The 144,179-nt window shown below is 32.6% G+C and overlaps 3 protein-coding genes across 5 annotated transcripts; 1 reads left to right on the forward strand and 2 right to left on the reverse strand.

The window, feature by feature from the left end:
• The first annotated feature begins 273 nt into the window (after positions 1-273).
• On the forward strand, positions 274-60,619 carry DENR (density-regulated protein). Of its 3 annotated transcripts, none has more exons than XM_085820161.1 (7): positions 274-418; positions 2,110-2,233; positions 12,326-12,345; positions 35,103-35,190; positions 38,662-38,829; positions 57,363-57,502; positions 60,493-60,619. In XM_085820161.1, the coding sequence occupies exons 2-7, from the start codon at positions 2,128-2,130 to the stop codon at positions 60,535-60,537; spliced, it is 567 nt and encodes a 188-aa protein (XP_085676287.1). In that variant the 5' UTR covers positions 274-418; positions 2,110-2,127; the 3' UTR covers positions 60,538-60,619. The 3 variants fall into 3 exon arrangements, with proteins under 3 accessions (XP_085676287.1, XP_085676286.1, XP_085676288.1); XM_085820160.1 differs by lacking the exon at positions 274-418 and adding an exon at positions 425-565; XM_085820162.1 differs by lacking the exon at positions 274-418 and adding an exon at positions 873-990.
• A 13,499-nt stretch (positions 60,620-74,118) lies between these two features.
• Positions 74,119-100,202, reverse strand: LOC146996173 (uncharacterized). The gene is made up of 2 exons (XM_085820158.1): positions 100,175-100,202; positions 74,119-75,074 (listed from the first exon to the last, which is right to left on the reverse strand). The coding sequence occupies exons 1-2, from the start codon at positions 100,185-100,187 to the stop codon at positions 74,215-74,217; spliced, it is 873 nt and encodes a 290-aa protein (XP_085676284.1). The 5' UTR covers positions 100,188-100,202; the 3' UTR covers positions 74,119-74,214.
• LOC146996174 (zinc finger HIT domain-containing protein 2) lies at positions 74,938-87,309 on the reverse strand. The gene is made up of 2 exons (XM_085820159.1): positions 86,450-87,309; positions 74,938-75,074 (listed from the first exon to the last, which is right to left on the reverse strand). Exons 1-2 carry the CDS (start codon positions 87,233-87,235, stop codon positions 75,069-75,071), a joined length of 792 nt encoding a protein of 263 aa, XP_085676285.1. The 5' UTR covers positions 87,236-87,309; the 3' UTR covers positions 74,938-75,068.
• Positions 100,203-144,179: the final 43,977 nt, after the last annotated feature.

Consider the following 144,179-nt stretch of genomic DNA (forward strand, 5'->3'; position numbering starts at 1 on the left):
TATTTCATTATTATTTAATGTATATAATTAATTTAATGTTTAATGTATAAAAAGAAATAAACTTTTTTAATGAAAAGTGCACTACTTAATAACTTTCATTAGCAAAAATTTTATTTTTTTATCTCCAAGCATAAATTAATTTTTTTAACAAACACCGATTTATTAATATAACTGTATTTCACTGTAGATCAAATACAGATGTAATACAATTTCATCCATTCTCAACACATGACGCAAATTTCAAAACCACAAAGTACTTCACGTAAATAAACAAAATTTCACGAAGTGCACGGCAGCATATGCGCAAATTGAGATGCGCACGGGAGGATCAGATCACGATCCCAAAAGTTGCCTTCTCTCCGTAGACGCTAGTGAAAAACCATACTTCGGGCAGAATTGCATGCGTTGATTTTGGCAGGTGAATCAAAGTTGTAAAAATAATATGCTGTGGTATTAAATTACGCAGTGTGATAAAAAATTAAGAGAAATCGAGGATTTATTGATACTTAGCTTTGCAATAAAGAATTATATGCACTCTAAATATTAGCATATACATAAATAATCTGTAATTATATTAGTTTGTCATTACCTTTGAAATATGTTATTAAATTTAAATCTATTAAATTATTGTTATTTTTTAATATTGTTTGAAATTTACTCTTTTAAAAAGGTATAAATCATGGTATTTCAGCTTGTGCTCCTTATTCTATGAATATGCCGGTATCATTTGATATTGAAGAAATTACTGAAAAAGACGTAAATTATTTATATCGACTGCCCTATACACTTTTAATTTATTTATAATTTGCAGGTGGAGACCTTTCTGTTTTTATATTTAATATGTTATTTAATTCCTAAGGTGTTTTCTAATCCCTCATGCCACACCTTCATTTTTTTATCCCATAAATCTTTGAATGATTATTTCTTATCTGAGAATCGACCCGAGAAGGAATTTTACTTTTTTGACTACCAAAATGCCGCTGAATATATGTAATTGCCATATACTTACATATACAAATCATAATTCAGTTAATTTCAACTTATGCCTTTATAAAATTTTTAGTTTGTTTAAGGAGTGCTATGTGAACATAGTTATTATTATGCTTTTAGACTGAATATAAAATTATTTCTGTGTAACATGATTTAAAAAAAGGCTCATCTATGTGTATATTTTCTGTAAATGTTGACTTTTAGTGTGTGCCTTTTCAAATATGTGAATTTAAAAAATTAAATGGTTACAAAATATTTTTTACATAACGGTGGCTTATCTTAGTAGTACTATAAAGACCGTTCTCATTTTATTACCCTTTAAATATTAACAACTGTGTTATGTTTTACCTAATGCCGTGTAGTTTTGTATTTTGCATCCTTTATGTAAAAAGATTGTTTAAAAATATTTCAAATCAGCTTTTGTGTCATTAAAATTATTTTATATAAAAGACGGATTTTGGTAATAAAACTTCATTAATGGTATTATAAGTTGAAATTTATTCTGTAGATCTCATTTCATCATAAAAAAGGTGATATTTTTTACAGGATTTTTAATATAAGTGTAGGTAGATCATATGAAATTTCTTCTATCTTATGAAATATATTATGGCATCTTTTGACTTACGTTATTGCCACATTTAAAAAATGATTAATTTTTTTATGTACATTATGATATTTCTTACTTTAATGTTACATTGCATGTCCTTAATTTATTCAAAGCAGGAATTCCTCCTTCTCTCCAAGTTTTAATTTAAAATAATGGTAAAAGTATATTTACAGGTATCCCTTGGTGATTTTTGGTGGTACATGGATACCGAGTTTGTGCAATTCTTTGACTTGTTATTTTGGCTTTGTGTAGTGGCAATTTTTATTGCACAAACTCAGTATCCATGTACAACAGCTTGGTGATAAATGAAACAACAACTTTAAGATAATACAAGGGGTACTTGTCAATCTACTCTAACCAAAATAATGCTTTCAGAGACAATTTGAAAAATTTTATCCATAAAAAAAGTGTATACAGAGTCTTTTCATTATTCATCAGTGTAATAAATTTAATAATTGATCATTTTGCGATCAACAATTCTTTTTATAAACTAATTTCTGCTTTATCGTTAGATATATAAAAGTGACAAGATGGCTGGTGATTTACCTACCCCAACGAATGTTGATGTTCAAGAAGGTTTGCCCTCTGGTCCCATTCCTGGAGTAAAATATCCCATTGAAGTTTCATATTGTGGAGGTTAGTAATGAGAATTTTGTCTATGAATTATTCTAGAATTTTCTAGAGGGTAAAACTTCCCTTATATCTTCAAAAAGCATGCCCTTCAGGTAAATACAGCTAACTCTATGCTGGGACTTGTTTCTGGGTTTGGTACTTTTCCATTTTGCTGGCGCAAGCGATAAAGTCGCCAATAATGGTACAACCTATGCCAAACGGAATATTCTCGCTGGTAACCTTTTACGCCTCATTCAGATAGTTCAGTTTATGTCTAAGGCCATTTTCGGCAATTAAATCAATTAGGATGCAATCACAGCGCTTACCCGAAGTCGAAAATATAGAAAAGGTAAAGTCAAGGGTTAAATTCATCAATTCTAATGAGAATGCATTAGCGAATTACTTCGCTGCAGTTTTACATAATACAGCACTGCAGCACTATAATACAATTACAATTTACAGCACTATAATACAATTTACAGCACTGCAGTTTTACATAATTTCTGAGTAAGCTATTCGTACGAATTGAAGTATTTCTTGCATTTAAACTTGTGTTCCAAATTAAGATTTAACTTGAAATTAATGTAGATAATTACTGAGAGCATTATATTTTTATAGAGTAGTATACGTGAGATGAGATCGCTTGAGGTCACGTGATATGAACCGGCGAAATAGGATGTTGAACCATGAAAGCATAGTAAATTCTTAAATTAATGTCTTTTTATAAATTTATTGTCTTTATTTATTGGCTTTTTATAAAATTTTAAGCGATATTAAAATGTTTATGCCTTCAAAAAAAGAATTCTTAGGACTAACAATTTTTTAATATTTTTTGTGTGTATAATGTATGTTGTCGCCAATAAAGTCTGCTTGGCGAGATTTGCGCCGGCGAAACAGAAAAGTACCCTGGGTTTTAGTTGCACACACATTGTGCACTTACTTTTTTTTATAATATATATTAATTATGTTTGCAAGCATTTAAGAACTTGCCATCTCCACCAAATGCCTACTTTCATTAGAAATTTTGGCCTTTCTTTTCATCCCCCTTCCCAATCAACCAATTTTGACGGCGAATAATTTTTTGCCAAGCTAATGCTAAAATCTGTCTAGGTTAAAGTGACCACATTTTCATTGAGACAAAGTGGGACAAATGGAATGAAATGAGAATTATCATTTAGTTACGAAAGCGGACGGATAATTCATAAACATATATTTTATTATATACATTCATATACTTGTCTATAAATATACAAAAATATATTTATTATTAACTATTGGTAACTATAAAAATATTTGTAAAAAAAACTATAATTTAAATATTATGCATTTCATAATGAATATAAAATTTAATTAAAAAAAATTATGGTTTTCTTTTACGGTCATATTTTTTATCCGAGTGAATGCTTTGCAATAGATTCGGATCATTTAATAAAATGTCGTGAAATTTCTCACATGAATTGGTCAAATTATATTTTAGGCTTCAATTGTCCATATTTTATTGATACTAGAAAAAATACGTTCTGTTGCTGCATTTGTTTGGAGAGCGCGTGTTCTACAATTTTCAAAATATTTTCATAAGGAATACTATTCTGTTTAAAATGAAGGAATAACTCTGTGCAATTTTTGTCTGCTTCCACATTTGCAGACTTCCTTCATCAGTAATAACGTATCCTTTTCCTAGTGACAATTCTTCAAAAATATCATTTTCGCAAATATTTTTCGGAAAATGGAACGCCGCAGCGCGCAATGAATTGAAAGTTGATCTGTCAGCACTATCCTTATCTTCAGGGCAGATGTTTTTATTTTATTTGGCTTATAATTCCTTACTAAATGTAGTATTTCATCTCAATGTATTCCGTCTTTGATATGATTTAAATCAAATTCTTCGTCATTATAATTCGCTTCCGATAGTGAAGAGGTTATTGAAAATGGAAAAATTTCGATTGACAAATTAGTCGGTATTCTCAACACAGCAATTATAGGACTTGAACAACTGAACTTTGTAACTGAACAAGAAATTATGTCTGTTTATAGAATTAAAGAGAAAGTATTATCACATAAAACGAAGCAACTTAAACAACTTACACTGAAAGAAATGTTTAATAAAGTAAACAAATATTAAGCTTTTTTTTTTTTTTTTTTTTGTAAATTTTGATTCCCTTTAGATCATAATTGTTCTATATTTCATAAATTACGGTTTCATATTTTTTATTTTATAATTTCTGCATGCCATCTTACCAGATTTAAACTGATGATCTATAATCTGAAATCGCCGAAAGCCCAACAAATCTGGATTAACGACTATTGACTGTTATTTAAGCAGTGAAACTGAAAATAAATAAATAACGGCATATTTTTACCAGTCATACTGAAAATACAAATTACAAGCTGTAAAATTGAAAAGAGGAGCTCAGAATACATGTTTAAATTAAAAATATGAAAATAGGAGTTAAGAATGCATGTTTAAATTAAAAGTAAAGTTTGAAAATACACAAGTAGATGGAGGCATATTTTAAGCAGCAATATTGAAAGTGCAAGTTTTGAGTTATAAAACTGAAAACACAAGTTCAGAAAACATGTTTAAATTAAAAATAAAAGAAATGCTGGAAAGTTAGTAAAGTTTACAAAATCATGGTAAATTTACAAAGAAATCCTATACTCTGCCCAATTTATGTCCCTTACAACTTCGAGAAATTTGTTGAATACAACAATATTTTGCTCCTTCGAAGAAAATGACACTTTCCAGTTTAAAACACGTGAGAATGCAACAGGGTTGCCATATTCTAGAATTTGCTGGGTTACCAGAAAAACAACCGTCCAAAAAGTGCGCCAAGCCAAAAGTTGCCAATGGGGTCCTATACTCAAGCTGTACCATTTAAACTTTTTCTTACCATATTAGTATAAATTCATTTTAGTAAATAATGTACTTCACTTTTATATGCAAAATACATGCATTTATGTAGGTAAGATTTAAAAAAAAAATCAAAATTTTAACTTACATTTACAGTAGCTTCTTAAACCTTTATTTTAATTTAGGTATTTGCCTTTTTTGTGCCGAAAAAAAAAACAGGCACCAATTTCATGATGATGCTACCTTGCACCTGCTACACTAAACCAAAACAAGAAGTCAGAGACATACAAACTTGGTGTCCATGCACACATCTACCTATATTAACTTAAAAACAGAATTGCACAAACTAGGCATTGTACACTGCCTTAACTTTGTCCATGTACACATTGATGTATTTTAACTTGGAAAAAAATAGCAGATAATTGCACAAACTAGGCATTGCGCAATGCCTTAACTTTGTCCTTGTTCACATCAATCTAAATTGCACAAACTAGGCATTGTGCAATGCCTTAACTTTGTCCATGTTCACAACTATCTATTTTCACTTAAAGAAAATCAGGAAGCTAAAACAAAGTGAAAACTATCATGTTAACCAGAAAAATTTCGCCGCTGTCTCAACACACAGAGACGAGCAAATAACCAAAAATGCATAACAAACAGAGAGAAATAAATAACCAAAAATACATATTTCTTAACATAAAAACATTAAACAATAAATCTTTTAACAAAAATTAACACATAGAGACAAATTAAGACACAATAACATGCCGAATAAATACTAATTCAGAAGTCAAACAACAAAAATCAGCGTTATATTTACAAAATTTTCACAGGACTAGTTTCGATGGTTTTACCGAACCACCATCCTCAGCTGCAAAACCGCAAATGATGCGGTTACAAGAAATAGGGTCTACTTGGTGCCTGAATATGAATTTTACTAAATAGAACTCCCAAGTGATGGCAAGCCATATCTCTGTGCTTTTTGTTTCATGATTTCATTGCTTTCAGCAATGCCTAAGAAAGGATATTTATGATCCACTGAACAAATTCTCAGCTGAAGACTCTTCTTTTCATAGGTGCCGATACTACAGCACAACATGGTTTCTCTTCTGACTTAATTGCGTATTACTCCCATTTTCACAAATTATTTTTCTTGGTGAAATATGTTTTTCTTGTAAAAAATCTCAAACTTCCTTTTCAGTTGATGGTAGATTGAAAATTGTAAGCATGGCAAATATTTGCAATGAAAGAGTGCTATAGTTTTAAAGCAAAAATTTTTATCTGAAGGAACATAAACTACAAGCCTGACTAAAAAACTATTATATTTTAAAATCAAAGATGGAAAGTAATGCATATGTGCAGATGGGTAACCGTTGAGAAACTGCTATATTTTAAAAATGAAAAATTGTACTAGCTAAAAAAATGTGAACTACGGGCACGGACAAAAAGTCATTATATTTTAAAATTGAGACTTCAGTAACCAAAGCTGCTGCAGAAGTACCAAGAATTGTTCAAATGAATGACCAGCAACCGTAGCACATTATGACTACAATATCTCGTTTAACAAGACTAACTCCCAGAGTTTATCTCCAGAATTAACCTTGCTGCTGAAGTATATGACATGTCGGGCATCTTCTTAAGTGCAAGCCAATCACTTTACAGTCAAAGTACTATATAAATTTTCTATATAAATTATAATACAGTTTCTATATAAATTATAATAATGATCTGAAATAGCTATTTACTCTTTTGCTTCCATTCAGTCATGTTTAGCCTTTTTCATATAAATTATAATAATAAAGTATTATATGAAATTAACCTTTCATCTAAATTAAAACATCAATCTTAGATAGTTGTTTATTATTATACTTCCTTTCTTGCCGCAGTTATTTTTGGCAGCATTGGCATCAACAATAGTTTGGCGATTTTTTTACGGCCCTCGAAAACGAGTACAGTCAAAAGTCGTTAATTCGGACACCCATAATCCGGACCTCAAAGCTAAAAACTTTCTGCGCATGCGCCGCGTTGGCACATGCGCACAGGCGTTTTACGCGTGCGCGTAAGACCTTGACTACTGCGCATATGCGTGTGCGCAAGTGCAGAATACGTTTTCGCTTGCGCGTTTAATGTATAACGGACGGTGTAAGCTAAAATTATCTAATTATCTATTTCAGTTAATGTTAATGATTGCGTTGTTCCTTAATCTTCGAATTGGATCCCGCTTATTATTTTTTGCAGACTGTAAGAGCAATTTTTTAAAAGTAAACTTGAACTTTCGATTATGTCAAATAGAATTTCCTATGCTGGAACTTCCAAAGGATCTACAAAACGAAAGTATGTTTCGATGTCCAACAAACAAAAAGTGGAATTGCTGCAAAAAATGGATAAAGACATGGAGAATGTGACAGAGAGGTTAGTGAAAACGAAAAAATTCCGATTGACAAGTTAGTCGGTATTCTCGGCACAGCAATTAAAGGAACTTGAACAGCGGAACTTTGTAACTGAACAAGAAATTATGTCTGTTTATAGAATTAAAGAGAAAGTATTATCACATAAAACGAAGCAACTTAAACAACTTACATTGAAAGAAATGTTTAATAAGGTAAACAACTAAATATTAAGCTTTTTTTGTGTGTGTGTGTAAATTTTGATACCCTTTAGATCATAATTGTTTTTTATTTCATAAATTACGGTTTCATATTTTTAATTTTAGAATTTCTGCATGCCATCTGATGAGATTTAAACTGATGATCTATAATCCGGAAAAATCGATAATCCGGAATCGCCGAAGTCCCGACGAGTCCGGATTAACAACTTTTGACTGTAGTACCATGAAAAATATATAAACCACCAAATAAAACTCCAAATCGCATTTCTGATTAAGTAGAATTTCCAGCCACCCGAAAAAATAGTTGTACCAAGCACGTGACTAAAATTTTGCCAACACATCATAAATCACTTAATCATTACACAAACCAACTAGCAAATCCAAGTTTCCGTGTAAAAAGGGTTGCCACAGAAACCAACATCGCCCCCAAAAGCATCGTGGAACAGAACACGCAATCGCGCCAAAAAACAGTGCACAACACATATCGCCGCATTCGGCAACCTTAGGGCGCATATAGAGTACAGCCTTAATTTTTTTGGAATAGCTTGAGCACAGGATCCCATTAGCGATTTTTTGGCTTGGCGACCAAAAATATCGCCAAGCCATGGAAAAGCTGTTAAAGTTGAAAACACAAGTTAGAAAGCACGTTTTAACCAGAAAAAATTTTAGAATACATGTTTAAACAGCAAATTTGAAGGTACGTAAGTAAGTAGGGGCACATTTTAAGTAGTAATATTGATAATACAAGTTTAGCCAATTAATCTTTGGATTATGGTAACTTGGCGATTTTTTGGCGAAAATTTGGCAACCAACCCTGCTACAGCAACTTGCTAGTTTTGTTTTGGATGCCATTTTGTTTTCACAAAGTAAAGGAATGTTTCTTTTACTCAACATTTTTTCCAACAATCTGCTAGCTGAATTACGCTTATATAGAACTTTTATGGAACAAAAATGCTTAATCATGATGAAGATTAGGTGCGAAATTGGGAGATTCTGGGAAATAATTTCAAATCGTTGTGGTTGGAAGCATCATAATATATGGATATAAATGTGTATTTATCTAATTCTTTCTACAGTTGTGAAAACAAATATGGTGAAAAAACATAATAAATAATTGCTTCTTTTTTTGTCCTTGCACATGCAAATATTTTGTCGTGCAATGTTTTGATCATTTGCAATGTACAGTCATTTGATCTGAAACTTTGATTGTCGTTTATGGTGTGGAAAGCAAATAACCCTTCAGCTAATGCTAGCTGTTCCTCCGTTTACAATACATATTCCTTGACGAGACGTAACGAAAATAATCGAACACCACCAAGTAAATCTTAACTCATTACATCGCCTAATTTAGTTTACTCTGCATGCATTTTATGTGTTTTTTATCTCATTATATTCACTATAATAATTAATAAATAATAGGTAATATATTTTTACAGTACATTTAAAATAAGAAATGCAGATGTTTTCTGAAAAGCAGGACATTTTTAAAAATCGTCGGGACAGCCATCCAAAAAGCGGGACTGTTCCGCCAAAATCGGGATGTGTGGTCACTTTAGTATAGGTCACTAATGGAGAAAACAGTGTATTTTTATAATTTGAAAGGCTGTCAACCAAGGATAGTAAATTTCAGAATACCTATGGTTAGGAACCTTCTACCACCACATCAGAAAGTTAAAAATTGACAAGAAAAGGAGAAATACATAAAAGTTAGTAATGGAAAAAAAGAGGAGCCACATGGCTTGAGAAAGCTCAGAATAGGGATATCATACACTCTTAGACAGAAAAAAGAAAAACGGTGCACTGAGAAGATATAAAGCAAATTGGACACAAATTGATATGCATACAGGTTTTGACGGAAAATGCAAAATTTTACATTTTGTCTGCCAATGAATGAACAGTTGTCGCTACAGCGCATCTGATCTGCACAACTGGTAGGATATTTAAGAGCAGAAATTACTATTCCAGGTCATAAATTCTTCATGAATTTAATTCTGTGTACTCTGGTGGACTGTAACTATGCCTCGCATACAGGTGCACGAACGATACGCGCAGATGTCAGAATTTGAGAGAGGTCATGTAGTTGGGCTCAAAGAAGCCGGTTAGTCTTATCGGCAAATAGCTCGACATTTGAGCAGGAGCGATGCCACTATTAGACAATGTTGGCAGGAATAGGTGAACCATGCCCACACACAGCATCAAGAAGGATGTGGTAGGCCTAGAGAAAAGACGGAATGTGAAGACCGAGCAATCGTCACAGCCCCAGATGCATCATTATCATCGACTGTACGTGCAACTAGCGCTTCAATGACCGCAAGGACCATTTATAGACGGCTCACAGAAAGGAGGCTGAGGTCACGGCGCCCCTTGCGCTGACTACCATTGACCTCTGTACAATGTCAAGCCCATTTGCAGTGTGGGGTCATTTGCATAGGAATGTCGCTAACTGGAATAGAATAAGTCTGCAGTGATGAATCCCGTTTTGAACTGAGCCCCGATGACTATCGAAGGTGAATTTGGAGACGCCCTTGACGGCAGTCGGTGTGATACCAACCTGTTTTCCGGCAGACAAGCCGACAGCCAGGAGTGATGGTCTGGGGTGCCATTTCATTTCATAGTAGGATCCCTTTTGTTGTCATCCGTCGCAACCTTACAGCACAGCGGTACGTCAACAAAGTTCTAAGGCCCATTGTATTGCCCTTCATGCCACGCCACCCTGGGCTTACATTTCAGCAAGATAATGCCCGCCCCCACACTACGCATGTTTCTACTGCTTGCCTTAGTGCTTGCCGAACATTACCTTTGCCAGCAAGGTCATCGGATCTCTCTCCTATTAAGCACGTTTAAAGCATTATGGGCAGGGCCCTCCAACCAGCTCGGGATGTTGACGATCTAACATGCCAGTTGGACAGAATTCGGCACGATATCCCTCAGGAGGACATCCGCAACCTCTATCAATCGATGCCAAGCCGAATAACTGCTTGCATACAGACCAGAGGTAGACAAACGCCTTCGTGACTTTTTCACTTTGTGAAGCTCTATCACTTCAATAAATCATCCAATTTTTCTCAAACTGTAATCATTTGTTTTTCTGTTCATGTACATCACTTCTACCAATTTTCTTCCCATTCAGATAACTTCTTCTTGGTGCATCTTTTTTTTTTTTTTTTTTTTTTTGTCCAGCAGTGTATGTATCGTATTCTCTTTATGTGAAAATAGAATAAAATAAATTTAAGTATAAGAATTTTGAAAACAAAATTGCACAAAAGCAGCAAAAAGTGGAAAGAAATTAATAATTAAGGGGAAAAAAAGGCTCTTTGGGACATAATAATTAAATCAGGGTACAAAAGGGGACCAGAGATGTAATGAGGCCGAACCATGTCGTAGGAGGTGATTTGGACCGAGGCCTGATGCAAATGGGAGGTTTTTCTAAAGGAAGCTTGGAATAAATGTGGTAGCATAAAAGACTTAAAAATTGCATTTTCAGCTAATTGCTTTATATTTTGTTGATTGAAAAAATAATGCTAAATTAGTTGGGGATATTTTATGAGGGTACAGATAACCAAAAAGTAACCCTTCAGACAAAAATATCTAAATTGTACATTATTTATAAATCTAATAGATGTTCATGCATGAATAGAAAGTGTATTTTGAATTTTATTAATTTAATTAATCCATTAGAATAATGGTTAATTTTTAAGTCATAAATTTTTATTTTCTATGAAGAAATTTAATTCTAAGAATTATACAGTATGCCAGTAAGTTTCAAAACTAATTTCTTTTAATAAATCCCAGCAAACTTACTAAACAATAATTTTCAGCATTTATTACTACATCTTAACTTACATTTTATAAAATATCATCTGCTTATAGACAAAATTTTCTATGCATTTAATTGTTTGCTTTGATCCAATGAGTGTCCACTATCATGGCATGGATTTGAAAGCTGAGCAAAGAATAGCAACAAAGTTTTGCTGTAAAATGAGGATTAATCCTGATATTTATTTCAGATTGAACACTTAGTGATTTGCTTATGATCCTGAGAGAAAATGACTATCATCTGCTTGAGTTGGAGAAGGTTTACCATGGTTACAAAAATTTCAGAAATTTTGATTAAAAGCTATGTAGGTGTCCTTTTTTGATTGGAAAGTGATAGTTCATAAAAAATTTAACCTGGGGAGGGGAGAGAATGATGGTGAATTTTTTTTTAGATACAATGGGGGATAGCATTCTGAAAAGAATTTTGTACCCTAAAAAAGCTCAACCAAATAACTGGTTTTTCCTGCATGACAGTGTGCCTTCAAAGAATTCCAGTGTCAGCAAACAATCTCTGACTCCCCTCCCAAAAAAAAGCATTACATTTCTCAGCCCCCACTTTTGTTTACATATTTAACACATGTAGACTATTTTCTCCTCAAACTGAAGTCTGACTTTAAAGGTCATTATTTTAATAGAATTGTAATGATGCCACGTAAAATGGTTGTGTGGAAGTGCCAAGTATTATATAAACTTAAAGATATTATTCAGTTTTTGGTTTTATATGAATTTAGTTCTAAAACTTTGTAAATATTCTTTACATAGTCCATAATTAATGCTGCTACTGAGTTTACATTTTATAATCCAATATTTTAATTTATATCCTTTTTCTTTTATTTTTCAGAATGTTCAATGCCTTTAGAGGTATGTATAATATTCTTTTAAAATGGCAAATTCAGTTACATAAATATTAGTTTTTTTTTTCAATAAAATGTTATGGAACTATGATATACTAAATTCATGTAAATGTGCAGGCATGAAACTGTACTCCTGAAAATAGATCACATAAAAATAAGAAAATCACACTTATCACTCATCAGTTTATTTTTGAGTTTTCAGAAACTACTTCAGTTATACATCAATATCAGAATCATCATAGATAAATTAATAGATAGCTGATAGAAACTCATTCTTCCCATTAGAATCAGTCAGTCACTCAATTAATTTAACATAGTGTAGTGAGAATAAAAGTAAAGCTTAGAATTTAAATGTGGTCACATTATAGCTTATCATGCTTACTATTTATTATATATGGGGACACACCAGCAGCCAAGTGGTGGAACAGTGGAAGTTTAGAACTAAACAGTGGAAGTTTGGTCTGGATGTTGAATCCTGGCAAACTGGCTGGCTACACGGGCATTTTCTTCGTTTTCCTAATATGTAATGTGTATATGATCCAGTTTCCCTTAGAAAGTCGTCCATGAAGACCTCCCTCCTCCATTAGCAGACAGTCCTCAAGTGCTTTGCCGTAATTAAATAAACGAAACCAATATGTAAATTAATTCTAAACAGACCTTAGCCGCAATGCAATAAATAACAAGTATTGTTTTTTTTTTTTTTTTTTTTTTTTTAAATAGTGCTTTAATTCTCAGGTTAATTTAAAATAAAGTTGGTACGGCCTTTTTTTACTTATTTCGGTAACCAGGAGTTATATATGTATAAAATGCACACTTCTACTTGCACATGAAGTTTTCAAACTGCCCAATAAATTATTCATAAAGAGTGTGATATCTTGTGAATATTGTACTTGTAGAATTATTTTTAATAGATTTTTTTTTTCTGTATAGTTTTGTTTGACAGTACAGTATGGTCTATATTTTTTTAAGTAATACTTTAAATTTCATTCTAAATAGTTGTACTTTATTACATAATATGACCTATTTCACATTATGGTATTTCATGTTTATTTTTATTTATTGGATTCATTTTGTCCATTGGATTGTTCAAGTAGTTGATGGATAATAGAAAATAATGGTTGGAAAAATAACAGAGAACTAAGTTTCCCATTTGACAAACTGTGTTTAATAATCTGGGAGTTTGCTTATTAATTTAATTTGAATCAGTTAGTGTTTGCTATTACAACTACCTTGCATAGTCCAGGTAATCAGTTCCTCGACTTTTTGAAACCCGACTAATGAAAGAACTAAATACATACAAAAAATGCCCCCCCCCCAAAAAAAAATTCCGCACACTTGTAGTAAATAAAATACAATTAATAAATTAAAATCATCACTAGTACCTTTAATTAGGAATAATTTTTTAAAGTGTATGTTTTTCTTAATTCACATTTTATTCTCTAAAAATTGCAGTAATGATGCTTTTATTTTTCTTCTTTGATGTTCTCTCTTGGTATGCTTCTTTTTTACAATGAATTGCATTGTTAGAAAAAACTGTAATGCTATGTTTAATATTAAAAGCAACAGTGAATTTTTACATTATGGTAACTTGGTGATTTTTTGGCGAAAATTTGGCGACCAGCCCTGCTACAGCAACCTGCTAGTTTTGTTTTCACGAAGTAAAGTCCTTTTTTTTTTTTTTTTTTTTACTCAAAATTTTTTCCAACAATCTGCTAGCCTCCCTCCCCCATTAGCAGATTCTCCCCCACTAGAACTTTTATGGAACAAAAATGCTTAATCATGACGAAGATTAGGTGTAAAATTGGGAGAAAGTGCAGAATCGCAAACTGCTTGCTGCGTTTTTAAGAATTGCACGTACACGGTATCAAAGTACCTGTCGACCTATTTTCACTTAAAAAAACATCCCAGAATTGCGCAAAAATGGAATTGCGCACACTCTTGACTTTTTTTATGTACACATCAACCTATTTTCACTTAAAAAGTCAAAGAAAATTGACAAAAATTCAATTCTTGATACTCTTGTAAAAAGCGGCAAACAAATAAGTGGGCAATTCTGCACTTTAGCAGCGAAATTGTTTCTAAGTGCTTATTAGCTAAAATCACGATCGGAATTTTCCGGAAAATGTCACATTACATGTCTCATGATCTCTCATTTCTCTGAGACAAAATAATCTGTGATTCGAACTGTGTACTTCTCAGATTATTGTTAAAGTCCTAGCTAGTAACCTTTATCGCCTTACCAAAATGTCGCCAAACTACCTGTTACCATATTCTAAAGATTAGCCAAAGCAACTCTCATAATATGTCATGACAAGGTTTCAAACCATCCCAATAACTTTTAATAATTGTTTAGCTGTTAATTATCCTGCAAGTACTTCAACATAATCACTGTTCCTCCTGTTCTTCTTAAGTTTATTGTTCATAAGTGTATCATTAGTTGGTACTTACGTATTAATGCCACCGCAGCTGAAGATTTGGCGGTTTTTAAGTTTCGTCAATCTACACCTAAAATTTTTGCGACAAATCATAAATTAAAACACTTTATTTAAAATTAAAACCCTTACAAAAATCAAAACACTTTATGTCAAATCAAAGTAGTCAATCGGATTTTGGTGAAAAATGGGCCGATATAGAGTTTAACTTAGATTCAAAACAGTCTCTGTTTTCTTTGACCTGATGTTGTCACCATATGAACTCTGCTAAATAAGATTCTAAATGATGTCTCGCTGTTCCCCTATGTCTCTTGTTCCTCCATTTAGCACTGCCCCACATTCTCTCAACTGTTTGTGTATGAACTCCTGTATGTATCAGGATCAATAAAATTGCATTTATGGTTAACTTTAGCATGTAGAAATCCTTCTTTTTCTATTTGTTTGGTAATCTTTCCAACTGTCAGAATAAATTGTGCTACCATCTGCAATGTTTTCAATAGTTTTATTAAGAAGGGTAGAGCCAGTTCTATTAGGAACAGTGACAGCAAACGAATCTTTTGTTTCTCTACATATACCGCCAAACACCCATTGTTCGGGTAATACTCAACTACAATTATTTTTATGCGTAGTAAACAAACTTTAATGAATTTCCACAGTGCAATCTGGTCCACCTACCTTTTTGTTTGGTTTATTCTCCATATCCAAGACACATAATTCACGCATGTAATTGTTCCAATCTATAACAGTTTTATCTGATAAATCAAGTTGCTTTTCACAAAATTTAATCAACATCGACTCCTTGCACCAGCAGTATACAAATCTCAAAGCTGAACAAAATGGAATTCTGCTTCCTTCAAACCAATTTTCTTTTCTGAGTCCCACTTGCTGATCACGCTGTCTTAAATTACATTTCCAAAACGTACATTTACCAAAATAAAGTTTCATATCATGTGAATTGGTACATTTTCGTTTCTTTTTTTGTAAAATATTTCGCTCCTGAAAAAAAAAAAAAAAAAATTGCATCTTTTTCTGTGTTTGGCAAATCTCAAAGACGTATTTTCGTAGCACTAAAAAATGGCGTCAAAAATCAGCAAACAACAAGGCAAAAAGGAATCCAAAAGATAACTAACTGCGTGTGAATAACAGGATTGCTCTTTATTGGCACATCAGCTCAACTTCTACTGCAGTGGCGTTAATACATAAGTACCCATTAGTTTGTTCATTAATGTTCAATTTGATCCACTTAATCACGTTAAAAGTGTAACTCGTAAAATGAGTTTTAAAACAAGTGAAATCATTTGAGCATGCCTGATCAGTCCTCTTCCCATCTCCAGCAATAGCTGTTACAGACCCAAAGGATATAGCGCAAACATAGGTATATATCCCAAAGTGTAAAGGAGGAGGTGAAACTTAGTAGAAAAGTAGTGGGTCCAAAAATGTCACTATCATTAGATGGCCCTGCAATTTTCTTTTGGACATTCCAAATGTAAATATTTATATGCTTTGGGGAGGAAGCTAAGCTTCCTAATCAGAGAAGAAATGTTTATGTTTTTATGCAGTGAATTATGTGTATAACTTCATGCACAAATTTTTAAGTTTTGAGGATAATATTGTATTAACTACACTTTGGATTCTGTTCACTAATAGTTCTATTTTGTTCTTCAAATTATAAAATATAATTTGCAGATTTCATGGTTAAAGGATTGTAGTACTTTTTATGAATGATTAATTCAGAGATCGTTTTCAATCCCCCACCAATAGTAAATCATGTTACTGTTAATAATACATAATGTATATACGTTAAATTTTATTAGGTTCTTCCCTTCTTTGATTTTGTAAAATTCTTATATTTTAATACAGTTTGATGTAAACTGCGGCAAAACTTTAATAAACATTATAGAATTTTGTGCTTTAATCAGTAAATTTTCTTTTCTGTCACAATGAGTTATTCTTATTTATGAATCAAATGTCAATGACAATATTTTTATTGTTTTCTGTTAAAAATTTCCATATCTTTGTTATTTTAGGAAGACTAATTATAGAAAGACTAACTGTGTTTCATATTGGTATGACAAGATTCTTGAATAGCATTCAAATTTAAATTAGTTAAGTATTCTGAATACTTGGTTGCTCTGAGCTTTCTGTATTGTTCATAATTAAATAACCATGTAGGTTATTAATATCCTCATCCGAAATCCAAATTTTTAATTCCTTCAATAACCCACCTTTTAGAAATGCATGCTATGCGTCCACAAATGGTATCTTGATCCAGAAAACTAAATTGGTACGCTTTACTTTTTCGAACTGGGCTTATAGAATATCGCTTGCGATTTTTTGACTCATTTCTTGCTCTCCCAAGTAGTGCATGAGTTAAATTCTCAGAGGAAGTGCTTTTCGGATTTAAAGCTTCAACTGTGGATTGTAAAACGCAAGATCCTTGGGATCCACAATCCAAGAAGTACCTGACTACCTTCTTTACATTGTCTGTGACTACTTCAACCATTAAAGTCATAAGAGTGACTTCATTCATACACAGGGGAGAGTATTCATACATATTGTACCTTGTACCATTACCGACTTTTTCGCTTTTCCTTATTCTCAGCATTATTCTCTGATACCTCGGGATATAAAATTATAGGGTTAGATCGCTTGCACAGATAGCAGTGAATAAACTGTCCACACTGCTTCGCAAAATGCTCTGGCTTAAGGCAGCATTTTAATTCTCGTAATTTGTTTAATCTTCTTTTTAAACACATTGATCAAGCTGTAAAACATTCTTTGCTCTTGTGAGATTTTTGGATTGGGGGGGGAACGCATTTAAAAAAAAATTACAGCAATTAGACTTGCAGCACTCGTGATTGTTTTTTTTTTTTTTTTTTTTTTTTTGTTTTAAATTTTACATCTTTAGAATGCTCATCACGTGAAGCAAAAGAAATTTCAAATCCAGACCTGGCCAGTTTAACCCTCTGCTCTCCTTTGACCTCTTTACACAAAAGTTCCAGGAGATTTGAGAGATGTGATCCCACATTATTGAACAGAATGCTTCTCTCCCATATTTGAAGCATCTCAGCTGACAGAGAAGACTCGACCATGGGATATAACCAGGATGCATTAGTATCCAGTTGAAATGTGTTTGTGTTCAGTTTGCAGGCCCCTTGTTCTTTGGCCCACTAGTGTCCAAGCAGTAAAAATTTCTGAGTGCTGGTAGTTCAGTCCGGGGTTTTAATCCTGAAGAATAGGTTGGCTGCATGGGCATTTTCGTGATTTTTTCCATGTGTGAGGTGTATACGAGAACAGAGGTAGTAAAAGAATATATTTGAACTGATTTAATATATCTTTAACTATTGTTCTGCTTATGTTTTGAAATAACTTCTAATGAATAAATGCAACATTTTAACTAAAAAAAGTACTGTAGATCTTTCATGTTTTAAAACTAGGTGTGCCAAATTCTTTTCTCCCAAAAGATATGTATGCAGATGTTGAGCTGTTGGCCACGGTTAAATTATATATTACTTTCATTATCTACAATAGTGTTCCTCCCCCCCCCTCTAAAATAAGTGCAGTCGATGAGTTTTCAAAGTAAATAATTCTGTTTCAGTGAATAACTTAAAAGATGTATTTATATGTAGAAAAATTTTACCACAGTTATCTGATATTTTCTCGCTATTAAATTTCAAATTGGGATATATATACCTTTAAAAAAAAATTGTTTTGCATGTGTCATCTCTTACTGGAAGAGATCTCCTATTTTTTGCTCTGCTGACTATATACATGCATGTATAATTAATAGTTCAAACTCAGATGAATCTCCTGAAAATTATTTAAGAAATCATTTAGTTGCTATTTGTTCTCAAGTGTAGGGAAGAAAATTGAAGCTTGCAATTTAACTTCTATTTTTTTTCCACTTAATTTGGCACTCCACAGCTCATTGTTTTTTTTATCAGTATTACAATTAGAAGATTCAATAGGAAACGTTAATGAAATAAATCATTTTGAATTGTTCATCATCCCCTAAATCAGCAAGAATTAAATTACATTATTAAAGATGTTCAGGAGTTGGACAAAAATATGGAAACACCTTTAAAAAAACATGTTTCTTTGCTTAATATGGTGTAGGAAACCCGTTGGCATCCAAAACAGCTTGCTGTCTTCTCGTAATGGATAAATACAGTTCCTGTATGTTTGCCAAGGAAATATTATACCATTCTTCCTGCAAAACGGTGGCAAGTTCAGATAAAGATGTTGGCGGTGGATAACGAGAATTTCCGTTCCAATGTAGACCACAAAGGTTCGATAATATTCAGGTCTGGTGACTGTGGGGCCAGGGGAGATGGGACAACTCATCCTCGTGCTCAGAAAACCAGTCCTGGACAATGTGAGCTGTGTGAACAGGGGCTTTGTCGTCTTGGAAGACACCATCACCATCGGGGAACAAAGTTTGTACCATGGGATGAACTTGATCGGCCAAAATGTTCACATAAGTCTTGGCAGTCATGTGCCCTGACACAGTTATCATGGGGCTAGCAGAGAACCACGATATGGCTGCCCAAACCATAACAGAACCCCCACCATGTTTCACTCTTGGCAACAAGCAGTCTGTATTATAGGCTTGAGATGGCGTTCTCCAGACATAAACTCGGCCAGAAGTGGGAAACAATGTGAAAGAAGACTCGTCAGACCATATTACTCGCTTCCACTGCTCTATAGTCCAGGCTTTATGACTTAAACACCACCTTTTCTTGTTATGGGCATTAGCATCACTGATGAGTGGCTTCTCAATTGCAGCACGGCCAGCAATTCCCTGTTTATGAAGCTCCCTTCTAATTGTTTTGGTACTCACAGGGTTCGGTAACACAACATTCATTTCAGCAGTAACTTTTGCAGCTGTGGTCTCCTTATTTTTCGTCACAATTGCCCTTAATGATCGTCTGTCACGATCACTCAGGACACACTTTCGTCCGCGCTGTGATTTAGCAGATGATGTTTTTCCGCTTTTCAAATATGCGGAATAATTCTTCGATACAGTACCTCTTGAAACACTAAACACCTCGGATACCTTGCTTACGGAAGCACCTACCATACGTGCTCCAACAATTTGCCCATGTTCGAAGTCTGTTAACTCTGACATAATGCAATGACAACCTCACATAACAGTACTCCGACAACAACTGAACTGTTTAGCACATTTACGAAGTTGTATAGGTGGCGTCAGTAGTCAAAAACGCCAGTGCCATGTACATATTTCATTAAAATCAATCTTTCTTTTCAAACATGCATTTCACAAGGTGTTTCCATATTTTTGTCCATCTACTGTATGTGTCAAAATATTAATAATTGGCCATGTGCTTGGACAGTGATGGCAACATGCAATTTACAGTTGGCTGTTACTGTCTAAGTAAGCTTGTAAGTACTGTCTAACTTTATATAAGAATTTTGCATCAAATGATACATGTAAGGATTTTATATATTACATATGATATATATGTAAGATAAAAAATATGAAAGCAAACTTCTAAATTTAATTCACTATAACCTCTTTTATATATATATATATATATATATATTTCATTTGGGAACCTCATCTATCTGTCCTAAAAATAGCGCTGTAAGTCTAAACTGCGTCATTGTCATTCAAATTAATCATGTGATCTTACATAACCCTTAATGCAGATGCCTCTTGACCAATCACCAAATTGCAAACCAAAACTTTTCTCTTTGTGTGCTTCCATCTTGCATAACTACGCACTTCAGCTTTGCTCTCTACTCTGCTAAGATGTAATTTCGCTGGCTTGCTTTCTATCTCAACAATATCAAAAATGTAAATCTTCTGTGGAAAGCCACGACTAGAGTGCCAAGTGATTGTGGCCACAAATATCAATTGGAAATAAAAATGGAATTAAATCTGCCTCTACTGCCAAGTTCTTTAGATATTACTAAGTTAACATTCTTAGCATACTACGCAATTAAAATTCTTCTTCAGTATGGATCTAAGCAAGCATCGACACTGCTACAGCTTTTCCTTGTGCTTTTATTATTATTTCATATATATATATATATGCATTTGTTAATAAACATTCTCTACTCGTAAAAAGCAAATTAAAAGTTAATGAAATTTAATTACAAATAAATAAATAAAAGATTAACAATTCTTTTGAAACAGTATGTATATATATAAGGATATTTTACATATATGGATCTAAAGACTGCCTGCTTTCATGCACAAAATGCAGTTGCACGTCAAATTTACATAAGTAATGTGCAATATTTAGTGAATTTTGAATTAACTTCTTTTTTATAAGCATATAATAAATATCCTCATTTATATACAGTACAAAGTCCGAAATCCGGATGTCCATTATCCAGAATGATCAAAAATCCTAACCTCAAAACCACCAACAACGTTTTTCTGGTAGGCTTAACACATGCATATTTGATTCCCCCCCTCCGCGCATAATAAACCATCTAGAGACTCCGATTGTTAATTTCACTTCGGCACTAAATTAAATACCTTGTTATTGAAGAAACAATCATTTTAGCATAAATTTGTACGATGAGTTATTTGGCTCTGTTGTTGCGTATCTGCTTGGTACCCATCTCAAACTGAAACATTCCAAATAGATACATCACCAACCTGACGAATCATTATTTTTATTAAACTTTACTTTCATCACCGCATGTTTATGAAAACAAGACAACTTGAGTAATGACTCATGTAGCAATGCGTAAACATTTTTTTTTTAAAATTTTTTTTTTTTATGTTAGTAATTGAATAATAAAGGAGTATGGTAAACTTTTACATTGTCATTACGCTTGGATATAATTACAGATTTAAGATAAATGCGCTAAAAAATGTTGACGAGGAAAAATTTACCAAAAATTTCTATCCATATGCTAAAAATAAATTGATGATACTCATAAACCCAAAGTTTACATTTAGGGCTATTTGAATTAAGAATAACTGATTTGTTATTGACATAAACCAACCAGCACCAGGTCTCATATGGCCGCGCCGAGGCGCAGAATTTAGGACCCACAGAAACTGCATCAGGCGGTAAGATATCTAGCTCCGGTCCTCAATAAGACTTAAGTATATGTGGGAATTGATTTATTCAGAACTCTGATAAGCATGTGCAAGAAATAGACATACGTATAATAAATAACTAAACTAATACAATTCAGTGCGTGCCAGTGCCTTAATTGTCTCAGTGCATGATGGAAGCAAGATAAAATTTAATGGAACAACTTGTCATTAGTTGCCAAGCTCATGATGCATAGCCAAATATGTATAATGAAGGATAGCTAAATTTGATGATGATAGCCGCTAATTTAAAAAATTTTCGGATATCACAAAACAAAGATGAAATTTTCCAATTAACGGATTTTGTAAAGAAATTTGGAGAAGCGGTACTAAATAACAATGATATAAAAGAAGTTTTTCATTGTGATGACAATGCTTCTCAATCACCAGTCAAAGGCTAAATCTGTAGTATGGTTCTAGATCCAGAAAATACCGCTATCGATAATGAAGAAAGTGACAAAGTTACTGAAAACGAGAAAATTTCGATCGGCAAGTTAGTCGGAATTCTCGAAACAGCAGTTACAGGACTTCAACAGTGTAACTAAACAAGAGATTGTGTGTCTACAGAATTAAAGAGAAAGAATTAGCACAAAAAAAAAAAAAAAAAAAAAAAAAAAAAAAAAAAAACGAAGCAACTTAAACAACTTGCATTGAAAGAAATGTTTAATAAGGTAAACAAATAAATATTAAGCCTTTTTTTTTTGTAAATTTTGATACCCTTTAAATCATAAATACTTCATTATTTCATATTCTTAATTTTATAATTTCTACGTGCCATCTTACCAGATTTAAACTGCTGATCTAATATCCGGAATCACCAAAGTCCCGACAAGTCCAGATTTCGGACTTTATACTGTATTAACAATCAAGACATTCTGACAAACATAAATTTGTCCAATTGTGATTCAGGCATAATATAAATGTTACCTACATTTGACATTCTAAATAGGCTTTGATTCTTTATGTCCAAATTTTTATTCTTGCGCCTTAAAGTTCTGTAGCCGCTTTTGCATTCAGGGATGAAACAGGTCCCTTTAGATACTTAATTAATAATGAAAATAAATATTAAATCAGTATTTTTGCTATTATTGCCTATGTGAAGTACTACGGTAAGGTGAACGGTTGATGACTGCAGCGCCCTCTATAAATAATGTGACAAAAAGTGGACTATTGTGGGGAAAAGTGATAATACGAATTTCACCTCCTTCTTGATGCTTCTTGATATACAGTGGGGAACTCCAGAAAAAGTTGAAATTTGGATCATATTGCATAACTTTACAGCCACATAAAAATTAGCTGTAGAAAAAGAGACTTGACTGTATAAAGGGGGAAAAAATCCTTTTGCATGTTAAATATCATTAAAAATATATGTATTATTATTATCTTTAGCAGGTATACATGGGGGTAGTCAATAAATAAGTTATAAATAGCTACAGAAAAGAAATATTTGAATTAATAATTTTGCCAGAAGTTTCTTTTGCATGCAACTACTTCATTTGATGCATTTATATTATTTGCAAATCTATCTTATACAAAATGTCATCATTATCTTCATTCAAAATCTAGCTATTGTAAGATATATTTCATTCACAATGAAGAATTAACCCCTTCGTGCCGACTGTCACGTCTACGTGCCAGCAACGAACACACTCACCTACCGGCCGACACGCAGGCGTGACAGAGCATTTTCCCGTTTACTACCTACTGTCACGTATTTGTGCCAGCGTCCTGGAACGTTTTTCAAACTATAATTTCTGCCACAAGATGGCACTGTATGTCCATATGGTTTCAGATACATGTACATTAGACCTTCTACTCGAAATGAGAGAAGCATGACTCACATACACGTGTTTTTGATTATATAAACAAACGGGGAACTAAATGTTTCCGAATGGCGTGATTTATGATGTCTCTTTAAATCGCATGTGGTAGTTGTTTATTGTAAATAGAAGTTTTATATGCGCTAAAGCGTTGAGTATTTCAGTTTACAGTTCAGTTTTTAGAAAATAATTATATCTTGTTGGACGTGTGAATTCTTTCTGTTTTTACCGTTGCAATGTCGAAGCGTCGAAAATGTTTAACAGAACATGAAATAGCAGAAATGATGCAAAATATTTCAGATATTGATTCTGAAATTCTGATATTGATTCTGAAAAATTAACTGAAAGACATTTTCCAAAACTTTGTTCAGAAGAGACTGATAAGAAAATGAGACGACGATGCTTCGTTTGTTCACAATCCTGGAAAAATCCTCCAAAACGGCAAATGAGTTATTACGAGTTCAAGGAACGTAACGTATGACTGTGTGTAGATCCCTGTTTTCAAATTTTTTATACGAAAAGAGAATTTTAAGTAATATATTTAGTTTTCAGATGTATAATGTTAAAAGTCATAAAATGGTGAGTAATTAAAATAAAATGTGTAAAATATGCATTTAAACAAGAAATAAGGTAATTAAAGTATATATATAAAAATATCTATAAAGCATAAGCCGTTTAAATACTCTATAGAGCATTATTAAACAATGCGTTGATACTTCGGAAATTTCATGGAATTTAGGCTTAGTAGCAAAAAAGACCCCGGCCCTGGAGAGACGCTCGCGGAAGACACTGCCAGCCTCCACGATAAGCGTACGTTTTCGCTACCCGGCTCAACAAGCGCCTAGATATTGGGTTCTCATCTATCCCAGAGTTCTACACTCTCTTCGCTCGCAGTATGTCATTTCCGGTTGTGGGGAGGGATCTCAAATGATAGAATAGCTAGTGAACGGAAATCCTCGTATTGCAATTTTCGTAGTCGAATGTTTACAAGCTAATTTGATCAATCATCTCTGATCATTTTAAAACAAAACGGTCCTTTTCAGGACCAAATGATCACTTTAATAAAGGGCCCTTTTCAGAGCCAAATGTTCAATCTGATGAAAAAAATCAAACTAATTCGGATATTTCTACGGATATGATTACATCAAACAAGTTTCCATGCGGACGTGGGAAATTCTTTTTTTTCCAAATTTAATTTGAAAAGGCATGTAATAAAATGCCATCCAACGGATGAACACATATTGCAGTCTCTAAATTTAAAAGTATGTGAAACATTCAAACTCAAAATATGTGACTCTAGTTGTAATGGTGATCACATTTCAACTAAGAGACAGTATAAATGTCCTTTGTGTAAAGGGGATTTTGAAAATGAGTTGATAAATGAACACTTTTTACAAGTTCATGATGTAAAACTTGAAACATCAGAATTAAAATTTGAATCCTATGAACGTTTTCTTTAATGGAAAGATGATTTAGAAAATAAAGTCGAAATTTATAATACATGTATCTGAAAACCAAATGCCACTGGTACAGTTACATATTTTACATGTCACCGTTCAGGGCATTTTCATTCACAGAGTTCTGGAAAGCGACACATAAAGCTACTGGGCAGTAAAAAAATTAATGCTTATTGTCCTTCGAAAATAAAATTGGTCAAATCAAAACGAGAGGAATACTGTGCATATTTCCAGAATACACATGTAGGTCATAAAAATGATATGGGTCAACTTTTCCTTTCAAGTAAGGATAGAACCTTTATTGCATCAAAAATAGCTGCTAAAGTACCATTTGATGCAATTTTGGATGAAATTCACGATTCCATATCTGATTCTGGCCTCGAACGATTGCATCTAATAACGAAAAAAGATCTGCAAAACATTGAACGAAGTTTTGAGTTAGCTTCCAGTGCAGTAAAGCATAGTAATGGTGTTGGTGTATTTAATTATGGCAAAGCACACGAGGGCTATCTGCCTAAGGGAAGGGATGCCTTTGTGGAGGACTTTCTAAGGGAACTGGCTCGTATACACGTTACACATGGGGAAAACCACAAAAATGCCCATGCAGCCAGCTCATTCGCGGGATTCGAACCTCGGACCGAACTACCAGTGTTCAGCGACTTTACTGCTCGACTGCTGGTCGGCTAAAGCATAGTAATGACTATGTGAGGGTTGACATGTGGGTGAATGAAATGCTTAGTTCACAGATTTCATGCGTGTTATATTATAAGGCACAAGGTGTAATATCCCCAACACATACATTCCTTAACGATTAAGATTTTATTCTCATCATAATGACAAATACGATGACAATAATCACAAAGTGAAATGCTAAAAAAAATTTAGTTCAGACTGCATACAGTTAGCTACAAAAGTCTGTGTACAGACTAAATTTTAAATTAAAAAAAGCACTTAAAGCATAGAAAAATGTTTTTTAATCATTGCATATTTTTCTTCTATTAGCTAAAATTGTAAGCTTAAATAAAAAATAAATAATATCAGTGTAATACTTTTTAAATTTTTTCAAAAAACTCAGAAATTCCATCCAATAAGTCTGCGTACACTTTAAAAAAAAAAGTAAAATATAAGTTTTTTACATTACTTCAATACTTTGTAGGATATCCTTTATTCTTCAAAACAGCCTGCAGACGTCTGGGCATTGACTGAACTAGTTTTTAAGTGTCATCCGACATAAATTTCATCCATTCTTTCTGCAATTTACTAATTAGCTCATTTTGCAATGTAATATTGTGTTTTTGAATTCGTTTCTCCAATTTTGCCCACAAATGTTCGATTGGATTGAGGTCTGGTGACTGTGGAGGAGTACGCAATTGTCTTGGAGTGTGATAGAGGAGATATTCCTTCACAATTTTAGCTCTATGTTTCGGGTCGTTGTCTTGTTGGAAAATAAAGGTATTAGAAAGGTTTAAATTTCGGGCACTGTCTCGCAGATTTTTCTTCAGAATATCCAGATAAACAATGTGATCAATAATGTGAAAATTTCCATCTCCTTTCGACGACATACACCCCCATACCATTACACCGCCAGCTCCATGTTTGACAGTTGGATTTAAATTTCTCAGATTCAGTTCTGTTCCTGGTTTTCTCCATACAATAGGGTGGCCATTAACTTTAAATATTGTAAATTTACTTTCATCTGACCAAATTACATTGTTCTAGAAGTCCTGCGAAGAGTTTAAATATGTTTTGGCAAAAGCAATTCTTTTCTTTCTATTTGTCTCGGAAATGTATGGCTTAGACCTAGGTTTGCGTCCATGATAATCGATCGGCCTTTGGCAGCACATTTCGTACAGTTTCAGGAGAAATTTCCTTGTTGCTAGTTAAAAAAATGTCTTTTGCAATGCTTGCAGCAGAAAGTTTAGGATTTTGTTTAATTCGTAAAAGAATTTTTCTTTTTTCCCTCTGCGTTAGCTTCTTCGGTCTCCCACATCTTGGTTTTACAGCAAGACTATCAGTGTCAAGATAGTTTTGAATAACTCTTTGCCCACTAGAAAATGGTTTTCCAATGGTTTTACCAATATAACGAAGAGTTTTATCTTCATCTCTCAATTTGATAATTAGTTGTCTCGTAACTAAAGGAATTTCTTTATTGGTTGTCATTTTCGTCAAAGAAAATAGAAATAACAACTTCCAATCAACGTGAAATTTGCTTCGGAAGTCAATGACCTTGAAAGTGTAACCTTCTTTGCATTCTCAAGTTTGAAGTTTAAAAGTTAGATAAGAAATACCCCGCCTCCTTCGTGTTGTACGCAAACTTTATTGGCTTTGATTTCTGACCACTTATCTTTTAAAATTTAGTCTGCATAAATTATTAGATATGAAAATATTACAGTTAAATAATTTCAAAGACCCTTATTGTAACTAAATATTAAAAAAAAAAAAAAACTTTAAGAAACTACCCTTTTCGCACCATAAATTTGGATTTGATATTACTTTTCTTGATGTACGCAGACTTTATTGACTAACTGTATGTATAGATGGCACTCATGGCATGAATGCATATGGCTTTGAGCTTATAGTTTTATTAACTGTCAACAATTTAAGAGAAGGATTTCCTTGTGCATTTTTAATTTCGAATCGAAGTGACCAACAAGTTTTGTCTATATTCTTCTCAATAATCAAGCAAAGCATTGGCACATTACAACCAAAAGTTTTCATGTCAGATATGGCTGATTCTTTTTTTAATGTATAGGTTTCAGAGATGGGCACACGTGAAAAACGCCTCTTTTGTGCATGGCATGTTGACCGTGCATGGCGAAAGAATTTTTAAAAAATCAGTGGTAGAGAAAAAGAAGCCCAAGAATATCAAGTTCTCCGCACTTCTTTACAAGAATGTGTATACAGAGTTTTAATACTGCAGCAGAAGCTGTGTTAAATTACTTGAAAACTGATCCCGATACACTTGATTTTGCTAATTATTTTTTGACACATTATTTAAAAGATGCAACTACTTGGGCTTATTGTCACAGAGTTCATTGTGGATTAAATACAAATATACATATTGAAAGAATGCATCGAACATTAAAGTACATATATTTATTTACATGGAAAAAATGTTAAAAGATTTGATAAGGCTGTGCATGCAATTATGAAATTTATTAGGGATAAAATGTTTGATAGAATCATTACATCAAATAAAGAAAAATTGACAAGTAAAATTAGAGACTTGAGAAACAGATATAAAACCAGCTTAACACTGTCATCACAAATTATACAAAATGAAAGTGGCTGGATTATTTCATCAGAAAACAATTTAGATTTGTATACCATACAAAAAGTGATCAGTGAGGGTAACTGTGAATTGAAGTGTACTGAATGTAATATATGCATACACACATATATGTGCACATGTATAGATACTTCAATTAAGTGGAATATGTGTAAGCATATTCATTATTTATGCCAGATGCAGAAAAACAGTCCAGCAGATACAGTTCATGATTTCTGTAATGATCCTTCATTGATAATAGACGACACAAATGATATAGTAATAGTAAATGAATTAATGCAAAGTACATCACAAACTTTGACATTAGCAGAAAGAAAAATAGCACTGCTGAATAAATTTACAAGCTTACTAAACTTAATAACAACACCTAATGAAGTAACTAAAATGGAGAAAATTTATAAATCTGCAATAAATACGAGTATACCACACTTTGAACCTCCAACTGTAAACATACCAGCTAATAAAAAAATTGTACAGCAAAGAACCTTTAAACAAACAAAAAGAAGAAAAATAATGAAAAATTTAATTCGGACATCTGTACAAAATTTTCCTCTCACAGTTATGATAAATAACAAGACAAATATTCAGGGGCAACATTCTTCTTAAAATTTTCATTGTTTAAAAATTACATTATATTGAAAATTCATTTGATGACCTATGTCTTAGTAAAATTAACTTATATTAATTTTACTATTACTTTACATGTACAGGACTCTGGTATTTTTTTCTCTTTTTTCTTATATTTTATTTAACTCATATTCAGTAAATTTCCAGCTATATACATTTTAAACAATTTTAGAGATTTTAAATGTTCTCACTCTGCGGGTAACTGTTTACACAATATGAATGAATTAACTACACAAACATCAAGGAAATGAAAAAAAATTCTGTGCCACCATTTGACACTTTTTCTCTCAGTCTGATATAGACATTTTTAAGTGGTCAAATTAATCAACATATCTCATATGATTATTATAGTTTGTGATACCTTAGAAATAACCATAAACCTACCAAAAAAATTTCAGAATATTAAACCAAAAGTACAAAATCACAATGGAACAAATGTTCGGAAAACATTTTCGATAGTCCTGTTCCCTAGTAGCAGTATTTCCTACATGCGTGATGGGGCAAATTTGTCCCACCTTTTCATTTCAACCATTTTTAATTAATATATATATATGAATTCAAATAATACTTTTATCTGCAAGAAAAAAAATATTCATTCTAATACCAAAAGTTGTCCAAATGATTTAAATTGCATAAGAAATTAAAGCAAAAAATGCTTTAAAATTAGACCTGCAAAGAATTTTTTCCTACATGATTTCTATGAATTACTAGTGCCACCATCTGTTATATATTTAGGAAACTGAAAGGTATTATTGTATGTATTTTAAACAGAATTTTGCAGCTGTCATCTTGGAGATAAAAACTGATAAAAAAAGCCGTTCCGCTGCCCATCAAAGGGTTAAAGGCTTTATGGACCTCTTTTTTTTTACCTTCTTATTTTAAAATTTTGATTTCAATGCTGTGTCCAAGAAATCAAACAGTAGCACACACACACACAAAAAAAAAAAAAAAAAAAGAGGAGTATGTGTGTATTGTAGAAAAAAAGAAATAGGTGGCACTGGATGCATTATTAAAATAGACACAAAAGTACTCAAATAAACATCTCTCTCCAAAGTTGGCAACAAATTTATAATTTTTGGTGGTGGTGGGGTGTGATAATTAGAAATTACCGAAAAAAATAAATGGATGAAATGCTCCTTTTCAGGAAGGTTATTGTTGACGAACTTAGCAGCATGAATGCCAGAGTGATGACTAGGTTCTGTCAAAATTTCTTCTCTCAGTTTCATTTGTTTCTTTGCTTTGCCTTATGTGCTATACTGCCAAGCTTAAGAAAGAGCTTTTAATGATAGGGAAAATGAACAATTTTTCAAAAGAATTTGGAATGGACACTTTTATTGATACATAAGCACCAGAAAAACCACTTAGTGCTCAAAAATTTTATTTTGTAGCATAGCACAAACATACAATTAAGAGGAAGTGTAATGCCAATGAAACAACAAAACATTTACTAGGGTTTACAGCTGCATGTCATGTCATAAGTAGTTCATGAATGATTTGAATTGAATGACATTTTGGAAAGTTAAAAGTCCATCTGCAAAAAGATATTTTGAAAGTGATAAATTCCCTATAAATCTATTTTAAGAAGAACATATTGACATACTGCTTACATTGGTGCAGTTTAGGATATCCAAAGTGTGATTTTGGACAGCAATTTTCATGAATGAATGCTGTGGTAAAATTCATATGTAACATTGCAACTAAAACCTTACATCCTAAAATAACAGATATATTCCTCCTGATAGCAGATGTAGAAAGAAACTAACAGTTTCGGTATATCTCAAGTTTCATCAATAGAATTTATTTCGTCTTAATAGAAGTAAACATGACTATGCCATTCTTTTCCTGAATGATGAGATGTATAAAAAAGGTGAGGCATTTACAGGGTCGTTTCTCAAAATACTGTATCTAAAATGCACACCCTGTACACCTTGCCGAAAAGTTTCATGAATTGTTCACAGACAATTGCAAACTTATTTCTAATGTAAAAAGGATGTTTTTAGAATTACCTGCTAGAGCAAAAGTCTTTAGAGAGATTGCAGTTGATATATTGTTGCCTTTAAATCCAGTTTTGAAAAAGTGAGGAATATGGTAGCGTGAGCTTGCTATTTTGGTGAGTAGTAGCGTTTTTAAGAGGTGGAGGTAGGGTGATTGCACAGAATGCCAAATACTGAAGTTTTTTTATAGATTTCTTTGTGAAATGTTCTATCTTTATTCAGTTATTTCTGGTTTCAGTGAAGGATGATTAACAGATTTTTACTTTCTGTATGCTTTCGTGGGCAGAAAATACAGTAAAGTTGGCCCTAATGACTAGTATTTTGTCAAAACCTCAGATGCTGTAATATTTTTTATGTTCTTCAATTAAAATGCTTAGGTTTTATTTAAAAAGGCATCTCTAAATAAGAGTCTCACATTTATAGCTTCATATTTCTCTCAAATACAAGCTTTCCTGGAGAAACAGAATCTATATTTAGTAGCCTCTTTGTATGAATTTGATGTGATGAAAAATGTGTCTCAATATTTACGTTGAAAAAGGTGTAGGTTCAAGCATTGTGAAAACATGTTTGATATCGTTGCGAATCCTGTGAATCTCTATGTTTTAAATATGCACCTGTCCCATCAGCAGATGATTGTTTTCCTGCCTCAGGGGCATTTTAACAGATACAACTTGTCAATGGAGAATCTGAAGAAAATGCCTGTGATATTGACACAAGTGAACAATGTGTTACATGGTGATATTCCTTTCTTATGTATCAAGGTAGGGAATCTTTTTTTTTTTTTTTTTTTTTCTGTTTGTTTAGGTAATTCTTGACCATGGTATTTATTATTCATTAGCATATTTTCTCTGGAATTCATGAAAAATACTAATATTTTAATGATATGTAGGAATATGTTTTTATGTACTTTGTTTATCGATATTAAGAAAACTTTATCTTTATCAGTGCTAGTTATAGTACATGAAGTGCGTTAATGAATTCACAACTTAACACAGTTAACATATTCATTTTTCCCAAACTATATTTTAAAGACATTTTTCTTTATCTATTTTCCTACCGCTTTCAGCATTTTAGTTTGACACAACTGCCTGTCCTTATTCATAACATACTTAACAATACCACAGATTTTAAATAGCATTTAAATTCCTTAGAACATCATTATAAATAAAACAGAAAAATTATACATTTTGTTATTTTTATGCAGTTCCAAGTCATTTGAATTTAGATTACACCACACCAGTTTGTTAATTTTGGTGACTTTGGGAGTGCATAAAACTTCTCAGTCATCTCACAGAGCCAATAAAATGATAATAATCTTTATTTAACTGAAATCATTTATTGGATGTAACACCTAACATCTTCCGAAAGGTAAATATTAAAAAAATATATATATATATCATTCGAAATATATTATTTCATTATAATGTTACTCATAAAAACTTATCTGCTTAATATTATAGGTAACATTATAACAACAGAAGTAAAAAACACTGCTTCATTAACCATTTAAAAATGTATATTTTGAGGGCACACGATATTTAAGAGCTGCATGGAATAATACCGCTCTGAGAAAGACGACAACCACGTTAGCTTTGGTTCAACCCCCCCCCCCTCCCACCTTATTTACATCTTCTCAAACGGAAGTGACGTCTGGCGAGCAGAGAGTGGGGAGCTCTGGGATAGATGAGAACCCAATGTCTAGGCGCTTGTCCTGGCTCAAAGGGGTTAAAGTAGTTCTTTTACATGCCTTTAAACATGGACAATTAGTGTACCATTTGTGAGATATAATATTGCATTGTTAAAAAAATAGCAACATTGCTAATTATACTGCAAATGAAATTTGCATTAATTATGGGGATGATGCTACAAATGTTTAGATAGTTTTCATTTAGCTTAGGAGATTGCAGGGTGAAAACTTTAATCTGGATGCAGACTGCAGTAGCTGCCCATCCATTACAGATAGAGACATCCTCATAGTTGGCAAAAACCTGTGGTGCATTGTTTCTGAATTGATGGATGCTTTACCCTTAACAATGGAGCATAATCGACACTATAGAAAAGCAATTTAAATAATAATTTAATAATGAGTAAGATGATTGATGCAAATTTGTCACCATTACAGAGCTATTACAAGCATATGATCGACAGCGACACCTGTGTAGCATTTGTGTAATGTATAAACGAGAATGACATGGAACACCAACACTGGCATAATGTACCCAAGGGTTATAATTATTAATAGCGCAGAGGGAAAGAATTGGATTAAATTATTATTTTTCTAGAGAACCTGCATGGAACCTACATAGAACTGATACTGGCATAGAAATAATCTGAACTGCCTTTTCAAACCTGTGCCAACAGAGAAGCTATAGCTTCTATGCAGTGTTGATGCTATTATGCAGCATTCCCAATGCAGAATATATATATATATATATATATTGTATGTAATTTAGTAATAAAAATATTATTCGTGCTTATAAATAAAGAAAGAAAATAAAATACGAAAATTCTTTATAAATTTAAAAAACATAACACTTATGCTATAAACAGTTTTGTTTTTCTGTATAATCTCCATCTACATTAAAATTTGATGTACGAGTGCTCTATTATCTATACCATTAAGTCTTTAGATCACTTCCTTGGTCACCTAGAGACTTCTGGTTCTATGTTTGCATCGTTCACAAAATATTTTGAGTTTGGAATGGATCAAACAAGTAAAAACAACATGAGTTGTTGAAGAAGATGCTACCTGTTCTGTGGTATTCCTAGTTTGACTTAGCCGCATGAGGCGAAGCCAATATTATCACAAATACTACAATGTGATGGACTTTTTTGGCTAATTAATGCAATACTGCTCAAAAGTGCAACATTGCACATAATGTAATGCAGTAGTCACACTTGCTTTTCAACATTAAGAATGAATCAATTATATGTCACATCTTACTGCTCTTGTAATATACATTGTTCTAGCATAGTAGTAATTTTTTTCAGTCCTGAAATGCCCCCTGTACAGGTACCATTTTGCACTGAATCAGTACATATTTTACTTGTAGTTACATTTTGAAACTACTCATTGGTCTTTCTTGTTATACCTCAATAGTTTGTAACCTTTTTATTGACTTTCCATCACAGCACTCTTATTAAAATTTTCCTTTTTGTGTATTTTTATTTAAAATAATTATAATTTTTATTTTTATTCCAATATTTTTAAATTTAAAATGTGTATAATTTTTATTGCAATATTTTTAATACACATTTCCTTCCCAAACAGTTTAAATCAAAATGTTTCTTATTCATGTAATTTCTTTTATAAGTCTTTCAATAAGCATATTCCTTCTTATAAATGTAACTGCAGCAAAGATTAATAATTTCCAAAATTATATATTTATTTGGCATTAAGAATATTTACAAAATTCAGTGGATTTTGAAAGTCCATTAGAAAACAAGCCCACATGTTTAGAATTACTATTAATGTGAAACAAGCAAAATATTTTTGCTAATTTCTAAGCCCTTAAATATGTTTTCTTATAAGAAAATGAGTACAATGATACTGATGATTTCTTTCAAACATATCTAATAATGAGAGAGATGTTTACTAATGGAAGAGGGAGAAATGTGATTTCATATATTAAAATGAAAAGGAATTTTTATATTATCAAAGTTTTCTGTGTAGAAATGTTTCACGTGATTTAAGAGAGATTCTTTTCCAAATATCAAAAATGATTTTTTAAATATAGTACCAATGAGAAAATTCAGAATAATCCTTTACCAAATGTATGCAATTATCTGATTTCCCCCCCCAAACAAAAACAGCAGAGAATTGTACAACTTGGGCATTGCACATGTTAAATATTATATATATTGTATTATATATGATACATTACTGTTATTACAAGTTCATTTCTTCCCCTACGAAGCTTTTAAATATTTTAGGGGTTGCCGCTGTCTATAGAATTCATGCCAGTTTGGCACTCCGATAATTGAAATCATGTTACTTTTTTGGTAGGAGTTAAAACATAATTTTTTTTTTGGCAGTTAAATATAATTTATAAATTATTTTTGAACAGTATTGTGAATTCTATCCTAACTATGAAAAATGTAAAGAATGGCTACAGAAAAATTTACCTGATGAGTTTGAGAGAAAAATGAAATTAGGTAAGTCAACTTTTAAAAAGTAATTTTTTGTTATTTGAGAGAAAAGATATGCTATTTTAAATGCATCTTACAGTTTTCCGAATTTACTTTTTTTTTTTAATTAATTCATTTTATATATTTAAAAGAATATTATATTACGTTTTATTCACTTTTAAATTTATTTATGTGTTATTTTTTTTAGAGGGCTTTTTTTTTTTTTTTTTTTTTGTGTGTGTGTGTATGTGTTTTTGAGATTGTGTGTTTTAAGAACAAACAGGTAACAATAAAAGAAGTTTGTAAATGGTATTTATTTATAAAAATAAAAAATTGAATAAATATATATTTTGTGGTCATTTTTTTATCTTTATATCTCTTCTTAGCACAGTAATATGTTTTGCATTCTTGGTTTATAGTTTACATTCCTGCTTTCCAAATTAGCCTAGTATAGTCAGATTTTCATCCTAGACCATCCTTCTTATAATGTCATTCCATTAAAGCTCTGTCCCTTCAGTGCTCGCATTTCTTACCTATAGTTTCAGATCTGAAATATAAAGTTGCTCCAGTTTATAAAAGCCTTTGACAGCTGTATTAAAAATTTCAGAAAAGATTTCATGGTAGTGAAACAAATGTTTTCTTGTTGTTGATTCTTGCTTCTCTCTCTCTCTCTCTTTTTTTTTTAGTTCATTATTTCTCTTTATTTTACCATGAAATTTGCTTAAGTAGGTATTAAAAAATATGAGTTTCTGTTTCCCATAGCCAGTTAAACAATTCAAAAAAGTATGTAAATACAAAAATAAAAACAGTAAAAATAAAAACAGTAAAAAGTGTGTAATTATATAAATTTAGATCAAAATGATGTAAATATGAATAATATAGTTAAACTACTTGAGAATATTTGTGTTTCTAGAAACACATTTATAAAGTCAACAGTAAAATAACAAGCAATATGTGAACCAAATGAGGATGTAGAGTCATTGGGTTATATCGATGCAGGATTGTGAAAAATAGGAAATGCCCTCGAATTCAGACCTCTCAAATACACATCAAACATGATTTCAATTATACCATGAAAGGAGGGAGAAAATACCTTACAAGGATATCTGATGAATTGAACAATGAAAAAGTAAAACAATAAATAAGAGATGAAAAATCCTTTTCATAGTCGAAATTGTTTATCAAACTGTAAATAACTGTTAGTTTACTGGTTAACTATATCTCCTTGATGTAAATTAACGTTTTTTTTTTCTGTACTGCTGCTTATATAATTTTCTTCAGTTTCAATTTAACCCCTCAATTAACCCTTTATTTTTCAGTCGTCATGCAAAAATTGTTATTTTTTATTAACCAAATTCTATAAATATTTTTCCAAAATTTTTATATTTTTAAATATTTTTATCATGTGAAATAAATGGTAATTAATTATCTCGTTAATTCATTAGTTTTTTTTAAGCACAAAAAATTAATTTCAAAATAATTTTGAATTTTAATAATGGTAAATTGAGTGTTTATCTGTCTAGAGAAAATGCGAAAGAAATTATTGAAAAGAAATAAAATATGAAAAATACACGAAAAGTTTAGTTCAAATTAGAAGCAATGTGGTAGACCTTAAAACATAGCATTACACGTAAAGGCATGTTACAATCTGGACAAAAATAGAATGTTTTTTGAGACGAAGTATAAGTGATCCATGTATTTCTGATCAAATTGCAAAACAAGCTAAATTTCTAACCTAATGTGCTGAACAGAGATAAAAATAGCTTTACACCTGAGTGAATGGGTGGTGCTAAATTGAAAAAGGTGTTGCATAAATCTCGTATATTCTCATAACACTATGACGGTCAGCAGCAGTGCCGAAGAGTGTATTCGGAATAAATGAAAAAGTGTGTTATGAAACATGAATTATAAGTTAACTCATGATAATTATTTTCGACAAATATTCAGCGACCAAGTTAACTCAGAATATCTAGGAAAGCAGTTAAGCCTCTCTCTCTTTATATATATATATGCTGCATATTTTTCCTATTAATTTTGTTGCTTGAAAACCAGGAGGGAAAGTATGCATGGTATACTATTTCTGAAGGATAACTTAAATTATAAACATATAACATAAATTATAAACATTATAAACATTTCTGAAGGATAACATAAATTAAAAAATGCATGTAAAGACACTCTAATATTATTTTATGTATTTGAAAAGAGCTTACTAGTTTCAGTAATATTCTTTTTACTTACAAAACATACTTTCCTCTTTGTGCATGCATTTTGCATTGTTATCGTACATCAGATGTGTGTAAATCGTGCTGAAATAACTAATTGAAGAAATACGCAAGTAAATACGGTTTGCGTGGGTATTCGTGCATGTTTGCATGCACAATATAAAAATTGTGTTAAATTATAATGTTAATTTGCAGTAGTCCTTTAACTCTTTAATTTAATTTGGTTATTTTCCTTTTCTGTTCTAAAAACAGAAATTGCAGCTCTCTAAACTGCAGTGTTTCAAAATTAATTCATGTGATATTTTTCTTGCATAATTCTAATTACAAAGGTATGTAACAATAATGATCTCAGTTCCGGAACCAAAACTTTATTTTCACAGCCATTGAAGAAATTGTGAACTGAAATACAAATCACTCCGAACCCAACTTTCATCTTAGATATGCTGCATTCTCTCTCCCTCTCTCTTGTTTTTCAACTGCCAATTTGCTAACACCTGCTGCTTCAAATGTATTTAAAAAATTCTGTACAATACCGATGTAATTCTTCAAGCACAGGCATTTACTGTATCACTTTATCTGTGTTAGCTATAAAATGTGTGAATGAGATTGAAGAAATATTAAATTCAGCCATGACTGCAACTACATCTTTATGTAACTATCATCTTTAGCAACATTCAAAATCATCATACATATGTATATAACATTTCAATTGCTAATAGCAAATTTGTGTACTTTTTATTAGTATGACTGTCAGAATTTAAATAGTGCCAAGAGCCTCCTTTTTAATGGACTGTGTGAAAAAGGCAGTCCTACTAAAAACTCTTCACAAACTATCACCAAATGTGACCAAATCATGATAAATTGGAGTCCATTCGAACATAGAAGGGCTCTGAATATGGTTGCCACTTTGGCACTTCATTAACAAAACAGCTTAAATAACAAAAGAGAACTAGGCAGAGAATAGCAAAAAAGATAAATAAGAGATGAACAGTAAATAATGAAGAATAATAAAGAAGCATCTTAATTGTAATTAATATGAAAAACTCAATACATAGCAATTTTAAATGCATGAATATTGCATGCATAGTTGAAACAAAACTTACCACAAATCCACATTTAAAAAAATAGAATAAGTTTCTAAACTTTGCTTTTAATTTATATTGAAAATATGTATTACTAAATTTCTTTGACGATAACTGTAATTTTTTAATAAATGTATTTATATGTCTAGAAAACAGCTCTCAGTTTATTATACTCTTATGGAATTTATTAGATGCTGAACCTGCTCTAGGAGAAGAAGAAAAAAAGAGGCAAAAGAGAGGAGGAAAAGGAATGCTAAAAGCAAAGAAAAAGGCAGAAAAGGAAAAAAAAATTTGTTTATCTAGAGCACCTCGTGGCAAAAAGAAATTTGTAACAGTTATAACTGGTCTTAAAACTTTTGGTAAGATGATTCTATTACATAGCTTTGTAAATTTTTAATGCTTCACCCAAAAAAGTTCTTTTTGCATTTATTAATAACTTCTGCTGAAGGACCTCAGATTTTGAAATACTTTAGTGCCAAAATTGCAAAAGAGTATTGTAGATGCTGATATTCTTACTCTTAAATTTCAGAAAACATTGTCATTTCAGTGATTTGCACAACTGACTTCCATTTTGTACTTCATCAGCTGTGAAGTGCATTAAAAATAATTGTTTCTGTAAATTACAAAATGTAATTGGCTGAATAAATGGAAGATTCTAGAGCATTTAAACTTCTGAGACTTAAGTATCATAAACTGATCTCTGACATAGTATGCAACATATTATATAAGCAATTCAGTCCGTTAAATGAGCACGCAATTTTTTTAAGCTATGGAAATTTAAATTAGGATATTGTGTCAAAAATGTATCAAAAGTTACAATCTATAAAAAACTAATGCCGTAGTAGAAATTATGCCTGGTGGAAAAGAATATACTGAAAGAATCTGTAGGAAAAAACTGAAATGATTTGAAATCATTTCAGGTTCATGTAGTACTATTTTAATGCAAAGTGAAAAAATAAAATATATATATATGTATATATTTACTGTTTGCAAACCGTAAAGCACAAGAAAATTGAAATGAATTGGGAGGGGGAGGCTGTGGGAGAAAAATAGTCGCATTAGAAAATTGATATCATTTTAGATTATAATGATGCATGGGTGGAGTAGATTTACCGAATGATTACTTATATTCCTTTTCATTGATGAGAAAATTTGTGTTGAGTTATAAAAATACTTTTCTGTTTAATGGATTAAACATTTTATAATGGTAATGTTTTATGTTGTAAGAAAAAGATTAGGGCAAAAGCATAAACAGATTTGTATTTCTTTGGTTAGGTATAGCAGAAACAGATTTATTCCTGATAGTAGAGTGTATGAAGGATGTGTGCTAGTAACTCTTTGCTTACATTGTAAGCAAGTAATACAAGCAGAGCAATAGAGACTTTTTTCCTAGGATCATTTTACTCGCAAAAACTTAAACAAATCCACAAAAGAAGTGTAGAGTATGTGAAAAAAGTCAAAATGGCAGAGGAATTATCTGAAAGTGGAAATTATGCCTTATGATATTATTTCTAGATTATCTGAGATAAACAAATTTAGTGTACATAGATGTAAACAAAACTCTCCACATAACACTGTGCAGAGACTTCTCACTTCAAGCTATAGCTTATGTTTTGTAGAAAGGTTTTTCTAGAAATTAAATGGTAAATATTTGTTAAAAAGACATATTCAATTGTCTAACTTATCATATATTCTGGCATATAATGTGCAATGGTGTATAAGGTGCACCTGTAAAGTTAAACTACAATTTTTAATTTTTAGGTATATTTGCCATGTAATGTGCACCCTTTTTTTACTTCCTTGTACAAAGTAAAAAGGAAGTATTGTAATCGCGAAAAGTTTCAGGCAGCATATTTCAACGAAAATATCCCATTTTGACTTCTTTCAAATGCAATTTAACGATGTATTTCCGTGATATCTGTATGTAAGAAAAAAATAAAACACTCTTTTCCTCCAAAAAAATTATAAAACTGCTTTAAAATGAATTCTGAAGAGAATTTTTCGTGGCGTCTGTACGAACATGTGTATGTACGTGCGTATCTCGCATAACTCAAAAACGAGTAGCCTCAGAACGTTGAAATTTTGTATATAGGACTGCTATAACATGTAGATGTGCACCTCGTATTTTGGTTGCAATCGGCCGCACCAAACGTGTATAAATATATTTATATATATATATATATATCCACTCTGTTATATCCGGCTCAGTGATCTCAGTTTCTTTTCTCTTATATGTTTGTAAATTGTACATTTTTTGCTTTAAAAATGATTGAATTATGTTGTTCTTATCTTCCGGTTAAGGTTTTTATGCCTTTAGTAAATCTGTATGCAATATTTTTAGAATTATCAACAATTTTAAAATTGTTTAAGTATCGCTAAGCCTAATAATGTTTTTGCTGGCGGCAATTGCTCTTGTTTACATTTGAAACAGCAGGATAGCGGATTTGTTGCCAATCTAGAGAAACTTAGCTTCACAACAACAAAGATAACGTCTTCATTTATTATTTAAATTATGCTTAATCCTTTCTGGAATTTTTTCGAGGAAATAAGCATTTAAGATTTACTTTGTAATTTTTAATACAGATATTTTGAGTTTTTATGTATTTTTGCCTTGTCGCGAAGTGAGAACTGAATTAATTGAATGAGAAATACTCAATCGTCTGTGAAAAACTGTTTCTTTTTTTGTTTTGTTTGCTTAATTTCTTTTATATATCGTTCTAGCTTTGTTATAGTATTTGAATAGAACATGTGGCAACGATTAGATAATTCTTTAAATGATATAAATTTTGTGCATTCTGAGTTATAATATGAACAAAATATAATACTGTTAAGTAAACCTAGCGCCAGAGTGTCGCTATGGTAAACAAAGTGAATTTTAAAGAATGCATTTATTCTATTGTGGTTTATGCGCTGTCGGCGAAGTAGGTTTAATTCAATCTAATAAGTTTAAATGAAATGCAAGAAAAAATGCGTATAATTTAATATTCCGTACAAGGAAGTCATGTGGTGTACACATCAGATTTTTTTTTATGAAGAAACCTGAAAGATACACATTCAATGCTGTTATCTTTTGAAATGATTCATTCGAAGATTTTTCCCAGACTTTCCAGCAATGGTATACTGATTTCACAATGGATCAGGGGAATAATATGTATGCAGGGAAAATGCTTCTGGAAGTAAATAATTCTGCGAAAAAAGCAGGCTGTATTCAATGCAGGTGTGCACAGAAAATTTTATTCTATGGTTTCGAGAAGAGTGGGAATAATTTAGGGCAAAAAATGCACCTCCAACCCAAATGAATTCGCGGAACTAGGAGTCAGATGTTTTCTCCTTCTGCGGTCATTGGAACCCATGATTTTGAAGTAAACACTAAAGGCTTTAGCAAATCACATTTGCTTTATTTGAAATACAGTTGGTCTAATGTTCCCTTTAGTAGTAAATATGGCTATGGCCAAAAGAAACATACACAATGCTGGTTTCAAACGTAGAGTCATTCAATTTGCGAAAGAAAATGGATATCGTGCTGCAGCGAGGCTGTTTGGTATTGGTGAAAGCTTGATACTTGATCGGAAGAAAAATAAAATCACAATATGTCAAAGAATAAATGTGCTTTCCAGAAAGAAGTAACAAAATGGATTATCTTAGAAGAAAGTGTTAAAAACTGGATCCTAGAAAATGGATGAAAGAATGGATTAATTGTAACAAGAAACAACCTATGTTTATTTGCTTTAAAGTGTGGGGGGAAGGCAAATGAAAGTAAAAACTTTTAAGTTATAGGTTTTCCCTTAGTTTGAATAACCATGTACTCTAAATTTTGTTATCTTTTCGTTTCTCCTTACATTTCCTCACCAGGATGCAAATTAAAGAGAAGAAGAGTATTTTAATGAACGGAAAGAGAAAGTCAGAACATGATTTTGCTAGCATAGCGGACGTTGCTGTTCTGTCCTTCCTGCTGTTCATCTTATTGCTGCTAGACCTTCTAGCCATTTGTTAAAGTCTGTCACCAGTATAGGTTGCCAAGTCCAGCCTGTTAGTCTTAAGTAGTCCAGCACTACTCTTTGCCATTTATTGATAAATTATTCTTTAGTTCCCAACGCCAAGCAGTTGGTGTTATTGTGAGCATGAAGTCCATGCATTTTTGTTAAAGAGTTTAATCAAATAAAAGGCAATTTAAACCCTTTCCCCATGTACTATTTCTTTATGTCTGTGTTAAAAATTGCCTGGCTTCTTACTGAGATTGTATCCTTGCATGATACCTAAAAGAGTTAGATTTTACAAAGTAACTTTGAGTTGGTGTAGTCAATTTATGGCACTGAATAAATTTAGTTCTATGAGTGAAAGCAAAAGTTTTGCAAATGAGGGCAAAATTTGTTTACTGTCACTGATTAGAAATAATGGATGAAACTCAGCAATGTTTGATATGATAGCAAATACAAAATTTGATGGCAGAGTAATAAAAATGGTTCACATAAAAACAACAGATCACAAAAAAAAAAAAAAAAATCTCACCTCACGTAGTGCTTTCCTGCTTAGCAGTCAGTATAAAATTACTTTCGAAAAGAAAATGATGCTGAAATTAAATTTCCCAAATTGTGTTTTAATGAATGTTCATGAGAAAGGATGGATGGATGATAACAGTGTGATATTGTGGATAAGAAATGTTTGACAAAATCATACTGTTGCCATAAAGAATTCAGAAAGTCTTTTTAGTTTGGGACATGATCTGATCCCATCTAATGGAATATGAAGAAATTGTTTAAAGAGAAAATAAAGATATGACAATTATTCCAGGCAGATTAACACCATTAGTTCAGTCTTTAGATGTGTTTATCAATAAAGCTTTCGAAGAAAATTCTAAAGGATAGTGAATACATGGATGTTAAAAGGTGATTTACGAAAAGAGGCCAAATGCATCATGCTAATCTAGAAATAGCGTATGAGTGTATAGTAAAAGCACATAATGAAACTAAACATAATTTAAGTTATTTTAAAAAATTAGTATATCTAACAATCTCGATGAAATGGAAGATGATTGTTTATTTATGGATCAGAATAACAGTGGGGGTGAAGATGAAGCAAATTTCGATGATGTGCCTGAAGACATTATTGAAAACGAATATGATAAACTTTTCATATTATCTGATAATGAAAACTTTTAAGTTTATAAGGCTTCATTTCTTTTAAATAAACAGCATTTAGGTACGCGTAGAAGTCTAATTTGTGGATGCTCATCTTTTCCATATTTTTAAGTCTATCATTTTTACATCTGGTATATAACGCACATCTGTATACAGTGTATTTCAAAAAGAATATAAGTATTACAAAATGTTATTTTGTCGAAACTATCGATCACTGTGCCTTCAGCTAATGGTGAAATGAATACGTAGTCTAGTTTATATTAATAGCCGATAGATGTCAATTGTCTTCTGTTTTGCGTGGTAATTGTCACATGTTTAAAATGGCTACTTCACAGCAGAAATCATTTTGTGTTCTCGAGTTTGCGAAGTACAATTCCGTGATTACAGTGCAAAGACATTTCAAGTTGAGGCACCAAAGTGATCCCCCGAATGGGTGGAACATTCGCAGATGGTATCGACAGTTTATAAGTACAGGAAAGAGTCCTGGCCGCCCTCATGTTCTTTGTGAAAATGTTGCACGAATTCAAACTGCTTTCCAACATAGTTCTTCAAAATCAACTCATCGTGCAAGTTGGAAGCTACAACTGCCTACAACAATTTGGTGTGTTTTGAGATGTCGGTTAGTTATGAAGCTGTACAAATTACATTTGTTACAGGCTCTGTGTCCTGATGACAAATGCAAACGTGTGGCATTTTGTCACGAGATTATTGATGCTATTGACAATGATAACACTTTCGCACAACGCATCGTGTTCAGTGATGAAGCGACTTTTCATGTTAGTGGTCATGTAAACAAACACAATGTTCGAATTTGCGGCCTACAGAACCCACATGCAGCCATTGAACATGTACGAGATTTGCCCAAAATCAATGTGTTTTGTGTGATATCCCGATCATCTATTTATGGCTCATTCTTCTTTGATGGAAACATGATTAATGGTCAGCAGTACTGCACAATGTTACAAAACTGGTTGTTTTCGAGGCTGCACGAAGACAACTTCATTTTTCAACAAGACGGGGTACCCCCTCACTGATGTTGCCAAGTGTATGATTATCTGAATGAAACTCTACCGAACTGTTGGATTGGTCATCAAGGAGCTGGCAACTTAGCATGTCTCAGCTGGCCACCACAATCACCGGATTTGACACCCTGTGACTTCTTCCTGTAGTTTTTTATTTATTGTACCACCACTTCCACAGAACATAGAAAAGGTGAAGAACAGGATCTGTACTGTCATAACATCAGTGATGACGGACATGCTTGCCTGAGTATGGGAGGAATTTGAGTATCAATGTGATATTGTTTGTGTCACTGATGGAGGACATATTGAACATCTGTAAGGTTCATATATATACGTTTTCATATTCATATGTCATGCAGTTTAATAAATATATGCATTCGAAATACGTATATTCTTTTTGAAACCCGCTGTATTTCAGTCTTCTTTTTTGTATTAATAATGCGTGTTATGAATATATGGTTATGGTAATGGCATGAGATTTGTGTGTAATTTTTTTTTCCCTGAAAATTAAGTTGCAGATTTAGATATACATTGCTTTTAGTATTCTCCCTGCTGCTCAATAGGAAGTGTCAGAGAAACTTATGCAAGTTTATGCAAAATACATAGCAATGCTACTCATGCACATCATTTTTTGCATTTACCTGTGAATATGCCAAGTGATAGATATCTGCGAAAGGTTTAGAACTGTTTCTTCTGTGATAATGCCAATTTATTGTGACTGAAGTAATTTTCAGTGTCATTTACTAATTTGAGCTTATGAGGTAGACCACTGCATTTTGGAAGTAAACATAAAGCTGGAATTTTTAAGTATGATCATTTAGAAGATGTATTCTGACATTAAGAATTTGCAGATTTATGAAACAAGCGCAGACTCAGTGGCTGGAGGTGAAAATAATCAGCATTGGCTGACAAAAATCGTTTCATGCAGTAGGCATGCAGCAATGGCTCAAGTAACACTGGATTTAGTGCTGGAACCTCAACATTAGTATAAGGCATCTTATCGCTCATATCGCTGATTAGGCATCTTATCGCTCATAATGTGAAATTCAATAATAAACCTTTGAAACCAAATCTAACTGCGAGAGAAAGAGCTACAATGCGTGAAATTCATTCTAACCCGGATATTATCATTTCAAAGGCCGACAAAGGTGGCCAGATAGTCGTCATGGATAAGAACACTTACATCGATGGTGTCATTAAACTCTTAAACGAAGGACCATATAATCCGATCCCTAAAGATCCTTCACCTTCGGACTTATCCAAAATAAAAACTGCGATCAAATCTTCGCAAATCATTTCAAGCAACTTAAAACATTCGCTTATCCCATCTGTTGCGAATTGTGCCAGATTATATGCTCTTCCCAAAATTCATAAAAGTGGTATTCCTTTCCGCCCTATTGTATCAAATTTAGGTACTGCCTCGTATCCATTAGCTAAATATTTAGTTTCTAGATTTTCCACTCTATTAGACAATAACATTTACACCATAAAAAATTCAATAGAGTTTGTAAAAAAGGTTAAAAACATTTCTCCTAGTAATTTACTCATGGTTTCTTTTGATGTAAAATCATTATTCACCAATGTCCCAGTGGAGGGTGCATTAAGATGTCTAGAAACCAGACTTCGCGAATTTCATTTCTCTTGCATCGAAATTGATGAGCTAATTTCTCTCACTCAACTCTGTTTGAAACAAACACATTTTGTTTTCCAAAATAAATATTACAAGCAAACTGAGGGATTAGCCATGGGAAGCCCCCTCAGTCCCATCCTGGCTGATATCTACATGCATTATTATGAATCAAAATTGTTTGAAACTTTAAACTTCCCGGCATGGTTCCGCTACGTAGACGATACTTTTACCATGTTTGAAGGTAATAAAGATGATTTAAATAAAGTTCTTTCAACAATGAATTCTATTGATCCTGCTATTCAGTTCACTTTTGAACTTGAGACTTGCAATTCTCTTCCGTTTCTCGACATTCTGGTCACACGTAACACATCCAACTTCAGTACTACAGTTTACCGTAAACCTTCATCGGTTTGCCTTCCACCACACTTTAAATCATGTCATCCGACTAAACAAAAGTTAGCTTCATTTTATTCCTATGTTTTCCGTGCTCTTCAAGTTTGCTCCTCCAAACTAGCCCTTGATGAAGAACTAAATTATTTAAAAGCAATAGCTATTGACAGGAACTTTTCACCCAACATTATTAATCAAGCAGTTAAAAAATTTTCATCTCAACACACTAAAAGCCACACTCTTATTTTAGGAGATTATAAAAATTCTGTTGTCATTCCCTTCTTTCCACAATTAGCTATAAAGTTGCACATATTTTGCAGAAATTTAACTTTCGGGTTGTTTATTCTCCCATCAATAAAATTCCAACTTCTATACTCGAGGACCCCATTCCGGATATGAATTCCTGGGGTATTTATAGGATTCCTTGCCAGTGTGGTTTAATTTACATTGGCCAAACTAAGAGAGCCTTAAAATTTCGTGTCAAAGAACATGAGGCATATGTTAGAAAAAAGGAAACACAGAAATCTTCTGTTGCTCAACATTGTTGGTCCGAAAATCACACTTTCAATTTTTCTGCTGCCAAAATTATTCAAAAAACATCTTCCATTGGAGAACTGGATTTTCTAGAGGCATTTCACATTCATAAAAATCTTTCTGTTCTAGTTAACGATCCTAATTCCAATCCAAATTTGCCTTCGGCTTTTAGAGAAATTATGTTTTAGTTCTGGTTTCGCGAACAGATGGCGCCACTTGCTTATTCTTGTCCATGCTTTCTTATCTTATCTAATCATTATTTCCTATCTTGTTCATTTGCGGTTTTGCAGCTGAAGATGATGGTTCGGTAAAACCATCGAAACTAGTCCTGTGAAAATTTTGTAAATATAACGCTGATTTTTGTTGTTTGACTTCTGAATTAGTATTAGTATAAGAATTGTGCAATATTTCTTTCATAATGTACAGGCTTTAAGTGCAAAATATAGGAATTTATTTACCTGGCATGCAGTAGATCAACATCTCTAACAGCATATGCTGTATGTATCAGATTTTAACGAAAGTTTCCCACCACCGCAGATATCGTCTGCGTAAACAGTTTGCGTTGGCATGTTATTTTGTCAGACAATTTTTGGAATTGAAAGAAAGGGACTTGCTTTAAAATACTATGTTGTGAAATTTTTAAAAACAAATATCATTATCATTAAATGTAAGGTGTCTGAAATGGAACTATCACACTAACAGATTAGAACCATCATTTATTTCCAGTTCTGTTGCAAAAAGATCAGTAATATCATATGACGCTGTGAAAGTTTAGCACCGAAAGTTCAAAAACAACGGCTTCAAGAAGCAGAGTGCTCTAGCCGCCATACTGATGTTGATGAGGGCCGCCTGTGAGAATCTGTGGAAGAAGATCGGTATGCAATCGCTCGAAAGCTTGCTAAGGAGTTAGACGTTAGTGCTATCCCCATTATTCATGCTATGCATCGCATAAACTTGATGTACAAGCTCAATCTCTGGGTGCCGTATGAGCTGACTCAAGCAGATAAGGACAGACGTATTCGGGCCTGCACTAATCTGCTTGAATATCTAAGCAAGGACAAAATTCTGGACCAGATCGTAACTTGTGATGAAAAGTGGATTTACTTCAACAACACACGCTGAAAAGGGTGGTGGTTTGTGCCTGGTGAGCCCATCAGCAGCATCGTCAAACGCAATTAAACTGACAAAAAGGTCATGCTTTGTAGCTGGTGAAATTGCTGTGGTATTATCCACAAAGAGTATCTTGAAAAAGGTAAAACCCTTGACAGTAAGGTATATAGTGAGATGATAGTCAGTGTTGACGCCGCTATCAAGGAAAAACATTGAACTGAGTTCCAGTGCAAAAAGGTAATGTTCCATCAAGATAATACAAGACTATATGTGTTTGCATTCACCAGTTGGACTCTATACAGACTCGAATGTGCTCTTTTGCACACACACCATATAGCCCGACATCGCTCCTTTGGACTTCTAATTTTTTCACACCTGTAGCTACATCTTGCTGGTGCTATCTTCCATTCTGCACAGGATGTCTGAAATGAGGTAGATCTGCTTTGGATGCACAGCCACCAAGTTTCTGGGCTGAAGGCTTTGAAAAACTACCAAAACATAAAGCAGAAAATTTTTAGATTTGGGTGGTGATTACTACCTACACTAAAGGTACTGCCTCCTTTTTTTTTTTTTACTTTATTGAAAACTTTTATTACAACCAGATACTTTCTTTATGAAGTTGTATCTGTAGTTGTTAATGTACTGGATTCATAATGATGATTTGGGCTTTTTCATCAGAATGTTTCTAGAGATGCCAAATATGGTTAGAGAAAAACTCATCTGAATTTAAAATCTTGCCTATCGTCTAAATCACTAGTTCTCATTGTTACTAAGCACATCTGGGATTCCATATAACGAATGCGTTTTGAAATACATAAATACTACACTCAGGATACAATAGAATTATGGACCAATCTTCTAGAATAGTTTGGTGCTGATAGCCTACAAAATACCTTTTTTCTATAGCTTCTGGAAGTCATGCTACATCTTATTGTTATAAATATTGTATATATATGTAAATAATTCTAGTGACATTTTATGTGAAATAGTAGCATTTCTTGTATAATGTAAAACATGAAAGTCTTGGAGAGAGCAAAGCCAAAAAAGATTACAGGGCAAGTCTATTTAATATCAAAGTAAATGACTCTCTCGTGAAATTGGTCAGCTGTCACCAAGCTAGCATTGATTTTAGCAACCACCCTTGTCGGCAAATTTGGCAAGTCACCAAACTTGGCGACCAGTTTGCAACATTTTAATCCAGTCCCTGTATAACTGTAATTGATTCCTGTATGTAACTGTAATCATATATGGCTCTTATGTGTAATGAACTGTATATGCCTTCCAGTAATTTCAAGAAATGGAAGGTACTAGAGATTTTTCAGCAGCCAAGGGAAAACTTTGCAAGAAAGAGAGAGAATTAGTTCTTTTTTAGTTCAGAGCTAACTTCCTTGTATTGAAAGATTTTTGTATGAGCTTCCCTTTTTAGATGTGCTTTGTATTCCATTGTGTTTAACATTCTTAGTAGCTTGAAATTTAACTACTGATTTTGCTCTGTGATACTCAAAAGAACTGATCAAGTACTTTTGTGGAAAATTCCAGAACTGTAAAGAGTTTCTTTTGGGAAAATAAATTTTGTGAAGCTATGCTCCGTTCTGTGTGCATTCAATCCATTATGAACCCATACACGTACAGCAATTTTTGGTGTTAGAAGGGAGATTGAATGCCAGTGAAGAGGGCGATGAATGAGCAACTAAGACAACTGTTGACAGCGTTTGCTGCATATAAAGAAATGGAAGCGGGCCAAGAAAAGATTGAAGCAGGTCAACAGAAAATGAAAAGAGAAATTTCTGCCATAATAGAAAAGAATTTTGACTATGGAAGGCAGAATATAAACAGTTAAAAATAAAGTTGAAGAAATTCAACAACAAATTGAAGAAACACTGTTGAATAAGAAAATGATGGCAGAGTTTCTGCTGCTGTCACCAAGGGAGTTGACAGCTTGAAGAAATCAATCGCATCTGCTGGACACAATTCTGACCAGGGCTGTGGAGTCTGGTAGATTTTTGGGTAAAAGGAGTCGGAGTTGGAGTTACTAAAAAACACGTCGACTCCGACTCCAGTTTTTGTTGAACAGTTTGAATTTGAAATGAAATTAAAGTGAATTGAAAAAAAAAAGTTAATGACAAACTGAGGTAATATTTTTATTTATGAACTATATACATTAATAAATAGTTATTTTCTGTTTTATTGGCATATTAGTAAATAAATATAAAAGAGCAGGATTGACGTGATATTTGCCATTATTTGATTAAACTGATTCATTTAGTTACTAATCTCATTGGTTAATTGAGTTAAGCAGCGGGAACTCCCTAAATTGATGCCATTCTTAGGAAGCCAGCAGGAAAAGGAGCAACGCAATGGAGAAGTACATATTTGATGATACAGTGGTTGTTAGGATTAAGAACATTTTCAAAAGATGTAAATAACCCTAATATTTCACTAACAGAAAGTCTGTGGAATGATGCTGCAGAACTGGAAACCCTTCTTTCAACACCATATATAGCGACAAAAAAGTTGCAATCTGAAGAGTTAACAGGAGACGAGAATGTTAGAAGATGTAGATAACCCTAATGTTTCACTAACAGAAAGACTGTGGAATGATCTTGCAGAATTGGAAATTCTTCTTTCTACACCGTATATAGCCACTCAAAACCTACAATCTGAAGAATTAACATGAGGCAAGATTGGAAGAATGCGATGTTTGTTCTTTCTGAAATGGAGGGTTTATTGCAGAATGAATCGTTTCTTCAATAAAGAAAAGAGAAACTAGTTTGCTAGACAATAAGATCGTGCTGGGTTCAATATATGTAGATCCAAAATGCCGAATTTTATTGAATGGCAAACAAATTAAAAAGTTAAAGAAAGCCGTATATGAACTTTCATTAAGAATGAAATTATTCTCATAACAACTGGAGTATTCAAATCAGGACAGTCAAACTGCAGATACTGCAACTGAGTCTCTATCATCCTTTTCCATTGATGAATTAGATTTTGAGAAATATTTGGATAATATTGAAAAGACTAAGGCAAAGCAAATGAAAATAAATAACCAAGAGCCTTTAGATATAAAAATGAAAAAATACAAACAAGATTTATACACGGCCTTTGAAGAAATAGATAAATATGATTGCTCTTTTAGAACTTATAAAAATGTATCCTGAAAAGTTAAAGGAAGTAGCCCTAACAGTAACAGCTCGTCTTAATACTCAAGTCAGTGTGGAAAGACCGTTCTTAGTTCTGAAGTTTTTCAAATCGGATCTATGGTCCTCTAACAGAGAAGATCTTGCCGATTAGAAATTACTAATGCCAGTTTTTCCATTTCATAATAAATGCTAATTAATATAAAAAATTTGCTATGCATCAATTTTTTTTTTTTTCTGTAGCATCTATTACTTCTTTTATATTAAAAAAATTAACTGTACCTATGTATATATGTTTACATAAATATGAAGAAGTCTGAGCCGTTAAAATTCCAGGAGTCGGAGTCAGTCATTTTCCCTACCGACTCCACAGCCCTGATTCTGACACCTTTAAATTTTTATCTGTGTCTTCCCGTCCCACCCTAGAACTATCCATATATGATGAAAAGACATCCTGAAAGTGTGTCAGACTCAGTTTCCTATAATGGCAAAAGCAAATGGATAGGATTCCCAAGCTAAGGTCTGCCACCTCACCATTTTTCTGAGAACAGATTCAGTAGATATTTTCCAAACTCTGCCCGAAAACCACAGGCTAGGCTTCATAGCTCTAACCAGCAGATTGGAGCTTTTAAAAAACTATTGCACGCTTCAGTAAAAATCTCATCCACAGAAACACTCCAGGAGGTATCTGTTGAAAGGCTGTCTCATCTCACTTTTTGAACTGCCCATCAGAAGCAAGAAAAATCCTATCCCTACAGTACTTTATCGATGGCATCTGGGATCTCAAGATATAGAAAGCCCTGTAAATTATGGATATTGAGGGTTTAAGAATCACTTTAGCATATGCCGTGAAATTCAAGACGACCGAGCAGGCAACCTGTAGAGACATCACTCGGAGTTGCTAATGTCCAGGAGCCAGTGGATCAACTAGCTGCTCGTGTAGATGATTTAACCAAACAAGTCAATATCTTGAAACAGAAACAAACCGACCCTGAAGTGATGGAACTGTGGTGCTGAAGGCCATGTTTGAAGGAACAGCAGAACACATAAAGTCATGAGAGCTAAGACTGCTCCCCAGGAAGGAGGTAGGAAACAAATTAGTGGCCGTCTCATGGAGTATAGGTTGCCAGATATGCAGAGGCTCCTTTTAAAGCACTTCTATTTCTCTTATGAGTTACGGCAATGGCAATAATACTGTCTTCATCATGGGACATATAAATGGAGTTCTTTGCAACATCACTATCGATACAGGAACCAGTGCTACCTTCATCCGAAACAATATGGCTCAACAGTAGATAGGTAAATTCATCTGAACACTGTGTTACATTCCAGACCGTATCTGGTGATAAAATTAATGAAAAATGTTAACATCAGATTTGGAAGTGGTGACCTCAATCACACGACATATGCAGCTGATATTACAGACCTTTACATACTCAGACCTACCAGTGGCCGAGCGGTAAAGTCACTTAAAGTTACTTTTAAATTCATTTTACATTGCATTTAATGTTCTTATTGGTTTGAAGTGTAACTGCTGATTATGCTCTGTGATACTGAAAAGAGCTGTACAAGTAATTTCGTGGAAAGTTCCAGAAATGTAAAGTGTTTCTTTTGGGGAAAATAAATTTTATCAAGTATCCTCAGTTCTTTGTGCATTCAATAGATTACAAACAAATATGCATACAAGACAACAATATTATTTCTGCAGTTATATTTTCCCGTGGCACATATACAAAATATTAAACTGATGTTTGGGGAAGGGAGGAACTTTCGTATATGTACCAAAATATTCATTAAGGGAATTAGGCTTTATTATTATGTATTTTTACTTCTTTTGTAGAAACAATGCAGTGCTTTTGTTTTTAATCACTATTTTTCTGACACTACTTTTATTAATGTTAGTTGGAATTTTGAATTCCACATTTTTAATAAATTTGATACTTCACATGTCATTCATTTTTAATAAATTTTACATTTCAAACCACACATGTCTATAAATTAAGTTTTTCACTTTTTACATATTAAATATCAAAGATTTATAGACTATAAAAATTTCTATTGATTTCTGAAAAATATGATTATTTTCTGTGATTTCCTGTTGAATACATTTCATTGCTTAAAAATATTATTTTTATTAATTATAAGCAATTTCAGATTATTTTACTATTTCAAAAATCTCAAAAAATATTGTACAGTTTAGTCGTTTATAAATCAACCCAAACTACTCTACTGGCACTAAAATTGCTACACCATAAAGGGAACATGCAACAAATGTCAATTTGGCATCAAAGGATTACATCTGGACTATGCAAATGATTAGCATTCCAGTGCATGCGCATAAGCAGATATAAGCAATGTCATCTACATTATGTAAATGGGAAGATTGCATAGTGAGTTTCACATTTTGGAATTGCATATTAATTAGTTTGTGTAAAGGTCATTTTTTGCTTCATTTGTAAGATGGAGAAACTCCTCCTAGCATGTTCAGTGATGCTCTTGCTATTGTGCTTGACTGTGGCAGGATCATGGCCTGTTGGGATTGCAGTTTATCATTCTGTGGCATTACTGTTCATGTTAGACATGATTTCGTGACTGTCAGGCAATTGTGGAAAGGATGGGTCCAAGATGATCATACTGAACACTATGCAGGATCTCAGGCCACTAATGCCCAAGCGGACAGACTCACTTTTTTTTCGGCATTCCACGATCATACATCATATATACTAAGTCAGGAACTTGTCTCATATGCAGAGCGACAAATGTCTGCACAGACAGTATGGTGACACCTGCTACACCTCAGATCATCAGAACGGCGACTATTGTTATGGCTTGCCTTTACACTGCAGCAGAGACATGCTCACCTACAGTGATGCAACAAACGCTGACACTGGATACAAGAGTGGCACCAGGCTATCTTTCCAGATGAAGTCCAGTTCTGCATACAGAATCATGATGGACGTATTTGTGTCTGGATGCAGCAAGGTGAATGTTGAAAGCTCGCATTTGTCATTATCTTATGAGCCCAGCACCTAGCATGCTTGTATGAAGTGCCATAGGGTACGCATCCCAGTCCTCTTGTTCGCATAGCGGATGATTCATTTCTGACGTGTTAAGTTATGTGACTGTGCCATACCTTTCAGGCTTCTGCGACACTATCTTTCAGCAAGATAATGCTGAACTGCATGTTGCCCATGCTGTCCTGACCTTTCCCGATATAGAGGGTGTTTGATTGTTACATCACATTTTCACATTCAACCTCACATTTTCGAGATCTATCGCTCACTAAAAATATCTGATCATGGGTTACCGGAAGACTAGCACTTGCCAATGTAATTGACGAACTCTGGTTGGAGTTGAAGCTGCATGAAATGAAGTGTCTATTTCTTATGAGATTCAGTTTGATTTGATGCCCAATCAGGTTGCAGCCAAAAGTGGCAGCACTGTGTATCCAATTGCCTACTGTGTACTCCAAACCACCTGCAAATTGAATCATGTCTTCCTTCCATATGCTGTATATACACAATAAACAAGATTCTATTTCCTTTCCTTCCTGGTGTAGCAATTTTAATGACCATCAGTATACTAACACAGTTTTTATATCTGATAGGTCAGTATTCTTAGTTAATTGTCAGTCATTCACAATAGTATAATTTGAATGAAATGATAAAAGTAGAAAACTCAATAAGTTCAGTAAGATACACAGTCACATTATGTCATTTAGCTTATGTAATTTGCTAACGATTGTTTTGGTATTTTTGTACACTTCTGTGGACATTTTAGAAGTTTAGTTTAGCATAAATCAGGTATTAAAAATATGCACTGTATTTAATTTAGTAAAAGGTGCATAAACTTATTCTGTACATTGCTTTGTGTTTAAGTATATTTTTCACTTGAACTGGTCTGCATGGACCATACAGTATTGCTGCATATTGCTATCCATAACATTTTAGTAGTTTTTATATGACCAGTTAAATAGATACCTTTCATAATTTATAATATGGTTATTTACAAATACAGTAAGAAATCTGTTTTCTTTATGAAGGTTGTATTCATAACTTGTATGTTTTGCTGTAGAGATTTAACTTGATACTCCTGTTCATAAATTTTAAAGCTTAAAAATTTAAAGTTCATAAATTTTAATTATAAAGGTAATTAATATGCAATTTCCTGTATCCTCAATACCATAATCAAATATCTGTAACAGTGTTCTACTTTGTATATATCTGATCATGAAGATATCATAAAAATCTAATTTTATAAGTATTCTATCGAGAATTTCATGTTGTCTTCATCTGTATATGGGGCAAACACATTTCATGCTATTGTAAACTGGTGGTGTAATTTTACTTGCAATAAAAAATAAATGAAAGAAGTTATCTGGGCAAAACTTTTTTTGTAAACGAAAAACTAATCACCCTAGTGCAGGGGTCGCCAAAGTGGTCTATATAGACCCCTAGGGGTCTATCTGACCCAAGGGGTCGAATGGGGGTCTATTGGGACTCGAAGGAAAAACAGTTCTTAATACGCAAATCGCACATATCTAACTGCGTACATAAAAATTTTAAATATTTTTATAATTGACTTAATATTAATATTGTCCGATCTTGAAGCAAAAACGCTTATTAAAAATTTGACAATACATAAATTTTGGACTAATATAAATATAAAGCAAAAATATGTGAAACTTTACGAAATGGCTCAGCCATTTATGCTGGCGTTTCCAAGTTCATATATGGTTGAAGCCGGTTTCAGTCACGTTAATTCAATTTTAACTAAAAACAGAAATACATTAAATGTGGAGCTTCGAGGGGATTTACGGTTAAATTTGACTAATTTCGAACCCAATATAGCGAACCTTGCCAAGAAACACCAGGCACACTCATCTCATTAAGAAGTAAAAAATCTGTAGCTACTTTACTTATTGTTTCTGATTTATTAAATATTTAGACTTATTTATACTTTTATTTTAATTACCTCAAAATTACCTTTGTGGGGGTCTATGGAGATTTCGAAAAATTATATAGGGGGCGATGATAAAAAAAGTTTGGCGACCCCTGCCCTAGTGCCTGGTCACATGTCGCTGTATCCATACTACAGCTGCTTCAGAACTTTTAGGTGAGAGCATCTTACCATCTCTGATTATTATTTTCTACTTCTTCATCATTATTGTTTTTCCACAAAAATAAATTTTTTGACAACATACTTCACCCAATACAATAAGTATTACAACGCCATGTTTATCAGTATAGAATAATAATCCAAAATATGTATTTTCAAAATTAAACAGTTCTGTTCAATAACTAACTTTTCTTGTTTCCAAATGAGTACTGTTTTATAGATGCATATACTGAAATCGAAGCATAATTTCTTTTTCCCACTTAAGACTGGCTCTCTGTATCATGATATAACGCAGCAGCTATAGAAAATACTTCATTTGTGCCTAACTATATAATTTAAAGGTGGCTAACTGGACACATGCAGCATCTGCAAGAAGCGTAGCCTCTTTGGTAAATGTATTATTTTCCTGTCTATAATGAGGAAAGTCTATATTAAGAAATTTTTCCCTGTCCAAATTCTTGGTTTAATAACTTCAACCTTATCAAGTCATGTTAAGAAGGTATAATTGCTACTGCATTTCTATAGATTACATAACATAAATGCAGGATGATTCGGTATATATTGATTACAAGAAATGCAATTTATTTTTATGTTAGTTGAAAGAAACTTTAAAATATTCATTCCTCTCTAATATTTATCAAACGGTACATTGAAAAACAGAATGTTGTAAAAAATCAAAAGTTGACTATTATGATATTATTATACTAATTATATTGATCTTATTATACTATTATATTGAAGCATTTTAAAAATTTCTTGTACCAAATATGTTTCATTACCACAACTCATTCTTTCCTCCCCTTATTGAAGACATAGACTTAAAAGAAGCAGCCAAATTCTTCTCTCACAAATTTTCATGTGGTTCATCAGTAACAGGTGATGATGAAATTGTTATACAAGGTGATGTGAAAGAAGAGCTTTTTGACATCATCACCGAGCACTGGCCTGAGGTAAGAATTTCTTTTAACAGCTTAAAATATATTTCACTAATATGAAATCACAATTTATTGTGGAAAATGCAGAATAAAATTGATTAAATACTACCAGTTTTCAATACAGTAAGCATTCAAAGGCTGGTATTGAAGTCTCCTAATAAAGTAAAATAATGAAGAAATTCTTTATAATATTAAATGTATGTTTTGTAATGTACCTATTAAAACCCAAAAATGTCTAATATTCAAAACTCTGGACCACCATCATTTTTTTCCCCCATTAAGTCTAGGAATGATACATTTAATACTAAAGTAAAAGGCAGATGTGCCATAAAATTGATTTTTCTACCAACTAATTGAGATTCCTGCATGTCTCTATCAAACACTTGCTGACTCAGGAATCATTGCATGAGCAATGACAGTGCATTAGTTAAAGTTATTTATGACCATACTTTCAGCATTTGATTCGATGTTAACACTTTTTTATCTGACCTAAATAATAAGTGAATCCTCAAGACATGTTTGTCTGGAGTGGGATATTGCTCACATTATTTTTCTTCTTTTGACATAGCAGCAGAGAAGAGAGAAATAATTAGGCATAGTAATTGCTCATACTATTTTTGGTATTGTTGGCATACCAGCTGGGAAGAATTAGATTCTAAAGAATTCAATTTCAGGTTAACATAGTAAATTGCATTCTTCCTTAACTTTCTTGTTTGATCGAGTTTATTATTTTTTGAAGGCTATTATTACAGCTGTCTTATTAAAGTTTTAATTTTTTATTATGTCAAAGTTTCTTATTCTGGAGTGGTAACAGAATCTGTTAAGTGAAAGCATATTTGGTACTTGCCTTCTATGACAGCCTTGGTGGGAGAAAATGGCACTGACTGGCTTAGTTCAGTTTCAAAATTAGACAAAACAAAAACCTAATTTTGGCATAGATTTTTAATGTTATAAGAAGGTACAATTTTCCAATTAATGTCATTTGTGAAGAATATGGAGAAGTTATACTAAGGGAAGATGATATAACAGAATATTTCCATTGTGATGCAATCACCAAACGAATGGCAAAATCTGTACTATGGTTTAAAATCCATAAAATATTGCTACCGACAATGAAGAAAATGACAGAGAGGTTTTTGAGAATGCAAATAATTCGACGGTTTAGTGGGGATTCTTGACTTGGGCCCACCAGTGGCCGAGTGGTAATCGCTGAACACTGGTAGTTTGGTCCTAGGTTCGAATCCAGCAAACAGGCTGGCTGCATGGGCGTTTTTGTGGTTTTCCCCATGTGTTTCAACAAGTGTATACCTCCCCTTAGGCAGACAGCCCTCCAGGCTTTGCCGTAATCGCATACAGTGCAAGATTTACATATAAGCAATACAAGCTATAGCTTAGGGTCCCCCTCGCCGCTTTCTTGGAGCCTTAAAAAATTTAAATATAGTGTGACAGACTTATAAAGGTTCCCATATTTCAAATAGCTTGGGGATTCATGAAGTCTAAATCCGCCCTGATCACAAACAATACAAGACTTGAACTGTGAAATTTTGTAACTGAACAAGAAATTACATATATCTATAACATTAAAGAGTGAGTATTATTACAAAAAATAAAACTGCTTAAGCAACTTACTTTGACAGAAATGTTTAAACAAGGGAAGAATTGAGCTTTTTTTGTAAATTTTGGTTCTCTTATGTTCATAAATGTTTCATTATTTCGTCAACAGTAATTTTGCATTTTAATTTCATACTTTTTACATGTCATCTTGCTAGATTTTAACTGATGATATAAAATACTCAAAATTCCAAAACCTGTAACAGCCAAAGTTCTCGATTTCAGGTCTCTAACTGTATTAAGTGAATATTTGAAGAAAATGCTAAATTCATTTATGATTTAATTAAAATTAATGAATGAATGTTGTTTATTTCATTGTACTTACAGTGAATAAAAACAGATATAAATATGATTGCCTTCATGCTTTAATTATTTATTTAAATATTCTAACTTTTAATTTATTAGGTTTCTGTTTATCATTTTCTTTGGAGTGCTTTTCTAAAGAAAGCAGTGGATTCTATTGTTTTTCACTAGTCAATTTTTACAGGCCCACATATCTTTGTGTGTTTAAATACTTTAACAAATATTATAATTTTTCTCATATTGGAAAACTGGAAATATTCGTAATTACAATACATAATAATATTTTCCAGACTGAGTTTTCATTTTATTTTCAGATTCAAAATCAACATTCGACTTTCAGTACTTTCTGCAGGGCGTTAATATTTTTATGAACTAATTCGGAGTTTTAGATATGATCTTTATTCATGGGATGAGATATCTAATGTTCGTAATAGTATAATTTAAAAACATATTTTTCTTTTATTTCAGAAAAGCTATAGTTAAGAATTATTCTACAGAATTCATTCTATTATTCAACAAGTACTAAAATTTCTTTAATTATAATAATATTATATTTTAATTGAAAAACTACAAACTCATTTCACAAATACGGTGTTACTCTTTTCCGATTAAAACCATTGTTCATGACACACAATAATTTCAATTGTTGACTGTTATTATTAACATGTTATTTCATATTGACTGTCATATGTTAAAAACCACGTACTAATCTGAAGAATGCTTTGTGCAGTCTGTTTAGCTTGTTAGAATGTAGCCTTACGGCTGGCAGACTAATACACAAATTTCATTAAAGATATACCGGTCTTTTTTTTTTTTTTTTTTTTTTGTTGTTGTTTAGATTACAATATTTTAATTATAAGAAATAACGATTTCCTGTAATTTGATGTGAAATATGGAAGAAAATTTCAAGATGTTAGGAAGTTTGTGACATAACTGGTCTTCAGAACACATGTTGAAACACAGCAGTTACACTAAAAAAAATTTTTTGCCAGTAATAAATATTCAATGCAGCCAAAGCAAGTTGTTTAAAAATCCTGAATCATTTTGCTGGATGATTATTAGTAATTTTTATGCATTTCCTTTCTTTACAGATTGATGAAGATGTTGTAGACATGTTAGGAGATCAATCTCGGTAACTAAAAGAATTTAAATAGCTGTACTTTTGTGTATCATATTTGTACAATAAAATGCATTAAAAATATTAATACATATTCTTAACCCTTCTTGTTTATTGTCCACTCATTTTCTTTTATCAAGTCAAATGGCAATATTCACTAAATGATGGCTAAGGAATACATTTTGATAAAATTCACACTAACTTACACATATATGCTATTCCTGAGGAAGTTCAATCACAAATTTTGTTTAAATGATGCTTTGAATGAAAAATTGAAATTCTTTCACATATATTTTAATCAAGTTTTCACAACATTTTAAGATAGACTATTACTAAATGTGTACTACATTGTTGTGAGAATTACATACCTATGCACATATATATTATGAAAATTACATATAATTGAACATGATTATTTTTTAGTTATTTACTTTTTTGGTCCAAAAATAATCTTGAAGCATTTTACTAAAAAATTAACATTCAACAAAATCAGTGAATGAAACATTGCTTTGCTTGTCATGTTCTTTTCTAATTAAGAAAGACATGCAGTATGTATGCAAATACATGCATAATAAATGCTGTGCGATATATTATTGTGAGAATCACATATTTGCGCACATAATTATTTTTAAGCTATTTAAATATTGTCCAAAAACAATCTAAGTATTTTACTAAAAAATCAACATTCAACAAAAATAACAAATGAAATATTAATTTTGCTTGTCATGTTTCTTCTAATTAAAAAAGACATCCGCTATGCATGTAAATACATGCTATTTATGAAAACTGTGACTAATTAAGCTTGTGATATATCGCTTACATAAGTTATTTAAGATTAAATTAAAGATTTATTTTCAGAGAAAACAATTTAATATCAACTGTGATTTTAAAAAAGTGCCAAATAATGTTCTACTTGTGTTCAGTTTTATTTTGCGTGTTATTCTTTTTCAGCTGAAGGCCTGTTGCAGAACAATGCAAAATTACTTTGAAGACTGCCGTCATAAATATTGTTATGTGCATGTAGGTTCGTAATAGATTGCTGCAGTGCTCCGATGATAGGTTGGAAATATTTCAGAGATCTGGAAATTTTCACAAAGATAGTCATTCAACTCTTTGCAATATCGCAGAGTACAATCAGTAGTTACACTTTATGAACATATTCTTACTTTTCCAGCATAGCTTGTCTCTAGATTTTTCGTGTTACATTATACAAAAGAAACATGGCAATTCAACTTATAATTTTACTAAAATTACCTATCTAAGTACAAAATTTGTAACAGTACAGTTGTTATTCACTAGAATTGATGAGCGCGAACGGGCTGGCTGCATGGGCGTTTTCGTGGTTTTCCCCATGTGTAACGTGTATACGAGCCAGTCATCCACAAAGGCATCCCTCCCCTTAGGCAGATAGCCCTTGTGTGCTTTGTCATAATTAAATACACACCACTAGAATTGATGAGAAGAGAAACAGCATAACTTCAATGAGTAAAGCTCAATATCAGATTCAAAATGCATTTTATATTCTCTTGATAAGTTAAAGTTAGAAGTGATTGTAATATGTTTCTTCCTCCTTTCAATCAATTTATTGAACTCTGACAATATATAATTTGATGTATTATCATAACAATAGAACCATGGAAGTCTATACAGTAAATCCTTGCCAAGTGTGATTTTGTGTCTACGCATTTTCATAATTGTTTCCATTTAATTTCTCCAGCACGATAATTTCAATTATACACAGTACACTGCAGCACATCGTGACAGTCCTCTTTAATGATAGGTTTGAAAATTCACTCATGAAAGAAGCCAGACATTGCTCAGGACAGCAAAACCTGAGCTTTGAAGTTCTCCTAACTCTCAATAAATGCTCCAGGACACCGTGCTGAAACCTTCACAGTACTGCATCCAAATGTAGAGGTTATTCCATTTACTGAGCATCACTTCCTAAATCCAGCCAAGAAATCATAAAAACATTCAAAGTCAGGCATGTTTACATCCCTGCAAATAAAGCACTAGATGAAAGAAAACATGAGCACTAATGGCATTTTGGAAGCAATTCGACTTGAGACACTGCACAAAAATGATTAAAATCCCTTTGGAACCAATAAATTCATCAACAATTTTAATGGATTTCTAATGATTGAAAATGAGGCCAAGGAAAATATAAAAATTGCAAAAGCAAAAGGCAATGAATGATTTTTAGATATGAAAGATGCAGAAATTGAAGAATTTAGTCTAGGATGATGATCATGAAATGGCAAATGAAGAATTGGATCATCTCATAACACCAGTAGATGGCGAAAGCGCGATAGTGAACATGATAATGGGTCTTTAATATAGAAGAACCAATTGTTAAAAAAGGCACAGCAACTGTCTGATTTTGCAATGAAGACTGACCCAAATGAAGAAAAAAGAGCATAATTTATGAGAGATGTTGAAGGAATTTACTGCCAAACATTTAATGAGTTGTGTCACACTGTTCCAAGCAAAAATCACCAGCTACTTTAAAATATATATATATATCATGTACCAACATATTAAGCAGTAATAGAAAATTCTTTGAAGTAACATGTGCTTCATTTTTCCCATTTAAGTACAATAATATTTAGGTTTTTATAAATTATACACACTTGCTTAATCTAAACTATACCTAACCCATTTTTTCCATAGAAAATTAATTTTGTTGAACACGATTGAGAACTGAGGATAGCTTGAAAAAAACTTATTTTCCCAAAAGAAACACTTCACAGTTCAAGAACTTACCACAAAAATAGATAAACAACTCTTCACAGTATCCCACAGCTAGCCTGTTGTAATGAACAATTTTTTGCTTATAATTTGATTACTTGCAGATTCAAACTACCACATTATTTATCCTGTTTTTAGGACTGTGTAAGGACCATCCCAATGTAACTGTAGTTTTAGAACAAAGTCCTTTCTGTCATATCGGATTCCATAACCACACACTGCCACCTTCATTGAATTGATGTCCTGTAGCTCTCATGTCATATCAGGTCTTCATGCATTGTTCCCAAGTTGACTCGCTCTCATGCAAATTTCTGCATCACTTCAAACTGTGCCTGGAGATCTTGGATGTATTCCTCAGGTGAGGTCCTTCTAAATGCTGGGCCAAATCTTTTCAGATGATGACAACATTGGCATTGGTATTGATAGTCATACTGCATGAAACTCCATTGATATGTCTTATAATAAAGAGTTCATTACTGCTGCCACTCACTGCAGACATCTGTAATGCTTTAAATTGAAGCGTCTCATTATCTGGCAACTTCTACTCCACAAGAGGGCTACTAATTTGTTTCCTGCATCCTTGCTTTTACGAGCCTTGGGGGCGTTCTGCAGCTCCTTCATATATGCACCTCAGTTCCAGTACTTTAGGGTTGGTTTCTTGTCACTCCTATTCTGTGTGAAGGCACTGACTTGCCTGATAAAATTGTCTAAATTGATCTAATTAAAGAGTAATCACTTGATCACTGGCTTCTGAACTTGAGTAGTTCTGATTGAATGGCAGTCTGTGCGAGTTGATTAGGCTGCCTCAAATTTCATGGTATACACTAAAGCATTTTTTAAATTCTTGACATCCACCATTTTCGGAACTTTCTATAATCTCTGGATCCGAGATTTAGCTTCGGAATCCCATCCATTTGTGTTTGCCACTACAAAGAACTGCATCTCGTACCATTGCCAGGAAATCTTTTCATCATATGTGGATAGCTTTAGAGGGGGTAGGACAACATATATTTGAATTTAAAGGTATTAGAATTGTGACCAGCTGTTGTTAAGGACTTCTTTAAACTGTCAACTTCCTTGGCAAGAGCTGCAGAAACTATGTCTTTGATCTGTTGTTCAACAGGATAAACTCTCTCTTGAAGTTCTCTAACTTTATCTTCAACCATGTCTATTCTGCCTTCTATAGCCTCGAATTTGGTTTTTATTATGACAGTAATTTCCCTTTTCATTTCCGCTTGACCAGCCTCCATCTCTTCTTTAACAAAGTTGGCCACTCCTTCAATCTTTTCTTGGGCTCCTTACATATCTTCTTTATCAGATTCTTGTTCTGTTTCATCTCTTCTTAATGGAGTTAGTGGCCCCTTCCATCTTTTCTTGGAATGCTACAAATGCAGTCACCAGCTATCTTTGTTGCTCCACTGGCATTCAATCCCACTCCTGACACCAAAAAAATTGTTTCGTGCGTACAGGTTCATAACACATTGAATGTACACGAACTGATTACAGCTTGATAAAGTGTATTTTCCAAAAAGTAACACTTTACGGTTCTGGAATTTTCCACAAAAATAGTCGTACAACTCTTCACAGTATCGCAGTAGTTAAACTTAACTAGTAAGAATGTTAAAAGGAATGCAATGCAAAGTGCATCTAAGGAACGAAGTTAAGCAGGAGATATCAAATTAACAAATGAGAGTAGATGTTCTCTCTGGTCTCATACAGTTTTCACCTGGCTGCTGAGAAATGTCTAGTACTTCTCGAAATTCCTCGATAACATATGAGGGCCACATGCAGTTACATATGAAATCAAGTCCAGTTATTCAATTACAATACCTATTACGGTGTTGCACGAACCGGACCAAAATGTCACCAAGTTTGGCGACAAAAACTAGCTGCCAATACCATTGCCAGCTGTGTAATATCTCATCAATAAAGTGAGATAGCTATTTACTTACTGTTAAATAGACTTTTCGCTGTATTCTTATTTTACAAGTAGAGCATCATCTCTTTAGATTCTTTATACAGGAAAAATACAACCATTTCACATATAGTTTCACTTAAATTATTTATATATGTACAAAGTTTGTAACAATATTTTAATTCATGTACAGATGATCTCTATGTGCACAGCGAAAAAAAAAGGGACAATTCTATATCTCCCATTCTACTTGGGCCGATTGATGAAATTCAAATTACCTTTTTTTATGTCTCAAAAGCGCGACTTAGGCGATTAGATTTATACATACTAGCTTTTGCTTTGTTCAACATGGGTATTTTGACACAAAATCGGACTTTTTTCTGGAATAACATACCAATTTTTTTTCTATATTTCAATTCTACGACTCAAATTATGCCTAAATATTAAATTTTGTTTTACAGAGAAATTTAAAAATTTATCTTGGCGAATTTTTTTCATTTTGCACCAAGAATAATTCACTTGGCAGACTTCTTAATTTATAGCAACCTATTTTCCTTTCCTTTTTCTTCACTGTCCACACGAGCGGAAAAAAAAAAGTCATCGTTCCTACTTGCAAATAATTATAACAAAGTGCATAAACCACATTAGATGTTATCATTGCTTGCAATAAATATGCCAAATTTCAAAATGTGCCAATATATAAATTCACGTACATCTTCAAAAATTTTGAATACAAAGCTCTAATTTTTTGCAGGTATACTTAGGAATATGTCTACTTTAAGATGATGGTAAAAAATTTATAGATTATAATTCAAAAATTTATAAAAATACAAATTTTAAAAATAAATAAATAAATAATGGGCAAATTTTATTTGGAATGAACCTAAATTTCAAAATATGAAAGGAAGAATCAAATAAGTTTAATAAAAAAAAGAGAAATTAGTAAATATATGTCAAATTCAATTAACATTAAGGAGCTAAAATTTTGAGAGCTAATTTTTTTTTAATTTACTAGTGCAATTTTTTCAAAACTTGGCAGTTTGGCATAATTTGAGTCGTAGAATCAAAAAATGGAAAAAAATTTGCATGTCATTTCAGAAAAAGTCCGATTTTGTGTAAAAATACCTGTATTAGAACAATGCTATATATAAATCTATTACATATCCTAAGTCGCGCTTTTGAGACATGAAAAATGCAAGTTGAATTTCGTCAATTTGCTCAGTAGACGGAGAGATATTGAACTGTGCAATTATTTCCAATATTTTATTAAAACTTATAAAAGCTTTAAGACAGAAACTCATATGGGAAACAGGCAATATTTTGAATGAGTACTAGTATTATGCTTTAAGTCAGTCTCCTATTTTCAATAGCTGTCTATCAAAAGAAAAGCATAATTTAAATTCTGTATATACTAAATTTACTACATTATTTTAGTGCATATTTGGGGGGGGGTTACAGACATTTTAATTCTATAAAAAGTACTTAAACAGATACTTTCAGTAAATGAACTGTAATATTTCTCGTCAATAAAAATAATGAAACCAACATACCTATATGTTTTAAATACAGTCAAAAGTCGTTAATTCGGGCACCCATAATTCGGAATGATCTATAATCCGGACATCAAAACTAAAAACTTTCTGCGCATGCGCCGCGTTGACACATGCGCAGAGGCGTTCACGCATGCGCGTAAGACCTTTTACGACTGCGCATATGAGTGTGCACAAGTGCAGAATACGTTTTCGCGCGCGTATTTTATGTATAATGGACGTATAAGCTAAATAATTATCTATTTCAGTTAATGTTGATGATTGCGTTGTTCCTTAATTTTCGAATTGCATCCGGCTTATTATTTTTTGTAGACTGTAAGAGCAATTTTATAAAAGTAAGCTTCAACTTTCGATTATATCAAATAGAATTTCCGATATATATTTGTTAATATGTAAAGGATCTAAAGCGAAAGTATGTTTTGAAATCCGAAATCTGTTTATCAATTTCACGCTGCTCGGCGGCGGGCGCGTAATGAATTGGAAGTTGATTTGTCAGCACTATCCTTATCTTCAGCGCAGATGTTTTTATTTTATTTGGCTTATAATTCCTTACCAAATGTAGTATTTCATCTCGATATGCTTCGTCTTTGATATGATTTAAAACAAGTTCCTCGTCATTATAATTCGCTTCCGATAGCGAAGAAAAGTGACAGAGGTTATTGAAAACAAAAAAATTTCGATTGACAAATTAGTCGGTATTCTTGACACAGCAATTATAGGACTTGAACGGCGGAACTTTGTAACTGAACAAGAAATTATGTCTGTTTAATAGAATTAAAGAGAAAGTATTATCACACGAAACGAAGCAAAACTTAAACAACTTACATTGAAAGAAATGCTTAATAAAGTAAACAAATAAATATTAAGCTTTTTCTTTTTGCAAATTTTGATACCCTTTAGATCATAATTGTTCTTTATTTCATAAATTACGGTTTCATATTTTTAATTTTATAATTTCTGCATGCCATCTTACGAGATTTAAACTGATGATCTATAATCCGGAATCGCCGAAGTCCCGACGAGTCCGGATTAACGACTTTTGACTGTATATCATCTCTGGAGATTTAGCATAACAGTCATAAAGGATAATAAATAGAAAAAAAAGGAATTAGATCCAGTGACAGTTTTCTTGCCACTGAAATAAAAAATCATACTCATTCACATCCATGTGAAATATTTTCTTCTCACAGAAGAAAATCATTATTTGAACTACCATTTGAAATAAATACAGTTAAAAGTCGTTAATCCGGACTCGTCGGGACTTCGGCGATTCCGGATTATAGATCATCAGTTTAAATCGCGTAAGATGGCATGCAGAAATTCTAAAATTAAAAATATGAAACCGTAATTTATGAAATAAAGAACAATTATGATCTAAAGGGTATCAAAATTTACAAAAAAAAAGCTTAATATTTATTTGTTTACTTTATTAAACATTTCTTTCAATGTAAGTTGTTTAAGTTGTTTCGTTTTATGTGATAATACTTTCTCTTTAATTCTATAAACAGACATAATTTTTTGTTCAGTTACAAAGTTCAGTTTTTGTTCAAGTCCCGTTAATTGCTGTGCCGAGAATACCGACTGACTTGTCAATCGAAATTTTTTCGTTTTCACTAACTTCTCTGTCACATTCTTCATGTCTTTATCCATTTTTTGCAGCAATTCCACTTTTTGTTTGATGGACATCGAAACATACTTTCGTTTTGTACGATCCTTTGGGAGCTCCAGAATCGAAAATTCTATTTGACATAATCAAAAGTTCAAGTTTACTCTTATAGTATTGCTCTTACAGTCTGCAAAAAATAATAATCCGGATCCAATTCGAAGATTAAGGAACAACGCAATCATCAACATTAACTGAAATAGATAATTAGATAATTTTAGATTATGCCGTCCGTTATACATAAAACGTGCACGTAAAAACGTATTCTGCGCTTGCGCACACGCAAATGCGCAGTCGTAAGAGGTCTTACGCGCACGCGTAAACGCCTATGCGCATGTGTCAACGCGGCGCATGCGCAGAAAGTTTTTAGCTTTGAGGTCCGGATTATAGATCATTCCGGATTATGGGTGTCCGAATTAACGACTTTTGACTGTACACATTTGTCTCCTGATTAGCTTTCTAGTAAATTTTACAGTATTTACAAAACTTTTACATTAAGCTTTTTTCAGAGAAAAAACCAAAAGCTTTTAAATAATTTTTCGCATCTTATTATGTATGAAATTGTTAGAATTTAGTATTTTTGTGTAAACTTGGGGCAAGTCTGATAAAAGGTATAAAACTGGGAAGATAAGACTAACTGTAATACATTCTACATATTTCTAACATCTTGTTTCTTTCATGAAATGTTCCTGTAGCAAGCACATGGCCTAGGAGGTACTGATGTTACATTTGAAAGCTTATGTGCCTTTTAATCATATTCAATTTTTCTGATGTTTTTAACATATTTTATTTTGCTCACGCTTTCTTTCTTCTTCAACAAAGAATGTATGTTGTAACTTTGTAGATTACTCAATGCCTTGTACTTTAAAGTTTAAATGCACACACTTCAGAAACTTAAAACTTTAATGCAGATTTGCTTCAAAGAACGTTTTAACTGAGTGTGGCTTATCTTGGAAAATACTCAGGATGAAAATCATCATTTTTCTAGCCAGTTTACTGGAATACAACAGTCATCAAATGAATGTTTCTATAAATTGAACACTAACAATCTAGCTGATGAATTCATTTTTTGTCACCATAATGACTCATAAATTAACTAACCACTTGCTTATAATATGTCTGGATGCCATAAATTTTAAACACATATGCAAAAGTCTTTTCTTTTACACTAGAAAGACCTGCTTATATCAGAATCCTCCAAGTTTCTTTCACAGGTGAAGAACCATCTCCCACTACAGAAAAGTCAAAATAAACTAATTTTTTAATTATTTTCATGTTTGTATTATTATAATTCATTCACTGTATATTACTAATTTAAACATTTTCATTTTTTACATAATTTAACTAGCCTTATCTGTATGCTCACAGTAATATTTTTTGACAATATATATATATATATATATACATATATGAATTTTTGTGCACTTAATACAAGATCTGCTTTCATGCCTGTAAATTTAGAGATTCTGAAACTATATTTTGATTTATATCTATAAGAAAAATATCAAAATAATGCAATCATTAAGAAAGATTATAAAACAGAATTGTAATTCCAAACAAATGAATTCAAGAGAAGTATATTGCATATTGTGAAATTTCAGAAATGTCACATTCATTTTTACCATATAAGATTATTAGAAACGCCATCAAAATAAAGCAAGATTTGAGAAATGATATATTCTCAGCAGGACTGGCAAGTTTCTTCTGTAGTGGATGGAGAAAATCATCCAGAAGAAATCGATTTCTAACTTATTCTGTACTAAATATTATAATATTTTAATTTTTAATCAAATAAAACACTACTGTATTACTAATCAATTTCATAGTTTGATTATATGTAGCTTTCTCTGAGTTAAGTTTTTTTAAAATGTTTTCCAGCAATAAATGAAATTTATTTAATTAATGAAACTTAAACTGTTCAAATTTCATCTCCCTACACTTATAAACTTCTACATAATTTCTTATTAAATTTTATTTGACCTGAATTATCTTAATCTACTACAGTCATCTCTAGAATTTTATACAAAGAATCAACCAGTGTTTAATCAGTAAATATCTCTATTTAATTTTGTTTTACATCAATATATAGTACATTAAAGTTTATCTACACAGTAGTATGTGCAGTAGAACTTCAATTATCCAAAACAATTCGGACCAGATCTGGTTCAGATAATAAAAAATTCAGATAATTGGATTTTTTCCAAAGAATGGGTATACGTACACTTTAATTAATTACTGTATGTTGAATATGGGAGAAAAACTATTTTAAAATAAAAAGAGGTTTTAATTAATTAAAAAAAAGGCAACACTTGTACACGCATGTTATATAGCGTACTGTATAGTACTTACAAGTGCTGAGTCATTGCGTGCAGAACATCTCGGTCAAAGTAAGCTGTTTGACTGTCTTGGCCATGGAGGTAGGAAGTAAGAAGGAGTCGCCCTAAACAAGTTTCTCCGTACCCTGCTCTGAAGCACCGACGATCCCTACGTGGTGACCAAAACATTGGGTCATTTACCATTGAGTTCTATGGGATTTGACGCATTCGGGTGTAAATATTTTGTAATTACGTCGCAAATATACATATAAATGTATATATTTCCTTCTTCTACAACACTTCAGAGTCCTAAGTATGTGAAAACAACATATTTTTAAACAACATTTCATTCTGAAAGGAATTAAATGCTATACTTTTCACAGGACAGTTTTCTCATAATGGTTTAATTTCAATGAAATATTTTCATAAGTTTTCGTTAATTACATTAGAAAAAAAAATTAAGGTAATTCGATTTTATTCGGTTAAGGTACAAAAATTAAGATCAAAGTTTATTGCATTATTAATATTAAAATTATGCATTATTTCTTTTCTATTTATAGAGCTTCTTCCTAAAATACTTTCTTAAATATGACATGATTTTTTGGCTTCTGAGGCATCTTTTAAATCGAAAAATGTAAGTCAATTTATAATTAATGCTCTATTCGGTTCATTTTAAATTAGAGAATTATTAGCTAATAATTAAATAGGTATTAAATAGTATTTGACTTTCTCTGAACATTTCTGAAAGGGAATAAAATAATTTTTTTTTAAAGTATTATTTAAAACTTGTAACTGAGTTATTCTAAAATGTAAGGGGAATAATTCTTTTAATTATACTTATCAGATTTTTTTTTTACCCTTCATTTCAACAATACATATTCCAAAACTCTTTATTACGTTCTTAAGTGTGCATCTCATAGCATTTGCTTTACAATACCTTTTAACAGATTGCTTTCTAATATGAACAATTCTTGCTTAAATAGTTTTATAACGTATTTGTCAACAGGATTTCAATTTATGTTTACAACTCAATATTAAGGTTATTATATATTTAGATAACATTTATAATCATTATAAATTTAGATACATTTAAAAATTAGATTTTTTTCACGGTAACTTTCACAGTTGTTTATGAATTATTAAATCCTTCATTTCAAATACATTTATAAATCATTTAATTAATGTTTAAGTATTTTGTCAAAGGCAGATACATGATTTTTGCAAGCACATGCATAAATACCCATACATATAATTTTGACGAGGATTGCAGCATTAGATGGTAATTTTATTTTTAATTAACCCAAATAAGTAAAACGTGTAAGCCCAAAGTGATTATTTTTCAGATATATAAAATTAAAACGATGGGTTTAAAATGAGCAGCAGTAAAGCCTCTTCTCTAAAAAATTTTAAAAGGTAAATGTTACAATAATATATGGATGTGAAAAAAATTTGTTTTATTTAAAACATTTTGACGTTTGGAAAATAAAATAAAAGTAGCGAATACTCTATCAAGGGTATCGAAAGACGTATACAATTTTAAATGTACCGTAAGGTATTTTTCATTCTTTAAGCATAACATTTTTCTTAAAATCTATATTTTTGTAGTGCAACAGCTTAGAATTTTATAAAACAAATTCATAATCAAAATCGCTGTTGTTAGTTATCGAAAAATGACCATGATGTGATTTTTGCGTAAATGTCAGTAAACTATACAAATTGCTATTATCCATCACATTATGAATGTTTCTTTCATGCGAGAGTGTCCCTTTTTCGATTTCTATGGAACTGTCGTGTGTCGAAATACTATCAGAATCTTGTCAAGCGAGCTTCTGAATGTAAACAAAGAAACACCCCGTCTGGTGACCCAAGCTTCAAAGCAGTGCTTCACTTCTAGCGCGGAATGGCCCCTCCTCCCTTTCCTACCTCCATGGTCTTGGCAGCCAAGTCACACATCCGCTTGACAATGAGAAGTTGCATGTGGTCACTCTCAAGCTGATGCTCCATCCAATTCAAGGCCGGCAAACTCTTCACTAGTTGGTGGTCCCGTGTCTGCTTCAACGTAGACATTAAGGTCATCTTTTTCCTCAACACTTTCTTCTCTCACACTTTCAATCAGTTCATCATCATTTAGAATTTGAAACTCAGAGTCTGACGAATTACACACCATCCATTCTGCTGTATTCTCAGCACTAACTTTTGAATATCCAGGAATTTTCAAAAGAATATTTCTTAATTTCTCAAGTGGCACATTATCCTCATCTTCTCCTGTCTCTTCCTTTTCTTGAGCTTCTTTTCCCTTTTTCTTCTCTTCCTCAGCTGATTCTGAAAGTGATTTGGATAGTCGGAGTTTGGATAATTGGAGTTGTACATGAATTATTAATTTTATTTTCTTTATGTTTAAAAGTACTTCGATAAATTAAAGCTCTCCTTCTGTACTGAGGATTTTCTCTATTTCAGTGTAAGAAAATCACAAAATGAAATTAGCCAAAAAACTTTAGAATTAATTTGAAACAATACTACCACAAAAACCCTTTGGAAATTTCCAATTTTTCATATTTCGAGGTTGGCAGCTACGTTATGTACTTTCTATTCTTAATGCATTCACATAAAAAATTTTAATTAATGCATAAAATCTTAAATTTTAGTTCATTTTTCTTACTGGACCAACTCATTTAAGAGTAAAAATTCCAATGAAATATCATGTTTGTCTAATGTAAGATATTCTAACTCCACACTTTTCACTGGATAAGGAAAATTATTTAATTACTTTGAATTTTAATGCAAAAATAAATAAGTAAAACATTTAAGGTGATAATTGTTATTAGTAAATTTATTCTCTTTTGCAACCCACTGTATGCATCATTAATGATTTCTTCCAGTTTCTTTCAATTTTGTGACAATTTTGGAAGAAACTTAACCTTTAGTTTACAATGGCCTTCAACTCTTCTTGGAAAGGAAAATATTTCATGTTAGGCTTTGCATGAAAAAATACTTTTATTATCTTTAATTTACTGTAATTCTTAAAGCACAATAATTAATACTTTAATTTTTTATACACGCTGTTTCCTTTCCTTATCATAAAAGTTATTTAAGGTTAAAAAAAAATATATTTCTAAGCTTTCCATATTACACTGAAAAGAAGGGTCAAATTGATCGCTGTTGCGGTTCTAGTTATTACAGGAGTATAATTCCAAAACTAAAGTATTAATTGTTTTAATTGTTTTGAAATTTTACATTTGAGTAATTTTAGGAAAATTCATTAAGTTTTCACCTTAAAATTTAATACCACTGTGCAAAATACACAGGTGTAAAATTTCAAGGTAGCCAATTTGATTACTGCTGTAGTTCTAAACCATATAAGCTTTAGGCATTTCATAATAGAAATAAAATTAATGAGTTGATGACATAGTTTCTATTTTAAATAATTTTATTTGCATACTGCTTTAATTTACAGTTTTTCTTACAAGTATCTGATTCCCCACCCTCCCTGTCAAATAGTTTTGTTTTATGACTTTGGTTGAGAATAAACTTTCGAAGCTTTTACTTGGACAAAATTTCCTGCTCGAGGTCCACTGATAAACAGACCAGTTAACCAATTACCATAAACACAACCAGTATCAAGTCCTGTAGCATATGAATATTTCTGTAACATTCTCTTTGCATCATGGCCGAAATAAACATGTTGAGGGCCATGCCATAGTGAAGCCCATGGCTCACCTTCAGTGGTATTTTCTGTTGGTAACAAACCTCCATCCCAAAAATAATCTACATCTATAAGATTTCTCATATGAATCATGTCGTATGGCTTATTTTTTCCTAGAGGCTTCCCTGGAACAAGACCAGCATGAACTATGATGGCATTTAAAGACTGAAGAGATATGGTAAACGGAAGCTGTTTTAAGTATTCAGTCTCTTCCAAACTGAGATTTTTAATCCATGTATTATTCTCTTTTAATCTATAGTTTGGATCTCTTGAATTCAAATATTCTCTCAACACAACTTCATCATGATTTCCCCTCACAGAAAACATTGAATTTGAATTTCTGAATAAATTTAAAACTTCCTGGCTTTTGGGGCCCTTATTTACAAGATCTCCGACACATATTTTCAATGTTTTTTCTTTCTCAGCTTCATTTGTTTCTAATAAAATTTTTAATTCATCATAGCAGCCATGGACATCTCCTATAACTAGGATTTCATCAAATTTTTCCAGAAACAATGAATCAAAATGCTGATGAGGAATGGCTGGAGGAGCAAGATCGTAAACATAAGGAGGTGGATCCATAGAAATTGCCCTTTGAACCACAGCCAGAGCACATGCTGTCAGAGAAACCATTATCTTTCTCATATGTAACGAATTTATACCTGGGGGGAAAAAAACATACTTAGAAAATTAATATAGCAAAATGTATGAAATTTTATTAAGTCCACTGTATATTAAAATTGATATTTCAGAAATTGAAAGAAAATTATTCCATGGCATTCAATTACATAGCTAATTGATATTTCTTTTCGATAAATTTTTAAATTCTTTGGAATTGGCATGGCCAATTATAATGAACCATGTCCTCAGCTGCAAAACCGCAAATGATGCAGTTTTGCAGCTGAGGATGGTGGTTTGGTAAAACCATCGAAACTAGTCCTGTGAAAATTTTGTAAGTATAACGCTGATTTGTGTTGTTTGACTTCTGAATTAGTATTTATTCGGCGTGTTATTGTGTCTTAATTCGTCTCTATGTGTTAATTTTTGTTAAGAGATTTATTGTTTAATGTTTTTATGTTAAGAAATATGTATTTTTGGTTATTTATTTCTCTCTGTTTGTTATGCATTTTTGGTTATTTGCTCGTCTGTGTGTTGAGACAGCGGCGAAATTTTTCTGGTTAACATGATAGTTTTCACTTTGTTTTAGCTTCCTGATTTTCTTTAAGTGAAAATAGATAGTTGTGAACATGGACAAAGTTAAGGCATTGCACAATGCCTAGTTTGTGCAATTTAGATTGATGTGAACAAGGACAAAGTTAAGGCATTGCGCAATGCCTAGTTTGTGCAATTATCTGCTATTTTTTTCCAAGTTAAAATACATCAATGTGTACATGGACAAAGTTAAGGCAGTGTACAATGCCTAGTTTGTGCAATTCTGTTTTTAAGTTAATATAGGTCGATGTGTGCATGGACATCAAGTTTGTATAACAGGGCTGCTACTCAAAGAGGAGAATGAAATTCCCTGACTTTTCCAGGTATGTTTCGAGAAAATTCCAGTCTATCCGCGTAATGTACGTTGGCTGTGCTAAGAGGTAAATTAATTATGGTATTACTTGTACTGTGTAGCAAATTCACTTAATTATTCAATAAATCCCAGAGGACATTTATTCTTAATTATTCTTGGTACACTTTGTTTGATAATTTTGTTTACTTTTCCGCTTAAAAAACTTAATAAAATTTAAGATATACACATTGGATAACAACTGTACATTTTATTTAATTATTACTCATGATCATCCCCAGTTCAACACGAGGCTAATCCGGTTCTTATAAATCACAACGCAATGCTAAAAGTTAGGTTAGATTTTAGGTAAATTTAATTTGTGTGAGGTGTATTCTTAAAAGGCACCTTAACACTTAAACACAAATATAATTATAATAGTTGTTTTCTCCACTGAAGATTGAAATTTGATACTGCCCAATCTGGAATAAAATAAGGCTTTTTTTGCAGACATTCTGCAGCTAAACGAAAGAAAGAAATCTATTTAATGATATTTTTTTACTAAATTGAGGTATTTTATATTTATTTCGCAGCGTACATAAGGAAAAAATATGTGCATTAAATTTCATGATGTCATCATACTGCTAGAATTAATTTCAGGATTATGCCAGAGAAAATTTCCTGAAATTTGGAAATATTATTTACTAATGATAAATAAATTTAGAGGGAAGAAGCAACATTAAATGATATGAATAACATAAAGATAATTACTTAAAAATTTATTTAGAATAATCAACGATATTTTAGCGAATATAGTTACATATGGTTATCCTAGATGATTGATTACTATTTTTTTTATTTTACTGCAAAATGACAAGGTATTTATTAAAAAGAAAAGAAAAGAAAAAAAAGATTTTGCGGTAAAATCCTAGTATACGATACGGCCTTCGCATGATTTTGAAAATTGTCGCCAAGAACAAAATGACCCGTTTACTGCTCATCATCATGTCGCCAAATCCCGCTGTACCATACATGGAGATTAATTCTGAACAAAGAACGTCTATGTAAAAAGCGGAGGGAAAATTTGCCAAGGGATTTGACGACGGAACGGCCAGAATTTCCCTCTCCGCGATGTGTACAAGAAATTGAGAAACACGTGTTAAGAAGAAACGTTCTTTGACAAAAAAGAAAACTACGAAAATCCGTTTTTAAATTATTGCGAAAAATCCAAGAAGAAACGTTTTATCAAAGAACGTTTTTTCTTGAATTTTTCGCAATAATTTCAAAAACGGATTTTCATAGATTCCCCCCCCCGTCAAAATAACTAATCCATGAATTATTTTACTTGCGCCAAAAAATATTTTCTTTTCCTTTAGAGTTTAAAGACATTTTAAACAATATTCATTTTATGAACTCTTGATAACGTGAACTTCGACACCGGTTTCGAGCTTTGGCTACAGATACTATATCGCGCATGCACAGCTGTTTCCCGCTATGATGGAACCGAGCCACGTCTGTTGCAGAGAGGTTTTCCTTCTTTACAATACATATTTTTTTAATTCTAATCTTCATGGTACCGTATACTAGGATTAAACCCATTTTGTTTTATACGAGAACAGGTACTTTCTTTAGTTCATGCACTGCACATGCGATTCTCGAGGTTACTGGAAACCAAAAGTTGCGGAAAACTTCCTTGCCTTTCTAAGGCTGCTATCACACATCGGTTTGTTTCAGAAGAACAACTGTTTGGAACAATTTTTCGGCTTTGTCACAACAGCCAATCACCACAGATCGCTTTAGGGTTAACGCAGGGGAAACTGGTTCCGCATTACAAACAAGCTGATAGCATTCGAAGCTGATAGCTGATTGGTTGAAAACGAACAACCTGCAATTTTTTTGGAAAGGAAGGAAAAAGTCGCGCGTCTTTCTTTCAATAGGTAAACCAGGCAGAAAAATTGTTCGAAACAGCTGTTCGTGTGCAACAAACGCCATGTTATATGGGCCTAAAAAGACAATCAAATTGGAGCTGCGAAAATTGGCTCTATGCCAGCTGCCCGAATGACACTCACGTGATACACAATTCGCCCAAAAAGTGATCTCTTCCAATGTCGGCGCAAAACTCGCCTTTTTAGGCGGGATCGTTGTATGAAATTCCCTGACTTTTCCATATTTTGACTAAAACACTTAAATTCCCTGACTTTTCCCTGAATTTTTTGGTCAATTTCCGAATTCCCTGACTTTTTCCGGTTTTCCAGGTAGCGTGGCAACCCTGGTATAAATCTCTGAATTCTTGTTTTGGTTTAGTGTAGCAGGTGGAAGGTAGCATCATCTTGAAATTGGTGCCTGTTTTTTTTTCAGCACAAAAAAGGAAAATACCTAAATTAAAATAAAGGTTTAAGAAACTACTGTAAATGTAAGTTAAAATTTTGATTTTTTTTTTTTTAATTTTACATACATAAATGCATGTATTTTGCATATAAAAGGGAAGTACATTATTTACTAAAATGAATTTATACTAATATGGTAAGAAAAAATTTAAATGGTACAGCTTGAGTATAGAACCTAATTGGCGACTTTTGGCTGGGCACATTTTTTGGACGGTTGTTTTTCTGGTAACCCAGCAAATTCTAGAATACTCCACTTCGGCAACCCTGTCGCATTCCCATGTGTTTTAAACTGGAAAGTGTCATTTTCTTCAAAGGAGCAAAATATTATTATATTCAACAAATTTCTCGAAGTTGTAAGGGACATAAATTGGGCAGAGTATAGGATTTCTTTGTAAATGTATTATGATTTTGTAAACTTTACTAACTTTCCAGCATTTCTTTTATTTTTAATTTAAACATGTATTCTGAACTTGTGTTTTCAGTTTTATAACTCAAAACTTGCACTTTCAATATTGCTGCTTAAAATATGCCTCCATCTACTTGTGTATTTTCAAACTTTACTTTTAATTTAAACATGCATTCGTAACTCATTTTCATATTTTTAATTTAAACATGTATTCTGAGCTCCTCTTTTCAATTTTACAGCTTGTAATTTGTATTTTCAGTATGACTGGTAAAAATATGCCATTATTTATTTATTTTCAGTTTCACTGTTTAAATATACAGTCAATAGTCGTTAATCCAGACTTGTTGGGCCTTTCGCGATTTCGGATTATAGATCATCAGTTTAAATCTGGTAAGCTGGCATGCAGAAATTATAAAATTAAAAATGTAAAACCGTAATTTATGAAATATAGAACAATTATGATCTAAAGGGAATCAAAATTTACAAAAAAAAAAAAAAAATGCTTAATATTTGTTTATTAAACATTTTCTAACTTGTGTTTTCAATTTTAACGGCTTTTCCATGGCTTGGCGACCCAAAAAATCGCCAATGGGATCCTATACTCAAGCTGTTCCAAAAAAATTGGGTTTTCATCCGCAGAGAACTTCCCGTTGGCGCTTCGGGAAAGAACCCGTTGGCGCCGTTGCATTTTTACTCGCCAAGCTCGCGGTTCATCGGCGGTGAGCCGAGCCGCAAACGTGATATTTTGTAAACATGATTTTTAGTGCATGTAAATTCAAGTTAGCAGACAAAACAATATATTAAGCATATGGTAGTAAAAATTCACAGATAATAAGCATGTAGATGTAAAACTAACTTGTTAAGCGTGATATACGAAAATTGTATTAAATTCAAGTTAGCACAGAAAAGAATATATTAAGTGTAAGACAATATATATATAGGCATTTATAACGGAAATAAAAATTCATTTGAAAAATATAAATTAGTATTAATGTACTGAAATTAACCTGTTAAACGTGATAAACGAAAAAAATTTGTCTTGAATCCCAGTTAACACAGAAAACAATATATTCCTTACACCAGCAGTGGTTTGCTAATTTTCATGACCATGGTGATGCATCAAACTATTCTGTCATCTTAGATAATCAATAATCTTTTTTATTTCAACTTAATCATCTATTTATGTCACACTTGCCATCCTTTGAAAGGTTATTGTTAGAAAAGCATTAACTATATATTATCTTGTTAAAATTTTACGCCAGAAAATTGATTTATTCTCATAATTTTAGATGACAATAACCAATAATAAAAATAAAAGCATTACTTAGTTATTTAAATTGCTGGTTCTTAGAGCTGTTAATAATTAAGAACACAACGTGAACAGCAGTGTTACAAATTAGCATTCACCCCTCCCGCCGTATTTTCTTCCTTTCATCCCGAACCGAGAACCGGCATCTATCTACGAAAATATTTCTATCTATTCATTGTAAAAAAATTCAGAAAAAATAATAATAAATAAGAGAATAATAATATAAATCTGCAAATGCGAACAACGACAGTGATAATTCAACAAAATGAACACAAGAGGAATGGTTGCAAACTTCGAACAAGCGAATACGATAAATGCGCTGGGTTACCAGGTTTGAACTTTTATCGCGATGTTTACATTTACCGGGTTCTCTGCGGAAGTGCTTCCAAAAAATTAAGGCTGTACTCTATATGCGCCCTAAGGTTGCCAAATGCGGCGATATGTGTTGTGCAGTTTTTTGGCGTGTTCTGTTCTGCAATGCTTTTGGGGGCGATGTTGGTTTTTGTGGCAACCCTTTTTACATGGAAACTTTGGATTTGCTAGTTGGTTTGTGTGGTAATTAAGTGATTTATGATGTGTTGGCAAAATTTTAGTCACGTACTTGGTACAACTATTTTTTCGGGTGGCTGGAAATTCCACTTAATCAGAAATGCGATTTGGAGTTTTATTTGGTGGTGGTTTATATATTTTTTCATGGTACTATTGGGTTTCGAGGGCCGTAAAAAAAACACCAAATTATTGTTGATGCCAATGCTGCTAAAAATAACTGCGGCAAGAAAGGAAGTATAATAGTACACAACTATCTAAAATTGATGTTTTAATTTAGATGACAGGTTAATTTTATATAATACTTTTTTATTATTATAATTTATCTGAAAAAGGCTAAACATGACTGAATGGAAGCAAAAGAGTAAATAGCTATTTCAGATCATTATTATAATTTATAAAGAAATTGCTAAACATAATGGATGCCTGCATCGCTATTTCGCTACCGACTTATTGCTAAAGCATAATTTCATCTCATTGGTTGTTCAAACGTAATTTTCTATAATGAATGATGCCTTTTCTTTGAAAATATTCTCGGTAAAGTGCAGAATCGCTCACTTATTTGTTCTCCGCTTTTTACTAGGGTAAAAACAATTGGATTTTTGTCAATTTTCTTTTACTTTTTAAGTGAAAATAGCTCGATGTGTACATAGATAAAGTCAAGGGTGTGCGCAGTGCCATTTTTGTGCAATTCTAGGATTTTTTTTTAAAAGTGAAAATAGGTCGATGTGCACATGGATACCGAGTATGTGCAATTCTTAAAAACGCGTCAAGCAGTGGAACACATGAGCGTTCTTAAAAACGCGTCCATGCACTTTACCCAAAATTCTATTGCCGACTTTTCGTCATGGGTAATTCCCAAGTTGTTAAATCCATAGGATATCAAAAAAGGATTTAAAAATTAAACTAGTATTTCAATGGCATTTTAAGAAATATAGAACTATATAAACTTACGCAATCTGAAAGCAGCGCATACACTAGATTTGGCACGCTGTTTAAATGGACGCGCGTTTGCTAGATTTGGCGCTTTTGCGCATACATTTCACTGCAATTTTTTTACGGCCCTCAAAACAGAATACAGTCAAAAGTCGTTAATCTGGACTCGTCGGGACTTCGGCGATTCCGGATCATCGATTTTTCCAGATTATAGATCATCAATTTAAATCTCGTAAGATGGCATGCACAAATTCTAAAATTAAAAATATGAAACCGTAATTTATGAAATAAAGAACAATTATGATCTAAAGCGTATCAAAATTTACAAAAAAAAGAAGCTTAATATTTATTTGTTTACTTTATTAAACATTTCTTTCAATGTAAGTTGTTTCGTTTTATGTGCTAATACTTTCTCTTTAATTCTATAAACAGACATACTTTCTTGTTCAGTTACAAAGTTCTGCTGTTCAAGTCCTGTAATTGCTGTGCTGAGAATACGGACTGACTTGTCAATCAAAATTTTTTCATGTTCACTAACCTCTCTGTCACTTTCTCCATGCCTTTATCCATTTTTTGCAACAATTCCACTTTTTGTTAGATGGACATCGAAACATGCTTTCGCTTTGTAGATCCTTTGGCAGCCCCACAATCGGAAACTCTTTTTGACATAATCGAAAGTTCAAGTTTACTTTTATAAAATTGCTCTTACAGTCTACAAAAAATAATAAGCCGCATCCAATTCGAAGATTAAGGAACTACGCAATCATCAACATTAACTGAAATAGATAATTATATAATTTTAGCTTGCACCGTCCGTTACACATTAAACGCGCACACGAAAACATATTCTGCACTGGCACCATGGAGGTAGGAAGTAAGAAGGAGTCGCCCTAAACAAGTTTCTCCGTACCCTGCTCTGAAGCACCGGCGATCCCTATGTGGTGACCAAAACATTGGGTCATTTACCATTGAGTTCTATGGGATTTGACGCGTTCGGGTGTAAATATTTTGTAATTACGTCGCAAATATACATATAAATGTATATATTTTCTTTTTCTACAACACTTCAGAGTCCTAAGTATGTAAAAACAACATATTTTTAAACAACATTTCATTCTGAACGGAATTAAATGCTATACTTTTCACAGGACAGTTTTCTCAGAATGGTTTAATTTGAATGAAATATTTTCACAAGTTTTCATTAATTACATTAGAAAAAAAAATTAAGGTAATTCGATTTTATTCGGTTAAGGTACAAAAATTAAGATCAAAGTTTATTGTATTATTAATATTAAAATTATGCATTATTTCTTTTCTATTTATAGAGCTTCCTCTTAAAATACTTTTTTAAATATGACATGATTTTTTGGCTTCTTTTAAATCGAAAAATGTAAGTAAATTTATAATTAATGCTCTATTCGGATCATTTTAAATTAGAGAATTATTAGGAATTAGCGAAATACTTTAAATAGTACTTGACTTTCTCTGAACATTTCTGAAAGGGAATAATTTTTTTTTTTTTTTTTTTTTTTTTAAGTATTATTTAAAACTTGTAACCGAGTTATTATAAAATGTAAAGGGAATAATTCTTTTAATTATACTTATCAGATTTTTTTTTTTTTTTTTTTTAACCCTTCATTTCAACAATACATATTCCAAAACTCTTTATTACGTTCTTAAGTGCGCATCTTATAGCATTTGCTTTACAATACCTTTTAACAGATTGCTTTACAATACAAACAATTCTTACTTAAATAGTTTTATAACGTATTTGTCAACAGGATTTCAATTTATGTTTACAATTCAATATTAAGGTTATTATATATTTAGATAACATTTATAATCATTATAAATTAGATACATTTAATCATTAGATTTCTTCACAGTACTTTCACAGTTGTTTATAAGTAATAAATTCTTCATTTCAAATACATTTATAAATAATTTAATGAATATTTAAGTATTTTGTCAAAGGCAGATACATGCTTTTTGCAAGCACATGCATAAATACCCGTACATATTTCCTATTTATCATTTCCGGCATGTGCAAATCTTTAATTTCTGTGCATTCACTATATTTTTCGCGTAAAGTAATTTACACTAATTTAGCATACACCCGAAAGTTTTACATAAAAAATATATATGAATATAATTTGAATGAAAATTATAAATATTATTTTTAATACCCACTCAAAGGTCACTTTTTCTTCAAAATTCCTCCACGATGGCATCTCTCTCTTTAGGCAGATAGCCCTTGCATGCGTTACTCTATTTAATAAAAACTTAATCTGACCTATGTGCCTAATTACAAATATTTTAACATACATAATTTTACATTTACATTTAGCCATCAAGTTTCAAACTTTTCAAATCTTCTAGAAAATAAATTTTGGCAGATCTCTTTTAGCAATTTTCTTAAAATCTATATTTTTGTAGTGCAACAGCTTAGAATTTTATAAAACAAATTCATAATCAAAATCGCTGTTGTTAGTTATCGAAAAATAACCAAGATGTGATTTTTGCGTAAATGTCAGTAAACTATACAAATTGCTATTATCCATCACACTATGAATGTTTCTTTCATGCGAGAGTGTCCCTTTTTCGATTTCTATGGAACTGTCGTGTGTCGAAATACTATCAGAATCTTGTCAAGCGAGCTTCTGAATGTAAACAAAGAACACCCCGCCTGGTGACCCAAGCTTCAAAGCAGTGCTTCACTTCTAGCACGGAATGGCCCCTCCTCCCTTTCCTACCTCCATGACTGGCACACACGCATATGCTCGTAAAGGTCTTACGCGCACGCGTAAACGCCTATGCGCATGTGTGAACGCGGCGCATGCGCAGAAAGTTTTTAGCTTTGACGTTCGGGTTATGGGTGTCCGAATTAACGACTATTGACTGTAGTACCTTTTTCATTGTTCTTAAACAAGAGAAGCTGCTTTTAACAAATTTGTGGTGAAATTGTTTTCGTGATGTTTGAAATTGGTATTTCTGCTGTTCGAAGAAGCATTTATTTATGGTAAGTGCATTTTGTTTTATTCTTGTTCTTATTTAGTAGAATGGGAAGCACTTCCGCAGAGAACCCGGTAAATGTAAACATCGCCAACAAACCTGGTAACCTATCGGATTCATCCTATTCTCTTGTTTGAAGGTTGCAACCATTCCTCTTGAGTTCATTTGTTGAATTATCACTGTCGTTGTTCGCATTTGGAGATTTATATTCTTCTTCTCTTATTTATTATTATTTTTCTGATTTTCTACGTTATTTTTTCTGAATTTTTTAACAACGAATAGATAGAAATATTTTCGTATAATTAAAGAAGTTTTCGTTGATAGATGCCGGTTCTCGGCTCCAATTTTTATGGCGTAAAATTTTATTAAGATACTATATTGTTAATGCTTTTCTAACAGTAACCTTTCTGAGGATGGCAGGTGTGACATAAATAACTGATTAAATAGAAATAAAAAATATTATTGATTATCTAAGACGAAAGAGTAGTTTGATGCATCCCCATAGTCATCAAAATTAGCAAACCACTGCTGGTGTAAGGAATACAGTTCAAATAACTCTTGAAAAATAATAAAATGTATAAAGTTCTAGTTTTATTAATAATGCTACTACAGAAAATTTGATTACTATTGAAGGTTATTTGTATTGTGAAATATATTATAAAAAAGACAGGTTTATTTTTGTATATCACGTTTAACCGGTTAGTTTTACATCTGCATGCTTATTATCTGTGAATTTTTACTACCATATGCTTAATATATTGTTTTGTCTGCTAACTTGAATTTACATGCACTAAAAATCACGTTTACGGCTCATTGTCGATGAACCGCGAGCTTGGCGAGTAAAAATGCAACGGCACCAACGGGTTCTCTGCGGACGAAAACCCGTAGAATGTTATGTTCATTATATTTGTAGTACGAATTTCTGTCATTTTTTTTTTTAATTGTTTGAAATTTAGTTTATTTTGTTGATTAGTACGCAATGCCTAGATTGTGCAATTCGTAGATGTTTTTTAAAGTTTAAACAGAATGCTGTGTACACAATATTCTTGAAATTTACTGTTATGTTAATTTATTAAAGCGAGGTGTGCATAGTTCATAGATTCCTTCGCTGCCTAGATTGTGCAATTTGTAGATGTTTATGTTTAAACAGAAAGCTGTGTATACGGTATTCTTCGAAATTTATAGTTAATTTATTTAAGCTAGGTGTGCGTAGTTCGTAGATTCCTTCACTGCATAAATTGTGCAATTCTGCGATTTTTTTAAAGTTAAAACATATCACTGTGTACATGGATACTCGTCGAATATTTTTGGTTAGAAACTTTGTTTTAGCTATCTAAATTTTTTGTTTTTGTTTCGGATTTTTAGCTTAAATTGTGTGTTCAAAACATGGTTTTTGCAGACATTTTAAGCTAAATGTTAGAAAAATGTAAACAGAAAATTTAGGTAGTAATGTAGCAGGGTGAAGTATCTCACCAAAAATGTTTGCCGAAAAATTTGTCACTGCATTTGGCAACCTGAAGGCTGACATATAAGAGTAGTTCCAAAATTAATTTGAGCTCATACAGTGAAACTTACTTTTATGAATATGAACTGTTCCGAAATTCAACTCTGCAATTTCACTCTATCTCTTCTATTACTGGTTTCCTTCGTTCACTTGTACTTAAGTTTACAGCTTGGTTATTTGCAGAATCAGCAACAGTTTCAGGCAAATTGAATAAAATCAATTCAGACACTAAGTTTATTAAACTATGTTCATGGCTTAAACACCAACTCATAAAATAATCCAGTTTTTTCACAGAAAGCACCAAATTTTTTCTTATTTTTTCCTCCAATTTTTGTAAAGATTTTAATTCCAAAATAAGCAATTTGATATCATGTAAAGCTCTTAAAACAAAGTTTGATGTTTTCGCATTTTTTGGCCCTTGAAGTAACATACTTACATCAGTGATAATCCTTTTCACAAATTCCAATGGAACGGGAAACTGAAATTTGATAATCAACCTAATACTATCTTCAACCGATTCTTGCACACTATGATAGTTTTTGCCTTCACTCAGAACAGGACACAAAGAAAACATTGAATCAACAGCATGTTCAATCATATCCCTCATATCAGAATTATAAAATCGATAAAGAAATGCGTACATGTAAAGAATGTTAACTAAATTATACTGAACACAATCTGATGGTTTGACAGTAGTTAACTCAGAGATGTTCTTTACATTTAAAGGAAAAGGTGGCGGCAATGCAACGTCATCATTCTCGGATTTATCATTAGCATCCCTAACCAACTTCAAGTCCGTAACAATCCACCATGCTTGTTTCAAAGGAATAATCGTTTCCAAATTATTTTCATCCTGAATGAACTTCATAAATTGGTCCTGTTGCTCTTTACTTAAGTTCTGCCATAAAATATTTTCATCCGCATTATGTATATCCAGACTACAAAATTTATCTTCAATAGTTTGTTCATCAATCTCAACAGATGTATCTTTCCAGCGCTTTAAAATATTTAGCATCTTTTCCTTCTCTGCAGAATCAAAAGTAGCTTCCTTTAAAAAAGATTCAACCCATTCTCGATAGAATGCTTCACTGCACGATTTGTGTTCTGGTCGTTTATAGCAATGAGAACAACAATATTTCCGACTGCATTTGGGGCATGAGTACTTTCCATTTCCTTTCAAACAAATGTCACATTTTTGAAGACCTGAACTTCGAAAATCCATATTAACCACCAAGGAGGTTAGAATAGACCTTGTTAACCACCATACACTCGGCAATAAATACTACGTACGTTGCCAACTGCAGAAAGGTATTTATTTTGAAAAATCTTGAATATTTTTTTTAAGAATAAAAAGTAAAGAATTCGATGTATCGTTAATAAATACATGTATGATATTTTTCAAATACATATATTTAAAAAAAAGGCTTAACATTCACGTGCGTTAATTGTTTACACAATTTTACTGAAGTAATTTCGCGAGATAAGGACCGCGAATTCACGTGATGATAAGTCAGATGACGCGTAAGGAATGAATTATTACTCTCGAATTCTCTCAATAGTCTGGTGCAATGTTAACAAACTATAAAAATTAAGGGCAAAATGTTAATACATTATCACAGATAGCAGTACAAAACCTTGGTCCAATTTTTACTGTGCGGTGTTACCCATACAAATGCAAGAGAAGATCACTTTACTTAAGACATATTTGCTCAAACTAAAGTATCCACAACTCTTCTCATTACTATTAAATTTTAATCTGAATAATATTTAATTTTCTTATAATAAAATGCGATGTAAATATATAATATCAAATTCTTTAAAATAGCACTGCATACATTACAACAAATTTATGTATACTGTTTATAAATTATAATTGTATATTATAAAACCATTTTTAAACTAAAAATGAATAAAAATATTTTGCATATGAGTTGCATTGTTAGCACATCATATGAATGAATATAAAATAAAATGTACGTAAACAAGTATAGTTAAAATACAACTTTACTACTTCCTCAAAGTAATGACTAATAAAGAAAATAACTTTTAATGCCAAAAAACATCTACGCAACAGCAGATTAAAAAAAAAAAAAAAAAAAAAAGAAAGAAAGAAAAAAAATGGAGAGTACTAATACTTATTATGCATGTCATTATTTCAGTAAGTGCTTGTACAACCTTTCCTGCCCTTACTAATTTTTACACTGATTTCTAGCCTTTTGGTGTGAAAAACTTGTCCAGATTATGATTTACTAAAAATTAGCTTTATCTCAAGTGCACATCCAATAAATGTCATAGATTCTCAATAGGAATAAGATATCTTGATTGTGAGTTCCTTCTCAAATTACGAAGCAAAAATAATTTTATTACATGTTTGTTACATATTTTGTTATATGTTTACAATCATTCTCCTGTCAAAAAAAAAATGAATATGCAGTTCCATCTTTGACTCACTGATTGGTACGGTTAGTTAGGTTATTTAAATATGGCAAAATATACAAGGGTTTTCTGAATCGAAAATGGCTTGAATTCGCATTACATTTGGGAAAAATCATGAAAACTAACCATGCAACCAGCCCGTTTGCCTGGATCTGAAGCAAAGTTGAGCAACCAGCATATAGGTATTAAACATTTGGCCAATGGTAAGAAAACTAATTTATAAACTATCACCTGATAACACATCATTACCTAATTCAATGAAGATAGTGTATCTCTAAATCATAATATTCATCATATGTCTTTTATCCAAATCCAAAATATTAAATTTTATTTGATCTGAATTTTACCAAAATTCCATTAGTTTGCTGATATAAATTTTTACCAATTCAAACTTCTTATTTTATCAATGTAAAGTTTTCTTCCAAATACCTCGCTCCAAATGTATGCTTTATAAAGTACACTATGAAAACTCTGACAAGTTTTACAGTACTTGTACTGATGTTAAAAGAATATCAGAACTCAGGTCTCAGTACTTAAGAAGATTATTTTTATTTATTTGTAAATTTTGGTTTAATCATTTAGGGATGGTAAAAGAAGTTTCTCTTATGTAACTACAGAGATGGTCTGCAATGGGTTAATTATATTCCTTTTCTCTCTCTCTCTTTTTTCTAATGCAGTTATTGAAAAACAACTAACATTACAGATGACAAATTTTGTTCATCTCTAAATATTATATTAATTATTAATATTAAATAGTTATACATTAATATTAAATTATTAATGTTAATCTATAATTATTAATATTAAACCACAGTCATGGACAGATAAAATCATTTCAGGCACAACAGAAAACTTTCACATATCAGAATGCATAACAATTCAAAAATTAATTATTTCGCTAATCATCTCATACTATTTGTTATAAAAGCTGAACTGTTATTTTTTTTCATAACTTGGATCACGCAATGCATAACTGTTTACGACATGTTATTTTTAAGCCCACTAATACTTTTCTGCATTATTTTTATACACTCTTTTGATTCCTTAAGGGGGAAAAAATGTGTATTATTTTATTCTAAATAATGCATTTGTTCAAATACTTTTACGTCCCCCTGCATCTCAATGATACTTTCTCTCTCACATAGAATTTTTTTATTATCATACTTTGGCCATTTGTATATAATTAATTCTAACTTGAAACTAAAATCGATACTCTTCTGTTATTGGGACCAGATCCAGAAATGTATGTATATATTAGGGTTCGTACACATTCTCTTGCATGAAAATTAAGGACCATAAAAAAAAAAAGGTACTTTTCCGTTTCGCCGGCGCAAATCTCGCCAAGCAGACTTTGTTGGCGACAACATACAGTATACACATAAAAAATGTTAATTCTAAGATTTTTTTTTTTTTTTTTTATTGTGAAGGCATAAACATTTTAATATGGTTTAAAATTTTGTAAAAAGCCAATAAATAAAGACAATAAATTTGTAAAAAGACATTAATTTAAGAATTTACTATGATTTCATGGTTCAAAATCCTGATTCGCCGGTTAGTATCACGTGACCCCAAGTGATCTCATCTCACGTAAACTACGCTACTAAAATTTAATTCGCTCAGTAATTATCTACATTAATTTTAAGTTAAATCTTAATTTGGAATACAAGTTTAAATGCAAGAATTATTTCAATTCGTACGAATAGCTTACTCAGAAATTATGTAAAACCGCAGTGCTTTACTTTGCTAGTGCATTCTCATTAGAATTGATGAATTTAACACTTGATTTCGCCTTCGGATGAGCGGTGTAATTGCATTCTAATTGACTTAATTACCATGAATTGTCTTGGGGGATAAAATTTAAATATTGTGTAAAAATTCTATATTATTGTATGCCAGTATTGAAAGAAACAATCTGATAAGAAATGGCTTCAACTTGTTTTGAAACTGAGGCGTAAAAGGTTACCAGCGAAGATATTCCGTCTGGCATCAGTTAAACCATTATTGGCGACTTTATCGTTTGCGCCGGCAAAACGGAAAAGTACCAAAAAAAATTAAGGACCTATCAGCAAACAAAAAAAAAGAAAAAAAAAACGAGTAGAATAAAGCAATTATCCATTTAAAGAAACTAAAAGAAGTGTATATTATGCACTATTATTAAATTCAATTTAATACTTAACATAAAACAATTTTAAAAATTAAACTAACTCCCTACAAGCTATGAAGTAGATAACATTAAATTAAGAACATAATTTCTTAAAAAACATGTATAAGTGTATTTTACACTAACAACAGCCACAGATATTTTAGAGATTTACATGATTATTATTTAACTTATTTGTTATTTATTTAAACACAGCCAACTACTATTATAATTGCAATGTAAGAATATTTTGCAGATTAAAATAACACATTTGTAAACATACAATTTATTTCTTTGGTTTTTTGAAAGATACTAGAATAATAAACTATACAATAAAAGATACAAAACATTTATGCTTTTTTAAAATCTGAAATTTTTTCAGATATTTTAACATCTAATTTATTTATGTCTATTTCCTTTTCTTTAACTATTCTTCTAAGTTCATTTGCTTTGATAAACAAATCAATGTTCCTGCTGGTCTCAGCTTCATCTGCTAAAAGCATCTATCGAAGCTGCTGCTGATCTCATTTCTTTATTAATTTCGATATTAAGAATACCTCCAGAAAATTTTATGTAATCAAATACTGTGCATTGAGCAATGTATGATGAGTCACTTAAATTTTCAATTTCAATTGCTTTATTTACAGAGAAGCCCCTTTCCACAGAGGCCTGTCCATGTGACAAGATAAGAATCATTTTCACTACTTCCCATACTTTAGAATAGTGAAAATCATGAAAATAAGAAGTGAGAAATGTGTCAAGAGATAGATTTTGAGGATCAAAAGTAGAAAATTCATGTAAATTTGCCTTAACTACTTTGTCTGGAATCTCTCCAAACTGCAGCAGAATTTCATCACAATTATCTTGTAAAACACGTTTATTCCGCGTTAATACCGTTAGAACTATTTTCATTTTGTTCTGGGCTTTTTCTGGACTTTTAGCCATCAACTGTGGGTCTAACAAGATACATTTCGAATAAGAGAATAATTTATTGGACATTTAGCCATTAAGTGTTATACCATTGTTAAGACACATTGTTGACCTTGTTTCAATGCAAAACTTGCAGCTTGTGAAATGTCCTTACGGCATTTATCATTCATTAACTGCTCAGCATTGAATCCCAAATAAACTTTACTTTTATCATAACAATTTGGATCATTAAAATTAAATTTATAAAGATTTTCTGTTTTAGTTATTTTTGAATTGAATATTTAGTTATTTTTGAATATTCTAGTTTCAAAATTTTAAAGTGCTAAAAGCAATCATTTACAAGTTTTAAGATATCTTCAGCAAAAAAGGGAATAAGTGGTTTATCGCTTTGATAATATTCAAGGAAAGGCAATAATATTTTTGACAGAGAGAGAAAAAAAATTTAATTTTATAAGAAATGTTTTATCCTTAGTTGCCTCCAAAATATTTGAGATGGATTTCAATGAATTTTTTTTAAACTGTCCCATTTCAACTTTTATAATGTATAGTAGCAAGTCATCCCATATTTCAATGGCTCTTTCAACTGCTGGGACATTTTGCAACCATCGGTAAAAGCAGAACTTCACAGCAGAAAATTTTAATTAAAACATTATTTCTTTATCTATCAGATGATGGAGCAAAGATAAAAATTCTGCAATAATTGGTTTTATTGTTAAACAAAAATGTATGAATTTTTCTTACGCATTATATTTTAACACTTAAAAAATGTACTATATCGATAAAAAATTGCGACATCGCGAAATATTCTAGGCAAGCATTCCTGCAGAGATTCCGTTACATCGCTAAAATTGCCATAAGAATGCGATATTGGCAATACCATGAACACGTTTTCTCTGTGTAGCAACCATTCCGCTTATCGGTCATTTTCTTTTAATTTATTAATCTTCCGTTTCTTTTATTTTTTCCTTATCATTTCAACACTGACTTTTTATTCAGAATTTAGCTTTTATTTTAATTTCTAGTTATAAATAAGTGAAATTAGCTTAATAACAAAAGATAATTTCAATCATTATCACAATGAAATTTTATATCGACCAACTATTTGGATAACTGATGTGATATTAAAATTCAATAACATTCTTCTGAACACAGTATTCCTTTTATAAAAATACTTGGTAAAATTCTAGTATATGGTGCAGCCTTGGCGCAATTTTGAAAATTATCGCCAACACCAAAATGACCCATTTAACTACTCATCGTATATGTCCCGTTTAATGCTTATCATAAATTTTCCAAAAGTAGCCAAATCCCTTATGCAACAGATACCTTGTGCATAGGATTAAACCAAATACTTAATTGCCTATTGAATCTTCAAAACGTATTTCCAAACTTCACTTTTTTTGGCTAGCGTTACCGAATTTGCCCTTGGTGACCTAAAATCGAAATGGAGCCAACAGATTTTCCGCAAAATCAATAACAGACCCTCTGCAGAAATAAACTCATAATCCTGATATCCCATACATATACGTGCAAAAAAATAATAATAATAAACTCCGTAGAAAGTGATCAAAAATTAATTTATGGCTTAATTCAAACAAACACAGAAATTAAGGTAAGCAAAACCGTGTAAAAACAAATTGAAATGATAAAACGAAACTTAGCTTTCATGTGAATTTTCAGCGCTGATTCTCCCATTCTAGAAATTTCAATTTGTTTCAGACAAAGGATTGTCATCCATCAATATCCAGTCTTTGTAGTCAGCTTGATGAAGCTACAGTTTATTGAAAATGCACTTTCCAGGCATCTCGTTCCTCTTGGCATCGGAGGGGTTGTGGCCTTCCAGGTTGGGATTGTTCTAATTTTGGCAAATATTTTCAGAATCCCCCCTTTTTTTTTTTACCTCGAGCATCTTCATCATACTTTCGCCTCTTAAAGAACTTCCAGCTTCACGCTTTCATCACAATCTGCCTAAATTTATGGATAACACCTGTTTTGAAAGACTGGGTAAATAGCCAATCAGACACCCGATACTTTCGTCCTAGGGTAGCTAACTGTTTTTTATCGTTTGCAACGCAAATCCGCCAACAGATTGGTTAAGAGCCGTGTAATTTTAATTCCATACTCATGAGAAATCGCACTTCACACTTAGAATGGCAATCATTAGAAATGATAAGAAATGTCAAATGAGCAAAATTAAGGACCGTTTATTCATTTGGACCAAAATTAAGGACCAAAAATTATTTTTGAAAGAATTAAGGACTTTTAAGGACCACACGAACCCTGATATATGCATGTATGGATGTGTGTGTTCATGTATGCATCTATATGTACATACGTATGTATGTGTGTATGCACATACACACATATATGTACATACACACATGCATACATACATACATTTCCTGAATATGGTCGCGATAACAGAAGAGTACCCTAAAATATATTACATGTTTGAATCTTCAGATGTGATATATATTTATTTATCCATCAACTAGAAAACATAATAAATTTTTATGAAGCATTACCTCCTGCCCTACCTATATACGTAGGCAAGAGAGGTAATGTTTTTGATCCAAAAATTCAATTGTGAGTTTTCAGTGAATACGCACAAATTAGACTTCTCACAACACACTTTTAGTATTTTTACCATGTCTGTCTGTGTGTGACAATTTTTGATACTTTTGTATTATCCCATCAACTTTGAAAGTTGGCTATAATAGAACCATGAATGTTGAGATCCTTCCAACATTGCATTAATTGTTCCTGTGGAATTTAGAACAAACCGAAGTATCTTCATTTGACTAACAATGAATAACTGGTCCGTTTTGTTTTTGCACTTTGTAAAAAACCTTTGTCGAATTGTACTATTTTGTTAGGCCCTCCAATTTTGTTAGAAGTTCAGTTTAGATTGCATACAAACTTCAAAACAAGCACAAACTTCCAGCAGGATATAGCTCTAATTGATTACTGTTCTGTCGCCTATATTCAGCTGATCACATGTTTTGATGGTAGAATCTCATAAATTTAAAGCTAATGCACTGGTTGCTGTTCTATATTCTTGTATTGAAGCTTTCTGCATTCATATAAAGAGTAGATTATATTTTATGTAAAACTGGGTAACCAGAAATGGTACTATATTTCAAGCCCATAACAGTTTTTAATCTTCAGACCACAGGATCAAAAAATGTTGATCATTGTTTTTAAATGCAAAGGGAAAAATGCAGCAATAGCAGCTAATGTATGCCCTTGTTGGTCAAAAGAAAAGGTGACTTGTTAAGAATCAAGTGGGATTACATAAAATGAAAGTGCCTATATGAAGAGTGTGTTGTTATACCAGGCTTATCCATAAATAGTGCTAAATAATGCTGCCTAGCAACAGTATCATGGTTGATGGGATAATACGTAAGTACCCAATTTTTTCATCCATAATAACTTTTATATCAAACTTCTAAAAATTTATATTTCTTGTATTTAAGCTTTCTGCATTCATATAAAGGGCTGATTATATTATGCATAAAGTGGTCAACCAGAAGTGGTACTTTACTTAAAGCCCATAACAGTTTTTAACAGCCTGACTAACAGGATCAATAAATAGTAGCATATTTACCATATAGTCTGCATGTTAAACTTTGCAAATCAGTTTTGCAATAACTGCAATTAATGCACGGAAACTATGATTTCAATTGTGATCAATTTTGCAAAAACAGGGGGAAAAACCTCCCCCCCCAGTTTTTATGAATTTTCGTCAGAGGGTTAATGGGCAACTGGAAGTGGTAATTTACTTGAAGCCTATAACAGTTAAAAAAAAAAAAAAAAAAAAAAAAAAAAAAAAAAACTATACTAAAATATAATCTAAAGCTTTTTATTTTAGTGTTTAAGGCTTTTACATCAATGGGAACAACATATTAGATTTTGACTAAAATTAATAAAGCAGAAGTGATAATTTACTTGAATCTCTGAAAAGATTTTTGTGAAAAAATATTATGATATAATCCAAAACTTGGCAAACATTATCAAAGCATTGGAGAAAAATAGCAAGCATTGTATTCTGATACCTAAATATCATAAACCTATATATGCAGATGAATCTGAATTCAGACCTGTTGATACTACAGGAATAATGATACTTTTCCATTATGCACCTGCCATGCATTTTGGAATATATAAGCATAATGGAAAAGTAAAGTGTGTTTGTGGGTGCATAACCGAAAAGCAGAGTCGTAGCTAGGGTTTTCAGCGCCCAGGGACAACTGAAGATTTCGTGCCCCCTACTGCTTGCCAAGGATGGAAAATATTTAATTAGAAAATGCCGTAACATCAGTTTGGAACCCCCTGGAATCTGCGCCCAGGGACAGATGCCCCCTCTAGCTATGCCCCTGCCGAAAAGTACCTTTTATGTGCGTGTGCAGTCTGTAAACTATTCTTATAACTAAAAATTATTTATACAGAAAAAAAAAAAAAAAACCCGCCAAAATGCATCTTATGTACATAATGGAAAACTAATGAAATAATAGAGACAAAAAATGAATTATTTGTTTCCAAATATTTATTTAAAGTATAAACAATTTTCTTAAGTTAAAATCCAATTAAATTATAATATTGAACTGCCTAATAATATACAATGTTTAATAAAAAAAAAATAAAAGGACGAGCTTTTGATTACGCTAGTATTAATTTAGAAAAACTAGATTTTACACATGGCCAATAACACTTAAAAAGTGTAATTCTAAATTTCATATTACAAACTTTCTATTTATTAGAACAACAAATTACAATTTGTTTACAAACAATCAACTGTATATGATACTTTACTTAAAGCTGAATACTATTGACTTAGATTATCGACCTTAAATTGTAGCTTAATGAAAAGAATTTCGTTCTGTAATGGTAAGCAGTCACAGTAAAAACCAGCCTGAAAAATTTTTTTAACTATAATTAGTTTCTCTGCCTAACACAGCATTGCTTCTATCTGAGAAGTATGAAGCTACTTTACTAGTACTAAGTTAAACCACAACCCTGCAGTGCAGTCCACAACCCAAATAACTTCTAAAAGCATTGCAAGCACCCAAATAAAGAGAGGCTGTTTTGTTCTTAAGTAGAATTCACTGAAGGGGGAAATTCCTGTAGTTACTTCTTTTGTAGTGCTGATTGCGGTTTAATCCTAGTATCCGGTGCACACGGGATTTGACTACTTTTGGCGACTTTATGATGAGCAGTGAAAACGGGACATATACGATGAGTAGTTAACGGGTCATTCAAAGAAAATATATAGTTAAACATAGTATGTATATAGTATATATACTATGTGTGTATATACATATACTATGTGTGTATAGTATATATATAGACGTTCTTTGGGTCATTTTTGGTGTTGGCGATAATTTTCAAAGTCGCGCCAAGGCTGCACCGTATACTAGGATTTTACCCTGATTGCTAGTGTTCAATTTAATGGGAGGGGGGGAAAGAGGAAAATGGTTGATCTTTACAATATGGTAACTGGTAGTTTGGCGACATTTTGGAGGCGATAAAGGTTACTACCTGGGACTTTGGTAATAATGCGAGCAGTACTCAGTTCCGATTACGCATTATTTTGTGTGAGGAAAATGAGAGATCATGGGATATGTCATGTGATATTAATGGACGAATTACGGTTCTTGAATCGGAAAAGGGGGGAAATCGGGAACAAATCTGGAAATTTTGTATTTGGTTTATTCTGTGTTGTGTGAAACAGTGTTCGTGAATTTTTGGATCCCATGGCCGTAACTAAAGAAAAGTTTATCGGACACGTAATCAAGATTCTGAAGAAGATTAGGTAAGTTAGTATTTTTAATTATTTGAGGATATTTTTATGCATTGTTCTAAATGTAAGGTGGAAAGGAATTTTGTATTATTGGGAAAATTCTTATTAGCAATGATTTAGTTTAAAGTACTTAGGATTGTAAGGTAATTTTTATTAATTTAATGTATGTGCTCATTTATATTTTAAAGTAGTGTTTTTGAATTTAATTATATTTTAATGAAATGATAGTTATTTTGTGAATTTTGTGTTTGTAGGAATTTGGTATACGTTTAAGTTGAAATAAACGTGCATGGAAATAATTTAAATATTTGATATTAAGTATTTGTAATGCTTGCGGTATGAATTCGTTGGTGACGTGTATAATGTAATAGATGATTTAGAGGTAAAAGTTTTTGGATATTTTATTTATTTTATATGTGGAAATGTTCATATTTGTAAAGGGTAAATACTTTTTCGCGATCAGGTAATTTCATATATGTTCTTTTTACCGGGTTTAAAGATTGAGAAAATTGTCATGTATTTTCGTGAAATTTTTCTAATTTATGAGAAAAAAGCAGTGTACATGGATATAGTGAAGAGTGTGCGCAATGCCATTTTTGTGCAATTGTGGGATGTTTTTTTAAGTAAAAATAAGTCGCCGTGTACATGGTTTATGTGTATGTGTTATTTTGAAAAACGCGTAAGGAGTATGGTATTGTGCACTTTTTCCCAATTTTGCAGTGAATATTTGTCATGATTAAGCAGTTTTGTTTGATAAAATTTCTAGCATAAGTGTAATTCGGCTACTAGATTGTTGGAAGAAGTGTTCAGTAGATAAAAAGAAAAGAAACATGTCTGTACTTCGTGAAGACAAAATGGCGGCGGGGAAAAAAAAATAGAGGGTTGCTGTAGGAGAGTTGGTCGCCACATTTTCACCAAAAAAACACCAAGTTACCATAATGTAAAGATCAACCAGGAAAATATGCTTCACAGTAAACCCTTGACATATAATTAGCACTAAGGCTAATCATATGTCAAGGGTTTGAGGACAACAAGTATACTCATTCGGATGAATCACTGTGTGATTGTTTTTCTTAAACCGATTTAACTCGGGCGAATCAGAAAGAGGGTTCGAACACAGAATCAGCGGGATTTGCGGGCACATCAGATTTTCTTGTTTATGCTTTGACTACCACATTTCGATTTGTAGTTTTATTTTTCGACAGGAGATTCATCATATTACTCAGGCACGAAAAATAATTTCACACGGTAGTATGTTAAGATCAGAGGGAGCTATAGGAATATGCTTATGATATATGCTAGGCTTTGAAAACTGGATTTGCAATATAGGTTAATGGTTTAATCCTAGTATCCGGTACACACGGGATTTGGCGACTTTATAATGAGCAGTAAAAACGCGACATATACGATGAGCAGTAAATGTAAATTATTGAACATATTTATTGAAATTTGGTACAATCAATCAGCTTTCAATCGAATGTTTTTATTCAAAGACCTTAACAATTAAGACTTTTATTTGAAATTTTATTGAAATTTAAAAAAAAAAAAAATTACCTTTGTTTTATTCTTGAATCTACAGAATTTATGCTAATCGTTTTAAAATTCCATTAACATATTGTCCACAGCAAGAAATCAACTCTTCTAACGCAAATCGCAACTGTATTGCTGATAATGTTTACAAAAACAATAAGGAAATGTAAACAAAAGATCGTTGCCATTCTTGCAAGAGAAAAACATTAATACGCCTTCTTCAATTGGGATTAAAGACTTTGGGATCAACCAGTTACCAGTATCATGCATCAAAGATGACTGAGTTACAATCCGCGCATCTGGTACTATCTGAAATTGAACTGCGGTGCTTAACCACCAGGGTGCCTGGGCGCCATAGCGCTACCCGGCATTTCGGATACCCGGCTCTTGGCTGAATTTGGCGAGTTTTTGGCCGCCATCTTGGATTTCAGAAATGCGCCAAAAAGCGCATTTCGAAATCCAAGATGGCGGCCAAATATTGTTTTCCCTATCCGAGGGAAGTGGACAGGGAAAACAATTCGGAACTGCCAAAAGGAAAAATTGAACTTACCCTTGTTCATGTTGACATGATGACGCCTGACATTCCCTATTTCTTCAATGTTGTACAACATAGTTAATGTTATATTACTAAGCATGATATGATAACTTACTAATTGTAATTCAGTCTAAAGTAATAGAACAAGAAATTTTAATTAACGTGTACTTTAACGAGTGAAATGTTTTGCATGAAACGCTATAGGGCGAAGAAGTACTTATGCTCAAACTTACACAATCGATTTAAAAGAAAGCTTTCAACCTAAAAATTTGACTTGCATGTAATTTCGGCATTATATTATTTGGCATTTAAATTAATAATGAATTTATATTTAAATTAATTATGTTATGCAGGTAAGTGTATGATAGTTAAACATGATATTATGGATGAGAAATGAAAAATTAGAACATTTATTAAGGTATTTGTAATATATGCTAAGTTCTTGTTAAGAAACTTATTTTTCAGTATATAGCACTCATTTTTTTTTTATTAATTAATCAATTTGAACATATATTTTCTATTTTTCCCTGTGTTAGAATTTCAATTTTTTTTAATTAATCAATTTAAACATACATTTCTTAACTTATTTTTTAATATGCAAGAATTTCAACTCTTTTAATTAATCAATTTAAACATATATTTCTTAACTTTTGTTTCAATATGTAAGAATTTCACCTTTTTTAATTAATAAATTTAAACAAATATTTCTTAACTTATGTTTCAATATGCTAGAATTTCATATTTTTTAATTTATCAATGTAAACATATATTGCAAAATGAAGGTACTTACCCCTAGATGACATTGCTTGTACAATCTTTGTCTTCTTATATTATGTTATTTATATTTATATAAAAATTTCACTTTTTCACAAGAAAATTTTTATCCAGGTTCTCACAGTTTCACCTTTTCACGAGAATATTTTTATCCAGGTTCTCACAGTTTCATCTTTTCACAAGAAAATTTTTATCTAGTTTCTCACAGTTTTGCAAGAAAATATGTATCCAGGTTCTCACAGTCAACAAGTTCACAAGAAACTGTGTATATGATAACCAGGGCTAGAAAGGGGGCATATGTCCGTGGGCACATCATCCAAGAGAAGCCAAAATGATGTTACGAATTTTTAGAGTTGAATGTTTTCCATTTTTGGCCAGTAGTCAGAATGAGGGGCACAAAATCTTCAGTTGTCCCTGGGCGCTGAAAACAGTAACTATGACTCTGCCGATAACTTATAAAATTTCATTTTTTCACAAGAAAAACTGTTATAGATTCATTCCTTGTTAAAATCCAATACTTCGTTTCACTGAACTCCACTCTTATAGATCGAGGCCTGTTCATCAGATCTGAAAAAGAACAATTTTTACAAGCATTTTGCATTTTGAAATTAGAAATGATTCCATTTCCACATCACCTTAAGACTTACACGTACTTAAAAAAGAAAAATCTTTTCTTCTGCTTTTTGACTATTCATTTTAATTGAAGCATTACCAAACTTTGTAAATTAGAGTTTTTATAATTATATTTAAATCAGTTATTTATAAAAAAATATTTATGCGGGTATTATCATATAATTTCGTTTAAAAAATAGGCACTATCTATTTTCACATTACTTGACGTTACATGCAGGTTAAAGTGATTTTTAATTAAATCTAAATTTGATAAAAAAAAAATAGAAACAGTAAGAAATGTGATTAATGGTATTAGTGAAACAAAATAGTTACAAATAATCCCAATTTTTAAGCTAGTACGTGTAAGACTAGGAGGTAGGAATCCTGATGCGTTTTTTTTTACGAGGTTTCGCCAGGAGCCATAATCCTCTAATTTTAATGTGTACACATATATTTTATATTACTTACCATTCAGCACCACATTTTGCAGTTTTCAGCAGTTCACTATTTGGAGTTTTTTGTAGAGAAAATATCCATGTTATATATGTTCAGAATACGAGATAAATAAACAAGATTTTAAATTTCATGATCGTCGAGATTTCCTGTGGTGGCAGCAGTTGCTCAGTTCCTTCGCTTTCAGGTGTGGCCCGCATCAGTCGTTTCAACTCGGATGTGTTTCTTGAAAGAAAAACCTGGCTATACCCCCAGGTACTGGGTTTGTCATCCGAGTTGATTTCTCCATCTGCTTCTTCCCTCATCTAAGTGGCAGCAAAATGTTATTTTTGAAGTCCCTAAACAAAATATCCATATTATGCATATTCAAAATACAAGATAAGTAAACAAGATTTTAAATTTCATGATCGTCGAGATTTCCTGCGGTGGCAGCAGTTGCTCAGTTCCTTCGCTTTCAGGTGTGGCCCGCATCAGTCGTTTCAACTCGGATGTGTTTCTTGAAAGAAAAACCTGGCTATACCCCCAGGTACTGGGTTTGTCATCCGAGTTGATTTCTCCATCTGCTTCTTCCCTCGTCTAAGTGCCAGCAAAATGTTATTTTTGAAGTCCCTAAACAAAATATCCATATTATGCATATTCAAAATACAAGATAAGTAAACAAGATTTTAAATTTCATGATCGTCGAGATTTCCTGCGGTGGCAGCAGTTGCTCAGTTCCTTCCCTTTCAGGTGTGGCCCGCATCAGTCGTTTCAACTCGGATGTGTTTCTTGAAAGAAAAACCTGGCTATACCCCCAGGTACTGGGTTTGTCATCCGAGTTGATTTCTCCATCTGCTTCTTCCCTCGTCTAAGTGGCAGCAAAATGTTATTTTTGAAGTCCCTAAACAAAATATCCATATTATGCATATTCAAAATACAAGATAAGTAAACAAGATTTTAAATTTCATGATCGTCGAGATTTCCTGCGGTGGCAGCAGTTGCTCAGTTCCTTCGCTTTCAAATGTGGCCTGCATCAGTCGTTTCAACTCGGATGTGTTTCTTGAAAGAAAAACCTGGCTATCCCCCAGGTACTGGGTTTGTCATCCGAGTTGATTTCTCCATCTGCTTCTTCCCTCGTCTAAGTGGCAGCAAAATGTTATTTTTGAAGTCCCTAAACAAAATATCCATATTATGCATATTCATAATACAAGATAACTAAACAAGGTTACGATAATGAAAACATAAGTTAGCGTATATATAAACACTTTTATTAAGTGTTTTAATATTTTTTCTAAAAGTGTTCTTTCTGTTGTTTAGTTTTAATCTTTTGTTAACTACATACTCTTTTTAACTAGAAAATAATAATTGAACATAGTACAAAAATACACGATTACCACAAAAGGGGTGGCAAGTTTAAGAAGTTAATAATGTAAGATTGAATCCTTATATTTAAAATAATAAATAAACGGTAAAATTAAAATACTAAACATAGTATGAAAATACATAATTAAAATAAACAGGCTGGAAACATTAAAAGTAATGAATTCACCTGTATATTTTCTGACTGAAGATTCATTTCTTTCCATGATTCATTTCTCATTTCTGCAATATTCTTTACCTGAAAGGGGTGATAAATTATCCTTAACAATAAAATGTTTTCTGGTAAGAAGTAGGCTGGAAACCTTTAAATTAATCAACTCACCTCTATGTTTGTCAATTTATCTGTCAAAATTAGTTTTCTTCTTTCTTTTATTTATTTTTTTGGATTACCTAATTTGCAATAAAGTTTTTTTTACTGAAAAATAAGTAGGTAAACTTATACTAATAATAACTAAATAAATTTTACAGTTGCTTTTACTGAAGGAGTAGTATTAAAATAAAGTGAAGCACTAATTTGAAACATAAGCTGTGAATGGTTAAAATTTTGTCTTACCTCTGTCATAGTATTTCATGACATTTTGGATCTGCAGCTGTGAAAGAAAGTTTATTTTAATGAAGGAATAACAAAATATATAAAGAATAGCTCTCACGTCAAAATAAAAGTTGAGAATAACTGAAATACACATTTACCTCTTTCTGTAAAAGATATGCAACATTTTCGCAACATTTCCATCCTTTTGTTTTTTGGGCTCTGTTTTTTGGTTGAATTCTAAAAGGAAATAAAAAATAACAATTTCATGTAGTGAAAAACAAAAAGGTATTAAATCAAAATTTGTGGACCATCTGAACATTTACACAAATTATAGTAAACAATTTACTTGTATGCTTTTCTTATCATTTATTCCAGTTTTAAAACTTGGTCTGTGTTCCCTTACTCTGAAAAATAAGCACATAGATTATAATGGTATGTAATTTAATATTTAAATGCAATTTTTATATGTATATATATGTAAATAAATAAATTATGTCAAAAATAAAGTTATATTTGTTGCTTTTACCCCATTTATCATCATCTTCCTGAATGAATGGTATATCATCATCTTGTCGGGCTGATTTCTTTGGAGGCATCAGGTCCTCAATTCCTTCGCTTTCTGATGTTGGTTCGTCCAACATTTTAAGTTCAAGGCCGACTTTTCCATGGCCTGGATACACAGCTTTAATGTCCTGTAGAAACTGAGCAAGTCTTTCTCCATCATAAGTAAAGGGCTTCAAGCGGAACCGCCTGTAATAATGTACAGCCATGTACTGCGTGCAAATATCATCTGTTCTCTTGCTCTTTATAGACCTCTTAAAAAGTTTGTTTTCACCCTCAAGATCATTTATAGTGTTCTGTTTATCATCGGGATCTACGAATACGCCTGTAAATAAAGGATTAATGAATGTTAAGGATGGAAAAAAAAAATGTCACTCATTAAAAAAAAAAGACACATATTTACCTTTCTTGTGATTGGTAGTTTTATGTGTTGCTGCTGGAAATAAATTTTCTATCCTTTTATATTGTGGAGCAGAGTCAGTGTATATGAAGGTGGTTTCTGGGTGAACATGACGTTTAATGTAAGGCCACAAATGCCTTTTGCTTTTTCCTTTAACCTTGAAAAATAATCCTTCTTTGTCTTCTCGACAATAGATGCCTAAAACTACGATGGTCATATTTTTGGTTACCCTGCCGCGGTTGTACTTGCCGCGGGTCAAAAATGTTTCATCAATTAATATAGATTTTCCTTTACCACCTAACATTCTGCTATGATGAGAGGCAAAAATTTCACATACCTCACGACAATATGATAAAAAGTCAACAATAGTCTCATTTGCAATTACTGGTAATTTTTGCTTTTCCCTCCATAGCTTTAGCTGCTGATTTATGTAACTGAAACTGTGATCTAGAACAAAGTACACAGTTATGACTAAAGCTTCCCTTATTGGGATTTTTGTACCTTCAAAAAATGTATTTTCAATGGGGTTAATCATGCCAGAGCAGTTGTTGCGATTTCTCAGGCTGCAGACCCAACGCCATCCGAGCTTTGATTCCTTTCTCTTGTTGCTTCTCATCGGTGCCTGGCACTTGGGGCAAGGTGGTGCCTCATCCTCTCTGGGAAGAAGTCCAGCATCGGTGGCAAACTCGAGTGCAGCTGCCTCTGTATTAATTAAATGCATGTCAGTAATTAAACAGAAATGTTTCAGTTTTTCATGCAAAGAAGCCATATTCAAAAAAGTCAGTACAGTGACAGAAATAGTTTAATGAAATTTATTGTTAGAAATTTCAGAAACTTGGCAATTATGCGAAAGTCAAAACTATCAGAAATAAAAAAGTTTAATAAAGATGAAAAGTAATTATAAATTTAATTAAACAATATTAGTTCATTATAGGAAGATAGAGAAGTGAAAAGTTCAAACTAGAAAGTACTGTTACAAAAAAAAAAAAAAAAAAAAAAAGGAAAATAAAAATAATAGTAATGATATGTATCTATGAAAACAAAGTATTAAAACAAATTTCAAGTGAAAAATAATATTAAAAAATGTAATGGATGAAAATAGATTAAAAGTAAACTTAGCTTTGGCAAAGTCCAAACCACGTTTTCACGTAAGTACCGAGGTACCTGACCAAGGAGGTTAGAATAGAAGGAGGGAGGGTTCGCAGTTTCCTCCACTATCGGGAAACGAAACTCCACGGAACAAGCGGCGTCCATGTTTGTTACTTCAAAACATTGCAATACGGTAGTGAAACGTACGTGTTTGTAAGCTGTTCTATGCATGAATTTTCCAGTAAAAATATGTTAAATTTATAATGAAATGCTTCGCTATTGTTAGTTTTTTGTTTTAAAGTTATAAAGATGATATCTGTAATTTACTAAGTACAGAAAATCATTAAGAAATATTTCGAAATCTAAATGCATGTGCATAACATTAAAGCCTTTACAAATTATGTTTCTGCATAATTTCAAGAATTTGTTTAGGTTTTATTAGCAACTTCTCTGGTATACTTTCCAATTGTTTCTTTAAGAAGTGATATTTCTGATTTATTCGCAATATTATTATAATTTATTAAAGAATCATTTTTACCTAAAAATGGTAACATGTTGCTTTTTTTTTTAAATGAAAGTTTTAAATAGATTCTTTTCACAATGAACAACCTTATATCAACAAGAAAATAAATATTAATAAAATAAAACAGATTTATGTGAATTCAATGATTTCAGTTTATGCGCGTTTCATATTTATGAATCTCAAAGAAATTACCTTGAATTAAGCTGAATTACAGAAATATACCTATATAAATTTTTGGATATATCTTTTCACATGTTCAATTGTGTAAATATTTTACTTACGTTTATCGCTATACTGCCCAGAAATTTGTAAGCTTATGCAAAAACATTTTAACAACAAAACAGTTTATCTTGATCAAATGCACAAATTATATTCGTAACAGTTCACAAAACTTAAGAATGAATAATAATTAATACATAAAGAAAAGCGTTGCTTTATTTAACACCTTTACAATTCATAAAAATAGTAACAATTGATTTCTTACTTTTCGTGAAAATTATAAAACGAATTATCTAAGCGTTCAAATTATACAGCAAGCATATAATCCTAGCATATATCATTGTATGTTAAAGAACGAAGATACCAGCTGTAAGCAAAAGCATTAAAATGTATTGTATTTAACATGTTTCGATTATTATTAAGTCTTTTTTGTCACATCTGGAAAGAAAACAACATGACATTGTGACATTTTTTAACATATTTATGAAATTACATAAAAAAAAGAAAATACTTACGAGTGAATAGTAATCCCAGGATTATTTTTCGAAAATCTATCTGTGCATCCATATTCAATATAAGCAGACATGCTTCAAAAAGAAAAGGGGAAAAAAAAATGTTACAATTACAGACTTCCTTGCACAAGTCACAGTGATAACAGTAACATGGCCGCCAAGCTTCACCGTTTGAGTTGAACCTACCCTCCTTCTACTCTAACCTCCTTGTACCTGACAGACAGACAGACAGCTGCACGGGCTTAACCGCGGCAAAATATGATCGCGAAAAATCTTCTTTTTAAAATTTATTTAAAATATTTTCGAAAAAAAAATATTTTACTTTACAAATAAATGTTTTTCGGTACATATGTTTTTTTAAAACATTTTTAAACAGAGATGCAGAAGAATAATAGGTATTGTTATTTTTGTGTGCAGATATGCGTGCGTGATGAACTAAAAAATGATTTTGAAGGTTTCGTAGCATATTCATCCTCTCAAAAATATGCAACTTGCTCAACTTTTCGATTTTATTAAATTAAATAAGGCCTATCGTTTTTTTTTTTTTTTTTTTTTTTTTTTTTTAAGCACTGACAATGAAAGCTGTTATGTTCTATTTTTGCGTTTTTATCCCAAAGCGCGTTAGCCCAGAAGGGCTATTAATTTCGTTTTCGCATTTTGCGTTGAACTGTTTCTACCGAATATTATCGCTGTGTGTTATATTTAAAGATATTTAATAATAAAGAATCAGCATAAATATACGTATGTTTAACGTACATAACATTTATGCAGATACTGTGATAAAACAACGGTACCTACAGCTATGAAATTTTGAATATGTACGTCACCACCCGAATATGGGCATCTGAAAGCTCAAATTTGTAATTTGTTTTATTAACTATTTAACATTTTGTAAAGCATTTATGTGTTTTTGATTAAGAAACTCGACGATTTCTAAGCGAGCAATGGCAACACTGTTCGGCGCAAGACTGTCTATCGGAAATTCTAAAGATATGCTCTTTTAAATGTTTTGTCATATTGCTGCTTAAGAGAGAAGACAGTTCGGATGTACAAAATTTAAAGACCGCATGTCTGTTGATTTTGAAAATTCATTTCCATTGAATTTAACAATTGTTTTCAGTTGGCGAGAGGTATACATCTCTGTTGTACACTATTATTGGTAACCTTTAATTGTTGGTTATTTGTTACATTTTTTTTGTCTTTCATATTGCCCTGGCTGCATTGGAAATTTCGTGGTTTTCCTCGTGTGTATACGAGCCAGTACAATTACACTAATGAATCATATCACTTAAATAATGTGAATAATTATAGAATTGTTATATAAGTGTAGAATAATTGGGTTGGTTGTTATGTTCACGAGTTGTGTGTAAATGCGTGGCTTTGTGTGATTATGTAATTAATTAATGAAGATTTCAGCAGCGGCCTGGCGGTAAAGTGTGTGAGCACTGGTAGTTCTGTCCGAAGTTCGAATCCCGCTAATGCGCCGGTTGCTTGTTATGTTAACGAGTTGTGTGTAAATGCGTGGCTTTGTGTGATTATGTAATTAATTAATGAAGATTTCAGCAGCGGCGTGGCGGTAAAGTGTGTGAGCACTGGTAGTTCTGTCCGAAGTTCGAATCCCGCTAATGCGCCGGTTGCTTGTTATGTTCACGAGTTGTGTGTAAATGCATGGCTTTGTGTGATTATGTAATTAATTAATGAAGATTTCAGCAGCGGCCTGTCGGTAAAGTGTGTGAGCACAGGTAGTTCTGTCCGAAGTTCGAATCCCGCTAATGCGCTGGTTGCTTGTTATGTTCAGGAGTTGTGTGTAAATGCGTGGCTTTGTGTGATTATGTCATTAATTAATGAAGGGTTCAGCAGCGGCCTGGCGGTAAAGTATGTAAGCACTGGTAGTTCGTCTCATTACACATATACTAGCTACGCATATATACATTATAGACAGTGGTGTAACTAGAATTCTTGGTCCCATATGCAAAATAATTTCCTGGGTCCCTAAACCAATAAATTTAATGTGCTTAAAAATAAAAATTAAACTAAAGAAAAAAAACGTGAAAAGTTTAAAAAAAAAAAAAAAAAAAAATCATCAAGGATTCCTGGAGGCAATGTTTTCATGAATTTTATCACATCTGGATTAATTGTTAAAAAATAAAAGCACGTTCTCAGGAAACCATTTGAAAGTTATGTAATATGAAGAAAGAATAAAAAGGAAAATATTTCCCCTTTGCTAACTGGTGAAATGCAAATTTGCTTTAGTCTGGGTATTTGACGTCAGATGATTTTAATTCTGTAATTTAAGACTTTTTGTGTGCGTGCGTGTGAGTGATAGATAATTGATATTGACAGACAAGATAATTGATAAACGTACAGAAAAAATATTACATATTACATCAATAGATAGTACTCTGTGATTTTACTCAACTTACGAACATAATTTATGCAATAATATACAAGTACATTTGTTAAATATAAAACATATTTATCATAAGCTTCATAAAGAAAACTATTTGAATATACAATTTTAGTAGAAAATATGTAATATTTTTGCTGTCCTTTTAAAAATCCTTTTGGTACACTAAACTACTTGAATACATCATTTTTATAAAAAAACATGAATGCTAAAGATTTTTCCTCTTTCTTTTTAATTTTCCCTCAGCCCGTACTGCTGTTCTTCTCTAATTCCCGCCCCCCTCGATAAGTGTAATTATAACACTGGTGACCGAAATTCATCATAAAGACAAAAATCTTTTTTATTAAAATTTGCGTCCCCTAACCTTCATTTCCGCAAAATTATTTATCAATACCTGGACGTCCATTTTCACAGCCAAGTCAACTTCAACGCTCAATAGTGATAGGTTTAACAACCGATCTTGTATCATAGTGTTTCTTAAATATGTTTTTATTATTGAAAATGACCTCTCGCTCGTGGCTTTGGTTACAGATAATGAATGATAAATACAATATAAGTTAATTGCACTCCCGATTAACTGCTTGTCATGTCATAGTATTTTACCATTGCTAATTTAGCTAAATCCTTAACGGATTTCAAATTTTGGATATCTGTTCTGAAAGTATTTATAAATAATAAAAGTTGTACTTCCAGTACATTAGCAAAGTCTTCTTTATATTTTTTTCTGTATTTTTGAAACATTATTAATAATTTCCGTATTTGTTAACAATGACAAATATTCGTGATTTTCCGCATGTGTAACGTTTATGAAGTATGTTGTGGATGCATATGTGAATAAAGCGGGCGCAGCCCGCTTAGACCGCTGAACACTGGTAATTCGGTCCAACGTTCAAATCCCGGCTAACGGGCTGGCTGAATGCGTGTTTTCTTGATTTTCCGCATGTGTATGATGTTTGCAGTATCTTCTGGATGCATACGTGAATAAAGCGGGTGCAGCTCGCGCAAAACCGTTTAACGCTGGTAGTTCGGTCCAACTTTCGAATCCCGGAAAACAGGCTGGGTCCATGGGTGTTTGGGTGATTTTACGTATGTGTACCGTGTATGCAGTATCTTCTGGATGCATAGGTGAATAAAGCGGATGAATCCCGCGAAAAACCGTTGAACGCTGGTTATTCGGTCCAACTTACGAATACCGGCTAGCGGGTTGGCTGCATGGGTGTTTTCGTGATTTTACGCATGTGTATTGTGTGCGGAGTATCTTCTGGATGAATACGTGAATAAAGCAGGCGTAACCCGGTCAAAACCGTTAAACGCTGGTAGTTCGGTCCAACTTTTGAATCCCGGCCAACAGGCTGACTCTATATGTGTTTCAGTGATTTTCCACATGTGTATTGGGAATGCAGTATCTTCTGGATGCACAAGTGAATAAAGCGGGCGCAGACCGCGCAAATCCGCTGAACACAGGTAGTTCGGTCCAAAGTTCGAATCCCGGCGAGCGGGCTGCCTGCTTAGGTGTTTTCGTGATTTTACGCATGTGTGACGTGTATGCAGTATCTTCTGGATGCGCACGGGAATAAAGCAGGGGGAACCCGCGCAAAACCGCTGAACCCTGGTAGTTCGGTCCAACTATGGCATAACGGTGATATTTAACATAGGAACTCTTATACACGTCAACAATTAAAAGCGGGCTTCAGCCCGCTAGTTATTAATAATTTCCGTATTTGTTAACAATGACAAATACGGAAATTTAAGTTCCAAAAATGAAAACATCATTGCGATTTTTGTTATTCCAGTCATTCTGTATTTTAACTGAGTATTTAAAATGTCGAGAGCAGCATAAAAAACTGTTACTTTAAAAGACATTTCGGAATTTTCAAGCCTGTTATCCTCACATAACTCATCAATATTTTCTTGTTTTTATTTCCTTCTATTTTTCAAATTTAGTTTCTATGTCCCATTTATTTTATATACAAAAATTTGTACATAAAATTTGTATATAAATTTGTATATTTGTATTTTTGTAACGTAATCAAGATTCTGAAGAAGATTAGGTAAGTTAGTATTTTTAATTATTTGAGGATATTATTTTTATGCATTGTTCTAAATGTAAGGTGGAAAGGAATTTTGTATTATTGGGAAAATTCTTATTAGCAATGATTTAGTTTAAAGTAGTTAGGATTGTAAGGTAATTTTTATTAATTTAATGTATGTGCTCATTTATATTTTAAAGTAGTGTTTTTGAATTTAATTATATTTTAATGAAATGATAGTTATTTTGTGAATTTTGTGTTTGTAGGAATTTGGTATACGTTTAAGTTGAAATAAACGTGCATGGAAATAATTTAAATATTTGATATTAAGTATTTGTAATGCTTGCGGTATGAATTCGTTGGTGACGTGTATAATGTAATAGATGATTTAGAGGTAAAAGTTTTTGGATATTTTATTTATTTTATATGTGGAAATGTTCATATTTGTAAATGGTAAATACTTTTTCGCGATCAGGTAATTTCATATATGTTCTTTTTACCGGGTTTAAAGATTGAGAAAATTGTCATGTATTTTCGTGAAATTTTTCTAATTTATGAGAAAAAAGCAGTGTACATGGATATAGTGAAGAGTGTGCGCAATGCCATTTTTGTGCAATTGTGGGATGTTTTTTTAAGTAAAAATAAGTCGCCGTGTACATGGTTTATGTGTATGTGTTATTTTGAAAAACGCGTAAGGAGTATGGTATTGTGCACTTTTTCCCAATTTTGCAGTGAATATTTGTCATGATTAAGCAGTTTTGTTTGATAAAATTTCTAGCATAAGTGTAATTCGGCTACTAGATTGTTGGAAGAAGTGTTCAGTAGATAAAAAGAAAAGAAACATGTCTGTACTTCGTGAAGACAAAATGGCGGCGGGGAAAAAAAATAGAGGGTTGCTGTAGGAGAGTTGGTCGCCACATTTTCACCAAAAAAACACCAAGTTACCATAATGTAAAGATCAACCAGGAAAATATGCTTCACAGTAAACCCTTGACATATAATTAGCACTAAGGCTAATCATATGTCAAGGGTTTGAGGACAACAAGTATACTCATTCGGATGAATCACTGTGTGATTGTTTTTCTTAAACCGATTTAACTCGGGCGAATCAGAAAGAGGGTTCGAACACAGAATCAGCGGGATTTGCGGGCACATCAGATTTTCTTGTTTATGCTTTGACTACCACATTTCGATTTGTAGTTTTATTTTTCGACAGGAGATTCATCATATTACTCAGGCACGAAAAATAATTTCACACGGTAGTATGTTAAGATCAGAGGGAGCTATAGGAATATGCTTATGATATATGCTAGGCTTTGAAAACTGGATTTGCAATATAGGTTAATGGTTTAATCCTAGTATCCGGTACACACGGGATTTGGCGACTTTATGATGAGCAGTAAAAACGCGACATATACGATGAGCAGTAAATGTAAATTATTGAACATATTTATTGAAATTTGGTACAATCAATCAGCTTTCAATCGAATGTTTTTATTCAAAGATCTTAACAATTAAGACTTTTATTTGAAATTTTATTGAAATTTAAAAAAAAAAAAATTACCTTTGTTTTATTCTTGAATCTACAGAATTTACGCTAATCGTTTTAAAATTCCATTAACATATTTTCCACAGCAAGAAATCACCTCTTCTAACGCAAATCGCAACTGTATTGCTGATAATGTTTACAAAAACAATAAGGAAATGTAAACAAAAGATCGTTGCCATTCTTGCAAGAGAAAAACATTAATACGCCTTCTTCAATTGGGATTAAAGACTTTGGGATCAACCAGTTACCAGTATCATGCATCAAAGATGACTGAGTTACAATCCGCGCATCTGGTACTATCTGAAATTGAACTGCGGTGCTTAACCACCAGGGTGCCTGGGCGCCATAGCCCTACCCCTCATCGAATAACATGATAAAAGTTTCGAATTATGAGAAATATAACTGAATGTGCTAAATAATTAAATGAGCAAGAGTTTAAATTCATAATTGCTAATAGTTAAATACAAATTTTTTTCCTTAAGTACCTAATTACTAATCCATACATAATTAACTATTTTTTTAACAACTATTTCACAGAAGAATACATGTACACACAAGAGAAACAAAATACGAAGTGCGACGCCTTAGTGCCACTAGTAAAAACAAAAAGCAATCAGGAGGAAAAAAGAACAATATACAATAAAGAATCTGAGCAACAATTTGCATAACACATACAAAATTACACATTACTAACATTTAGGATCGCCCTTGGGCGTTTCCTGAAATTGGGGTCCCTAGTATCATAACAATAGTTAACAACCACAGGATTGTCCAGAAGTTCCTGTTTATCATAAAATGCCCTAGATAGGCGGCAATAAAAATCACAAAGATCCTCTATTCTTAACTCTTTACGAATTTGGCTATACCGAATGTACCAGGGGGCATTACATATCACACGCAATACCCCGTTTTGGGCAGCTTGTAACTGCCTTCTCAAACTTTTGCACGAGTATGCCCAGACGGGGCATGCATAACTAAGAATTGGACGCAACATGGTTTTGTAAATGAGCAACTTATTATCAATAGATAGAACACTGTTTCGAGCAATTAAGGGGAAGAGTGAAGCTTTACTAGCTCGAAACTTCCTGAGAATATGTGTAACGTGTGGGTTCCATGTAAGAGATTTACTGAGGATCACCCCAAGATAAGGGACCTGCTTGACCCAGGGAATGTCCACACCATACATTTGCAGGTGAGTCGGGAAATTCTTCTTAGTAGTAAACAGTATGGCATGTATCTTGTCGACATTCACTTTGACTTTCCATTTGGTCAGCCAGTCTGCCTGTTGCATTAGAAGTGTAGCAGTTCCATGCGCGGTGTCTTGCGTTCAAGTCTCCACCAATAATAACATGTGTACCAAGTGTGAGTAGAATTTCAAGGTCTGCCTGAACGACAGCCACAGGTCTCATGGGAGGAATGTAGGTGGAGACAAAAGTGTATGGAGTGTTAGTGTCTGTTGTGATGCAGATAGCTGTGGCCTCTACGGCTGAGAGCTGTGGAATGTTCACGTGATAATGGGGAATGCAGCGTTTGACAAGAAGTGCAGTGCCACCTCCACGTGGGCGAGGAGTGATAGTACTTCTGTGCGACTTCTAGGTATAGTAATTTGCCACACACAATGGTATTTTAGGGTCAAGCTTGTGTTCTTGTAGGAAAAATAAGTCGGGACTGTGCTCACTTGCAAAATCCCGCAATTCATTAATCTTACGGAACAAACCATTTGCGTTCCAAGTAATAATACTTAAGTACCTATTGTTTACATTATACATAATTATTCAACATTGTAAAAAACACTGTCAAAAACATTAAATAATATAAACAACCTATCGATTGAATGCTCCGCAGCCCTCAATTCAGGCATGGCTGCCGAAATTTTTTGAAAAACATTCATAACTGTGGTGTCTTTAAAAACATCACACACCTCTTTGATTATTTTGAGAAAGTCCATAAACATACCCGAACCAACAGTAGCACTAGCAGCACCACCACTGCTGACAGTCTGTTTATGCATATCAACATTAAAATTATTAACAGTATTTACAGATCTTTGAACGTCACCCTTGGCTACACTAGCATAACTGCGCCCGGAGGCAACAGCAGAATAACTCAAATTTGCATTAGAAGTACTAGGCATTTTAACACCATTATTTACATTTTCTGAGTTTGCACTCTTATTCACAGTTTTATTTCCGACTACACGTCGGGGGAATTTCGGACATCCGCGATAATTGGCGGTGTGTCCTTCTTGCAGGCAATTACAACAAATAGGAGAGTCTAATTTTTTAACATTACATTTATCAGTACGATGTGCACCCGCACATTTCACACATCTTGGTTGTAGTTTGCAATTTTCACTACTGTGGTGGAAGTGTTGGCAGTTGTGACACTGCACAACATTTCCACGCACTTTATAAGGATGTATTTCAACAAAGAAACATAGCAGTTTTTTAACATCATAAATAGATTGCACCCCTGGTACATTCTCTAAATGAACCTGAAACAAAGGCATAGGAGCCTTAGATTTGGTTCTGTGCATTTGGGTAACTTTTCGAGGTTTATACTTTAAATTAATCAGCTCCTCAAAAATGTCATCTGAGGGGCAATCGATAGGTAAACCTCTTATAACTATTTTGATGGGCCTATCTATCTTTCTGGTAATTAAATAATGATCTACACTTTTTTCATCCAAATATTTTGTTATCTGACGGTGATCATTTTCCGTTTTCGGAAAAACTTTTAAAAACTCGCCAGTAACTTTAGCTGTAAAGTCTAAATTAGTTTCAGCCCTCAATTTTTTAGAGAAATCCGAAAATTTAATTGGAGGCTTCACCATTATCGGTTTCACCTTCGGTTGTTGCATTTCAATAACCTCATTCTCTTCACTAACTTCCATATCATTATTAGTGGCAGTATTATCTGCATTAGCATTTTCACCTAGCTTATCAAATTTATTGCTAACATTAATTTCTGCATTAGCTTTGACTAATTTAGCAGGCCGAGCCGTATTACGCGGCTGTGTAAAGCCCTCTGAATCCTGAATTTCACTAACACATCTTTTTCCTTTTTTCGAAGGCCGTTTAAGCAAAATTTTTGTTTTTTCTCCGCTAGGAGTTTGTGCAGTTGCACCAGATTTATCACTAACATTTTTTACACTTGATATAGTATCATTACAGTTAACAGAAGTAACAGTAGATATAACCTGCATCTTAGGGACATGCTTAACAACATTCACATTCAACTTATCAAAAGATAAATTTACAATACTAGGATTTTGGGCACTAAAAACGTCGCACTTACCCTGAAATAACAAAGCCAGTCTTTTGGCTATTTCACTCCTTTTTTGGTGTATATCCAGACGTTTTTGCTTATCCTCCTCACTGGATAATGTATTGAGATCATCTTCCGTTAACTGCTCATCTACATGAACTGCAACATTCAGAAGCAGAACTTGCTGAAGCGCGAGTTGATAATCCTCCGCATCGTAACAATCCTTGTTTAATAGCTGACTCCAACCTTTTCCTAACACCTTGTCTGCATACGCACATATCTCCTCGGGTAAACCAGAGAGATTTTCTTTACTAACGTTCACAACCTCGGGCGGAGGAAGCGGCGGGTAATCCTTCGGATCCATTGCTGACACTAGCACGTGTTAGGCTTAACACCCACAACGCACACCATAGCACAAAACACGGTCAAAAACGTATTAATCCACAGTAATTAAAACCAGAATTACAGTAGAAACACACTGAATAACACAAAACACTAATCGGATCCCGAATAATCCACTCTTCATAAGAAAAAAACAAGCTGAACACGGGAGCGCGTGAAATCGTAGTATCGAATTCATAGGTCAGTTCGAAAATGCCGATTGTACATGTTTCTAAGATACTGCTCTGGTACTATCTGGGATCTGACACATGATACAGTGTTACTTGGATGGCGCTTTGTTAAGAATCACGTGGTTTTCAAAGAAGCTCAGGGGCCGGACGAAATCTCGATACGTATGAACCTTATAAGAAATAGACCAACCCAAATGGGTTTTCTCCCTCGTCTGACGCATTCCCGCCTATATTTCTTCTTTTGTAAGAGTTTTATGCGATATTTGGGATTTGTTTTTAGAGTATGTGGAGAACTCTTGATAGGGCGCTACCAGCTTTCTCCCTCTTCTCCGTTAGGGAAAAAGTCGGACTGGTTACCCTGTTCCTGGCAGCCGTCGGTGAAGCACGCGCTCACCTCTTGTCCTCTTCGTCTTAGCTGTAAAGAGGCTATCACTTCTAGGGACGCGCGCGGCTACGCGGGACAATTCCGAGAAACGAGATTCTAGTAGCACTGCTTTAAGGGGAAGGCTTCCGAGAAATGTTTCGTCTAGCTAGTAGGAACATGTCCCGGCTGCGTATTTCCAAACCCTAGCCCACTTTTCGAATTTTTGACGTCATGGACAAATCGACTAGTTTCGCCTGGATGGTAATTCTTGAGCATGCGCGGAAGGGCGAGAAGTAACATAAACAGAGCTTTGGCTTTCACTTGTAAACAGTATTAAGTATATTGTCTGATAGTGCATTCGTTTATGTAATTGCATAATTTTACTATTTCTGTAATAAGAAAACTTCATTCAGATAAAATTTATTTTAATATTATTATTATCTGCTTATAGGATTATACGAAATGCTGAGTACTCTAGGTACTATCGTAATCTTCGCATAACCTTTCACATTGGATTTTGCCTTATCATTGTAAAATATATTGTATTATAAAGATTAAATCAAAGCAAATTACTTTGTTAGAGATGTCAATGTTCTAACTGAATTTTCTTTTTATCACGTATTATTTATTTCCTCTTTGAAGACACATTCATATTTGACAAATAATTATCTCCGGTGAAAATTTTTTGATTGTTTGAAAACTATATTTGTCAATAATATAATAAAAATTCAATCTAGTGCTTCATAGATCAATATGACAACGAATTCAAAATGTTTTAAAAACAGTTCTTAAATCTTTATTTTGCAGTAGATGCAACTAATGTCACAGAGAAAAAATATTTCAATAAAAAAGTTCATGTTAATTCAATAGCAAAATTATTTCTATTTCAGTGAGAAATCCACTTTCAATGCTTATATAACAGAAAAATGGTATATAACATAAGCATTTTAGCAATACATAAGCAATGAGCTTATATAACATAAGCATTTTAGAAGTTTTAAATATAAGCTCAAAGTTTATTGTACAATTTTATGTAAGAAACGTAATAATTTAATTTCATTCCTTTTAAATTGGCATATTAGTTTCCAATCAACTAAAATTTTTGGGGTTTAATCCTAGTATCCGGTGCACACAGGATTTGGCTACTTTTGGCGACTTTATGATGAGCAGTAAAAGCAGGACATATACGATGAGTAGTTAACCGGTCATTCAAAGAAAATATAGAGTTAAACATAGTATATACTATGTATATAGTATATATATTATGTGTGTATAGTATATATATAGACGTTCTTTGGATCATTTTTGGTGTTGGCGATAATTTTCAAAGTCACGCCAAGGCTGCACCGTATACTAGGATTTTACCAATTTTTGGCAAAGTAGAGACTTAACACACAGTATTCCGTCACTTAAAATATCAATTAATTGTTCTTTTTCATTTAGAGATACATTGGAATTGAAAATACCAAAGGCAAAATGGGTCACAGATCCAATCTAATTCCTTATTTGGAAATTTTTCAAAAAACCTTTCTGTCAATTTTATCATATGTTGTTTTAAACAAGAAATCTGTATTATTTTCTTTAGTAAATTCTGAAAATCATGTTTCTGTTCAATTCTCCTTGCCAAAGTATTGGCTTAGTTTTAAAAGCTTCCATTAGTACAAACTGCGACACAGTGTGTGTAGGTAAGATTATTCGTTTCAAAGTGTCTGTTAATAATTTCAAATATTTTCTCTCCAGTTGCTTTTCCTTCACAAATATTATAACATAAAAAATATTCTACTGCATCGTCTTCAAAAACATATCTGAGATAAACGATGAATTGAAACATTTTAGTAATGTCAGTAGTTTCATCAAGTTTTATAGTAAAGACTGGATTTTGCATTCTATAGTGTCTGATATGACAAAAATTTGGTGAGAAACGGTATCTTTTTTTAATGCTATTGTTTTTAAACCGTTACTATATTTTTCTGCATGCATAAATGATGTTATTTTAATTGCTGAAGGAAGAATGAGCGATTCTCCAATTGTATGAGGTTTTAAATTTTTTGCAATTAAATATGAAACTTTTAAGGATGCTTGTAAATCATTCTCAGGAACTGTTGTATATTTTCTCAAAATTACATTTTAATTTTTCATGCTCTCAGCTCATTCCTTAAAAAAATTCTTCAGATTTATTTACTTAATTTTTATGTTTAGTTTCTGAGGTACTTTTCCGTTTCACTGGCGCATATCGCGCCAAGCAGACTTTGTTGGTGACAACATACAATATTCACATAAAAAATTTTAACAAACGTTAGTTCTAAGAATTTTTTATTTTGATGGCATAAACATTTTAATATCTTTTAAAATTTTGTAAAAAGCCAATAAATAAAGATAATAAATTTGTAAAAAGACATTAAGAATTTACTATATTTTCATGGTTCAACATCCTGATTCGCCGGTTCGTATCACGTGACACCACGTGATCTCATCTCACGTAAACTACGCTAAAAAAATCTAATTCTCTCAGTAATTATTTACATTAATTTCAAGTTAAATCTTAATTTCGAATACAAGTTTAAATGCAAGAATTATTTCAATTCGTACAAATAGCTTACTCAGAAATTATGTAAAACCGCAGCGCTTTACTTCGCTACTGCATTCTCATTAGAAATGATGAATTTAACCCTTGATTTTGCCTTTTCTATTTTTTTGCCTTCGGGATGTGATTGCAGTCTAATTGACTTTAATTAACGCGAATGATATTGGGGCATAAAATTTAATTATCTTTTAAAAATTCTATGTAGTTGTATGCCAGTATTGAAAGAAACAATCAATCTGATAAGAAATCGCTGCGACTTGTTTTGAAAATGAGGCGTTGAAGGTTGGCAGAGAAGATATTCCGTTTGGCATCAGTTGTACCATTGTTGGCGTCTTTATTTTTTGCGGCGGCTAAACGGTAAAGTACCGTTTCTAAATGTGTTTTTAATTTTGCAGGTTTCATGTTTTCCATGTGCCAAGTTTCCACTGCATTTAACACAGAATGGGTATTCATTTTCCATTGATAATGCAACATGTAAAACAGTATAAAATAAACTCTTCTTGATATTTACTCCATTTTTTTTCTTTTAGAAGTAGAAAGAGAGCCAATGGTTTTATTTTTGTTTGCATTTTCATTAACAGTTTTTCTCTTAAGTTTATTTGATGTTGGACCATCCATCCCATTTCTCTTGTGAAATACCCAATGTTCACAAGAGATTTTGTGCCATTTAACCATCATGAACAAAATTGCAACTAAAATAAAACTCTTTTTATTATCCTTCGAGACACTACTGAATTTTCCAATGCTTAGGAAATGTTATGTGCTTACTTGACAACAAATTTGATTAGAAATAAGAAACATAGTTTATAAATGATGCATATTACAGTTACAAATTCCATGCAAGACATTACTAAGATAGCCAAAAAACTACATCTTAGCTGCGCACATGCAATTGCTTTGAAATTTGATTCGAGCTGTTTGGAAATCATGAAACATAACACATAAATTAAGTGGAAAGCAATAAAATCAAAATTAAAATATGGAAATGTTTAATTTAAAATTCCTGGCAAATGTTAAAAAACATCCAAAATTCTCTTCAAATTCCGTATATCTTTTATTGTCAAATAAATTTCTTTGAATTTGGTGACCCCCCACAAATTTGTTCATAACTCCCAGGTTAAAATTTTGTAAAAAAACAAGTTATCAATTGCATTTTGAAAAAAAAAAATGATTTCAGGCTTGTCTTCAACAGAACAGCATGCAATGAAGTATTTTCAAATTTACGGGAAAGTACGACTTATGTGAAAATTGATAAACATTGGCTGTCCAATGTGAAAAGTGAATTATGGTTTAATATGTTATGTTCATAGCTTGTGTATTTTGATTATCTAACTAAATACAGAATGATCCGTTACTTCAAACTTCTGCTGGAATAACTGCTAGAATATCTATCCCATTTCAGATGAACAGAAAGCAAGTGTTGTATTCTTATTCAACAATTACATTACTCTTCCATAATACTTACAAGGAATGAGTTAGGTTATTTAACTAAAGTGCAGTCAATTTTATTTCTTATTTACATGAATGATGTATCACACAATGCTGTGTAGGCTGGTGACCTAGCGATGATGACTCAAAATGCATCTCTGCATTCAGGCATACACTCTTTACGAAAATATAACCATGCACTGGAGTCCTAGCTTCGGCAGGTACATTTTGTTGTGCTATGCAATCTCTTTGTGTCCTAAATTCTAAAAACTTTTCCACTCCTTAATTCCAAAAATTTTGCTACTTGATATTTCTGTAAATTCCAAAATTTTGCACACCTGCCATAACTGCACTGGCTGTGGCCTCAGTTATTCAATGTTCCAACAAAATCAAATATCGTAACGTTATTTTAGACCAGACTTTCTTAAACTGTAGATCACAACCCCCATCTACAGCAAGGGGTCGCAAAAAACTTTAGTAGTTTTGGCATTTCTTAAACTTAATATAATAATTTTACAATTACCCAATATTTTTACACAATGTGTCTGAAAATAGATAAAGATAAGACAATACAGACAAAGAGAAAAACAAAAATGTTTCAACGCATTCTGTTTATAATATAAATGTTCATTTTACTTGCTTTGCTCGTGACGCTGTCATTTCGTCTGTTACTGAATTAAAATTTTCACATTGTTCTATGTCTTAAAAATGAGAAATTAAAGATAATGACCTAAAACTGCAATATTATCTTACAATACATGTGAAAAAATTGACAGTTTCACTCACGCACATGTCAGATTTTCGGAATATGGGGTTCCACAAAATTTTCGTAAATATTTTGGGGTCGTAAAAAAAATCTATGATAAAAAAGGTTCACGACTGAAAAAACGTTTAAGAAGCTCTGTTTTAGACCAATCAGTTTCCTGACGCCAACCAAATTTTTGGCCTGTTTTGTTTCTCAGCCAAATTATGTTTCTGTGGGAATTTTTCTATATTTTTACTGATTCAGCTGAATGGAAAAACACGTTAAAATGTTTCAAATGACTATTAGGGGAAGAGAATCAAATACCCCACATTATTATTATCTCTATTTATCTCCTGTTTCGATTCAGAGTTATGTTTTTTGATAGAATTTTTCCATATTACATATTTCAGTTCAACAAAAAATCAACTTTTAAAATATTGAGGAAAAGCATGTACTAAAATGTGGGATAAATAAATATATAAATTAGTTTTTTCTAGGAGTGTAGGAGTTCCTATATATAGTATATAAAGAAATTCGGAACCAACTTTTTACAAAGACTTAAAAATTGAAGTTCAAATGATCTTCATAAAATCTTATAAATGTAGAACAAGAATACTTTAAAATGTAAAAATTAACACGTTGACTGCCGCGCGCATTTTACGTGATTTGCCCATGACGGCAACTTGAAATTTTTATTATGCGATATATATTATGTCGAAATATTATCTACAGAAAATAACGTTATGTAATTGTGCTTCATGCTGGGGGTCACCAGCAACCCCCGAACATCTGTAGACCATTTTTGTGATTTATAATTTAAATTTTTACGATTCATTATTCTTCAAACCATACAGTAACAAAGGTACTATTTAAAAATTTATCAGTATCGATATTTATTCTAATTATGTATTTTACTGTTTGTCGCGTTGCCGGTGGTACCCATGGCGCTGTAGCCAAGTCGAGTGCCGGTCACCGGTGACCCCCATGGCAGTCAACATGTTAAAATAAACCATCACAAGAAAAAACAAAAAAATAGTATAAAAAAACAAGAAAGGTGAGGAATCCAACCAACTTTAACATAATATCATCAAGAGGAGGTATGTCGAATTTAATTACATTTCCCCATCTAAAACAAAACCCTTGCTTTTCTGTATCCAGAATCAGCTGATGAACCATTTCAATATATTTTTTATCTTAATAGTTCACCCGAAAATTCTAGTCATCCTCAAAGCGAAGGAAAATCATTTAAAATATCTTCCAATTTAAAAATAAAAAAGAATCTTAAAAAAAAAAAAAAAATGAAAACATGCCCTTAAAAATGTAGAAAAAATTAAAATCCTGCAGTGGAAAATCTTTGAAAGTTCAAAATAATTTTAACACAAAACTTTACTAGAACCTCTTATCAAACAGCAGTATCAAAGGAAAACGAGGAGGGGAAAGTAAAATCATTAAAAATATCTTCTAGTTTAAAAAGATTTTACTAGTCTAAACAGGATTTTATCAAGTTAATTTGAATTTCAATTTTTATTCTTTCTGAAAAATTGGTTCTAAATTTCTTTCTTTATATATTTACTGATCAATTGTTAGCAGCATAATGCACGAAAATTTTTGGAAGGATTATAAATTTTCTTTTTAAAAAATTATTTGTATATACATAGTCCAAACACATCTGTATACAGTGGAATACGTTGAACGCGAAATAATGCAACAATCCCAACAAACTACTATGTATTTTCATGCATTTTGTTTCTCTTAACATGAAACAAAAATTGCTTAACACGAAAAGATATCCTTCCTGGAAATGAACAAAATACAGAAAACATTGCCATCGCAGGCGAGATTTAAGCGGGGTATGAAATGAAAGAGAGGTGGTTTCACATGTTTCGTAGAAAAGAGGCTAATTTGGCTTTGAAATACCCTCGGAATAGCCTGCGACACGAGCCAGTTTTGTTTATCTACGTTACTTTCACCTTCCACGTCTACAAACGCCACACAAACATCTCATATCTCATCAGTTAGCTTTGGAATTCAGTGATAAGTACATGGCAGTGTGAGTAAAAATTAGTGAGTTTGGCTCATATGTTGCACTGCATAAAATTCAGCGACTCCAAGGATAAATAAAAATTATTGTCATTACACACGATTCTCAAAAGTATCAGATTCTTTGGCACCGAAAGAAATGAAGAAGTAGGATATTGAAACTAAGCTGACACTTAATGAAATGTTTGAGAAAGTTTCTGTATTAATGGACTGTCCTACTGCACTATCGGAAGAATTCGTTGCAGTAGTTTATGATAATGTGTGTACAGCCCCAATTATGGCAGACAAAGTTATTTTGGAGTTTGTTCAAAGCTAAAAAGATATCATTGATGCAGATTCTGATGACGAAAATAAAATGAATGCAGTTCCTGTTCCCACGTCATCCGAAATGAGGAATATCATAAAAAGTATGGATAGTTATTTAGACGCACATTCCAATGGTGAAATGAATAACAAAATGTTCGACATTGAACAATTTGATGCTAAAAAAGACAATGTAAAGAAAAATATCAGATTATTTTCCCAAAACTCAATAAATGTTTTGTTTTTAAAAAACATGAAAATTTGGTATTAAATTCCATGAAGTTCTTGTGGATGTTTTTGTTTCATTGATTTATTAAATACATGCATATATACATATATATGTAAATAAAATGTACTCTAATAAGCTTAATTTTGTTGAATATATGTTTTTTTTTTAATATTCTTTAACACGAAAAAATATTTCAGTCCCCTCAGTTTTGTGTTAAATGATTTTCACTGTATATCTATTGCACATAAATCCCTTTCTTACATAAAATATAAATGTATGTATAAAATAACTAAATAAATTGTAAAGGAAGTTTAATTAGCAACTATGAAATCTTAAAAAAGTACATAGTATGAAATTTATAATGGCAAACATTAAAAATAGATGAAAGTAAATAAAATTTAAATTATAGAACGTACTTTATAAAATTAATAACTTTATAAAACTAATATAAAATTAAAATATATATTTTAATTACTTAAAATATGGAAGTTATTTGGCAGAGATTGTTGGATATAAAATTACTACTTAAAACCTTTAGATTACTATTGTTCATTTTTAAAGTCTCAACTTGCAGTCTTAATCCACATAACAACCATTATAAAAATCACTCGTTATCATATTCCAAAGATCAGCAGCATACATTTTTTTCAAAATCGTGCATAATATTAAATATTGGCTTTTGATAGTCAAGTTGATACAAATAAGATGAACTGTTTTTATGATTTTAGACTAGTAGTTTATTCTTCCATTCACTTATTACACTATTTTATTTTTTTATATGCTTGACTATCCAAAATTTCAAGAGCTTTCCGGATATTTTTTTAGTTGAGTTTTTACTGTACAATCATTTCAGTATTTACATCGTCAAAATTGCACAGACACATACTTGAAGTGAATTTACTTTTACAGCTAAACACAGGAACTGGAAAACAAAAAAGTACTTATTTGGAGACTGTATTTCTTTCGTTCATGAAAATCAAAGTTCATTGCACAAACATGCAATCACACTGCACAAGCATGTATGGAAATTCTTAACACATTTAGTAATCCTGATAATTGATTACACATTTAGTAAATAAAACAGAAAATATTTTAATGTATAACAAATGAATAAAGTTATAAAACAGAGCATAGTACTACAGTTACGAAGATACTTAATGTTATAAAAGTTAGGTAATTTTAGTTTTTCACCAAAGAAATGAAATATTTTGATAATTATGAAGTTCCTTGTATATCTTTATAAATGAATTTTATTGCTGTTTTAAGCAATTAAACAACTGTCCAAGTTGTTTTAATACTTTCGAAATATATACACTGAAAGAAACATTAAAATTTATTAATCTATTCGTCAACCTTGATTTTGGCATAAAAGTCTGCAGAATGCTTCGTAGTTTTTAAGCACACAGAGGCACTGCAATTCTTTCTTATTCCTTGATCTAAAGTTTTTTCTTTTTTATTTATTTATTAAAATATCTGTGTTGGCACACATACAATTTTTGTATAGTGACTTCAGATGTGGATACGTTTTGCGAACACTCGTTTGTTTTACTGGCTTCGCTGAATTTTGCGATGAATGCATCACATTTATTGCCGAGTCTTCCAAATTTTTCGTACTGTTAATGCATCAGCAGTGAATTATTCTCCTCTTTCCTCAAGTACACTATGGCAATAAACAATAACCATTCACTAAAGATTTTGCTTAAATTTCCACTCATAATAATTTAAATTGCGAAAATCTCACAATTAGCACCTAAACATACTAATCAACACCACAATTCTTTCGAAAACGCGCCGTAATAGTCAAAAGTGGGGTACGCCGTCTTGCCAGGTGAAACTAGTCGATATTTTGGTGACGTCAAAAATTCGAAAAGTGGGGTAGGGTTTGGAAATACGCGTCCCGGCTACGAGCAACATTTTAAAACTTGTCCGAAAATGTTCCGGCTGGACATGTGTTCCTCGAACGTTCAACCAATCAGACGTTCTGCTTCTGAAGGATCACAGGTAACTTTCAATATGGCGATGGCTCTCACTGTGAATTTCATGGACGGTGGAAATAGAGGCCGATTTAATTATTGCTGCTTTGTTGTAATATAACTGCCTGAGTCATTTTTAAAATGTTTATATATTCATTAAATATATAATCGTGGAAATTTCACAGTTGACAGTATTTTACGACGTTCTTGCAGTTCGGATTTGTTTACAAATTGTTGGTCGCCAAATTTGTCGTATTTCGAGCTGATCGTGTATTATCACTGTTATATAATAGAATTTTATTTCTTAAATTTAAGTTGAATAATTTTTTAAAATCCGTTTGTATATGCGCGGCTTTTCTCCTAATTACTTATATTTTAAATTGTTAATTGCATAATCAGTGACACATTTTAAACAGCATAAAAAAAAGAAAAGCATAGCTTATGTAATAATGAGAATACTCATTAAATTTGTCTATTATTTTCATGTTATTAATGAAATGCATTTTGGATTATAAATACATCAGAAACTATACTTTTATTGTAAATGCTACATATTAAAATATTGGAAATTTATGGATTTATTATTATGCATGATGAAAAATATTTGTATATACATACATTAATATAAATCTTATTCATTACATTAGTACTAATAAATATCTATTAACAACTTTTAAACCATCGCATCTCTCTAGCTGTATGTAAATATATGACTTATTAGACATGTATATATATGTATGTATGAATACAAAAATGAGCATTGCCAAGTTTATTTGAAGTTATTTTTAATTCATATAACGATCATTTAATTGGCAGCAACTGTAGTCATCAGTTCTTTGCAAATTACTATGGATATGTAATGATCAGTTGAAAAATAATTTATGAGCATTTGAGTACTAAAGAGTGTTCACATTTTGTTATTGGGTAAATTCATAATTATATCATATGTATGATCTACCTAATATAAACATGACTAATATATGATAAGAAATGTAACAGCTGTGCATTTATAACATTTGATAACTTAAAACAGTGCACAACTGATTATCACCTTCATGTATGTTTACATAATGAATTGTACTTTCCAATTAAGTTCACGGACCTACTAGTGGCCGAAGCGTCGTTGAACACTGGTAGTTCTGTCTCAGGTTAGAATTCCGCGAACGGGCTGGCTACATGGGCGTTTTCTTGGTTTTTCTCATTTGTAATTGGTATACGAGGGAGTTTTAAAAAACCTTCTACAAAGGGATCCCTCCTGTTAGGCAGATATCCCTCGAGGCTTTGCCGTAATCACATAAAACAAACTCAGGATGTGCACCATCTAATTTCTAGAGTTGGTATAATTAATGTGTTTTAGGTATATTACCGAGTGTTCTATGGGACAGTAAACAACTCGTACTGTGAAAATTTTGTAAATTAACGCTGATTTTTGTTGTTTGACTTCTGAATTAGTATTTATTCGGCGTGTTATTGTGTCTTAGCCATATAGATTTTTGCCATAGAAGGTAGGCTTCCCCCCACCCTCTTGTCTGTTTGTTTGTTTGAATGGACAGAACAGTAATTATGAGCCATAAAGTTAGTCAAGAAAATGCTTTCACCAGGTCACAAATTTTCCAGTGAGCCATCAAATTTTCAAAATTTTCATTGGAATGCAGACAACAGAAAATACACACAAGTAATCTCTACATATAATAAAAGAAAGAGTCTGTCTGTGTGTGTGTGTGTGTGTGTCTTTCGTTCGCGCTGCGCGTAAGCTAATAGACCCACAGCTACGAAATTTGGTACATAGGTGCATCTAGACAAGAGCCAGTGCACCTCGAAGCGACTTTTTCGAAATTCGAATTAGAATTTTTTTATTTTATGTTTTGTGACAAAATCGCGTCATTTTGAGAAATAATGAGCTATTGGGAAGCGAGATTTTACTCATCGAAATGCTCATCGTGCGAACTGTAATCATTGTGACTGTGTATCAGTGAACGTGTATTTATATATATATCTTTTCTAGTATTAAATAAAAATGTTAATATTACCGAGCGAAGCTATCATCGTTATATCTACAGCAACAACACACGCCACCAAAAATGGCATCCATAGAAGAAAGCCATAAGTACATAACAGTACTTTTTTGAGGTGTTAATAGAACCAGTGTATTTTATTTATTTACTTATTGCTTTAAAACAAGCTTTAATTTGAGGCATTTTTCCCCTCCTTTCCATATGCACACATTCCGTTTTCACATCGTCATGAAACGTAGGCACTTAACTATTTTACAAACTTAAAATAAATTTTGTGTTTCAATAAATCAATTAAATACGAATTTATTTAACAAAGTTAGCTTATCACCTTTTCAACGGGATTTTTTCTAAAAAAGTTTATTTTAAAAAATGTACTGTTTTTTTTTTCTTTGATTTTTGAACACGTTGAACTTTCCTCCTTGCGACTGCTTTTACAAAAAGAATTTTTGAAAAATGATGATATTTCGTATTTTTAAATATTTTTTTAAATGCTTCCAAGTACACCTTCTCACTTCTCTCATCATCTTTAGAAATGTGATTTTGGCAACAATTTTCCTGTCTTATTTTTGTTGATAGATTTTTGATGAAATCGCATCATTTTGAATAGTTTCATTCTTTTAGAAATATGGGTTTGGCAACAATTTTTCATTGTATTTCTTATGTCACTGTTTTTAAGAGATTGGCATATTTCATTGTCATTTTATATATATATATAATACATTTTTATTGAATTTTTTGTGAGTCTGAACTTGGGTGGGTGACCACCCACGTGACAGGTTCCTGCCAATCATCTCCCTCCACTCCACCTACATTTCACAAAATTTGACAAGTTTCGCCTAGTTGGCACGGCGTAAATCGCCTTAATTAAAAACTTAAGTACCAACGCCTTAGGGCAATTTACCAACAGAGACGGTTAAAGTAGCGGTTGGCTACTAATTGCCGCCTAGCCATTGACTCGATTTCGATTTCGAATTTTTTTTTTGATAAAGTTGTTCTGCAGAATAAAATTCTGCGCGGAATTTTTTGTTTTTTGAGTTGCTTTCACGTTACTTTTTGCTATTTCACTCTTTGTAAGATATTGAAAAGTTGTGCTTGATTTTTTTTTTCTTCAACGGAAAGTTGGTTAATTTTTTATTAGGATAATTAATATTTGTATTAAGGGATATAGCTTATTTCATTGTAATTTTTTTCTCTTGAAAATATAAGATAAAATATCATTAATTATACTTTGCTTTTCAGAGTTTTTTGTTTTTTGTATTCTTTTATGTTATTTATTGTTCATTTCACTGTCTTTAAGATATTGAAAAGTTTTGAGTGATTTGTTCAAGGAAACAAAGTTCTTAACCTCCTTTATACAATTTGAGTTCTTAAGATTTTGCAAAGGGAAGTTGGTTAATTTATTTATTAGGATAATTAATATTTGTATTAAGGATATTGCTTATTTCATTGTAATTTTGTTATACGTAATAACTTTTTTTATGAAGTTGTTCTGCAGATTAAAATTCTACGCAGTTTTTAAATTTAACGTTTGGTGTTCCCTTCAGCCATTTTTCCGGTACATTTAAAAGCCAGACGAAGGCTGGCAGCTAAGCTGCTAGTGTATGGTAAGTAGACTTATCCAGCACACGTTTTAAACTATTCTTAGTGTGTATACAGAATTTGGTTATTACTGATGTAATTGATTGCTATAACCAGAAGTGTGTTCATATGTTACTTGAAGTGCCAGAGTGGAGATCAAAGTGATTAACTTGATAGCAGTCATCTTTCTATTATCTTCCATTACTTACAATAAAATTTAAAACGAAAAGAGTGTGAGCGATACAAAACAACACGGAGAAGCAAATGTCACTTGAGAGGAAACGTCACTTTCGCCAATTTGAGCGATAACTGATTCTTGTTTGGCTTTCAGCCTGTTTACCAAGTGAAGATGGTAACCCTATTTCGCCAAAGAGCGTTTCTCAGAACTGTTCCACCAAACTTTTTGTTCCGGCAACAAATATCGTATGTGATAAGCGTTTTATATGACTTTCATGATTTTTCACATACGTGGACTTGCTAACTATAAAAATGCTCATCGTGCGAACTGTAATCATTGTGACTGTGTATCAGTGAACGTGTATTTATATATATATCTTTTCTAGTATTAAATAAAAATGTTAATATTACCGAGCGAAGCTATCATCGTTATATCTACAGCAACAACACACGCCACCAAAAATGGCATCCATAGAAGAAAGCCATAAGTACATAACAGTACTTTTTTGAGGTGTTAATAGAACCAGTGTATTTTATTTATTTACTTATTGCTTTAAAACAAGCTTTAATTTGAGGCCTTTTTCTCCTCCTTTCCATATGCACATAAAACTTATTTAAGCTACATTTTTAACATATTAATGAGATATATGTAAATGCATTTTAAAGTATATAAAAACATACTTTATCCTTTAACACTTACTCTAATTCTTTTATTTCTTCAGTATTTAATATTTTCTTGATTCCTCAGTACGTTTTTCCCCTCCTTTCCATATGCACATAAAACTTACTTAAGCTACATTTTTAACATATTAATGAGATATATGTAAATGCATTTTAAAGTATATAAAAACATACTTTATCCTTTAACACTTACTCTAATTCTTTTATTTCTTCAGTATTTAATATTTTCTTGATTCCTCAGTACGTTTTAATTTAACATCCTTTTCACATTTGCAAATTCCAAAAACATATTATTTGAACATTTGTTTCTGTTTTGTCCAAACACATGAATCATTCTGTTGAACACAAATAGATTCAGTATTTCTAGCAATCTAGCAATCAAGCAAACAACCCACAATAGAATTATTAATGTTGCCTTACATGTAAAACTTACAATTCAATTTAGGAATTCATAATTAAATGATATATTTTTTAGCCTGCTACTAGTCATTCATATTATACATAAATTATTGGAATATATCTTCAGATTACAATGCAAGTTATTGCTGTTCATGTAAACTATAAATAACCGAATTTCTATTCTGAGATCTGTTTAAAAATAAGTAGATATTTTTAAATAACCAAAAAGTGTATAAACCTGACCTAAATTCACTGAGCTAATTAAACCTAATTAACCTGACCTAAACTTAAAATTTGGGTATGAATCAGGCAGACTTTTCTCTTCCTTCTTGCCTTGGATGATAAACTGTCAAAAAAATATAAATATAAGTAGAAAAATAAATAAACAAATTTTGTACATCTTAGATTTAAAAACTTTAAATTGCCTAAAGAACTTCAAATGAACAAGGTTACACAAAATTTAGTTATCTAATGATCGTAAATTTCATGAAAGAAAAGTCATGATGGAAATGAATAACAGCAATCTAAATAATAATAAATAAATATGCAGGTGTGTGATGTGTATAAAATAGTATCTTTCATGGTTCTTTTCCATGAAAGACACAAATGTCTCGAACTGACGTCAAGTTAACCGGGATGACAGCTTATTTTACAAAGAGATGGAAAAACATACGTTGTTTACAAATGTGTTTACAAAAGAAAAAAATAAGTTACGATTATTTTTCAACAAGTATTCTCATTGGTTGTTGTACTATCGTTTGCCGTCAAAATGTGAGCGGTTCGAAGGAGGAGCTACTACCTCTTTCGATGGGCGAAAGCCTTAACCAAAGAATATGTATTGTTCATAGACGTTGAGGTTCATAGACGATTGAGGATACCAGTTTTCGCTCAATCATTAGTAGCAGTCGAACGAGAAGGAGTCGCTTGCTATGTCACTCTCGTATCGAGATCTCGTCACACGCTAAGAGGATACGGCCCCAAGACAGAAGATACAAAGGCGGTCTGTTTACATTCGTATTGTCGCGTTTGCTTACTAGAACTTTACTTCCACGGACGCCCTCTGGCGAAAGAGACTAAAAGTAGTCAGTTGAACGGCTGACGCGTCTAACAGATGTATAACGATAGACCGTCTCCGTATAAATTATGCTTGTAATCATTATAACTTGTAAATATTTTGTAGATATCTTTCATACGAATTAAAATTTCTTAAAAAGTTTATAGCTGTGTTGCGCAGTGAATCGAAGTTCATCATAGAGACGGATATCGACAAGAAGGAAAGAAGGCAGTTCAGGGCAGCCCTATTTAGAAGGTAAGTGAACTTTCACTTATCTATTTAATGATCAAAAAATTTTAATAGTGCAAAGTTGATAAAATTTTTTAACATGGCGCCCGAACAGGGACTGCCAGTAACTGCGGTTTTCCTAACTATTGAAACTGTCTAAATTGATATCAGTTATATAGATGAATATATAAGCATAAATAATTAGTGGATTGCTGATACTTGTTGAATTGTTGAATATTAAACAATGACGGAATTCATCGATACATTGAAAAGGAAACGCGGCCACATAAGGGCTGCCGTTACAAAATTAATTGGCCGAATCGAAACTGAATTACCAAAAACAGAAGTGAATGCAGAGGAACTAGAAATTTCCTTAGAACTCTTAAATGAAAAATCGAACGAGTTAAAACAAATAGATGCCGATATAGAAAAATTAATAGACATAAAGGATCTTGACCAGGAATTAAACGGTGTTGACGAATATCGTGAAAGAATAACTACATTTAAATACAAAGCTAACAAAAAATTGAAAGAAATTAATATAGAACAACAAAAATTTAATGTGTTACGAAGCACTGAACAGTTAAGTGAAAGTATTATAGAAAACGTTAAAATCGAAAGTCATAATGTGAAGCTTCCTAAACTTACGATTCCGAAGTTTTATGGCGAGAGCTGCGAATGGCTGACATTTTGGAGCACTTTTTCATCAGCCATACATCAAAATAAAACGCTTGACGCTATAAGCAAATTTAATTATTTGAAATCCTTTTTGGGAGGTACTGCTTATAACACCATTGACGGTTTCGATTTAACCGAAGAAAATTACGAAACTTCAGTTAAACTGCTCACAGAACGATTTGGAAATAAAGATGTACTGATAAACGCCCATATAGATAAATTACTGAAAATAAGACCTCTAAAGGATTCTAATGACATTCAAAATTTCCGTAAGTTATTCAATTATATACAGAAACATATTCGATGTCTTGAATCATTAAATATGACCTCAGAAACATATGGAGCTTTATTAACACCTATTTTGCTTAAAACATTGCCCCCAGATTTGGTTTTGGAGTATAATAAAACAGTTCGGAAATCAAATTACGATTTGAGTCACCTAGTGGAATTTCTTTCTGAACAGTTAGTTGCGCGGGAACGTACATTCCAGACGGTCCAGCCAAAGGCGGCGCCGCAAAAGCATAACAAACTGAGTGAACCCAGACCTATTGCGAAACACACAGCTTCGGACTTAACGAACGCAAGTTTGCGGGGGGGACAAACACCATGTGTTTTCTGCGACTCTCTGATCACGAGTCTATAACGTGTAAACAAGCATCTTTATGGTCTACTGAGAAAAAAAGGAAGAAATGCAAAGCGAAAGGGATCTGTTATCGCTGTTTACGCCCACGGCATCTTAGTTTTATTTGCACTTCTAGAATAAGGTGTGAATTATGTAAACAACGACATGCCACTATAATGTGTTTTAAAAACGAAAACGGAGAAGTTAAGGAAGAACAAATTGAAAATAAGGCCTTAACGAATAATTCATCCTATGAAAGTGTAATCTTGCAAACTTTAATTGCCAATGTTTACGGAGATGGTGAAAGCAATTTTACACGAATAATTCTGGATACCGGAAGTAGCAGATCATATATCAGCACATTTCTTGCGGAGAAATTAAAACTAAAATCTTTAGGTCAGGAAAGTGTGACTCATGGGCTTTTTGGAGGAATAGAAAAAAGGGAAAATCACAACAAGTATCTGATTAAGTTAAATAATCCAGAAACAGGATTCACATGCGAAATGGAGGTTTTGAGCCAAAAAACCATATGCTCACATATTCCAAAATTGGAGGATAGGGAATGCTTAAAGAAACTAAGAGGTTACAAAATTTTTCCTAGTGATGTAATTAATGAGAATTCTTGTTTATTTGAAAAACACCCTAACGAAATACACATGCTTGTAGGAGCAGATTATGCCGGAAAACTCTTTACAGGGGAAATAATACACGTAACGGAGAGTTTAGTAGCGATGAATACACACCTTGGTTGGACAATATTAGGGAGAACGAAGGTAAAGGGAAAAAATTTTAATGAAGTTCTTTTATCACTACACATTAGTGACAGAAAAATTTGTGACTTGTGGTCTCTTGATTCTATCGGAATAACTGAACCAGCTCTTTCGCAAACAAAACAAGAAATACAAAAGGCTACAGAAAATTATTTTATCCGTACTTTAGAAAGAGATGACGCTGGAAGATATCAGGTATCACTGCCATGGCTTCAAATTCATCCTGAGTTGTCGGATAATAGAATCCTTGCAGAAAAGCGTCTGAAGTCTTGCGTGAAAACCCTTCAGACTAAGAATTCCTTAGAAGCCTACGAAACTGTTTTAAAGGATTGGGTAGAAGAGGGAATAATTGAACCTATCGATATTTCGGAGGCAGAAAAGATCAAAGGGCATTATCTGCCACATAGAGCAGTGTTTCGGGAAAATTCGACTACCAAAATTCGACCAGTGTTCGACGCATCTGCAAAGGAGAAAAATTCGGTGTCTCTGAACGACTGCTTGGAAAAGGGTCCTAATTATCTTGAATTGATCCCCAAAATTTTGACAAAATTTCGAGAGGGGAAGTATGGAGTAATTTCGGATATAAAAAGAGCATTTCTTCAGATAGGTGTGAACCCCGCGGATCGAGATTTTCTCCGGTTCCTATGGTGGGAGAAAGGACAGCCTGAAAAACTGACTATATATCGGCACCGAAGGGTTGTATTCGGCGTAAACGCCAGTCCCTTTTTACTCGCTGCCACAATTAACTACCATTTGGAAAATGTACCAAAACATCATCAGGAAATAGCTTCAAAGCTAAAGAAAGCCATGTATGTGGATAACTGCGTAGCGAGCGTGGAATCAATTGAAGAATTAAACTCATTTATCAAAGGATCTAAGGAAATAATGGCTACTGCAAAATTTGACCTAAGAGGATGGAAACATAATAGACTTAAAAATGAAACTTCAATTCTAAACCTTTCTGATAAAGATTATGAAGATGTTGTGTCAGTATTGGGATTGAAATGGGACTTGTTTGACGATACTTTGTCTTGTCACGTAAAATATGAAGAAAACCCTGTATTTAGCAAAAGATCTGTTCTTTCCGAATTGAGTAAAATCTTTGACCCAATTGGGTTTACTAGTCCAGTTACTCTCATGCCTAAACTGATTCTGCAAGAGTGCTGGAAACAGAAAATTAACTGGGATACTAATTTGCCGAATGATCTAGCAAGGAAATTTTTCACATGGTCATCTCAGTTAAAATATTTGAAAGACATCAAAATTCCTAGATTGCTTCCCAAAATAGATGAAAGTACCACTCTGCATGTATTTTCAGACGCAAGCAAGGACGCGTATGCGACCTGCATTTTTCTTAGACACAGCGGTGAGAGTGGAGTCACTTGTCAATTGATACAATCTAAAGCAAGAGTTGCTCCGCTAAAAGCACTCACCATACCTCGACTAGAGATACTCGCTTGCACTATTGGAGCCAGGCTCTCTCATACAATAAGAGAAGACTTGAAATTAAAAGAGGTTCCAGTTTTTTACTGGACGGATTCCACAAATGCTCTCTTTTGGATAAAACAGAAAGAAAATTGGTCCACTTTTATAGCCTATCGAGTAAATGAGATTCGAAAACTGAGTAACCCAGATCACTGGCATCACATTCCCGGAAAGTTTAATCCTTCGGATTTGCCATCACGCGGTTGCTCTGCAAAAGAATTGAGGAAATCCGAATGGTGGAAAGGACCAGATTGGATTTATCGACCTCCAGAAGAGTGGCCTATTGCAGATGGAGAACATCCTGACTTCGATATAGTAAATGGAGAGAGAAAACGAACTGTGGTTTCAGCCAGCAATAACACGAATGCAGATAAATTTAACCTTTTTGACAATATTTCAAAATTCGAAAAGATCATAAAGGTCGTATCTTGGATCTTTAGATTCGTTAAGAATGCTACAACACCACCATCTGAAAGAACTCATGGGAGAATTTCAGTCGAAGAACTAAAAGGAGCTGAAACAGTGGTTTTCCGACTCATCCAACGAGAATCTTTCGAAGGATTGAAAGATAAAAGAATACGTGCTCTAGAACCTATCATGGACTCCAATGGCCTTATAAAAGTGAAAACACGTGTCTTTCAGAGAGACGATGATGCTGACTTTTGTTACCCAGTTTTACTTCCCTCAGAACGTCCATTAGTATTAAAACTGATCAAATCTGAACATGAAAGGCTAAGTCACGCTGGAGTACAATTCGTTATGTGCGCTTTGCGTGAAAAATATTGGATCATAAAGAGTAGGAAGACCGTACGCAAGGTTATCCAAAACTGTGTACGATGTCGAAGGTTCGACTCTGATTCATATAAGATTCCTCAAGCGTCACTACCTGAAGACAGAATAAGAGATGCTTTAATTTTTGAGATTATTGGTGTTGATCTGACGGGTCCCTTAATTTTAAAAGGAGGCCAAAAAACATGGATCGTCATTTTTACTTGCGCAATATATAGAGCAGTTCATTTAGAGCTAGTCTCATCTCTATCAACTGAAAGTTTCCTGCACGCGTTCAGGCGATTCATCGCTCGAAGGGGTAGACCTGTCACTGTATACTCTGACAATGGAACCAATTTTGTTGGATCAAATAATTTGTTTAAGACCATAGATTGGAATTCTATCTTAGAAAATGCAACAGTTAAGAAAATTGAATGGAAATTTATACCCCCTTCCTCGCCATGGGGGGGAGGGTGGTGGGAAAGATTAATTGGAGTACTAAAGAGAATTCTTCGAAAGGTACTAGGAAAATCTTCTCTGAACTACGAAGAACTGTTGACAATCATTTGTGATTGCGAGAGCATTATGAACAACCGTCCTCTCACGTATTTGTCAGAAGACGTAAAGGATTTAAGAGCTCTCACCCCAGCAATGTTTCTAACAGAAATTCCAGAGACTGGAGTTCCTGAATTTGATCTTTTGGATTCTAAATCCATCAATAAAAGATACCTTTACAGAGCCAAATTGAGAAAAGATTTTACGAAAAAGATTTCGATCAGAATATTTAGGGCAACTAAAACAAAGCTCAAAATTCATCCGCGAACCATCTTCTGTGAAAGTTGGTGATCTTGTAATTGTGTCCAACAATGAAAAAAGGATAAACTGGCCCTTAGCTAGAATCGTGGAAATTTTTCCATCCCACGACAGATACATTAGATTAGTGAAACTGAAAACTGCACAAGGGGAGATTATAAGACCTACTAAGAACCTCATACCTCTTGAACTCAACTTTACACCTGAGTCGGATATGCTAGTGAGGTACAGAACTCGACGTATGACGAAAACTCAAAAGACTTGAACTACAGGTCAGTTGAGGTCCATCCTCTGCTGATACTGGACCTCAAGGTGGGAGTGTCGCGTTTGCTTACTAGAACTTTACTTCCACGGACTTCCACGGACGCCCTCTGGCGAAAGAGACTAAAAGTAGTCAGTTGAACGGCTGACGCGTCTAACAGATGTATAACGATAGACCGTCTCCGTATAAATTATGCTTGTAATCATTATAACTTGTAAATATTTTGTAGATATCTTTCATACGAATTAAAATTTCTTAAAAAGTTTATAGCTGTGTTGCGCAGTGAATCGAAGTTCATCATAGAGACGGATATCGACAAGAAGGAAAGAAGGCAGTTCAGGGCAGCCCTATTTAGAAGGTAAGTGAACTTTCACTTATCTATTTAATGATCAAAAAATTTTAATAGTGCAAAGTTGATAAAATTTTTTAACATGGCGCCCGAACAGGGACTGCCAGTAACTGCGGTTTTCCTAACTATTGAAACTGTCTAAATTGATATCAGTTATATAGATGAATATATAAGCATAAATAATTAGTGGATTGCTGATACTTGTTGAATTGTTGAATATTAAACAATGACGGAATTCATCGATACATTGAAAAGGAAACGCGGCCACATAAGGGCTGCCGTTACAAAATTAATTGGCCGAATCGAAACTGAATTACCAAAAACAGAAGTGAATGCAGAGGAACTAGAAATTTCCTTAGAACTCTTAAATGAAAAATCGAACGAGTTAAAACAAATAGATGCCGATATAGAAAAATTAATAGACATAAAGGATCTTGACCAGGAATTAAACGGTGTTGACGAATATCGTGAAAGAATAACTACATTTAAATACAAAGCTAACAAAAAATTGAAAGAAATTAATATAGAACAACAAAAATTTAATGTGTTACGAAGCACTGAACAGTTAAGTGAAAGTATTATAGAAAACGTTAAAATCGAAAGTCATAATGTGAAGCTTCCTAAACTTACGATTCCGAAGTTTTATGGCGAGAGCTGCGAATGGCTGACATTTTGGAGCACTTTTTCATCAGCCATACATCAAAATAAAACGCTTGACGCTATAAGCAAATTTAATTATTTGAAATCCTTTTTGGGAGGTACTGCTTATAACACCATTGACGGTTTCGATTTAACCGAAGAAAATTACGAAACTTCAGTTAAACTGCTCACAGAACGATTTGGAAATAAAGATGTACTGATAAACGCCCATATAGATAAATTACTGAAAATAAGACCTCTAAAGGATTCTAATGACATTCAAAATTTCCGTAAGTTATTCAATTATATACAGAAACATATTCGATGTCTTGAATCATTAAATATGACCTCAGAAACATATGGAGCTTTATTAACACCTATTTTGCTTAAAACATTGCCCCCAGATTTGGTTTTGGAGTATAATAAAACAGTTCGGAAATCAAATTACGATTTGAGTCACCTAGTGGAATTTCTTTCTGAACAGTTAGTTGCGCGGGAACGTACATTCCAGACGGTCCAGCCAAAGGCGGCGCCGCAAAAGCATAACAAACTGAGTGAACCCAGACCTATTGCGAAACACACAGCTTCGGAGTTAACGAACGCAAGTTTGCGGGGGGGACAAACACCATGTGTTTTCTGCGACTCTTCTGATCACGAGTCTATAACGTGTAAACAAGCATCTTTATGGTCTACTGAGAAAAAAAGGGAGAAATGCAAAGCGAAAGGGATCTGTTATCGCTGTTTACGCCCACGGCATCTTAGTTTTATTTGCACTTCTAGAATAAGGTGTGAATTATGTAAACAACGACATGCCACTATAATGTGTTTTAAAAACGAAAACGGAGAAGTTAAGGAAGAACAAATTGAAAATAAGGCCTTAACGAATAATTCATCCTATGAAAGTGTAATCTTGCAAACTTTAATTGCCAATGTTTACGGAGATGGTGAAAGCAATTTTACACGAATAATTCTGGATACCGGAAGTAGCAGATCATATATCAGCACATTTCTTGCGGAGAAATTAAAACTAAAATCTTTAGGTCAGGAAAGTGTGACTCATGGGCTTTTTGGAGGAATAGAAAAAAGGGAAAATCACAACAAGTATCTGATTAAGTTAAATAATCCAGAAACAGGATTCACATGCGAAATGGAGGTTTTGAGCTAAAAAACCATATGCTCACATATTCCAAAATTGGAGGATAGGGAATGCTTAAAGAAACTAAGAGGTTACAAAATTTTTCCCAGTGATGTAATTAATGATAATTCTTGTTTATTTGAAAAACACCCTAACGAAATACACATGCTTGTAGGAGCAGATTATGCCGGAAAACTCTTTACAGGGGAAATAATACACGTAACGGAGAGTTTAGTAGCGATGAATACACACCTTGGTTGGACAATATTATGGAGAACGAAGGTAAAGGGAAAAAATTTTAATGAAGTTCTTTTATCACTACACATTAGTGACAGAAAAATTTGTGACTTGTGGTCTCTTGATTCTATCGGAATAACTGAACCAGCTCTTTCGCAAACAAAACAAGAAATACAAAAGGCTACAGAAAATTATTTTATCCGTACTTTAGAAAGAGATGACGCTGGAAGATATCAGGTATCACTGCCATGGCTTCAAATTCATCCTGAGTTGCCGGATAATAGAATCCTTGCAGAAAAGCGTCTGAAGTCTTGCGTGAAAACCCTTCAGACTAAGAATTCCTTAGAAGCCTACGAAACTGTTTTAAAGGATTGGGTAGAAGAGGGAATAATTGAACCTATCGATATTTCGGAGGCAGAAAAGATCAAAGGGCATTATCTGCCACATAGAGCAGTGTTTCGGGAAAATTCGACTACCAAAATTCGACCAGTGTTCGACGCATCTGCAAAGGAGAAAAATTCGGTGTCTCTGAACGACTGCTTGGAAAAGGGTCCTAATTATCTTGAATTGATCCCCAAAATTTTGACAAAATTTCGAGAGGGGAAGTATGGAGTAATTTCGGATATAAAAAGAGCATTTCTTCAGATAGGTGTGAACCCAGCGGATCGAGATTTTCTCCGGTTCCTATGGTGGGAGAAAGGACAGCCTGAAAAACTGACTATATATCGGCACCGAAGGGTTGTATTCGGCGTAAACGCCAGTCCCTTTTTACTCGCTGCCACAATTAACTACCATTTGGAAAATGTACCAAAACATCATCAGGAAATAGCTTCAAAGCTAAAGAAAGCCATGTATGTGGATAACTGCGTAGCGAGCGTGGAATCAATTGAAGAATTAAACTCATTTATCAAAGGATCTAAGGAAATAATGGCTACTGCAAAATTTGACCTAAGAGGATGGAAACATAATAGACTTAAAAATGAAACTTCAATTCTAAACCTTTCTGATAAAGATTATGAAGATGTTGTGTCAGTATTGGGATTGAAATGGGACTTGTTTGACGATACTTTGTCTTGTCACGTAAAATATGAAGAAAACCCTGTATTTAGCAAAAGATCTGTTCTTTCCGAATTGAGTAAAATCTTTGACCCAATTGGGTTTACTAGTCCAGTTACTCTCATGCCTAAACTGATTCTGCAAGAGTGCTGGAAACAGAAAATTAACTGGGATACTAATTTGCCGAATGATCTAGCAAGGAAATTTTTCACATGGTCATCTCAGTTAAAATATTTGAAAGACATCAAAATTCCTAGATTGCTTCCCAAAATAGATGAAAGTACCACTCTGCATGTATTTTCAGACGCAAGCAAGGACGCGTATGCGACCTGCATTTTTCTTAGACACAGCGGTGAGAGTGGAGTCACTTGTCAATTGATACAATCTAAAGCAAGAGTTGCTCCGCTAAAAGCACTCACCATACCTCGACTAGAGATACTCGCTTGCACTATTGGAGCCAGGCTCTCTCATACAATAAGAGAAGACTTGAAATTAAAAGAGGTTCCAGTTTTTTACTGGACGGATTCCACAAATGCTCTCTTTTGGATAAAACAGAAAGAAAATTGGTCCACTTTTATAGCCTATCGAGTAAATGAGATTCGAAAACTGAGTAACCCAGATCACTGGCATCACATTCCCGGAAAGTTTAATCCTTCGGATTTGCCATCACGCGGTTGCTCTGCAAAAGAATTGAGGAAATCCGAATGGTGGAAAGGACCAGATTGGATTTATCGACCTCCAGAAGAGTGGCCTATTGCAGATGGAGAACATCCTGACTTCGATATAGTAAATGGAGAGAGAAAACGAACTGTGGTTTCAGCCAGCAATAACACGAATGCAGATAAATTTAACCTTTTTGACAATATTTCAAAATTCGAAAAGATCATAAAGGTCGTATCTTGGATCTTTAGATTCGTTAAAAATGCTACAACACCACCATCTGAAAGAACTCATGGGAGAATTTCAGTCGAAGAACTAAAAGGAGCTGAAACAGTGGTTTTCCGACTCATCCAACGAGAATCTTTCGAAGGATTGAAAGATAAAAGAATACGTGCTCTAGAACCTATCATGGACTCCAATGGCCTTATAAAAGTGAAAACACGTGTCTTTCAGAGAGACGATGATGCTGACTTTTGTTACCCAGTTTTACTTCCCTCAGAACATCCATTAGTATTAAAACTGATCAAATCTGAACATGAAAGGCTAAGTCACGCTGGAGTACAATTCGTCATGTGCGCTTTGCGTGAAAAATATTGGATCATAAAGAGTAGGAAGACCGTACGCAAGGTTATCCAAAACTGTGTACGATGTCGAAGGTTCGACTCTGATTCATATAAGATTCCTCAAGCGTCACTACCTGAAGACAGAATAAGAAATGCTTTAATTTTTGAGATTATTGGTGTTGATCTGACGGGTCCCTTAATTTTAAAAGGAGGCCAAAAAACATGGATCGTCATTTTTACTTGCGCAATATATAGAGCAGTTCATTTAGAGCTAGTCTCATCTCTATCAACTGAAAGTTTCCTGCACGCGTTCAGGCGATTCATCGCTCGAAGGGGTAGACCTGTCACTGTATACTCTGACAATGGAACCAATTTTGTTGGATCAAATAATTTGTTTAAGACCATAGATTGGAATTCTATCTTAGAAAATGCAACAGTTAAGAAAATTGAATGGAAATTTATACCCCCTTCCTCGCCATGGTGGGGAGGGTGGTGGGAAAGATTAATTGGAGTACTAAAGAGAATTCTTCGAAAGGTACTAGGAAAATCTTCTCTGAACTACGAAGAATTGTTGACAATCATTTGTGATTGCGAGAGCATTATGAACAACCGTCCTCTCACGTATTTGTCAGAAGACGTAAAGGATTTAAGAGCTCTCACCCCAGCAATGTTTCTAACAGAAATTCCAGAGACTGGAGTTCCTGAATTAGATCTTTTGGATTCTAAATCCATCAATAAAAGATACCTTTACAGAGCCAAATTGAGAAAAGATTTTACGAAAAAGATTTCGATCAGAATATTTAGGGCAACTAAAACAAAGCTCAAAATTCATCCGCGAACCATCTTCTGTGAAAGTTGGTGATCTTGTAATTGTGTCCAACAATGAAAAAAGGATAAACTGGCCCTTAGCTAGAATCGTGGAAATTTTTCCATCCCACGACAGATACATTAGATTAGTGAAACTGAAAACTGCACAAGGGGAGATTATAAGACCTACTAAGAACCTCATACCTCTTGAACTCAACTTTACACCTGAGTCGGATATGCTAGTGAGGTACAGAACTCGACGTATGACGAAAACTCAAAAGACTTGAACTACAGGTCAGTTGAGGTCCATCCTCTGCTGATACTGGACCTCAAGGTGGGAGTGTCGCGTTTGCTTACTAGAACTTTACTTCCACGGACTTCCACGGACGCCCTCTGGCGAAAGAGACTAAAAGTAGTCAGTTGAACGGCTGACGCGTCTAACAGATGTATAACGATAGACCGTCTCCGTATAAATTATGCTTGTAATCATTATAACTTGTAAATATTTTGTAGATATCTTTCATACGAATTAAAATTTCTTAAAAAGTTTATAGCTGTGTTGCGCAGTGAATCGAAGTTCATCATAGAGACGGATATCGACAAGAAGGAAAGAAGGCAGTTCAGGGCAGCCCTATTTAGAAGGTAAGTGAACTTTCACTTATCTATTTAATGATCAAAAAATTTTAATAGTGCAAAGTTGATAAAATTTTTTAACATGGCGCCCGAACAGGGACTGCCAGTAACTGCGGTTTTCCTAACTATTGAAACTGTCTAAATTGATATCAGTTATATAGATGAATATATAAGCATAAATAATTAGTGGATTGCTGATACTTGTTGAATTGTTGAATATTAAACAATGACGGAATTCATCGATACATTGAAAAGGAAACGCGGCCACATAAGGGCTGCCGTTACAAAATTAATTGGCCGAATCGAAACTGAATTACCAAAAACAGAAGTGAATGCAGAGGAACTAGAAATTTCCTTAGAACTCTTAAATGAAAAATCGAACGAGTTAAAACAAATAGATGCCGATATAGAAAAATTAATAGACATAAAGGATCTTGACCAGGAATTAAACGGTGTTGACGAATATCGTGAAAGAATAACTACATTTAAATACAAAGCTAACAAAAAATTGAAAGAAATTAATATAGAACAACAAAAATTTAATGTGTTACGAAGCACTGAACAGTTAAGTGAAAGTATTATAGAAAACGTTAAAATCGAAAGTCATAATGTGAAGCTTCCTAAACTTACGATTCCGAAGTTTTATGGCGAGAGCTGCGAA

Source organism: Stegodyphus dumicola, chromosome 7, assembly GCF_044657685.1.
Source record: "Stegodyphus dumicola isolate Sdum_Otavi_A_Nest chromosome 7, ASM4465768v1".
NCBI lineage: Eukaryota > Metazoa > Arthropoda > Arachnida > Araneae > Eresidae > Stegodyphus > Stegodyphus dumicola.

Excerpts from the sequence above, each read along its gene's own strand:
- LOC146996174 (XM_085820159.1), bottom strand. The coding sequence starts at position 87,235 with ATGGATTTTCGAAGTTCAGGTCTTCAAAAATGTGACATTTGTTTGAAA.
- DENR (XM_085820161.1), top strand. The coding sequence starts at position 2,128 with ATGGCTGGTGATTTACCTACCCCAACGAATGTTGATGTTCAAGAAGGT. Across the intron at positions 2,234-12,325 it reads TGAAGTTTCATATTGTGGAG|AATGTTCAATGCCTTTAGAG; the intron begins GTTAGTAATGAG and ends TTTATTTTTCAG. Across the intron at positions 38,830-57,362 it reads AACTGGTCTTAAAACTTTTG|ACATAGACTTAAAAGAAGCA; the intron begins GTAAGATGATTC and ends CCCTTATTGAAG.